The 108,857-nt window shown below is 44.4% G+C and overlaps 5 protein-coding genes and 2 long non-coding RNA genes across 14 annotated transcripts; 3 read left to right on the forward strand and 4 right to left on the reverse strand.

Annotated features, from left to right (window-relative positions):
* Positions 1 to 31,996: 31,996 nt before the first annotated feature.
* On the reverse strand, positions 31,997 to 52,835 carry fbln1 (fibulin 1). Of its 3 annotated transcripts, XM_037254592.1 has the most exons (17): positions 52,580 to 52,833; positions 49,441 to 49,549; positions 48,091 to 48,220; positions 46,870 to 47,029; positions 46,420 to 46,482; positions 46,245 to 46,331; positions 45,896 to 46,033; positions 45,688 to 45,825; positions 45,426 to 45,569; positions 45,202 to 45,327; positions 45,004 to 45,129; positions 44,773 to 44,892; positions 44,582 to 44,713; positions 44,374 to 44,497; positions 40,033 to 40,178; positions 39,341 to 39,481; positions 31,997 to 32,488 (listed from the first exon to the last, which is right to left on the reverse strand). In XM_037254592.1, exons 1-17 carry the CDS (start codon positions 52,632 to 52,634, stop codon positions 32,349 to 32,351), a joined length of 2,079 nt encoding a protein of 692 aa, XP_037110487.1. In that variant the 5' UTR covers positions 52,635 to 52,833; the 3' UTR covers positions 31,997 to 32,348. The 3 variants fall into 3 exon arrangements, 2 of the variants coding, with proteins under 2 accessions (XP_037110487.1, XP_037110488.1); XR_005098291.1 differs by lacking the exons at positions 31,997 to 32,488; positions 39,341 to 39,481; positions 40,033 to 40,178 and adding exons at positions 42,147 to 42,974; positions 43,040 to 43,683 and having other exon boundaries at positions 52,580 to 52,835; XM_037254593.1 differs by lacking the exons at positions 31,997 to 32,488; positions 39,341 to 39,481; positions 40,033 to 40,178 and adding an exon at positions 42,147 to 43,683 and having other exon boundaries at positions 52,580 to 52,835.
* Positions 52,836 to 56,218: 3,383 nt separating this feature from the next.
* On the forward strand, positions 56,219 to 58,157 carry LOC119124478 (aldo-keto reductase family 1 member D1-like). 2 transcript variants are annotated; one of them, XM_037254512.1, is made up of 9 exons: positions 56,221 to 56,399; positions 56,489 to 56,656; positions 56,728 to 56,844; positions 56,955 to 57,032; positions 57,144 to 57,266; positions 57,368 to 57,477; positions 57,606 to 57,771; positions 57,898 to 57,980; positions 58,047 to 58,157. In XM_037254512.1, exons 1-9 carry the CDS (start codon positions 56,307 to 56,309, stop codon positions 58,087 to 58,089), a joined length of 981 nt encoding a protein of 326 aa, XP_037110407.1. In that variant the 5' UTR covers positions 56,221 to 56,306; the 3' UTR covers positions 58,090 to 58,157. The 2 variants fall into 2 exon arrangements, 1 of the variants encoding a protein (XP_037110407.1); XR_005098284.1 differs by lacking the exon at positions 58,047 to 58,157 and having other exon boundaries at positions 56,219 to 56,399; positions 57,340 to 57,477; positions 57,898 to 57,986.
* A 137-nt stretch (positions 58,158 to 58,294) lies between these two features.
* LOC119124479 lies at positions 58,295 to 59,019 on the reverse strand. Its single transcript, XR_005098285.1, has 2 exons — positions 58,909 to 59,019; positions 58,295 to 58,777 (listed from the first exon to the last, which is right to left on the reverse strand). It is a non-coding gene; the product is annotated as an uncharacterized LOC119124479 (long non-coding RNA).
* mon2 (MON2 homolog, regulator of endosome-to-Golgi trafficking) lies at positions 58,773 to 76,673 on the forward strand. Of its 5 annotated transcripts, none has more exons than XM_037254507.1 (36): positions 58,773 to 59,054; positions 61,142 to 61,205; positions 62,006 to 62,133; positions 62,663 to 62,794; positions 62,898 to 63,027; positions 63,155 to 63,252; positions 63,438 to 63,563; positions 63,718 to 63,912; positions 64,158 to 64,282; positions 64,550 to 64,689; positions 64,858 to 65,011; positions 65,081 to 65,271; positions 65,383 to 65,464; positions 65,547 to 65,728; positions 66,173 to 66,285; positions 66,470 to 66,574; positions 67,010 to 67,090; positions 67,169 to 67,242; positions 67,347 to 67,437; positions 67,620 to 67,721; positions 67,912 to 67,914; positions 68,683 to 68,793; positions 69,010 to 69,185; positions 69,264 to 69,426; positions 69,515 to 69,808; positions 69,893 to 70,091; positions 70,193 to 70,836; positions 71,013 to 71,156; positions 71,618 to 71,635; positions 72,724 to 72,852; positions 73,593 to 73,783; positions 75,022 to 75,082; positions 75,173 to 75,296; positions 75,379 to 75,586; positions 75,658 to 75,740; positions 76,086 to 76,673. In XM_037254507.1, exons 1-36 carry the CDS (start codon positions 58,947 to 58,949, stop codon positions 76,247 to 76,249), a joined length of 5,133 nt encoding a protein of 1,710 aa, XP_037110402.1. In that variant the 5' UTR covers positions 58,773 to 58,946; the 3' UTR covers positions 76,250 to 76,673. The 5 variants fall into 5 exon arrangements, with proteins under 5 accessions (XP_037110402.1, XP_037110404.1, XP_037110405.1 ...); XM_037254509.1 differs by having other exon boundaries at positions 69,019 to 69,185; XM_037254510.1 differs by lacking the exon at positions 71,618 to 71,635.
* Positions 76,674 to 77,387: 714 nt separating this feature from the next.
* Positions 77,388 to 85,952, forward strand: LOC119124693. Its single transcript, XR_005098315.1, has 3 exons — positions 77,388 to 77,686; positions 79,710 to 79,901; positions 85,423 to 85,952. It is a non-coding gene; the product is annotated as an uncharacterized LOC119124693 (long non-coding RNA).
* ppm1h (protein phosphatase, Mg2+/Mn2+ dependent, 1H) lies at positions 79,985 to 87,863 on the reverse strand. The gene is made up of 10 exons (XM_037254896.1): positions 87,476 to 87,863; positions 85,018 to 85,186; positions 83,666 to 84,034; positions 82,701 to 82,813; positions 82,433 to 82,517; positions 82,174 to 82,292; positions 81,627 to 81,690; positions 81,121 to 81,228; positions 80,784 to 80,935; positions 79,985 to 80,701 (listed from the first exon to the last, which is right to left on the reverse strand). Exons 1-10 carry the CDS (start codon positions 87,706 to 87,708, stop codon positions 80,554 to 80,556), a joined length of 1,560 nt encoding a protein of 519 aa, XP_037110791.1. The 5' UTR covers positions 87,709 to 87,863; the 3' UTR covers positions 79,985 to 80,553.
* Positions 87,864 to 98,015: 10,152 nt separating this feature from the next.
* On the reverse strand, positions 98,016 to 101,991 carry avpr1aa (arginine vasopressin receptor 1Aa). Its single transcript, XM_037254925.1, has 2 exons — positions 100,851 to 101,991; positions 98,016 to 100,002 (listed from the first exon to the last, which is right to left on the reverse strand). The coding sequence occupies exons 1-2, from the start codon at positions 101,713 to 101,715 to the stop codon at positions 99,719 to 99,721; spliced, it is 1,149 nt and encodes a 382-aa protein (XP_037110820.1). The 5' UTR covers positions 101,716 to 101,991; the 3' UTR covers positions 98,016 to 99,718.
* Between the last annotated feature and the right edge of the window lie 6,866 nt (positions 101,992 to 108,857).

The following is a 108,857-nucleotide window of genomic DNA, read 5'->3' on the forward strand; positions in this document are numbered from 1 at the left end:
AATTTAAAGTTCTTCAGTCAAGTGATGGCGAAGGACGTATAAATCAATCTAGCTAACATACTGCCATTTTGTCGTATTGTGCTTTCAATGAAGATGACCGGAAACCAATGTAAGTAAAGGTTTGTTTGTCAGCATTTAGCTGAGGATGTTCGTTTTATTTTCATGTACAATGTGTGTAATTCGTTTTTTAGTGTTTAGTTTTACAGTTGGAGTTTAGTACAAAGTACAGTAAGTACACAGTGTCCTCTAACTTTTCGCGGGCAATACGTTCCCCTAATTGAATAACATCGAAGTGGAGGTTGACGCCATTATGAACCCCCCCGTAATTTGTTCTTCAGGAGGAGGTTCTTTGCCTTCCATCAAGAAGAAGAATCATGGAAACGAGTTTTCTGTTTCCACCACAAGAATTTACGGCACTAAGAGGTGTCTTAACCCAACAAGATTGTATATCTGGCTACAATCCGATGCTGGATTCTGCTAAAGGTAAGCCATTTTAAACTAAGAATTATTTCTACACACACTCAGTTTTTGAGGGCACACTGAATAACCAAATGAACAAAAGTTGTAGCACCTACATAAAAGAATAGCATTTTTCTTGCTTCAAATGAAAATGCATGACAAATGTTAAAACGGGCCAAATTTGACCCGAAAAGTTACGGCACTAAGAGGTGTCTTAACCCAACAAGATTGTATATCTGGCTACAATCCGATGCTGGATTCTGCTAAAGGTAAGCCATTTTAAACTAAAAATGATTTCTACACACACTCAGTTTTTGAGGGCACACTGAATAACCAAATGAACAAAAGTTGTAGCACCTACATAAAAGAATAGCATTTTTCTTGCTTCAAATTTCAAATGAAAATGCATGACAAATGTTAAAACGGGCCAAATTTGACCCGAAAAGTTTGTCAGGGTTAAACATGCGGAATGTTAATCTGTCAGTGCCTGTTCATGGTGCATTTGAATCACGAGGTCCCTTCCCCCTCCATCCACGAGCATTTGTCCCGCCACGTCCGGCATTATTAGCGCTAACCTGTCATGACACCCGGATGGCCACCTCGGCCGCCAACAAAGCACGGCCATCTTGGGTTTTCCTAGCAGCCCTCTGGAATGTACTTCATCAGCTTGGTCTTCTCAATAAGGGTGTTTTACATATTCAGGTGGGGAGGCTATTGAATTGTGACTCCTGAGCTAGATGCCAAATAGCTATAAGGGCATCAGTCTATGCAGAACAAATTTGTTTAGCAGAACTCCGGAGTAGGGAAGCAACCTGTTTGCTATATTTAAGTGGGCAGGAAGTGAATAGATGACACGATGCATCCATAATGTGAATAGACACCTAAACAAAACCACAATATGGGTCATTTTTGGATTAATAATGTTTGTAAACAATAAGTATTTCCAGGTGGCACAAAGGTAAGTGACAACTGAAGTGATGATAAAAACTCATTTTGTTAGAAGATACTGTACTCCAAAACGTTTTCAATTTGAGGAGAATAGATTCAGTAGGTGTCATTAATAAGTACACTTCAGAAGATTGCAAGACAGACTCTGAACCAAATTTCCGTCATCGTGTTTGTGCAAGGCTTCTCACAGGTAAGTGTAAAGTTTATTCTTCTATTGTCTCTTGCTAACCTAGTCAGCTAGCTATCTGGCCTGCCAGTTAATGGCAGCTCTACTGCACGCTATCCAATTAAGAAAGCATGGTCATAATTTACGCACACTTTAAAAATTGATTTAAAAAACATGTAAACATGTATTTTTTGTGTGTCAATGTTAGGTAAATACGGATTTACTGTTATTTGTGTTACCGAGGAAACGCGCTGTGACACAGTTGAATGTAGCACACACTTAAATATTTTCGCCCGTGCGCCCGTCTGCTCACATCTCGTGCATAGCGCCGGCAGTTGTGTGACTTTTGAAACACATTTTACTCGGAAAGTTACGGTTCCCATTTCGACTTGTATGACGATCGTTATTATTAATAATCACTGTACTTTCGATTATTATTTGATGGTGCCAAGCTCCACAAACACTCCATTACTTACTTTGGTAAAACAAAATCATAAGGTCGTAACCCACTCTCATAAAGGAAATGAGAGTTTGGAAAAGTGTTCCAAGAAATCTTGTTTGCACGTAATGCATTGGAACGTGCCTGTCATAACCATTTTGAAGGAGGTGAAAATGCATTTTTTTATATACATATATCTATATATGTAGTCTTTCTCTATAAATCTCAGAGTGCAGGGATAGATCCATGCCAGGTTGGAAAAACATTTGCGCCACAGCTCTGGTTTGCGGTTGGCTATTGTACAGGGAGTGGTATTTCACTTATGAAGTGATTGCCTTACAGCTGTCCCCTCAGCCCTCCCCCTGCTGCACACACTCACTTACTCCTCATTCGACCACATATACACACACATACACACTTGCAGGAAGGACGGTTAAAACACACCTCCATAAACACGTAGAATTCCGTTCCAATAGGCAAAAAGGACCAGCTCTCCAAAACAGGTTATTTTAGGGCCGACACAATGTGCCAAGTTTCACATGTGCAGCCATATGAAATACGACCTCATTGGACACTCCAATGAATGACATCCGTGCAGTACTATCTACTATATTTCCCTCTCCGGGCCTGTTCAATCTTGAAAGGATTATTTTATTTACTTTCTTTGGCGAGCTCCTCAAGCGCTTCACCGCGGCTGTGGCTTTCGCGGCCGACTGTTTATTGTTTGTGCTTTGTTATTTAGACCCTAATTAATGGCGCGCTGATGAGCGCTGTCACAGACACCAGAGAACGACGAGGTCTCACGCAATGTGTCCGCCATTTCCTCGCCGCATTCGAGGTCGGCGAGAGGGAAAGACAGATGCGCTAGAAAAACATAAGCGCCCCAAGAAGCTGCTGTCAATCCAACTCCTCAAATCTGGAAGCCTTCGAAAGGGCCTTCTTAAATGTTACAATGGTTGCGCACATTCGCCCCAGATGAGGATCCACATGCAGTGGAGGTCAGGGTTAGGGTAGGACCCCCCCCCCCCCACCTCACTCCCCCACCCCTACCGCCCCTCTGTAGGCTACTCCAGCCAACTCATCTCTGTCACTGGATTATTGTTTGCAAATGATGCGCTCACTGACAAATGATGTGTGACTGATTTGAAAATAATGCAACGTGTACTCCAGAGGATGGGAACCCGACCAGTTGACATCAGTGTTGATTAATGTGCTCTGGTTGCAATTCATCACATTAATATTTAAATTTGTATTCATTTAAGCATTTTTTTTTCCGCCTCTGAGCTTTCAACTCTCAATAAGATGACCTTGTTGTCCACTTGACTCAGAATGAGTCACTTTTAAGCAGGCTTTTAAGCACTTATTCATTTATGTCAACAAGCAATTTCGAAGGTTTAAATAGTGTTTTCATCAACATCAAAGGTCATTCAAATAAATAACTCTTCAATGAACCTAGCGAACATGTTTTTCCAAACAGCACAAACTTGAGCATGTGTGCGTGTTCAAAATCAAAGAAAGTTCACAGTCTTTAATATTCTTAAATCAAAAACAGTTTGGGCTTTTTAATGAACCTAACACATCATTTTGTTTTAATCAAAGACAGTTCTCATAGAGTCTTCAATAAACCTAGCATGCAGTACACCTTTTAATGTGAACATCAAAGACAGTTTAGATAGAGCCAGAGGTGTGGCACGTCTTAGACGTTTCGTCCTCCAAATGATCAGCTCCCCTCGAGAACCAGAGTTTGACACCTTATGTGTTTTTGGACGCATCAAACGGCAAAATAGTTAAGTCTTTGACTCACACGAAATAGATTCTTCTCTACCTTCGCTGAACATGTCACAGCCGCTCTCCCCTATGGAGGAAAAAGAGCGCTTAGCCTCGGGTCAGGACCTCCCAGAGGGAGACGCGGCTGCCGTATCGACGGTGCTGTCCCGACATGTATAAGGCAATTTGTAAAGTCTGAAGATGACAGTGTCTGTAGTTTTTCTCTTCTTCAAAATTTAGAGAAGAGGGACTTGTGTCACATGATGTGATTTGAGTCAGACTTAAGTCACCAATTTTTGGACTTGTGACTTGACTAAAATTGATTTTCATCCTTTCTGTTAGTAATAAAATTGTTTCTATTCTATTTTTGGAAGAAAAAAAAAAAACAATCAGGAAGACTCACATTTACTTACACTTGAATTGCATGACTTGGCAAGTCTTGACAAGTTTACTAAGATGTAAATCTCTACAATAAAACACTATTTGATATTTATCTCATTTCATGAACTTCGCGTCTTCTCAAAATTGACGCCCGAGCATTTTCCACAAAATGTATGCGTTTTCACATTGCGAGCTTCAAAGACACTTAAGAGACTTGAGTCAGTGAACCTTTTTGACGAAATAACGTGCGTTTCAGCTAAGAGTTTGGAAAGACTCCGTGATGCTGTCGTGGTAACGGTGATAATAACTGGGGCGAGGCTGAGGGTTGATCCTGTTTGGAAGATACACCTCCACACTTGGAAAGCATTGACGTGTTTACATAGCCAGCTCTATCTTTACCCTCTGCTGGGAAAGCGGAATCAACCAGTGGTCTTTTGGTGACGATGTTCCACTGCCGCATCCACTCTGACTTTCTCCCTTGGCTCTATCACTTTGTCACTTAGATTTCCCCTCTCCGCAGCAAAGTAAAAATACATTTCCCTGTAAACATAAATGCAGCTTTGGTAAAAACAACAAAAAAAACAATTTGAGAACCCAAAACAATAGAGCAGCTTTTCGTCATGGTCTTTCATCACTTCTTCCACCGCTGTCAGCCGTCCCGTGAGGCAGGAAGCATCTTCCGCCGCTCCCTCCGCCGCTCATCCTCTCTTTCTTCACCCGCCCATGCTGGAAAGTCTTAGCCCCGGAGAAAGTGTGGCAAGGTTATCGTTCACGCACGGCTCCCTCGCCCTTCTCTCAGCTCCTCAGCACACAGCCAAATATAGTCTGTTTTTCAAACTTCTGCAGCCGCAGAGTAACGATTTTTCCTGATATGCGCGCGGTGAGAATGCGTAAGACGCGAGGTTTTTTTTGTTTTGTTTTGTTTTTCACGGGGCCCCGGTGTGTCACGGACAAGGGTGACAGCGGAAGGAAACTATGAGCCATCAAAAAAGAACTGTAAAACAGCTTTGCCAAAGCGTCGCCGCAGCACGAGGTGACTGTGGGCTCCTTTGTCAAAATGAAGCTGAAATAGCTATTGTGCTAAAAGGCTAAATGAAATAACTTATTCTATAGTTATCGTTAAATAATATATAAAAATACTCTGTACGATAAAAACACATTACACCAGGAATGGCACCATGATTTTCTTCTCTCTCCCAGTGCCAACGAGGTGGCCTGTCCATTATTCAAAAGTTTATGAATATATTTTAGAATATCAGATTTAATGCTGCAGGACCTTAAAAAGGGCTCCGCAGATTTCTGACAGGGCTATAGCACCCCCTAGTCCTGGTGCCAATTCTGCATACTGTATTGCCAGTATGCCTATTTATATAACTATGATTATTAGTGTTTAATTAATAGGTTTCAAGTTGGTACATGATGGTACATTATGTCTTTCAGAATGTCTTTGAAGGGGTTTATTTTGTTTAATAGGTGCCCTCCAGTAGCTCGGTGACTCGATTTAAGTTTAATTTTTTTTAAGTTAATAACAAACACAACAAAGCAACAATAGCAACAGTCAAACAAACACTGTAACGGTTGGTTTCATAGCCAGCCACCCCCCCACCCCCCATTCTTCCCACTCCAACTCCACTCCCACGCCTGGCTCATATTAAAGAGGCTCTATGTGTCCAAACTGGCACCCAGATCATGACTGGCTCTGCCCAGGACGTCCTCATCAACTATTGTCCTCTGACGGACAACGCGGCGGCAGAATGGCGAGGAATTTAAATAAAGTGCCAGACGGGAGTTCTGGACCAAAATGCTTGAGTCACATGTGATGGATTTCCTCTGTGCATAACCCCAATAACCCCAAAAGTGGAATTGATCCATTTTTGACCCAATTTGGATTATTTTTGACCCAACTGTTAACATAGCGGTTTGGAAGATGGATGGATGGAATATTTATGAGCAATAAAAAATCCTTGCTGGTGTATACTGATTTATGTGCAGGCCTAAGGCTAGTCCCTACAATCAAGGGTTGGGACAGATACACGAGGTCTACGGACATATTCAAGTCATCAGCGGTTATCACCATCTTATTTAATAAGGGTACCAGCTTACGTCAGTTTGTTGCCAGACCGTCTAAGAGCAGTGACAGTCCTCTGGTCACGCACAGATCGTTGCGTCTTTCTTAGCCAACAAAGGTATCTCCATAGGGAATGACAGGAGCAGCACTGATTGGCAGCACTTGCATACCAATGTGAAATTTCCAACATCCGGTTTATCATGCCTAAAAGGCGCGCTCAATCCCCCAAATTAGAGGTGAGAACACTTGACTGATGGAATTGTACTAAATTCATAAATGTTATTAGTGAGATAAAAATGTTTTCCAAGGTCATCTATTCGTTTGGGATGGATAATAGCCTTACTGGCCTTCCAACAAATTCCACCTCTTTTTAATTGCATTCCCTGGAAGCCACTCGAAAAAGAGAAATTCAGAGGGGAAGGGGAGGGAGAAGAAAGAGCTCAAAAGCGGCAAAGCCACCATTCATCCCTGACAAAATGTGTGGCACCGTGCACGGAAAAGAAAGGCGGAGGCCAGGCTCCAGTTTTAGCTGGCTCATTAATAAGCCATCGGGCTCACAATTAAAACTGGCTCACTTGTAATACAGGTCTCCTCGGAGGCTCAATGGCAACGCATGGAGGCAGGGAGACACTGCTGTGTACCGAGGGAGGAATCAAAAGGCTTTCGACAATACAGTCATCAGCGTGTTTTGCCCCTCTGAAAGACTCTCGGCGTCCCCACTTGAAAAACGCACAGTATTACCGCAACAAAAAGCCCTTCAACTCTCTGCTTCACTGTATGGATTCATCCGGTGCGTTGGAGTGAGTGAGGCCACTCTACCAGGTGCATCGTTGGGACCTTCCGCCGTCTTCCGTCCACCGATTCAGGTGCCGCCCTAGTTTGCAGTGTTATCGGTTGTTCGGTTCAGTTTCTCCAGGCAGTCTGGAATAAAAAGCTTCTTAGGTTAAATGCAGATGTGAGTGTGATTGGTTGGCGACAAGTCCAGGGTGTACACCACCTCTCTGGAATAGGCTCCAGTTTACCAGTGACCTTGATGAGGATAAGTGCTGTAGAATATTTTTGAATGGATAGGTTTCAAATATAATATGGTATCTCCTCTATATTAGGATATCATGGTGTCCCCCGAACATTGCCATATTGCCAATATGGTGTCATACAAACAGTGAAGAGGACATTTATGTCTGATCAAAATCCAACCTCACATATGGTCTGGACGTTTACCAGAAGGTTTAAAAAAAAAAAAAAAAAAAGGCCCCTTTTGTATTTTAAGTGGTTACTGACATATAAATGGACTCAGTGCAAGACGACAAACAGCTGGCAGGAGAAGACCCCCCCCCCAAAAAAAACAGATGGGAAATAACAATGGCTGTTTGTGAGATGGGCAATCGGCTTGTCATGGCGCTAATGCATCTCGGAAGACCAGGCGCATGTATTGAAAGGGCCGAGAGGAAGTGTTCAATGTTGCTCTCCATCTTCCCAAGGACAAACCGCAAACATCTGATTCTGCGTATTCCACACACACATTCGCCTTCATTGATGTCCTCACAAATTGTGCAAGGATGCTCTTGTTAAATGTGTGCTTGCTTTGCTTTCCAAAGCATGGATGGAAGTTACAAGCTTGAACATCTGTCTTCCACTCCACTGAGCCAGGGAACATTGATGGCAAAAAAGAAAATCAACACTATCAATTTCCAATAGGAAACAATGAAAATAGAAATGAAATGTTTGTCCAACACAAAAACTCTCAACTGTGTGGGCAATTTTTAAGTGACATTGTTACATTTGTTGCGCTAATGTAAAAATAAGTTACCACTGTTTAAAAATTGCAGCCTTCCGCAAGTTTTTCCCCATTGGTAAAAAAATTGAACTATGAATCATATGATCCTGAGTCAAACTGTCAGCATCGTAAACCGTCCATTAAGTGTGCAGGCAATGTTCTTCTTCCAACTCCTTTTTGAAAGTGGAAAACTTGTCTTTTATTGTCTATTGTTGATTGTTGGTTTTGTTTTGATGTCCACAACAAACATGGGAATCAAATCTCTTCTCTACTTCCTTTGTTCCATTTCCTTATTCTTCGACTGCTCGAAATATCTTTTCATATCATTGTACCAAGAATGACAATGATTTTTCAACAATGGGCTTGCTTGAGTGTTATTGGGTATCATCTTCAGGCATAGCACAGTAGATGGCTTCAATAGCATTGTGATAGTAAATTAGGACAGAAAAGGATTGGCTGCTCCCCGTGGACACCATTAAACAAAATGTCTGTTAGGTAAGCTAAGTACTCAGCCTTCCTGGCTGCAGGTACGACCAGGTAGAAAGTGCTACTTAATGTCGAGGAACCCTCACCTGGGGGTGCACTTCTCTACTTGATGACATCACACCGATTGCTACCATTGACTTTTTATCAGCCTTTATACAACAGCAGCCAGCAGCCTCCACTTATAGGAGTCTTTTTGACTCATACGTTTAATATGACACAATACATGTGGGAATTCTATTGTCTAAAATGACCAACCTTTGCGCTCCAACGTTAACATGTAAGGTAATTTCTATTCAGAAAAAATCACGAGAAACATGAGTTGTTGAGAGCTACTTGGAGCAACACATTGGGCTAATAGTGGTTAGCAGGTCGACCTCACAGTTCTGTGATCTGGAGATTGATTCCCCATTGTCTAATTTCACCCAAACTGTATCAAAGGGCTAATGCAGATAGGAAATTTGAACTTTGAGGAGGCTCCTTTGAAAATTTGGATGAAATATGTAAATGACATGTACTGAACTGAATTTCGATTTCTGCTATATTGTGTTGTCAATAAGCACTCGATGGCTGAATTTGCTATTGGTATAGATGACGAAGAAGTGGACAACACACTTGTATAACGGCTTATGCGGCATTGCAACATTTTAGGGAAACACGGAAAAAAAAAACTTGTTTCCATTTTCCAACAATGTGGCGGTCTGTGTGCTAAATTATGCCCACTTTTTTGTGATCTCATCAAATCTGGAGGATCTGATTTAAATCCCGCTCATAACTCCACCTCTGCAACATATTCCATTACACTTGGACGTCTGACATTTTGTAAGCCGCAGGCTCCCCCCAAAAGTGCCATCGCACGACATTCTCAGTGTTGGAAAACACCAATGCCATGCCAGCAACAATGTTGTTGATCAACATGTACAGGCCAATAACGATGGAGAGTAATTGGCCATTTCTTAATATTTTGTTTTGTTTTTTTACTCTCGCCATTGAAATCAGGTGATTCAGATCAGGTGACTTGTTCACGTGAGCAAATTTTTACTTAATTTGTAGTTTATCTCAGTTCAGTTCGTCAAGATACATTTTGGAACAGTCAATCTCAATTTAGATCATCGAAATGTTTTTAAACGATCCTCCGAGCGCTTCAGTTCAGCTTGGTTTTCCTCGATTTAGCTCGGCTACGTCATGGCAGCACGACATAGTGTAACCAGTAACTCAAGGCAAACAGCATGCCATTATTTTGCAAATGATTTCAGAAAAGTCACTTTGTGAATGTCAGTGTAACTTTATCCAGAGCCTCGTACAAATTGCACCTAGGTCTCATATGAGTAGCATAATGTTACCATTGCGGTTAACAAGCTAACAACAGCGCACCGTTATTTTAAAGATCATTTTACAAAAATGACGGCCACATAGTTTCATCCAGAGCCAGCATTTACTTGCCCCAAGCACATCGTTTAACCATAATTACCTCTTAAAAGAGCAAAAAATACATCCAAAACTTGTATCACTGAATTCAACAGAGCATCGCCAGGAAAGTGTCGGATCTCTGTTCTACGTAGCGCTGTGATTGGCCGGTCTGCGTTTAGGTGTACGCGGCTCCGGGAAAGGTCAATAGTACCGCATGCTGGAAACCGAGCCCCGGATCTGCCGGGGGAGAGCCGGTCCAGGATCCCCCTTGTAGTGCTAAGTGTTTCCTAAAAACCTCAGCGATGAGAAGACGCTAATGTAAGGAGATGAATCAGAAAAACATATTTTGCAGCCATGCCATGAATGCTGATGCTCTCTTCAGCCAAGATCCATGACTCCCAAGACTGTGATGAATATTCCACTTGTTAGCATGCATCATCATCTCCCTCAAACACACACGCACACACTTTCCTCCCACTCTGCTACTTGGCCTCGAGTGCCGACGGGAGATTAGCTGCTGTGGGAGAAGCACCGCTCCAACATTACTCTCTTGTTTAGAAGGTGAAATGAAAAATCACCCTGTGGTCCTAATCCTGCAGACACTCCACACACTCAATATTGTCCTCCAAGGGTGTGCTTCTTTTCACTTCCAGGGCTGCTATGGCGACTGCTGACGGGGGGGATGGAAAAAAAGCCCCACCAGAACGGATTTGTCGTGAAACTAAAGCAGCTTTTGCTTTTAAGATATGAATTGGAGAAGTCCCTGCAATACGGCGCTCTGTCCATAAGTGGTGCTAGAAAGCAGGCCGCTTGCCAAGAAGCCTTCACTTAGTCGCTCAATACAATGCGTGCGCCTATGAGTGTGTGTGTATTTGCATCCAAGCTCTCCACGTTAGATGGTCACAACGGCTAGTTAAACATTACAAGCGTGGTGAAGCAGTGGAACAAAACGGTATTTGTGTACGCGATTCCAAAGCAGAGCGCACAAGTGTAAATAAAAGCTCATTTCGGGCTTAAGTAGCGGAACCAAAATTGTTTAGGCATAGTTCGTTTGCACACAACCATCGGAACATTTCTCACATGTTGAACATGCAGTATATTTTGGGACTTTTTTTGGCCTAATTTTAAACTTAGACCTAGGGTGAAAATATAATACAGTACAGGATTTGTTGTAGTTTATTTGTAAGGCTAGAATGGATTAATAGCATTTAAGTTTCAGTCTTTTTACATATATGTGTATATATAGGTACATACCCATATATATTTTATGATGACTAATGCGGCCGAGCCTCACCCAGACTCAATCTCCAGTGGCCGACAGAATGATTGACAGCTACTTTTGGTTTACTTTTGTTGACAGTTTGGTGTATGTCTGTGCTCCAGCGTGATTGATGAGTCAGAATGACAATTCATTTTCATCCCATTAAAAGTGTTGTGAAAAGGATAACGATGTTTAGCAAACAACCAAGCGTTAGCCTGGACAAGGGCTAGAGGCCTTTCCCATGCATGTCTGCTTGACAGCCTCCAATATCCTCACAGCGACCACAAGAAGATGAATGAGCACCCACAACTTTGTACACCCACACAAACACAGACAGATGCAGGAAATGCAAGCGCAATCATCAAGCGGGTGGGCACGCTCGGGGTCAAAGGTGGCTTAAGTTGGCATTCGCCGCTAATCGACAACATGTTTGCTAGTTGAAAGGCTTCGCTCCGCTTTTAAGAAGTGCATCATTTTTTTTTGTTTTGTTAAAACAATCCAGCTTGCACATTAAGACTGACATATGTGTCTGATTAGCCTACCATGTTTTGATCATATTCCAGCCAAATTAAGAGCAGGTGCTTGGATTGTCTCTTGCTCTCACTCGCAAACGCACCCCAGAAAAATAGTGTTTGTATTTTTCGGCCAAGAGCGCAACAGTTGCTCAGAGAGCGTTGAAGATAGCCCGGGTGCACGCAGAGTGCACGGCCACAGGCATGACGAACACATGAATCCATAAAAGACGGCTCACAAGAATCCAAAGCCGTCATAAATAAAATGGCATGCGAGACATTTTCGCGATACACAACTAATTTCTCAAATCCCCCATGTTAAACTTCCAATAAAACTTCAAGTAAATTGATCAGAAATTGTACAGCCTTTTGGAACCCGGGTTCACCTCTAAAACACAGGTATTGTTTTTTTTCCGTCTCATAAAGGTGACAAAAATGAATGGAATCTTCTGCATGAAGTAAGACAAAGGAGACAAATTCCAAAAGAGAACCACTTTTTTTCCCCCCTCCAACAAAACCTGTGGCGACATGAGCAGGAGAGTGTTTGTCCTGCTCCAAGTGATGAGAGAAGGATCTGGCGAGACTGGAGGTGGGCCTCCTCCACATCCAGCACACTGGATGCGCCCGAATGGCCCCCCACATCCAAAAACACTCTCACTGACTGAGAGCAGCACACATACGTACACACACGGACGCCGATGACGGACACGTCTTCGGGCGTACTCGCACTAGGCAAACCGTCCCCCCAGCTTGAGAACTACTTGATGCCTCAAGTCCGGTACATTTGGCTGAGTGTTAGCGGGCTAAAACCTCAATATGCTTCCCTCTCCTGGGACGGTTGGAAGAAGCGGCCCATTCTTCGGCACGATCCATCGTAGGCTTTACATGTTCTGTAAATGATAAAGCGAGAAATCTTTCACTGAGGTGGCCAGAGTGACACAACATCTCAGTAAGAGGTGGCTACACGGGCGCGTACACATTATTTGCATTCTTGTACCACCTGCTAGAACTGACACGTTTATCTTACCATCCACTGTCAGGGTTTTATGAAATAAAATGCACACGTCGACAGAACCAACATACAAGCAGGAACCAGTCCAAGATACTAGATACTGAGAAAAATAAAGCTAATAATAACTGTACAGTACTTGAAGACCAGAAGACTATTGATGTCAGTATTTTGCAAGTACTACGTATTTTTCCGTGTCATTTTGTGTAGTGTATTGCATCCCGGCAAACACGCCATTCCAAGTGACCACAGGCTCATTACACTGCGGCCCTCTAATCCACCTACCTCAACGGGTTGGGGTGGTCTAGGGTTTGCAGAAGCCAGCTGGCCTGGCAGGGAATTACGCATTGGAACTGGCCGGCCTTTAGCGGCCTGCTCATGTCAATGCTTCCATCTTGTCGGCTTAGCTGCGGACATTTAGTCGGAAGAGTGAGCCAACACTAAAGAGGCATTACAATGAAATCTTGGAGGCTAAACGTTGCCTCGGCGAGAAACCCAGGAGCTGCATTTGACAGACAGTGACTACTTTTTAATTCAGTTTGGGAACCTAATGTGCTTTGTCAACAGACTACTTTTTACTAAACTATTTATTTTATGGATTTGTTTCAAAATAGAATGGTTACTGTTTTCAAGTCTTTCAATCTCAAGGGGCAAACTTTAGTACAATGTGTGAGTACATTTTTCTACCACTGGTTTTGTGCAGATAGTATCTCTTTTTTTCCTAATCAGAGAGGTTAAGCTAAAACAACAGTGTTAGACTCCCCGCTGATGAAGAAAACGTCTTGTATGGTTAATCTCCATTAAACACAGGAATTTGCATTGTTAGTGAACCATAAACAGAGTACAGACTATTAAACAGATATCAAACACATTTGCACGCCTCATTTCATAAACCATATGTTTCTGTTCTAAAACAAATGTGCTTTATCTCACTCTCTTCAATAACATGCCTCTTTTATGCATCTCGGCCGCATTGAAAAAGCCACGGGAGCCTTAGCGCTCGTCTCCCAGCATGCAGCGAGCCAAAGGAGTGCGGGGCCAAACGGGGGTGAGTCATGCTGCGGGAGCACGCTACTGGATGCAAAACAGAACGGTTGCTTCCTGCTGAGTGGAAACCGCAACTCGCATTAAGTCATTAGGCAGTAATTAGCCCGTGTGTTAGCGGCGGATAGGTAGCATAGCGAGAACGCAATGGAATCGGTACAGCTGTGGTATGCGTACGTGCGTGTGGGGCTGATGTAAACATGATTTTTTATTTAAGTCAGTATGTAGCTGCAGAACTCAGCATGATGCTTTGAGTTGTTTGTAACAACAATCGTTCTTCTCACCAAACAATCGTTAATTGATTAGTTGTCAATTCATCCTTCCACCTCTAATTTCCACCCAAATGCTTTGATCTGTATTTACATACATCTTCAACACAATCGCATCTTGACATAAACGCAGATCATAGGCCACTTGCTCCAAAGTGAATACTGCCTTGACCTAAAGCATAATCTTTCAATTTCCTCAGGCTCCAAAATATTCTTCTCGATACATAGGTGCACACTGACAACTCGGGGAGCGTATTTGCGATTTGTCAGATAAGACGTCGGCCCTCACCTGTAGGTGTTTATATGGGCCCATTTTTTAAAACCATGGCAACGACGCCTCGATATACCGCTTGTGGATGAACTGCGTGACCTCGCAGAAGCGAAACATACGCACGGCGGCAAGCTTCTTTTACGTACGTGCTTTTACATGAATCAACATGCCAAAAGCTACAAGCCATATTGAATGGAATCGTAATCATACTGAATCAAATCATTCCACTTGTAAAAACACCGTTCTTGAATCGTACCCATGTATTCAGATACCTATCGAACACTCGCAAGGTGCACGGAGCAGATTTGGAGAATGGCCATTCGGAGACCAGGCCTCGTTAAAGACAAAGCAACACAAATGGTGTTGCAACAAAAGCTAAAGAAGAAGCAAAATACACAGTTACACCCTGGAGTCGCTGAGAATAAAGTGGGCGCAGTTGAGTTTAAAACCAAGTCACGTCTCAGCTTTGATGAGGTCGGTCTGGTGTGTGTAAATAAACGGTCGTCTTCCTTATTCCTACTGGCGGGACCTCCTTATCACACGGAGGCCTGTCATTAGACATCCCGACATGCGAGCTTCATCCATTCATTATGTAATGATTAACTTTTAACAGCACATTACCAAATGCACTGTCTCGTGGAGGTTGTCTTTTATGGAGCCTGAAAATGCAACAGCACATACTGGAAGGGACGTTCAACTGTGGGACCGCATTCTTTGGACATGTGGGCCTTTTTATTGAGTGTTTCATTATCATTTCATTTTTCCTTTGTTGACTTAAAGCCAGATATTGGACAGACAGTGTTATGAATATTTGGGTTTTATGTCATAAAGATTGTCTTTTTTTCTTTTGAAGAAGTACAAAAGTTCAATGGAAAGTAGACAGACCATCTGATGTTTATTTATCTTTTGAACCAGGTAGCCTGTAAAATCCTTTTGTGATTTTACACCCTTTACTCAGAAGGACAGTCTTGGGGTTGGAGGTGATGTCGGCAATGTTTGCCTCCTAGTGGCAAACACTGTAATTACAACTTGTAAACGTGTTTATTTAATCGAAAACCACTCCGAGTTGCTCATCCCTGTGTTAGGGTAATGTGTATAATTTAAATTCAAAATACATTTGTACTTTTTTACTTTTACCTTCATAGGCCATGTCAATTATCAATTTAATTTCAGACAGTAGCCAGTTCAAAAATGGACAGTGGGCCCCAACTGGCTCCCAGCCTGTAGTTTCGCGACAGAAGGGAATTACGCTCACTGACCTGGCCTGGAGGGAAAAAAGGGAGATGAAAAAAATGGACAGCAGGGGTAGGACAACAGTCTTACATCATCTGCATGGCAGACTTATCTGTCTGGACTCGGGACCGGGTGGCATTCGTCTGGGCGAGCCGTGAGTCACATTTTCTGTTTACCTCCATTCATGAGGGCCGACAGCAGGGTGGCTTCCACCCGCGGGTTAGCGCACCATGCCAGGAATGTGCTGTGCCCACACCTTGCTAAACCGTGACCCCTTTCCTGTGGCGTAGGACCTGGTTCCTTTCTAAAACGCTCTCAGCTGGAACTGGTGCGGTATAAATAACCCTGCTGCTGTAGCCACTCTTCCTCTAGAGCAGACTCTTAGGTCAAACAATGTTGAAAATATATCATATTTGTTTTTGCCCATGGAGGTGGCTGATTTGTGGCATCTGAGACAATAAATGAAAGCGGGGCTGTTTGGACAAGACGAGAAATGTTTATTACACTTTTCAATGACGACTTTGACGCACAGAATTGACAAAATGCTCGCCAACGGCTTGCTTAAATAAACACACGTCTTTGCCAATATTGAGCAGATTTACACAAAGCGGGAGCTGTAATGAACGAGGGAAGTTTAGTAATTTATTGTTTCTAGTGTAGGCTGCTGTAGAATATATATGCTTTTTTTACTCTTAAAATTCCAGACAAAATGGAGTGACATTGTCTCATATTGCCAAACTGGTCTAGTCATTTGACTCACACAAACAAGAATGCCAATGCCTTAAAAAAATGAAATCAATGTCATTACATCTGTTCCTGTTCACACAAAAGATAAGCAGTCAGAATCTTGAAACCAAGGTACAAACCCAGTGATGATATTTAGCGTTACACACCAACTCACACAGGAAGAAGAGACATGCTAATGACTTAAAGATATTGTAAGAAACCGAACAAAGACCCTGGACTCATTCCACGGGGATGAGGCCACACTTGAAGTGAACCGAGACTGATGCTGAATGCAAATAAGCCCAATGAAAGCAACAAGTGGGCTAGAGATGCTGCGAGGTCCTTTTGCTCAACTTCTGGGAACGAGCACTTGGCATGTCTCACGAGGTTTATTTATGTCAGAACGACAATGATGCGTTCCCACCCGGCAACATTTTGGCAAGGATTTGCTCTCATTACAAGCACAGCGTCCTTCATGATGAGGAAAGATGGCACAAAGCGTCGTTACGATGCATTATATTGAAGTTGTGCAGTGGTATCACTACCACCACTCCGGCAGTGTGATGACTTCATCAGGGTCGACGCTCTGGGCATGCCATTCATCATTTCCGTTAGTGTATTGTACTTACATAAACGTACAGTGCAATGATGGTAAAAACAGAGACACTAAATCGTCTCGAAAAGTAGAGAAGTTGCCTAAGATGGCTCTACTGTCTGTGACTTAAACTGTAAATCAATCAAAGATTCCGCGGGGTCCACGGCGATCTCTTGGCACGGTCAGGATCCACTCAGAAGAGGAACACGGGCGAGCGCGCCAGTTCACACCGAAATATAAGCAAATACTTGACGAGCGAGCTTGCTTCCAGGAAAAGCCAGAGCCCGGAGGAGATAGCTGCTAATCTGAGCGTGAAGCAGAAAGCCAAACACGGGGCGACCGCGGGGCAGGCCACCCGAGCACGACAGCCAAATGCATCAGACACCTTTGGGTGATACCAAACCACAAGACGTGCAAGAGGTCCGGGGCGCCAAGGCAAGAGTAACGCAGCTGTGGCCCGCCGTTGAAAGGACGGACGGCGCTGAAAATGTCAGTGATGCACAACAGAAGATTCACCCACTACAACTGTTGGAGCATTTTACAACCCGTGGTTTCCTGAAGGATATTAAACGAGTAGTTTTGCAGTACGTAAAAGGTGGCTTTGCCAAGTTTTTACTGTGTATTTGAAAGGGGAACAAAAATTTCAAGGATTCTACTTTCAGGAGAAACAAGCCAGGGAGTTTTTCAGACAACACTGAGAAAAGCGGGTCGAAAGGATCTAAAGGATGATCTTCAATATTCAAGCAAGGACTAATCTAGGTTAGAAAGAGTTCAAAGATGTGACTGACTGTATGACTGATGTGTTCTAGGTTGAAGGTAAAACCGTTCTTCCTCAACCGTTTTCAGATCCCACAAAACAACAGTCACCCTGGTAGCATCCGTCCAACTGTGTCTGGGGATTCCATTGAGCTATGCGGAAGACCAAAGCGTCTTTGCTCAAGACTGTAATTCACTTTGACAGCAGACAATAACAGAGTGACTCTTTCACAAACATGTTAAGGACACGAATGTGGGATTTCCCCATATTGTTGTTTGTGGAAAAGCCTGTTAGCCCTCAATATGTCACATTCCTCGCCGTCACAAGGCACGGCGGACCACATGGCCTTGACTTGTGTTGTGGCTTTCCTCAAGAGTCGCCAACCATATTTCACAAACACGCACTCGCCAGCGTTCGCATAAACCTCAGTCGCGTTGAAGTTGCTCTGAGCATATTCGCATGTGTGTGTGTGAATACACGGCTCCTGGTTGGTGTCGAGATCAATTTCAAGCGAGGGCACATATGCTGGAACGCTCATGCACGCAAAAATGTATCTAAAGATATGAGTGCCCACCCATAAGGAAGTAAGCACAAAATAATATAGTAAACAGGAAATGTGGGCGTCAGGAGGCCAAATGCGTCGTGCAGTTTCAGCTCCGGCCAGTTCATCGGCGTCTAATCCCAGGCAAAACCGTCAAACAGCTGAAAGACAAATGGAATATATGTTGTCTGATGTATTCAACTAAGTCACAAATCAAATATTTGACAGTGTATGTATGTAAATGAGACGTGTGCAGCCGCGTTATTGCCTACAGCTGGTAAGCGGGCAACGTTCTTGGCGGACCTGGCCCGCTGCCACCCTTCGCTTCCTGTCATTATCTGTTCTTTGTGTCTCAGTGACGGCCGTGTGCACATAATGAATAGGCATCTCTTTTCCATTAAAATAATACCCTCATCAAGCGCACTCCTGTCAGCGGAGATGCGTTTGCGGCTGAGCGAGTTCCAGCCGTGGCAGTTCAGCCGGCCAAAGGCTGGAATTTTAATTGGCCCACAGCAATCGGATGAGACGGCTGGTTTTGAAAGATGACTGCAAGAAAAGCCTCGCAGTTATTTGCACGACTTTACGAGTACAGTGATGCCTTGATTTACGAGTGCCCCAACCTGAGATTACTGGGGGCTGCCAATCATTCTTCTTCGCAGAGCGACTCCAACCCAGTATTGAAATCGTTAAAAAATGCAATCCACCGATTTAGGACAGGGCTTAATTCACGGGGTACATGCGTAAATTGATTGTCGACAAACAGCAGCTTGTCGATGGACTACAAAGAGGAAGCGCTTCAAAAGAGGAGAATGAAAGTGTGTTTGGGGGGGATGGCCATGTCCTTTTGAGTCTCAGGGAGATTAGACATTTCTTCGAGTGACAAAACACCTTATTAACCTCCGCCTAACCTCTGAGGATTGACCTCTGACTCATGACCCTGACACCACCGCGCTTTCCTCAGGGGAGTCGTCAGCGTGGCCCCTTTCATTATGACTAAAGGCAGCGTCGCCACGCCAAAGAAAAGGGAGAATGCGGCCATTGAAAATGGAGGGATGTAAGGGGGAGTAGAGTTTAATTACAGATACAGCACCTCTGGTAATCCACTCTCGCTCCATTCATCCCAGGGGGCGAGGGAGGGGCGGCGGGGTTGGGGGTGTCCACGGCGAGATGAGAAGTTTAGAACAAGAGGTCAGAGAAACTTTGGCTAAGAACACGGGTCTTTATCAAATCCACCGACAAATCCCGCAGATTAGCCCGCGCCATTGTTTTCAGGAAGTCCACTCCCACCGACCCAGAATGCAGAAAGGCAGCGGATTTAGGAACTTTTTGCCTATGCTCCAAGCCACTGAGCTTGGACGGCGGGATGACACAGGGAGGAAGGGGTTGTCAGGAAGACTTGGGCTCAAACACACAAAAAGCTCTGACCAGAAGATTCCAATGATTGTTCCTGACTTTGCAGACGGATGACGGGACCGCTTCCCCTCCCCGACTGTGATCTCTCCGCAGATCATATGTTCTTTGGAAACTCTTATCACTCTGAATGCTTTTCATATTTGCACGGCCCACCACGCTGCTGAATCTTGGTCAAAATGTCACATTCTTCCCTTTGAATAAACACTTTGCTTTCCCTCCCTGCAGTGTCACTTCACCGCAACCGAAATCACCGACATGTGATATAAGGAACACATGTGAAGTGACCAAATATTGCATTGCTCGATTCTGACCGAGGCCTATTCCTTTGTCTTCCCGTCCTCATGTCTCTGGCTGCGAGCTTTCTGCACCATTCAGTTTGTGCAAATGGGGCATCGGAGTGATGACAAGGAGAAGAGATCACGTGCAAAAAAAGTGAAACCTGCACCTTATTTAGCCTTAAAACACAGCCAGACGAAGTGGATCACACACAAGCGCAGACACAAAAGACAAATGATTTATTATGGCTTTCAGTAGAAATACCTGAGGACGGAAGGAAGGCGCTCAGGTGTGTTCCTGGCAGAGCAGAGTGTGTTGGGAAGAGTGTTGGTGCTGAGAGACGAGCTGGAATGAAGAATTCATTGCAAGTGGGTTGCCAGACGTCAACAACATTTTGAAACTTTTGACTTCTGCACTAGTTGCTAGCCTCTCCATTCTCCACTGTTGATTGTGACGTTAACAAGACATGACATTGAAATTGTCACAGGATCAGACGAAAAACTTGGTGGTATCCCAGCGCTTCTTGCCCACCTTAAGATTTTTGCTCCAGCTCCCGTTACCCTTGTGAGGACAAGCAATTAGTTTGACTTGCATTTTGTATAGTAGTGATGATTTCTATGATTGTGACTGGATCTAGTAAGAGGTGGATTAAGTTGAGCAAGACCGTTGTGAAGGCCCAGATACCAAATGCAGAGCCTGCCAGTTTCCACAGGTAGCACGTCGCCTGCATTATTTCCTCTCACCTGGTCCCTAACTTCGGGAACTATGTCTTGTCAGCATAGTGGTTGAGGTGTGGTCAACTTTAAACACTTGAGAAAACAATGTGGCTTCAAAAATGACAACTTGATGAAAAAACAACATTTGCAGAAACTAAATCGAGCTGCCGCAACTGCGCACATGAAAACATGGCCACTGGCGTGGGTGCGAAATGACACAGCCAGCCTATTAAGTGTCAGTCGGCGACTGGCAGATTTTCCCACTGTGCCGTGGGGATGTTGGACAAAGTGAATGACACAGCAGTTTGTGTGCTCCTCTAACATGGTGACATCTGTCACATCTGCAAGCCATCGAGCAGGGCTGTGAATAAAAGCTTAGGGTCCTTTGAAGCCGCGCAACATCCAGAAGAAATTATGTGTCCGATTGTTTCACTGCACACATTGTTCTATTGTAGCAATAAATCTGCTCGCTGGCGACAACCATGTTGCTCCAAGCCGCGATGAACATGTGGACGAAGAATGCGAACGGAGCCGCGTTTCATCCGACATATTACAAAAATGCTAATGATGTTTGGGAACAGACGCCGGTTTGGAAATATAGTGTTCCTATTTGTGGTTCGCTTCTTACAAAGCCCCCAATGGGGGGGTTATATCCCAATATATTTTCTGCTATTTCTAAAATGCACTCAAATGCAACAAGGGGGGCGACACCATAGCCTCTGCGGCATCATGGTGCCAGTCAGGTATGTTGCCACATTCTAATTATATCTTCTCTAAGAGGGTCGTCATAACAAGGAAACCATACCTATCATATCAGGCCTTAGCATTTTGGTTCAAACGCAAACAACGTAGCATTATGATACACTGCTTAGCCTAGAGCAGACCCAAGTGTCAGTACCACTGATTAGCTTTACTCAGCGCGTTATCTTGGTTTAATTATGGGTAAGAACATTTCCAATTCCTTTGCAAAATGCGTCACATATGCCCAAAGATCATAATTTACCCAAAATCTGCTGTTTCAGAATACATCCGGAACTTTAATGTTAAAAAAAACCCAATTGATTGAAGCCATTGATGTTCTAGTGTTTCACATAAAGTAGACGACTTGATCTGACATAGCATAAGTTCCTATGTAATTCCATGCAAATATGCCCCCTAGTGGCTGTGTGCATTATAGAAATGAGATTTGATAACGCTGTGTAGTTGCTTTTGAGTGAACATCCCGTATCCGCTCCCACCCTGTGAGCATCACATCAGCGTAAAATCCAGCCTGGCTTCTAAAAACAGTCACTGGCAAATGGAAGGAAAAGACAATATTTAAGGAGAAGTCCTAAATAACCGGACCACACACACACACACACACTCACTCACACACACACATAATAATTTACACACAGACACTAACGCGAGCATGCATGCATGCTAAGTGCTTACACCTACACAGCAGCTCTGCTTCCTTTCCAAGCCTCATCCTGACATCCTGACACCGCGGTTAACCTTCAGGTACACCTTCACTGCTCTTAAAAAACCCAACAGTGTTTAGTTTGAAACGGATAGACTGGAACACTGGTGGGAAAAGAGCCTCGGTATGCGCGGCTATGAACTCGTCGTAGCTTCTGTTACTAATTTCTGTCTGGGACGAAGCGCATAAAACAAAAACGACATGGGGACAAGTTGGAGGAGTTCATCGCATTGATGCCTTCTCTTCAGTGTGACGTCCACAAGGCCACGAAACTGGAAGAAGAGCAATGTGGCTTGAGTCAGCTATGTGGATTGCGTAGAAAAAATCATGGTCTGCGGCTTTGCATTGTACCCGTGCTCGACTTGACAATATCTGAGCCCTCCAGCTAACCTCTCTCTGAGAAGCACAATTATTGAAATATGTCGACAATTTTTCATGTTCTGGATAGTTTTGCAAGAGGGTGACTGAAGTTATTGTAAATGTGGCACTGGAACGCGCCACAGGGCAATCCCACTCGCTGTTGTTCCAGGACGGCCTGTGATTTGTTAGCCACATCACTACGGCAGAACTAAAAGGTTTGTCAAGACACCAAAATAGCCTCAACCCGTCATGTGTTTGTGCAAGTTGTATTTGCAACGACACCGGCAATTTCAAGTTGGAACACGCAGAAAATTTAGCATCTTTAATTTTGCAGCTCATAACATCATCGTAATCATCCAGACCACCTCACTGGATCTCGCACTTATAAATCCATCCTGGCCATTTTTAGTCAATTCTTTCTGACACTGATGCAGTTAGATTGAGTATTTTGTAATGATTGGCTTGCATAAACACCAGCCATCGATCACAGGGGCCTCCGGGCTTCCATAGATTTGAATTTAGTGTCATCTTACGTCATCATCAACATTCCTGAGTCTCGCTTGGGTCCATTTCCGCTGGTGTAATAACGCAATTGTTCAGATGGGTAGTGTGAAATGAAAGTGCTCTGTTTACTGTAAGCTTTCAAAAGGAATTCCGGTGCGGACTAACGTCGATGTTGATGTGATGCGTTTGTGCGGTTTCCTCCGAGAAATAAACAGGTAGCAACCTGCGTCAAGGTTGAATCCTTCAATCTGCGCTCAGTGTTTACGTTGCCATGTAGTAAATCTAGGCACATTATGTTACCATAATACGTCTGTTTCATCGACCTTGCATAAATCCGAGTGTGTTTTTCCATGCGTAATGTTAAGAGACTGCAAACGCATTGCTTACTGTCAATTCAGTTTGGATTACAAAACTTTACGGTATGCGCTCCGTGCCGCTGACTCTCCGAGACGGATGCTAATCAAAAATGACAAGATCAAACTCGCCAGTGGTCACCGAGAGTAAATAGTCAGCATGAAAGCCTTGCGAAAATAAAGGCTTCCACATGTCATCCTTCGAGGAACTCGATCCATCAAAAAAAAAAAAGGCCTGGACAAGTGCTTTTAGTCTGTGGTACTCTGCTGAGTGAGGTCGGATTGGCGGATAGCCGCACAACTTTAGAGTCGTGATGGACGTAATGTGCAGAAGGATGGTGAGCGATAGCTAAGAGGATGGAAGACTTTGATGGTGTAGCTCAGTTTCCCAAAACGGCGAGCCAATATACACAAAACCGCACGGCACATTACCAAACAAAAATGTCACAAAAAGTTCACAGTCAAGTATTGATGGTCTAAATTTACTCACAAATATGTTTAGATTAGTTGAAACCAAAAACGGTTTGTCTGTTATCTATATAGCAACAGTAGGAAACAAGGGAATTCTACCATGTGACAGAATATTAATTAATTGTTGAACCTGTTGCTATATGCCGTTGACATTAGCTTTAGCAAATAATCTGTGATCTCTTGCGATAACTTTATCCTTGCGCTGATCATGAAAATGTACAAATGTTCATTTGCAAATCTAAACACTTGCAGTCATTTGATTGCTATTCACTCTTTGCCAAACTGCTGCTTCCTGAAAAGTATGTTGTGTTGATTTTACTGCCACCACATTTGGCTCGTATCGCAAGTCTCCTGTCATAGGTCAAGCAAAAAAATCTGTTCTAAAAACCAATCAGTTGAGTCACTCTTATCTCAAAGCACCACAATAGTGTCACACCCCTAGTAAATGACATTTGTTCCACTCGTGGAATGCATCACGCAACCACAATAGAACATCCAAAAGCCGTTTTTTCCAATCCAAGCATCCGGCTTCCTGTGAAACAAGGTGGTCAGGGCCGGTGGCCGCACTGCACTTTGGCCATCCGATGTGTCTCGATTCTCCTTATGGTGGAACAGTGTGTGCAAGTGGAGCGAAAGGCATAACTTCCTGAGGTCAAGGCAGAATAAAGCGCTAGCAGGCTTTCAAATAAAAACGCCTTTGTTTGGCTTAAAAGGAGGTTGAGGTTTTGGGGTTTCGGTCCAACACTCCCACGCCACCTCCACTCCGCTCTGTTACAATAGTAGCCTTAAGGATCCAGTGCGTGCGTGCGTGTGTATGTGTGTGTGTGCTTTTGTTTTTAACACAAGGTGGTGATTGGCAGAAAGCGTGTTTCGCCAAGGCCCACATATTGTAAATGTCAGCTGTGTGTACATTAGGAGAAGCCTTACTAGGAATACGGCGTTGGGACGTAGTTTCCCCTTGACGTTGCCTAATAAACAAATCAGACGTCAACATTCAGGGAAAGGAGCGTAACGCAAACCAAAAGGTTCGCTGGGATAGTCCGCTCCTTCCTTCCCCTCTACGGCCCGGGTCTCTATATTTCAGGCTTTGAGGCTTATGTCTGAAACAAAAGCAAAATTATGGCTCTGGTTTGGCAGGGGGAGAGCGCGGTGACCCCGCCATGCGGTTTTCCTGGGCCAGACCGGGGAGAGAGCGAGGTGGGGAGAAGAATTTGTGTGAATGTACTTTGTGTATTTGACACAAAGCCCTACTATCCACAGCTAATCTCAATGTGAGATGAGTAAAGGGAGGGGGGGGGGACGAAAGGTAAACCGAAAATACTTTGATTAACCTCGCATCGCAGCAGAATTTAAGAGGTATCTCAGAAGAATTCCGCAAAAAAGGATTCACTGTGTTGTTTCAAAGTAATATCCCAATACAGCCAATATCACTGCATGTTTGTCTCAATGCTATGCCAAAATGTTGCTGGGTCACTCTGACCTGCTGCCTGTTTAACCACAAAAACAAACAAATAAAAAAAATATCTTTTTATGAATGCTGGAAAATTAATCAGTTTTACATAACTCTTTCCACCTTAAATTGTTTTGACTTGTCTTCTCCCCAAAGGGTGATGAATAAAATGACATCAGAAATGAATTTTATGTCTGTGTATTAAGATGGGATTAAATAAAATGTCACCCAGATGGTCTGGTCCTAAAAAAAATATATATAATACTGTAATTTGAAAATGCTTCAGACATGATCTACTTACCAATAAGACTTCAACTCAACTTTTGTTCAAAATCAATAAGGCTCTCACTTTGATGCTGGACATAGCTTTTCATGTAAAAATATATTGGGAATCCATTTTGTACAGTATTTGGGATGAAACATGTCATTTCTCATTAACCCAGCCACGGCAGAGACATAAAAATAAATGGAAGTGGGTGTATTTTAAGACCCTCGAGCAGATGGATCACCCGAAAGTAAAACAATCAGTTAAGAGAGCTCACGATTTGCCTTTTCCTGCATCGCAATGTGTGGTCTCGCGCCCTATTTAGACTCGGTGGGTGACCACTGTACAATTAGCTACGCCGTGTTAGACAGCAGCGTCTGAAAAAAAAGAATGAACTCGGGATTCCTGTGACTGAAATGTCTTCTCGTGTTTACGGCTTTCCTCCTACTATGTTCGCCAGCTTTTGCTTGATTGTCACATCAGATCAGACAATTCTCAAAACCACTATTTATGTCTTGTTTATGTCAAGTGCTGAAGTCGAGTCCTTGCCTCACGCCTCGGATGGTAAGGCAACATTATCGACAATAGTTGCTTACGCGTTATCGGTTTGTTTGGAGAGTGGTAATAGGACATCTGCCTCACATTCCAGAGTTTCTCGGATTAGAATCCGTCAAAGGTCAATTGAAGACTCAAACTCTTCCATCAATGTAAATGGTAGACTCTTGTGTGTCCTGTGGATAACTTTTGACCCATCCAAAGTCAGTTGGGATAGGCTCCAGCTCACCCATGACCTTAATTAAGTTAAGCACTTTAGATGGATGGATGATTGCCCAAGATGCATTTTTGGTTTATATAAAGGATTGCCCTCCGACAGATGCCCAATAAAGTGACGACGCATCTTGGGCCTCTGTATGGGGGGAATACGCCAAGTTCTTTTACACATCTACGACTTGCCAAAAGACAGCGCAGTGTTAAAGTGGGCCAGCCTTCAACTTTTGAGTGGAAGGTGTCAGCACCATTAAATTGATGGATTCTTCTCTACACTGGAGCGTATCGCCAAGCATCCAGCGAGGTCGCACTGCAGATGTCAGTCAGCAACTTCTGATTGCTGTCTCATATCCCGAATACGACAGTGAGGAGAGTTTTTGAAGCCTGAGGCGTACAATTTGGAAGGGTTGTGCAACAATACAGATAAATCAAATGATGGTTTTAATCCATGTGGCCAAATGGGGCTTTTTATCCGCACTGGTGGAGCAGAGCCGTAAGGATATCAATGTGCCGAGAGAGGCCCGTGATAGTCTTGAGTGATAATTGTGTTTAAAAAAAATAAAATAAAAATAAAGCCACAATTGTGGTGTCGTATGCTAAAGTCATCACACAGAGATCGGTTAACTGCAAGTGTGTCTTAATCAAAGGCAGCATGCGTACTCGAGCAGAAGTACAGATACTTGTTTAAGTACTGATTCAAGTACAGAAATGAAATATTTGGACTTGATTTCTTTTCACCACTGGTGTTAATGTGGAATTTGTGTGCTGATGCTTTTCCAAGTGGTGCTACAGGGAGTCTCTGGGACATGAACCACTTTTAGCCTCATCAACCCTTTGGCCATTCGGTGAGCATGAAAAGAATAACCCGTCAGCTGTATTGCATCCAGTGCCCGAGCAGAAGTGATCAATTAAACGCACAACTTTTGACAGTCTGATAGGATGAGATCACGAGCACATGTGGATCTCCTTGTGCAATTGAAACCACCCATAGCAAGGCATGTCAACGTCTGATTGGTTTTACGAGCTAGAAATGACGGACGACCGTTCCTATCACAATATGGCTGCCTTGCTAGCATAAATATGGCGGCTACGTAGCCCTCGATTGTACAAGGAGCCATATTTGAGGCGTAGCCGATGGTGAAATGTCTGCAATCCATTCCAGCGATGAATAAAATCAATGTATCCTGGAATTCAAGCTATACCCGACATACAACTTTTAAACACTTTACAGCTAAGTAGCAATTTTAGCATAGTTGGATGATGGTGAACCCCTAATAAAAAACTTTGGCATGGTTGAGTTAAGTGCAGTATGAGCTGTGGACAAATGGGGAAAGGGGGAACAGAGGTCAACTGGGTATAATGGATCTACTTTAATAAAGAAGGAATGTGTGTGTGATGAATGAGACAGAACAATATAGGCCATTAAGATGACATTTTCTGGGCTGGAATCTTCCGCCTTCATTGTCACGTCTCATAGGCGATGGCAGAGGCTGCTTCTCTCCGTCGTGCGTCTTCTCCAACACTCAGCGGGTCTGCTCCTAATTGTGGCAGGGCGAACATCATCGGCGAGACTCCTTCTATTATTCTTCATTTTATCCCGCAGACACCCGAATGAAAACAGCTACGGTAGTTTTTCGACGAGCTACATTTTCCACGGCGAACGGCCGCAAGCTCTAAAAAGCAAAGTGCCGTCATCACTCAGGAATCCGAGAGACACCAAAAGGCCTGAGTTTTATTACAGTGCAAACAATTACGGGAGGTGCAAATTTTCTAATCGGTAAAGAATGACAGCAGTTTGCAGGAATGAGTCGCATGAGCAATGGGAAATATCTTCCACCTGGGGCAACATAGTTGGCATCTCTGGCTCAAAATTTTAAGGTTCAGGGTTCAAATCTTGGTTTAGGATTTCCTGTGTGGACTTTGCATGTTGTGTGGGTTTTGGCGCAGTACCCCTGACGTCCTCCTGCAGGTGATTAATATGCATGCGAGTATAACAGAATACAGTAAGTCAGGGTTTTGGGTTCAGACAGTGGTGGTAAGTAGCGGCTTAAGTCTAACTAAGTCTTAAATGAAGACGGTCCCCGTTCGCAAATACTCGGCACGGCACTATCTGGAATTGATCTGAAGAGCAATCATCAAGTTACAGCTAATTTTTTCATAGTCTCAGCAGTGTTGCATGTGATTGGGACAATGTGTATAAAAATATTTTCTGAAGTCAATTTCCCCTATAGATATTTCCCTCCACTCTCAGTAACTGGATCCTGCCTTTAATAGCGTTTTGTAGCAAGGGACAAGGCTGTAACCAATTGTCCCAGCGACCACAACAAAGAGGGTTAAGGGAAAGAGCAAAAGCCTTGGCACAATATGGAGCCCAAAGATCAATGACTTCCAGATCCTCCTCTGGCTTAACTGTCTTATCGGAAGCATCTGCTTGCAGCTTTACCGCAACAAGCTGGTAAGACATGTACACGACAGGGGGCTCTATGAATGTCACACTCATGGGGCGAAGATGTCATAGTTAAATGCATTGGTTCTCGAACGAGGGAGTGTAGCTTGGGGGGTCATTATGTAGCATGGACTCACTTGGGACAATTACAACCTCTGATGTGATTGTGAGGATAGAAGATTTTTCTTTAATGGACAATGCAAGCCATGTGGTCCTGAAGTGGACCCCACTAGGTTTTGCTCTCAAAGGAGGCTGGCAAAGTCAACAGATGGAAGTGGCATCGCTACGGTAACCATGAAATGACCTCCACTTTGTCTTAACCCTGCTAATACCAGGGCAACACTTTGATAGACCGTGCGGACAAAGGCAAATCTGAATAGTTTCTTTTTAGCTAGTATTCGTTTGTTCGCAACAGATGACACTTGAAGACAGCTCAAGGTGTCTACGCTGAGTGGTGATGGTGACGTTATGTGTACTTAGTCGCAGACAAAACAACACTTTGCAGACACAGCAAATGCCCGAGCAGTGAAAGCACAAATAACGTGTTGGGCGATACGTATGTAAGGAAAACAGTCATTGTGGGCTGTAGCGTTGATCCACGAAGTACCTACTGAGTCAACTGTTAGGTCATGAGTCATTTAAAGAATTTGAGCGCCTCCATTTGTATCAGTGGTTATCCAGTGCAATTGCACTGTGCGGTTAGCTAGCTAGCGATGGCTGCCCTTTGTATGATTCGCTCGCATCGTTTATAGAGCGTCTCATTACACACAGAAAAAGAGAATACAAAAACATTTGCAAGGAGTCGAAGTTATGAATGTTGTTTGCTTCAAGCAAGTAAAAAAAAAAACTGGCGTTAACCTCAGAGGTGTCCTGGCTGGCCCGCCAATATCATAGCCCAGTTCGAAAGGTGATCTGAGGTCAACATCAGCAATGACACACAATGTTCCTTATTACAAGCCAGTGAAGTGTCACATCATTTCAAGGCTGTTATTTTAAGGTCAAATTCCCACACGTTTTTGCTTTAATACCGTACATTTGAAATGCATTAAATAGGGAACATGTGGCAATAAAAAAAGTCAAAACAAAATCATGATAAACATTCCAAAAACAGCTAGCCGCTCTTTTCCAGAAAACATTGCTTTTTATTGAAGTTTTATGCGGCCATATTTTAATTTGACTGTGACTCATTGCATGTGTGTTCCCCCCTGAATAAACAATATGCTTCTCATCCTCACGAGGACGCAAATTGTGACAAGTGAATGGCCATAGAGCCATTTAGGTGTCCATCATGTTGTGTGTCATGTGGTTAGATGTGTTTCATCGTGGTATGCATCCACATGAGCATTTCTCACTGAGCCACTGCACACTGAATTTTCATGAGTACACCTCAGCTCCATGTTACCAAGTGGGACGGATCCACTGTGTACTCTGGCAACAAGTTGAGCTCAGTAATGACTGTAAATGGTTACTTTTCAAATGTATAAGTTATGGGAGGACACACTTGTGTGCCTTGTGTGTGTGTTTCCCCCCTCCTTCCTTCTGGAGTGTCTGTCAACTTAAACCTCAGCAAGGCATCTGCATCATACAGCCGTATAAGCCTCTTGGATCACTGCAACATTTGTCAAACAGTCAAATTCTTGAATGACCATCGTGCTATTTTGGGAAGACATCTTAATAAATTCAGATTTTACTCTCTGGCAATGGTTGGAACATTTAGGGGGTGAGTTTTTTGCCTCAGAAATTGAGTTGTACTCGTTTGGATGCTCTGGCAAGCTTTTGTAGCAGCATAGTAATGTTCAGGAGGCCGCTGCGCAGTAGAAGGGCATTGTTGAAGGTGCTTGCCTGGTGCTGCATTGTGCTGGAGAGGTCTGCCATCTGTTGGACTGGAGCAAAATCTCACTTTGTAAACACTTTCTGATGCAGAGCAGAATTACTCTCGTGCAGTCGTGATTCACATGCAAATAAAGTGAAATTTGTCCATCGTAATTTATTTTTTAAACGATGGGAAGAAACTCGTTAGGTATCACAAGGACTCCTTGTATTCTGTACGCCTTCGTTGTGAAATGAGGAGTAGGACGCCTGGAAAGAGGAGTCAGTAGTCTTGAGGCCCTGGCTGGGGTAGGACGACCCTCAGCCTTCAAATTCTCAGTACCAGGAGAACTGACCACCATTGCAAAGCTGGGTCCTGCCTCCATTCGTACAGTGAGTCATCAGACCCAATTGGATTTGAGTTAGAGCAGACCGGTTCACTCTTGGCTCGGGATGGAATATCTGACTGAAGATGTTTGCTCACTCGATATTGAACTCTCCTTCAGTCGAATCCGTCCGGAATCCGAGCTCGCTCTGTTTTACCCCACACGGATTGGATGATGATCAACTGCAGCCACTAACTGTGTATCTTAGGTCATATTATTTCCTTGTTTCCATTTTTGGATTATCGCAGCATATCAAATGATGCGGATTTTCGGACCCTCTTTTATGTAGACGGCGGTGTTAACCCGCCACCCTCCCATTATCTGCGAGGAGGCTAATCGAGTCCTAAAATCCATCACAGCTGACGACTGCGCAGGTCGGGATGTAAGCGCCTCCCCTCTATTGTCTTTGAAGCATCGGCAAGCTTTGGCCGCAGTAATGATTACAGCCTCGTTCGTCTCTGATGTTTTACGGGAAAAAGAAGACTTCACTGATGAACCTAATTAGAAATGTGCTTTCCTGCCACATCTGACCACGCTGCCATGTTTCACAAAGAAACACTTTCCCGGAAATCCTATCTCACCGCAAACGTGCCCACATGCACGCACCGACTATCTGGTGCGGATGCTTCTTGCGTCCCCGGCGAGGGCGCTCGGAGGCCAAGCTGTTGAGCCACCTCTTTGCCGGTAGGCAGATATCATTTGGCGCCAAGACAAACAGAATGTTCCAAATGTCACCATGGGAACTGACGTTCCGCAGACCGCTGGGAATAAAAAGTCCACTGGGCCCAAGATAGCACTGTTTGCATCTTTCTGTTTGTTGGCTAATATTGACCCGTCTGAACGATTGTAATCAAGTTTCCTGTTGTTGTAATTCCGACTATTGCGCAAGCTGTAAAGTTTTCAAATGTGAAGTCACCCCGAGGGCACCACGCACATTTGTTCCTATCATCCGTTTAAGGCTGGAATGGAAGTAATATTGGAGAACTTGAGAAACTTGATACGTCCTGAAGACCCATACCATTTGCGTATGGACAGTTTTGAGTCTTCAATTCTTCCAAAAACACTTGTTTGTTGGAATTTGGTAGAAAACAAGTTTACACAGAAAGGCCACAGTTGAGATCATAGAGGCAAAACTGTATGTAAAATAATGTTTATTCTTTAGACAAAAAAAAACAACAAACAAACACAACATAGCGGAAAGTGAATGATATAAAAACAAAGTGTGTAATGTAACATTAACAGCCTTTCAAAGACATGCACTTTCTGTATTTTTTTAAGTTCTGGATGTCTCACTCGTGTAGACTCCTGTTTCATTTTGATAGCATAAACTTTCGTCTTCTATAGCTCAGTTTTGCCAGATGCAACACAGAAGTGCGACTCAGGCTGAGCGTGTCATCGAACCAAAGCGTGGCAGCTGGTAGCGTTTCAACACAGAAACTGTCACAAGTAATTAAAAGCTTGAAACTCGCCTCCTCCCCAACACTGACTTAAGCATTGATACGTTTAGCCATGTATTCAGTGTTGACAGCAAATCAACTCAGGGAGGGGAACTCTCAGAACCAGAACTCCGACACAAAGACGTAAACGTTGATGATGTTCTGACCCGAGTCACCCTGGCCTGTCAGGTTCCGCATAGACAGTTTGAGTATTGTCGTCAACGGGCCGACCAGCGACTTGACCTGCCGGACGACTCCTAGAACAGACAAAAACAAATAAAATGAGAATAGCCACAATGCTTGGAGAACAACGTTTATGGTGTGCAAATAAGTTTGTAATATTATCAATATTACAAAAATAAACCTGTAATGTTACAGAATGAAGTTAGCAAGGAAACTTCGCAACGGTGGAGGTGTTCTTACTAAGTCGGTGGCACCAAGGATTTCCATGGGCCTTCAAAGACGCTGTGTTGTTGTTTGTGTAGGGAAGAAGTTGCTTTGGAAGACTTGTGTAACGCGCATTTCACGCATTTCAAGTGTCGACGAGAAGTGTCGGCTGGGGAAGCCATCTTGATTTATTTTATTGTTGCCTGGAATGGAGTTTGGAGAGCGAGTAAGCGCGGTCGAGACTGACGTGGTTTGGACCATCCGTGCTGAAAATGGAGCTCCCTGGCGAGGAGGAAAAGAGGAGGAAAGGCAACGTGGGTGGTGTTGCGACTGGAGAGTTGGGGGGTTACTATATCAAGAAGAAACTTTGCTGTATGGAGATCAAGTTTAGGGACCGAGCCTTGTTGTGAAGTGTAGAAAAACAATGAGCGACGAGAAAATAAAGTATTCTTGCTTTCTTGAATTAAAATACATACACATCTTTTTTTAAAGAATAACAAAAATATGCCCATGAGTATTGTTAATTCTGTCTACATTGTTTCGACCGATAAAAGTTTGCGCAATTTTCCCATGCATTAAAAATTACATCAGGAAAAAATTCCATTGCCTGACGCAAATATTACATATTACTTTTATTGTATTATAGAAACGTAATGGGCTAGAACAAGTCATCGGGATGAAAATCATCTGAAAAAGTTCACTTGCATATCTAATTAAAAAAAAAAAAGGTTGGCCGGTGTTTTTACGACTTTTCACTTGACACGGGGCTTTGGCATCATCTTGTGGCATCTTAGGGCATTTCACGAAGAGCGCAAAACACCAGTCAGACAGTTTTTTGTTTTTATTTTACCTATAGCTGAGGATAGGTAAAATTAATATTATGTGAGTGGCGCAGCTTGACAGCAGAAGCCATCACACACTATTTCTCCTCTCTCTCCTGTTCCCCTCTCTTCTCTTCCCGAGGGGGCACCATCACTGTGGCCCACCAGGGCAAATGAGTCCCATGTGTGTATGACTGAGGGGAGCGGTCGCAGTCACGCGATACAGCTGTGGAGGCACTCCTCCGGGGATTCATCTTGAACTGGAAGAACGAGGCAAAGCTGGCGGAACTGCTGTCTCTCCCACTCTGTCACTTTTTTTTCGCTCGAGGCTCAGGGGGTTCTGGGGGTACTCAAAAGAATGCAGAAGATTCCTATGATAAGCAGTGTGAGCGGTGTGGATTGAGGCCAATGCCTGCCAGGGTTGCCCCCGTGTTTTTCTGTTTTGGGATGACGTTGCCGTGGTAGCATGAGTGAGATTTTGTTGTTTCCAAAGTGTCAGAACCGTTTATAAAATAAAAGGAAAAAATCCCAACGATGGAGTAAGATATCAAATTTTGATCCAGAAAATCGTTGGCCATATAAGCCGCGCAATGTTATGGTCGGAAAGATTCTGTGTAGAAATCACGCAATTGGGGTTGGGATTGATATCATGTCCCAAGGGGGGATCGGTGTTCAGGTTAGGATTTAGGGGTTAAGGTTAGCAAAAGTGTTGTTCCTATGTGTGAAAGTATGTCTCAGGTTGAGGCTTGGGGTTTGATGGTTTAGGTTTGTGTCAGGGTTTAGTATTAGGGTGAATGAATATACGGCGCCTTAAGGAGTTCCCAATTAACAAGTAAATCACCAAAGACAAAAAGTGGTATACAATTTTCCAGAATTCTTCGGACCAGCCAAAACTGGGATATATGTATTTTGTACTTCTGTGCTGTAGTCAAGTTGTCAAAGTAATGTAAAGCTCAACATAGTGGGCCCTTAGGGATGGATGGATGAGTAGTGAAGTCCTACTACGTGGACAGACGGGAAGGTCAGGCTGTCCAAACACGACCACTCCAAAGAGGAGGCGGGATTTTTTTATTTTTTCATTTTCTGGAAGGGTAAAGGCTGGTGTATGCGGTGCGATATTTTCAGCTCAATTGAACGTGAGTCAGAGTTACAGATCTCTCAAACGGCCCATATGTCACTTTTGGACGGCATTGCTCACTCGGGAGTGACGTCACCCAAACGTAGCCGAGTGGGGGAATCGCTCGCTTCTTTTCTTGGCACTTGTGGGCCGCAGCAGCTGAGATGATAAAACAAGCGCCGTTATGTTTGACCGCAACTTTTGTACCACTGCAAGTGACCTTTGGAAAAGCAAAGACCCTCAAGTGAAGAGCAAAAAATGGACTGATGAGGTGAAAGCTTGACTTCACTCCACGGTTCAAGCCTTATATCATCATCGCCTTTATAAATAAGTCTTCAGAAATATACACAGACTGCAGCAGCACCATCTGATTAGATCTAGTCTAAAAGTTGTGGTGCACATTACGACTTTGCAAAGAACATTCCTAATCACTAGTGAGTAAATCGTGTCCAAATAAAAATAGTTTCATAGAATTATGAGTCAACGTAGTAGAAAATGTCCCCATTTTGAGGAATGGATTAACTCAACATGTAAATCAAATGAGAAAAATGTGCCTGATGAATGACCCCATGCCACGCGGTGAGCGATACGTCTTGTAACTGACTACATTGAATGCAAGTATCTGCTTTGTTATCACTTTATCTTTACGCTGAAGTCAAGGGACCACCCAAGGGAGGACTTGTCTTGTTGTTAAAGGCTGCCTTGTTGGGAGGATAGGGCCCAGTGCTAATCTCCGTTTAGGCAGACAGGTTATTCCTTAAGAGCTTGGCGCTCTCTGGCGGGCCGGCCGGCCGTTTCCTTGTCATGATTCATACCCGAAACGACACGCAGAATGGGTCGAGTTACCGCGCCTTATCTTCGCGGCTGTCCTCGACTCCTCATCAGAGCGACCGCGAGTCTGCGCCGCAATTTCCAGCCGCTCTGAAGTAGTCATGTCTCACACAGGAGGCTCACATTCCACCGGACGCTGCCGACTACCTGCACAGAGACAAACTGTCCGCTTCCCCTTTCATTCACTTCGCCGTCCGTTTTGCCGGCTGCCAGCGCCGCCGCCGCATGGCTAGCCCCGTTTCATCTCCGCGTAGCTTCCGAAACCGCACATGTACATTCCCACTTGCATTGCAAAAATGAAGGGAATTTTACTGTGGCTTGATAAATGTGCAGTGCCATTTTGCCTCAGAAGAGTACAAACGTTGCATTGTCCCTTCCAAGACTTCCTGCATTGAGGAAAAAAAAAAAATTAAAACGAAGCGGTTGAGTAATGATACATACAAGCCCTTCCATTACAAATAATTACTCATGAAGAGGAGTCATTCCAGGAATGACTAACCTCCCCTGTTTGGCTTTGCTTGGGTTCACTCATGATGAAGAGGATGAAAATGGACTCGTCTGGTGCAAATGACCCTCCACACATCTTTGATTGATGGATAAAATCTTGCTGAAAGAATACTTGGCCAGAACCTGAGCGCGACGCTGATCCCCAAAATGTATGAAAGACATTCTGTGTAAGACACTAAACCATCAGACATGACAGCCGGGTGCTTCGGGTTTTCACTTAAGGAACCAATTCTCAGAGGGAAAGAGGTTCAGCGACCGGATCCAGACATGAAGAACGAACACCCAAGGTCTGATTTAGTAAGGTCCCAAATCCCCAAAGTTTCTACACCTGAGCACTATATTTCCACGGTTGATTATTAAATACTGTACTTCTGAGTCAGCATCACCGTCCACCATTATGTGAATCTTGCAGGCAGCGCTCAAATATGTGCTTATACGGTACAATATGTCTAAATACCGCTCTGGGGATTCTATTTTTACTCGGCAATTTGGAGAGACCGGCCCCGACGAGAGGAGGATTAGTGGGAGCTCAGGTGTGTCTGTGTGGTTTACTGCCCTCTCTGTGAGCTACTAAGGCCCCTCACAGAGTTATTGTAGGGGGCCTCCCGGGGAGGTCAAGGGTGGCCAACCACTTACTGTCAATCATCCCATCATCAACTCTGTGCAAACATGCTCCTAATCCACTGTTAGTATGAATAATGCCTTCCTCCACTGTTTGTCTTTCCAAGTATGACGGGCCAGGGATCTTGGCAGTGGGAATGATCTTACAGACCGGAATAGATGAGCGTAGAAACAAGGCAGTAGCGGAGAGAGAGTACAAGCACAAGCTAACAAGTCAAACCTCTGCCAAGGCCAAATGCTTAGCAGAAGCGCAAAGCAAATATGTTTCTTTATATTGCAGAGTTTGGAGGTTGACTGTACTGCAAAACAGCCAACAATAAATTGAGCTGTAAAGGTCCATGAGCCAGCCTTGGGAAATCTACTTTGAGCTGGATCAGCATTGCGTTCACCTGAACGGTTTTTGTGTGGTTGAGTCTTATTCCGCGGTTGTCATGGGTGTTGTTAAGTGTTTCTAAAAGCTGAAGGGCCTTTTGTGTTTGTACAGATGTCAGGGTCATCATCCCAAAGCGACAGCGCAGGGAGAGCCAGTGATGGATGACGGAGAGCTCCGAAAGAGCGCCGCTGCCGCGCCGACATCCAACGCGTGCGCACAGCTGACTTGTTTTAAGCAAGTGAGCAGAACAGAAAATCAAAGCCCCGTTTTATGTTAGCGATGAATCCTGGGAAACCCGAATCAGCTCCTTTGTCCCTTTTTTAGAAACTAAGAAGGATCCAAAAATAACAAATGAAGTAAGCTTGATTTCATGCACTTGTTCATTAGCGGAGCCTCAAAGTCTGCAACGCTCCACCCCCCAACGAGACACTGGAGATACTGGAAACTCAGCTTCCTCAAGCGACACGTCAATGAGTCTCATGCAGTGCTTACGTAACCAACCAAGTGCCAGCTCGCTAAATCAAAGCTACATCCATTCGATCCTTCGTGATGGGCAACTGGTGTCAACATGCTAGAGCTGCATCCAATAAGCGTCCGACGGGGGCCCCGCACAAACAGGCCTTTCATGTGGTCGTCACTTTAAGTGCTCTAATGTTCGGCGAGACACTGAGGCCTCGCTTGGGGGAAACGGAACGATACATCCAACCACATCAAGCTAAGTGCGCAGGATTATTTCTTTTGTGCATCTATTTCTTTTCCCCCTGCAATTTCCCTTGTCTATTGAATCAAAACCTTTCGCGTTGTAGAGATTATCCCATCCCCAAAAGACGATGCCGTTAAGAGAGTTGCAGCTCATAAAAACTAAATGTTATCCAAATTTTAGGAAAAAATACAACTCGGAAGTAATAAAAGCCTTCTTGACCTGATTATAGTCTTGACATTAAATACCCTGTTAAGTGTAATCAGAGATTTATTTTCAAATACTTGTATGTTATACATGTGTGTATGAGTGACTGTGGAGCACTCAGTTGTGGAGATTTTTTTTTTGTGGCAGAGTAATGCACTTGGATCAGTGTGTATCTGTTGAATCACTTCTAATTACTTGACTCATTTCTACCACTGCAACGTACAGTTAGCCAGCTAGCTAGCTATAACTACACTCTACCATGCCACGATTCATTGAACACATCACTGTCGTTATTTCACTTCCTGTGTCTAATGAGCGGTGCGACACACTGACACACCAAGCAAGGTGGTGAGAAGGCCTTTTAGACGGAAACAAGAAACCTGTTAGCATGTGAGCTAGCAGGTGGTTAGCACCTTTTGTAGCGGGTAGAAAAGACTCGCAATGACACAAGTTAATCCGGCACGTGAGTTGCTAAACATTCAACGTCAAGTACGGTGGCCCCAAAGAGTCAGAAAGTATCAAAACTGAACTATTGTAAAAGTTCACCATAACGCCTGTAGGGGGAGCCGTAAAACTAAAAGTCCTATTTCACTGCTGGTAATACAGGACTCTGTCTTGAGTCAGTTAGCGCACATCTGTTTCTTCACAAGTGTACAAGACACATACATAGTTGTGTGCAGCCACAATAGAGCCTGAACCAGTCACATTCTCTCAAGACAGATGTGCATGCTGACAGGCCGTCCCTCCATCCATCCATCAAGGGGAGGAAGACCTTCCGCTACCCGGGGCGTGCAACTGAGCACACAAAGCAAAACAAACAATGTTCCTAGCAATGTGTCATCCTTGGCTTCATAGCAGCGCCGTCCTTAAGAGGCCGCGGCTCGCTTTAACAGATGGCAAAATAAAAGATGAGCGTGGCCTCCAACAACACAACATCCCTAAAGTGCATCTAAAATCAATCTCAAATGTGCAATTCATTATTCCAGTACATTTTTAGATGGTGAAAGGCAAAAGGGCGAGGCGTGAGCTACTTTGCTCCATTTGAACCGCGAGGCTGCGATGCCACATATTTGGTGAAACACAAAAACCGGCCTTTGTCGACTCACTTCCCCAGTCGCTACAAGGACACGTCTCTCATGGCCACGCGACCGTGATGACAGATACACGATGCCGCCACACTGCAGTGACCGTAACAACCTGTGTCACATACACTTAAAGTCACATTTACTTTTGTCCCTTCTCAATTGGCACAAGGGTTGGATTTCAACAAAATACGATGGAAAACATTCCAAAAGTGGTCCAAATTTCAAGCAATCAACTACACCAGCTAAAGGACTAAAGCGTGTTTTGCTTTTTTTGGGGGGCTTTTTTCTGTAATAAATTGGTAACATTGAAATGAAAAGAGCTCAAAATAGAAGAGTCTTCTCAGAAAATATCAATTGGTAGTAAATTATAAACAGTGGATCTTCCTGATTGAATTCCACTTTGGAGATTCGTCTGTAACTGCACAATCCGTTGTGAATAGTTACAACACATGACACTCACCCACATAAAGTCCATTCTCCACCCGCTTGATCACGTCAAATGTGTCGTCCAGGTTGCCCTCCAGGATGGTGAACTTGACATCGTAGCTGCCCAGGCGGTAGGAGCCGTAAGCCGGCACGGTGGTTCTTAGGAAAACGATCTCTGTGGCCACGGAGGGGGAAAAAAACATTTGGGTCTATTACTGAAAGGTCGCAGCAAGGCTCTAAGGGCCTCCAGCTCATCCCCACTTGTAGTTTATGAGCAATGACAAGTTTCCCTCTCATGTTAACACACTCATAAACAGAGTCCACATGCAGGCCAATTGCTGGCTGACGTGCGTGGTATGCCAGTGATTGCACTGGTTCCTTATTTCAAGCCAAGATAACATGTAACGCAAACATGCATGCCGAAGAATTATGGAACAGTGACTTTGTAGCAAGTGCTTCAATGATTGGCGGTCAGGGGAAAAAAATAAATAATATTAGTCATGACAACAGTGACTCAAGCTTCTTGTCGGGTTCAAATTTCAAAATTGCTAAGCTAACAAAAAACATGATTTGTTTGTTTCTTATTGGGGGTTGGTGTTTATTTTAATTTTGAATCTACTCGTGAAAACTAGATGCATGCTGCGCTACAGTTCAGTCACTTTCGGATGCGTCGTTCAATTTATGGCGATCCTTAAACCAACAACGAAAAGTTGGAGCGGTGCGTACCCTCGGGCCTGGTAAACTCTCGGAAGGTGGGCAGAGAGATGAAGGTGTAGGACACGGAGTGCGTGTCATCCAGGATGCAGGCCACGTTGGTAGGCTGGCAGGACTTGACGCACCGTACCGGGTCGGAGCGTTCGAGTCGTGACGATCTGGAGGACAAAACAAATATTGAACCGCACAAATACATCGAAAGTCAAACATTTTGACCAAAATTTGACTGAAATAATCTAAGTTTACATTCTCAACAGGCGTTGACTTATTTTTTTATTCTTCTGGCTGTCAAGAAATCGCTGAATTTTTTTTATCCAACCATGTCAGTTCATATTAGTTTGAAACAAATTACTTCCAATTCTATTTCAGGAGAAATATACTTGAAATACAAATCCCTCCATAATTTGCCGGGATATATTTTGTTTCACAATTCTAATATGGTTACTTGATGCAGCATCACATACGGAATAAAGCGCATTTAAGAGACTCATGCTGCCATCGAGGCACTCAAGCAGGAGATGAATGATGACACTCGCAAAGAATCATCCACGAGAATATTTGGAATCTTGGGGGCATCCCCGGCTTCACAGCCCTCTAATCTCTCTGGGAAGATTTATGGGCCAAGGGAATGTTTCGAAAGCCTCCCAAATTGTGACAGACAACTCCCCGGCCTCTCTCCAAATGTGGCTCTCATCCTATTATTTAAAGGTTTGTTTATTTCACAGCCTAATCTGTGACAGGTCGGATTGGGATAGAGTGCCTCAAAGCTAATGCCACCTGAAGTAGTGCTGGGGATATCTTTGTGGAAAAAAAAAATATTGAAAAATGTTAAAATGGTATTTAATAGTCATTTAAAAAGGTAAAGGTTTTGAATCATATATATGTGTAGACGGTTCTCATATATACTCAAAGAGTCTACCTCGCAAGTGTAAATACGGTGCACTGCTAATGCTAACGCTTAGCGAAGGAAGAAAGCGAGGTCTCGAATACATGACCTTACAATCAAAAACATTTCCACTGCGTATTGGCTTATGAAAGCAACCAAGTTGCTGTGTGAGGTGCAATATCGTGAGTTATGATCCGTGAATGTGCGTTTCTCTTTAGGGGACTTATGGCCCCGTAGGTTTAGGCCGGTTCAGGTTGGGTTGGGCTGGTTTTTCATGGAGAACTTGATGCGAAAGCCCCCGGACAAGACAGCCAGCCACCAGCGGGTAGGGGCTTGTAATTAGCAATTAGCGGCCGGTTCCAAGTTTTGCTACAGCCCGGGCCAAACCCACAAAACATTCTTGCCTTTTACACCAACACGGGTTGAGCTGCAGCGAGACCCGAGCGGGGCTCTCTGGAGAACGCTGTGGAAGCTCTTTTGAGGTGGCGAGATGAATTGATGAGAAGATAATGACCGAGGATGAACCGCCCTTTTACGCATGCACGGTCAAATTCAGGCGAGCGGGCTAATTTCAGGGTCTTTTTAACGACTTTACGTCTGTTTGTCCACATGCGGATGCTAACGTGCTTTTGTATGAGTGTTCCCGATCTTTACGTGGAAAACCCCCCGATACTTGCAGACCAGAAAGAAAAACAAGACTTTCTTGGACGGAACTCCTCTGGTCAAGCCTCAGGCCTTTTTTATTATTTTTGGTAATTATTATTTATAGCTGCTAACTTGATAACGTCCCAACACAAACACGGCAGGGCATCATTCATTTGGAGCGCAGCGATGTTGCTGGACCGCAAATTGTCCAGATCCCAGAGTCCTATAACTCAAAAGTCAAAACGGAAGACATTAAATAAAAATAAAAAATGTCCCGTGCACCACTAGCTTTTTATTTTAGGGATATCCCGTGCCCCTGTTCGGAAACAAGGACGTGATGCGTAACGGCATCTGAATTTACACTTTTTCTAAGCCACATTTACTGTATATGTACAGTGTAAGTCCAGAACTTTCAAACTTCTTTGACTAAATTGTTTTTCAGTCAAAATATGCCTTAAATGGACACATTTCACAAGTAGCTGGTGAACAATTTTTCAAAAAAGAAGCTTCAAACTGTTGTATAGCACTCCCGCTTTAATTTGACTGTGAAGCTAAATGTAAAGATAATTACATGGATTTAATCAAGCAACACAACTTTGTCTTGCAAAAGTCCAATAGCTTTAATGCTAACATACAAAGCAAAATGCTTGCAGGCGGACTCATGAAACTAACATCAACGTCTCGGTAGCTAAGCAACGATTGTTACGGTTGAACACGAACAATACTCTGTGATTTAAAGTTTACATCAATTAATTTCATGTTGAACTTCGGTGACTGTTAAAAATGTGTCATATTTATTATTACCCATCCTCAATTTTAACGAGTGTTAACTTGTGTTTATATGCTTAAATGACAGATAAGAATGTTAAGATTTTGCCATTAAGATTTTAGGATGGCATCTAAAAAGTCAGAAATAATGCAGTCCCGTGTGACTGTTAATATAGCTATATGTATTTTTACTTAATGAATTGTGTCTGTGTGATTTGGCCTGGTTGCTTTGCTGTGTTTAATTTAATCCGACGTCATCACAAAGGAGCGCGTTTTACTTGCCTTATGTCTGTTTTTTTACAAAACTGCTCAGCCAACACATAAAAAAAGAATCAAGTACTATAAATCATCAGACTTTTAACATGGGACCAATGGTCAAAGCACTCCATGTTGTAGACTAAACAGGCCAACTTGCTTTTAGGATTTACCCTAACTTAGTGCGCCACCTAGCTGCTATCTCTGTGCCCTGCCTCCGACATGATACATTCAATACATTCAACTATTTAAGAATTATATAGGCAGCAAAATATACAATTGTAGGCTATTGTTGTGCACATAAATGTTTTAATACTTTTTTGGAAAATGATTGCTTAGTTATGCTATTTTTTCCTTTTAATATTTTCACAATCACCATTCCCTCTAACTTTAAGAAAACTTAGGAATAAAACTAATGGCAAAATCACTTTTGGGCCGAGGGGGATAAGAATTCAACTATATTATCTGTTTATGACTATTTTTACCCTCATATTACTTAAACTATTAGAAATGATTATTTTTCTGCCATAAAATTAAAACTATGATTTTCTTCTTGTAAAATAAGTGTTTTCTCTGCAAACTATGACCATTATTCAATAAAGGCCTTTTGGGGTGGTAATTTACAACTCTATTCTTGTAAAATCAAGACTACTTAAATTGAAGGAAATGACTTCATTCTCTGACAACAGCTTAGTAAAGATAAGACCTCCCGAGCGTGCTGCCCTCTTTATTCGAGGTCCGGATTGTAAACGACGCGGGGCTCGTTCTCAGTGACGAAAACCAACACTTTGGCCAAGTACGTGCTGAGCGTGCCATAGCGACGCAGGCCCAGCTCCACGGAGAGCTCAAAGTCCCGCGGGCCGTTGAAAAGCCTCGCCACGGACAAGACGCCGCCGCCGGCGACTTGCTCGGCCTTGAAGAAACCGCCCTCGTTGCCCGAGGTGACGGTGATGCGGATGTCGTCGCCCGGCACCGTGTGGGAGGGGCCCATGCGGAAGATGTTGGTGAAGACGGGGATGTTGGTAGGGAAGGTGAGATGGTAGTAGGTTATTCTCAGCGGCATGGCCAGGCACTCGACAGACTCATTGCAAAGCAAGCGTTCACATCGACTGTGAAGAGAGAGAAAGAGAGAGAGAGGTGGGGGGCACGAGGAAGGATAGACAGAACAAGCAGAGAGAGAAAAAGAAACAATGTGAATAAAATGTGCCGTGCATGGCATGCAGTGGTGGGCAGCCTAGCACCTGAGAGCGGGTTCAAGGTGAGCTCATGCAGGTTCATGACTGATGACAACAGACTCGTGGTGATTAGATTGCATTGACATTACGGGGAAAAATGTCGAACGGAAATCCATGCTCTGTAGACTTAATAATAAATCATACAAATTGCAAATAAACCATGATTACTTATCTTGTATAATGTTGGCTAAATGCTAAAAATGCTAATCTAGTTATTTTAGAATATTTTGAAGAGACGAATGGTAATAAAAATTGCAAGCAATATCAGTTTTTTTTTTTTTAAGTGGACATTTTGTAATTTAAGTAATGACACAAAGTTGATGCAAAATTTGTCTTCGCGGGCCACGTAAAATGATGTGGCGGGCCGTATCTGGCTCCCGGGCCTTGAGTTTGACACCTATACATGTAATGGTATTTTGTGCACCATCCGCCAACTCACATTAGCCACTCGTAGTCAGGACTCTCAAACATATAAATATGTGGGTAATGTTAAAAATGATCAAGTTAAACTTTAACGGCACAAAATACCCTTTCAGAATGAAAATTCAAACTTTGTGCACTTACGTATCCCCGACCCGGCGGTAGTTGTTGGGACATTCAAAAGACAGGCAACGGAATCCGCCCTGCACGTTGAAGCAACTTTGGTTCTCTACGCATGTGTGTGTCCCTGCCACGCATTCATCAATATCTAGGAGAAAATGATTAAAAATGATTAAAAGCTGGATGGATCGTTACCGTGACCTCTTTTCTCGTGTATGTTTGCTTGAATGACCTTGGCAGCTGCGCCCGTTGGCTGCGAGGGTGTAGCCGCTAACGGGGCAGGAGCAGTGGAAGCTTCCGGGGGTGTTGTGGCAGCGGTACGAGCAGATGTGGCCTCCGGTGGGCAGGGCGCATTCGTCGATGTCTATGTTTCAAGCAAAACATTTGAAATGCCCTGAATACGGCAGGTGTACAAATTTTTACCTTCACACGTCACCCCGTCGGTGTCACTGAGCTGGTAACCACGGCGACAGTAACACTGGTATGAGCCGTACACGTTGGCGCATTCTTGACTGCACGGGTTACTCTCGCACTCGTTTAAATCTACCAAGACAAAAATGCAGACACATGCGGCATCGACAAAGTTGATTATTTAGCATATTTGCAATTTAGCATAGCCATGAAAGTCGCGAGTAAATAAATCGATTTCACGACCATCGCAGTTCCTGCCATCCCTGGACAGCTTGAAGCCAGTGGTGCAGCTGCATTTGTAGGAGCCCGGTGTGTTGTCACACTTGTGTGCGCAGAGGCGTCCGGGGTAGTGCCTGCATTCGTTAAGATCTGCAACAGAACCGCATGGCATGGTGTGACTTTGACTGGCGCGCAACTTGCTTGTCTTCTCTTCCTGCTTACCTTCACAGAGGCGACTTATGCTGTTGAAGTTGTAGCCGCTGTCGCACTGGCAGTGGTAGGAGCCCATTGTGTTGATGCAGCCGTGACCCGAGCACACCGTTTCGGGGCCTTTGCACTCGTCAATGTCTTAAACGTACAAAAGCAAATTGAAGCAGCTAAAAGATTGCTTCGCAAACAAAGCCCAACTCGTCGATTCCAGTCTTAATACGCAGTGACGGTCGTACCGATGCAACGTGTGCCGTCATCGTTGAGGTGGTAGCCCCTCCCGCAGTTGACGGAGTTCCTCTGGCAGGTGTACGAGCCCAATGTGTTGATGCAAACCTGACCCCTTTGGCATGGGGCCGTCTGGCTGACACATTCATTGATATCTGCGACATACACATATGACATTACGGTCACAAACCACCATTCAAGTGACCTATCACCCTCTTAATGTTATTGTTATTATGACATTATTTGTATAATTCAGTAGAACATAACACTCACCAATGCAGTTTCCCAGTGCATCCTGAATAAAACCAGCACCACATTTGACCTTGGGAAGACAACGGAATGAACCCTGGGTGTTTTGGCATTCAAACTCCGGGCCGCAGTTATGGATGCCCGCCTCGCATTCGTTGATATCTGCGGAGATAAATATTTTGTGCAAGCGTCCACGCAACACGGAAAAATAAACCCCGTGCGCACGACGGACCTTTGCAGTTGTTGCTATCGGTCAGTTCGTAGCCGGTTCCGCAGCTGACTTCTCTCTGGCAGCGGAAGGAACCCTCGGTGTTGATGCAGCGCTCGCCCACTCGGCAGTTGCTGGCGCCCAGCAAACACTCGTTAATGTCTGTGTGATTCATAGAGGGAGGAACTTTGAAATGCTGATTAGGTGGTGGAAGAAAAAAAAACAACTAGCGGCATCTTGGCACCTATGTTGAGCTCAGTGGAGGCGCTAAACTAATTAAAATAATAATAATTAACTAAAAATTAAAGTCTAACCCAGACCTTTTGTCCATTTTTTAAAAACAAGCTTCATATATTTAAAAAAAACTTCTTACCCTCACAGGTCTTTCCATCTGGCTTCAGTTTATAGCCTTTGAAGCAGCCGCAGGTATCATTACTCTCACAATTCTGAGCACATTTACCTAAAAAAAATAAAAAATAAAAACAGTCGATGATATTCCATGAGTCCATCCAGTTGTTTAAAAATATTGAAATGATTGTATACTTCACCATTGCACGGATCATTCAAGCCCGGCTTGTTTCCAGTGTCCGTGGTTTCGTCTTTGTTTGGCACTGCGAGAGTTCAAGCATTTTTATTTAGTACCTAGAAGCCCTAGTCAAACACAGATTATGAAAAAAATACTTCCCCAAGCATAAAACTTATTTTTCATTAAAACTCACAAACATTTAAGATGTACAGTGTTTTCATGGGATAATAAAATATACTTAATATACTTAAATCAACTATATCAATAAAAGCATGTACTTTAGCACATTATTGAGATAAACCATTCCCAGACAAGTGTAGCTTCACTTCACGGCAATGACACTTTGCGTCCACTAGAGGGCAGTATAGTGTAATGTTTGATCCATAGCATTTGTAATCTGGATCTGATTCTTTTTAATCCACTTCGGTAATATTTGTACTTCTTTAGTTGACATGCATTTTCTTGTACCCACATTCAGTCTGCACCGTGGGCACCGTCTCATTGTTAGGCACCGCGTCCACGCAGCAGGCACGATACACCAGGCCACACTGGTAGCCTAAAGACAGGCTGTGGTCACATGGGAGTCCCTGTTCCTGGCCCGTCTTGCCCAGGAGGCAGCAGTCGCAACACATCTGACAGTCGCACAAAACAGATACAAGCACGTTCAAGACTAATAGACCTCAAGATACTGGGGGGAAACGAGCATGACGTGACTTGTCGCTGGAGGATGTGCTTGCCAATGCATCTTCGTTAGGACGTTGTGCTGAATGTCATTGTGACCCACATTTATTGTGTCCCACATTTATTGTGTCGTGCCAGACAGACAACAAACCAACAGGAACAGAGACACCAAACTGAGTGTCAGACAGAAAACTGCTATTAAGTCAAGATGAGTTGAGATCATTCTTTCTAGTTGAAGGCTTAATCCATGAGTCATTAGCAATCTGGTCATTAGGGGTGTTTTGTGGATTGCAGAGTCTCAATACCACCGCTATCACATCACCGTTTTACAAAATAGTGTACAAAACCACAATTTAACAATGTGTGGTATGACGGAAAGAGATTGGCATTTTGTGTATTTGGCATCATTTCTAAACCAAGACCCATTATTAACCCTTAATGCCTCTCCAAACAGCTCCAAGCCTCGAAACTACAATTTCTTTTGGAGCTGTTTACGATCATCTATTCACATGACAAGAATATAAAAGCTTTTTATAAGATACATCGTACTAACCAGAGATGCTGATTTAGTCAAGGATAAAAAAACATTTTTGCTTGAGTCTGTAAGCTAGCTCATGCATGCTGCGCTAGAAAGTCAGGACAATCCTCCAGCCAGCAACGCTTGACACTGAATTTTGTTTACTACAGAACAGGCAGATAGAAATGGCATGGTAGATTTTACACAGTCAACAGGAGAGTATCCGAAACATATTTTCAGTTTCACTTTTGACTGTTCCTGAAGTGAAGTCAAGGACCACCAGCCATCCCAAATGCAGGCGGGAAAAAACATTATTGAATGAAATCTAAAAACAGAACCTTCCTCCAGGTGCTGCTATGATTAATTTCCAATTGTATCCACCTCATACAAATGCTTGAAGTCGAGTTTATATGACTGTAAAAAATGTCGAGATTTATTTGAAGCTGACTGAACATGTCACGGGCGATACCCTTTGAAAACCCTAAATGCACAAACCTTGGTGGTCTTGGTCTCACAGGTGTTGGAGAACAAGGAATGGCATGCTCCTTGGTCTTTGGCTACAGTAATGCCGGTGGTGCACATGTTGTCTTCAAGCACTGCGACGCAGCACTGCTCCTGCACGGTCCTGTTAGGATAGAGAACCATCGTCTCAAAACATATCAACGATCAAGACGTCAACAAAATCCTTTCCTGAATCCACCTCTGCATGTCCTTATTCATCACGGCGTTTTCGAAGCATCCGTCTTGTTTTAACAGCGAGCCCGAGCCAAGCACTTCCACATAAACATTGTTTCTTCCTGCAAGTCATTGGACATCCCGGGATGACTAACAGTTTCCAAAAGATTGGAGTCAGTTACATCACTTGAGGCAAAGTGGTGCCATGATTCGGGAAACTTTCCATGGAAATTAATGGAAAGACAATGAGGAAGTTAACGGACGTTTTTGCGATCCCTTCGTGTCACAATCCCATGCGATTGTTCAATCCAGCCCGGTTTGCCAAGTTTCCAGCAGTTTTGGAATACCAAACCAATCCATAAACCAAGTAGAGTTGATCAGGTATGGACATTTCAGGACCGTATTCATCCAATATAAAAGCATTCTGGAAGTGGAGATGCCAGATCAGAGGCAAAGAAGACCGAAGAGGAGATTTATGGATGTGGTGAGGGGCGATAAGCTGGCATTGGAGCAGAAGATGCGAAAGACAGGACGAGCTGGAAGGCTGAACCAAGCGAGAGAATGGTTTTTGACTAGGTGGAAAGATTTTCTCTTCCAACAATATCCATACAAACATTCGTTTGGGGAGATGTAAAGCTAATGACCAAGTGTCTTGTCTACCTCCCTCGCAAACAGATTGTCTCGTCGTGATCAGTGAACTTTGCTTGTGGATCTCTGTGGGCTTTTACAAGAAAAGGAGCTTAACCGCCCACACCAATGCACCTCCACGTGAACAGCCTTTTAAGGGCACAACAGTGTGTCCTCACCCTTTCTTCACCTCCGAGTTCCTGTTACTCCATCCTCCATCCACGCTGGGTTTCACCTCCGAGGTATTTCCTGAGGTTGTAATCACCCCCCACCCCATTCTAGTGCCTCCTCCCCCCTCACAAACCTCTGCCCATTTTTCCCCTCTATAATTAAGACAAATTTTCAGATCACTTAAGGTGGCGTGTTGGCCTCAGGTTACAAGCACACATGTTATTAACTCATCATTGTTCGCTTGCAGGAAGGAATTGATGTGGCTGCACATTTAAGAGAGCAAGTTGATTTTAAAAGCCTGCAGATATATCTTCCGGGATAATAAAAAAATAGATCGTATCGATCAGAAGAAGCAGCGGAGCTCAGGTTTACCTGCACGTCAGGGACTCGGAGATGAGCGGCAGAGTGGAACAGGCTTGGTTATCGTTGGCACGGTTCTGGCCATCTTTGCAGCAGTCTTCTATAGAGATCTGCGGAACTCCTGAACATGGGAACAGATAGACTTTTTGGTATGGATGATCCAATTTTAAGGGCATCAAAGAGCTTACTGAGCACATATGGACAAGAACGATGGAGCTGGACGGTGGTCTCCAAGTGGCCACTTCACAGTTTTGTCTATTGCCATGTGAAGGATGAACAGTGTGCTTCTCATGCACCGGATTTAAACAAAATGAGAGGAATCAAGTGGGCTGTGTTCATGCCCACAACGGCGCACATCTAAAATGTTTAGATCCACCAGAATTTGGGTTTTCGAGCCACTATGGACATCCTGCGGTTCAGTCGACAATCATCCATCGCAATCATTCTCTTGCCGGTGCTTTGCGTAATTGCGTAAGTGTGTCGAGCTGCTCTGCCAAAACTATTCCACATTTTGGCAGAGAGACTTGACATACTCCTTCTGTCTGCTGCTTTAAACACTGACCAGTGCACCAAATTGTTTAACAATAAGACCCCCCCCCCCCCTCAAGAGAGTTACTCTGTAATTCTCAAAAAGACCTGTTGTGAGACTGCTTGCACGTGTTGAAATACCGGGAATAGTGCTTGTGAAAGAGTTCATCTGTCCGGAGACACGTTGATGAGTGCTTTATGATGTCTGGTCACAGATAATAAGTCAGGTCAGGTAGGGAGGACGACAAGTCTCTGGAAGAGCAGCACTCTTGTTGTCGTGGATTTAAAGCTTTGTCCCGAGGGGGGGAGCTGGAGTTTTGTGTGTGCATTCATCAAAATGAGCTCACAGCTTGGAGGAACATTTACTGCTAAAACCTGGAGGAACATTTAGAATGAGCACCATTCAGCAATTCATTAACGAACAATTACTTATACAGGTAAGATGGCCGACTGTCGGAAACAGATGCCCGTACGACCTCAGTACGTGATCCGGATGAATCAGTACGAGTCTTATTCTATACTGTGAGCCCAATTTATACCGTGCACCCCTTAGTGCAAAGATGTCAAACTCATTTTTTGTTGCGGGCCACATCGGAGTTATGGATTCCCACGTGGGGCTATTAATGACTTAAATAGAAATGAATGTGTGTGAATATGATCACATACATACAACAGAATTTTTCAATTTGTTTTGAAATTGGGATTATAGCAAAAAAAATGTTGCAATATCTCATTGTTATTAAAAGGAAAGACAATTTAGAATTTTGGTATTTTAACAAGAAACATTGAGTTGACACTTGTGATTTTAATTTTGCGGGCCACAAAATGATGTGGCGGGCCGAATCTGGCCCCCGGGCCTTGAGTTTGACACCGGTGCCTTAGTGGCAAACATTTCAAAAGATGATGCAAGATGATTAATAAGAGTAATAGTTTGTTGCTCAACTTGCTAGCTACTAGTAGTAGGGTCCATCACAAGCCTCACCTCTGTAGTAACGACGGCCCTTTTTTGACCTCTCACTTTGTCATTCGGTGCTTAACGCGCAGCTTTTACTCGGACAACGCTGACTTTAACGTCCTATAAACGTCGCGCAAAACATTACATTAGCAAGCTGAACAATAAGCTGTAACAAGCCCATAAAAGATCTTGGGATGCACACATTGTCGGGTAGTAAACTTTTTCAATTTGTGCCTGTCAAAAAGAAATGAAATACTGAAATGTTTTGTATTCATCTAATACGTTTTATAATTTCTGCGTGGAAAACCCTGCAGCAGACAAAAAAGGTAGTGTAGTAGTTTTGTAGTCTGCCAAGTGAAATCTATCAAACGGTAATTAAAATGATTTCCATTCGCAGTTGACATCCAAGGAGGAGGGCCGTTCATTATGCCGACTAGAAGAAGAAGAAAAACTAATCCAATTATCTTTCCCACCAGGGGCCACTGTAAGTGTTTTCCAAATTATAGTCATAGTTGGCATTCCAAGACCACCGCTGTCTCGGACGCTTAAACCCCGAAATTGAAAGAACAGAAGTAGCCCCTTTTTTTTTTTTTTTTTTATCAGAACGAGGCAAAGCAGACGCGCTGCTGTCGTAATGTATTGTCGGCTGATTTCCATCTCGGATCAGGCGAGCCATGCGGGGCTGTTCTTTTTTCTTTTGGCAGGGTTGGACTTTGTCTAGACGCCTCATGTAAACAAGACTTAATGAGACCACTGGAGCACCGACATCCAACAGGCAGACATTGTAAGCCGTCCATCCATCTATTAGTGGAGGAACTGCCGATACAATGCCATTTAAAAATGTTGTATCCATCGAAACTCCAATGTTGGAGATGTTCTATCAAGTGTCCAAGGCGTCCATTGTTGCTGCCAGACTACAAATACAATTTTCTGAAAAAATCCTTCTCAAAGTTCAAAATGCTCAAACACAACTTTCCCGAAAGGAGGATTTGGTGCCCCCTAAAGCCACATCTCATCTCACATTTCCCCGACTGTGAAAGTGGCCCCATGTGCTCGTTTGCCAGACGCTTCATTCCTTGATGAGCTACCGTATAAATTACTCACTCATCCCTGTCTAGACCACTGATTAACTTTTTGCAATCATAACACTTTACCCAAAATGCAAATAAATAAAAAGATGTTGACATAATACATGAATAAATGAAGTCAGTGATGTAGATCACATTCAGCATTTTATTACAGATGTAAAAAGATTTATTGACTCAACAATAAAATTTGCACCTGCGTCACACTTTAAAAAAAAAAAAAAAAGGTTCTGGAATCTTCATCACATTTTGATGACGGAAGTTGTTTTGATTTTTGAAAGTTTTTGTTGATAAAATAAAGATGTCTTTAGGATATTGATGCTATAACATGGAGAAAGCATATATGTCCTCATTTTGTAGTTTTAAACATTCTTTCTGTCAGATTTGACAGTCGTAATGGAAAAAAGGCAAATAAAAATATCATTTGAAAATACATGCCTATAAGCCGTTTAGAAAAAGGATGGATTGATGGATGCAAGTTGCTGCCCACCCCTGAAAAATGTTTATCAAAACTCTCATTGCATTGTAAATCCCCCCCCCCCAAAAAGTGAAGCATCAGTTGGAAACTTTGAATGAAACTTACCTTGACCGAGGACGACTCCCAGCAACGAAGTGAGCACAGCAATCCACAGCCCCATGAGGTGAGAAGCAAAAATCCACACAAGAAATATATTCAGGTGGTTTTAAAAAAAAAAAGGCAAAGTTCAAATTGAATCAATAAATGCTTGTGCTTCTTTTACGATGGAAAAAAAAAAGATGCAGGGTGATGCAGAGCAGTCGTGTCTGTCTGCAGGAGTGAGCGTCTACTGAATGACTACATGCAAGCGGGCTGGACCCAAACACCCACTCCACGACTCCACCACTCCTCTCCACCACTCCTCTCCTCTCTTCTTCAACGCCGGGAAACTGCTGCGTAACATTGCATTGCTATGACTGCATGAATGTCGTAATTGAATACCTGCTGTGATATCTTGCAAAGCAACATAACTCAAATGCTAAAGTAGCTCATGATGAATGACTAAAAAGTCAAAAGAAAAAATCAATACACAAATAAGATAGATATCGGAAAATCTACTTAAATCTTCTGCGGTTGGGAGTTAGGGTAAAAACAAAAATGACAGGAACTTTTGCTTCATCCGGGGCGGAGCGCCCCCTACTGCTTTCAGACGTATCTTTTTTGCAAGTTAGAGATACACACTATTTACTAATAATCATCACTAATTCAAGTACATATTTATTCATTGAGAAATTCATTTCTTGTATCATGTCTGCTCACTCATTGGTTGACTAAATTCATCATCGTGTCACCTTTATGTTTACACAGCTTTAGCAAAAATAAACACAAATGCTAACTAGAGCCCGGCAACTTTAATTGGCTAATAGTTGATTTTAATTGTTGATTTTTTGTGTTTTTGCATTAACACAAAAGAATAAGACAAAAGTAATAACATCCAAACGCTGCCACCACAGCCCCCTCGAAAAAAAATATCGGCAAAAATCGTATGGATTTTCTTTGTTCTTCATCCGGGGCGGAGCGCCCCCTACTGCTTTCAGACGTATCTTTTTTGCAAGTTAGAGATACACACTATTTACTAATAATCATCACTAATTCAAGTACATATTTATTTATTGAGAAATTCATTTCTTGTATCATGTCTGCTCACTCATTGGTTGACTAAATTCATCATCGTGTCACCTTTATGTTTACACAGCTTTAGCAAATGACAAAAATAAACACAAATGCTAACTAGAGCCCGGCAAATTTAATTGGCTAATAGTTGATTTTAATTGTTGATTTTTTTTTTTTTTTTTGCATTAACACGACATAAGACAAAAGTAATAACATCCAAACGCAGCCACCACAGCCCCCTCGAAAAAAAATATCGGCAAAAATCTTATGGATTTTCTTTGTTCTGTAAAGTGGTTGCTGATTAAAATAATAAGCAAAATAAAATAAATAGTCACTTAAATCAATGTTATTTTATTGCTGCTGTGCTAGCTCTTGATACTAAACATGCCAGTTTCCACTTTGTTGCAGTGTTGCGTCCCCCTCCCCTTCTTTTTTTCCCTCAACCTTCTCCTAAAAAAATAATCGTGACACAACAGAAGTAGTAGCAAGCCTGACGCTGCTCACTTTTCCTTCTTATTTATTGAAATCTGCAGCTGTAGCAAAGTAAATATGGCACACGTAACAAACTATCAGGCCCAAAAATGGTGAAACGATGCGCACGTGCACTCACACATGCACACCAGGATCTGGCAGCAGGGGGAAAATAGAATTGCTCAGCCACATTTTAAACATTTTGTACCAACTACTGGCCCTCTGCAAATTCAATCAGCCTGCTCGACTGGCTCTGGGAACTGTGACAGCGAGAGGCCGGGCGGGCGATCGGCTAATCGCAGCCACATGTCTCTGCCGCCGCTCTCGACATCTCACTCAGGTTTTGATATCGCGACGCCGCAAATAGCAGCAAGTTTGACCATCCAAAAAAAAAAACTCATCGAGCAGTCCCAAAGGATGTGATGGACCTTATGTGACCTTAACAACAAAGCCCATCCCGATTCCTAATCTTATCTTTTCCTCAAGAGGCTTCAGAGTCACATCGGAATTGTAAATGAGATGCAGCACGTGAGTGCCAGGCTTCCATCATTTGGAGCAGCTTTGCGTGCCTGTTAGCTCGCAATCTAGCCAGAAATCAGCAGGGTGAGCTGACCTCCGAGCTCCTGGCCGGAGGAAATCGGCCGAGGTCGCATTCAAACAGCGTCGATCTGGCCGGCGGGGGTGCGCCGGCGTCGCTTTGAAGCTCAACAAAGCTTGTCTTGCCACGTTTGTGTCAGTCGGCCGATAGCATAGACCCCCCCGGTGGTGTTGCGCAAACACTTGAGGGGGAACTTGTTAGAAAGGGAACGAGGCGTTAAATTGCTGTTTACAAAGCAGACGTTGACGTCAAATCAACTTTTGCCAGATTTGTGGTGTTTGGATAGCTGGTGTTTTTGTCCTCAAGGGTCTGATGTGAACCTACTATGTGGGAGTATTATTACATTTCTTTTGATGATACTGGCGTGTAATAATTGCAAATGCGTCCACTTTGAGCCAATTGTAATCTTTTTCACGCGGAGAAACTGCAGCATCAGCATTTGCGTTTCACACAAAACTCAGTCCGCATCCTGCCTGAACATAATTGGTGTCATAAAAAAACAAATTTAGAGAGAAGGGCCCAACCGGTTTGCCGATGACGATTTTTGATGATAAAAAATACCGATTATCGATTAATTTGCCGATTATCTTGAAAAATAACTGCATTTTAATGCAAACAAATATGGCTGACGACTATGCCTTATGTCACTCGTGATGATTGATAGTTTCCTGGTGTTTTAATTCCACTTTTGGCGCATATTGAGAGTGATAAACAGAAAATGTTACCACATTCAAGCAAACCCTAAATGGCTTGAACAATTGTTGCTCAAGTAATAAAAAGTAGCCCGACATCATATTGCGCATTTACCAAATATGAACCTGATGTGCGTGTCTGTGGCAGCATAGTTTTTTTTTTTGCCAAAAGATGATTAGTTCGCTTCTCTTTATAAAAAGCAGCCTCTTATTGTCACTTAGCTCCAGTATTTCGAAAGGGGGGGATAATACAAGTATGAAACTTCGCAGGCAGATGGTACCGCTTGGATTTGTTTTCCGTCGTAGAACTGCAAATTGTGTCAGACAACAGAGAGGGCTCGTAAACTTTCCACTGGTTAAACATGACACAATTGCGATCCGATATACGATCTGGACCAAATTTACAAGCATACATGTCTCACTAAAATCAGATTAATAGGCCATCACTTTGTTGCTTCACACGGTGAGAACAGCTTGGTCCCATCTTTTATTTTTGGTTTTGTTTCCACGTCAGTGTTCTTCTTTGAGTCGGAACAAAAACATACTCTGAGCTAGACTAAACAACCAGACTGGGGAGATACGATCACATGGTTTGAGCAAGTGTTGGCTGCGACTCCGCCGCTTTTATTTTCAGGCCCTCAACGAGTGAAATTATGATCCAAGTCTTGAAAGACAAATTGTACAAGAATGTGAATTAATTAGTCTACTCCCCATAGCCACTAGAGAGCGTATTTCCCAGCTATAACATGCTATCGGCATTTTCACTGCGTAAGCACCAATAAAGTTCAACCTTATCGTGTGTGCAAATAAGCACACGGGAGTTCAAGGTAGGGTTCAAAGTTCGTCCGCCCGCACTCAATCGACTTTTAGGGGCTAAAACTGCGCACGTCTTAATGGACACGCACGAGCAAGCAAGACAATGAACCTGACTGCAGAGAACCACAGGATTGCTCTCAGAGATGGGAACCAAATCCCGTTGCTGGGATTGGGCACATACGGAGACCCTCGGACGGTGAGGACGAGGAGGACAGCTGGGTGTTTGGATTTTTGCTAACAAGCCAGAAGCTCTCAAATGTTCCTTTTTTCTCCCTCTCCACCTAGACACCAAAGGGGAAAGCGTTGGATTGTGTCAAGCAGGCCATCGATGCTGGCTACAGGCACTTTGATGGAGCTTTGGTGTATTTTAATGAGCATGAGGTGGGTCAAGCCATCAGGGAAAAGATTGCCGATGGAACTGTGAGAAGAGAGGACATCTTTTACTGCGGCAAGGTAATTTTAGTACATGCTGTTAATTTTTTTTCCTAATCAAAACATGTTATGTATGTCATGTAATTTTCCAGCTTTGGAATACCTTTCATCCACCAAAGCTAGTGAGACCAACTTTGGAGAAGACCCTGAAGGCACTAAAACTGGACTATGTGGATCTCTACATTATCGAACTTCCAATGGCCTTTAAGGTTGCGAGCACACTTACCTTTGAATGCATGCCGAAAGTCACTACATTAGGTACACCTGCGCAATCAATAAGAGCCAATACAATGATAAAAGGCCTTTGATCGCTTTTCAGCCCGGGAATGATTTCTATCCCAAAGACCAGAATGGAAAGTACATCTACCACCACACAGATCTTTGTGCAACTTGGGAGGTATTAAATCGATTTCATTTAATTATTGTTACCTTGCATTAATTCATGTTCAGAATGTGTATATTCCTCTTCAGAAGATCTATCAGTTGCTATTGATTATTTCCTGTTTAGGCTTTAGAGGCGTGTGTAGATGCAGGCCTTGTCAAATCTCTGGGAGTGTCCAACTTCAACCGCAGACAACTCGAATTGATTCTCAACAAACCCGGCCTCAAGCACAAGCCCGTATCAAACCAGGTGCTACAAAAATAATCTTTTTTTTTTTCTCTCTGTTTCACGTTATTGAAGTTGGACTTCTCTGCTCATTCAGAAAAACAAACCTGTGTCTTGTTGGCCAGGTGGAATGTCATCCTTACTTCACACAGCCCAAACTTCTGGACTATTGTCGTCAAAATGACATTGTTATTGTCGGCTACTGTCCGCTCGGTTCCTCCAGAGATGCATCCTGGTATGTGCAGAGATGTTTTATTGCCAGCACAAATATGAACATGAGTGGAGAAAAGCTGGTCGTCATCCCTCGCTTGTTTTGTTTTCGACCGATTATGCGTCTTTTGTGAGCTGCGTTTTCCAAAACAGGGTCAATCTGAAATGTCCTCCCATGTTGGAGGACGAGCTGCTCGTGTCCATGGGGAAGAAGTACAACAAGAGCAGCGCTCAGGTGGCTCTGCGCTTCAACGTCCAACGAGGAGTGGTGGTCATTCCCAAGAGCTTCAACCCACAGCGGATCAAACATAACTTCCAGGTCTTTGCAAACTTGGCAGCAATACTTAGACCTAAACATGTCTTATGCAAAACGTATCGTCAACATTTGGAAGACAGACGACATTGAAGTCAGCTTTGAACGGGCGATTCAACTGTTTCATTCCAGATATTTGATTTTTCACTCACCGAAGAAGAAATGAAAGCAATTGAAGGGCTCAACAAGAACATTCGTTTTGTGGAGCTGCTCATGTAAGAAACATTGACTTTGTACTCTTTCATTGTCTGGAGTTACATGTGTGTGTTGTCATGACACAGGTGGAGCGACCATCCGGAGTACCCGTTTCATGATGAATACTAAATATCATCACTTTAACAGTGTTGCTCGATTGGAATTAAACAATGGACGACAACTTGTTGGCATTGTGATATGTGAGTTCGATCAATCTTTGATGAGATCCAGTTCTAGTCAAAAAATGAGACAAACGTTGCGATGTCAGTCAAATGTAGACCAAACACGAGAAGGAGCAGCACAATGTCAAAGCATAAAATTATAATACTTAGTGTTTCATTCGTCATATTTTATTCATTCATGCATTTATGCATTACTATATGTTTTCAAGACACGCTACGTCCCCGTAGAATGCTTTTTTTTGTTTTCATTAAAATGCATATTTTTTTAATGTGTTGCTGAAGGGTCTATATACGGTTTATTCAGCAGGGGTCGCTGTGGCCATTTTGAGGAATGGCTCAGTGTTTACGGAAGTATGAGTGACGTGTCACCCACAGAGCACTGAGGCATTGTGGGTAAAGAAGAAGCCAAGCTAACGGCGGCCGATGCCACTTACGTCGCCCCCGAACGCAATTTGACAAGTACAGTCGATGAATGAAGATACATTTAAAAGGGCGACATGTCATCTTAGTTTAACGCCCGCCCTGCTTTGCGAAAGTGGACTTATGTCGGCGTCGTCGCCGCTCTCCTGCGCACCGGCGCTGCAAGCAAACCAGACGGGGGCTCCCGTACGGATCCACCGCGGCGTTTCCGTGCTCTTTTCCAGGGGAGACAAATAAAAAGTCGCGGCGGATTATTAAACGGAGAGGGAGTGGATGGGTGGCGGCGGTGATCACGTCCGCGCTGCCGTGCCCCGCGTCGCCTGACCGCTATTTAATTTATTTTTACCCCCTCTTGCGTCCGTCGAACACTCCTTGGGCTCAAAGATGTCGACCAGCAGTCCCGAGGCGGTGAAGAAACTGCTGGAGAACATGCAGACCGACCTGCGCTCGCTTTCCATGGAGTGCAAGAAGAAATTCCCCCCAGTTAAAGAGGTCAGTCTTAGCATAGGCTCTATTTTTACTTCTTTTTTCCTCCACAAGTGTAACCTAACCACCATCACCACCAGCGGGCCTCCTACTGGACGGGTCCGTGAAAAAGTTCGGCCCATGAATAAGCTGCTTGTTCAAACGAGTAGGCTCCGTGCCACGTCAAACTGTGGACATGACATAAGGATCGGGCCCGACCCTATCCTTAAGTCATGTTCACGTACTTTTTCTAATTTCATTAATTTTCCATGCATAGTTTAATCCGTGATCCAGAATGTCCCTGTGTGTATTGTCAAAAGATCTTTGCAAAATCAATTCATAGCTTGTCTGACAATAACTGGATGATACATTTTTTTCTGCTAGCCAAAGTTTGAACTGTTTATAATGTAGTCATCAGCAAGAGACGTGGGTTGTTTTGGCAAGCCAGACTGGTTTCTATCCAAAAAGCAGAGAACGCGCTTACACATTGTCAGATTTCTTTTTCCTGACTGTCCGAATTGGAGAAGGCAGGGCTGTCTTAGCTCTCTGTGACGAAAACAACCCAAATTGATGAGAAAGGGTCTAATGACTCCATCATTGGAGTATTAAATAAAAGTGTGGGTTGGGTAATCATTTCTAAAACGATTCGATAGTGACAGCCCTAATTAAATGCTGCATTGATGTTGAGTTTAATGACAGCGATATCGAGAGTGATGGTGCAGCGGTTGGCTCGTCTCGACTCCTTTGCAGGCAATTTATAGGAATACGAGCGTGAACAGTAAGCCTCCCTGTGCCTAGAGAATGCTGGTTACTGTTGTAGTGTCTCTTAAGATTAAATTTTATTTTGAGAAAAATTTCCACAAACTCGTAAACTTAGTCCAAATTATTTTATTCCCCTTCAATTATCTGTTCTGTTGTGCCATTCCTCCACTTTGTGTGTGTGTGTGTTTGTGGCTATTGTTGTGAGTCACAGAGGAGACAAGGCAGGCTTTATGACACCGCAAAGCTCCTCAACAAACACAAATCCTCTTTATCGGTCATTTGCTTGGCTTGTATCACTCCACAAGGCTGCTTAGAAAATCATTTCTACTCCGCCCAGCCTTAGTTGAGTCTGTTTCCTACTCATTATATCAACGACTGTATGAAAACATCTTTTCCTCTTCATTTTCCAAAAAACGTGAATAAGTCAATTCATGGAACAGAAGATATTTGATCACAGAAGTCTTCAAATGAAAGAAAGGCCTCAAATTTGAGCAACATGTGGAAGAATTTGAAACACTTTGTTGATGTTGTTGGTTAACATGTAAAAAAAAAAAAAAGGGCTTGTCATCGTTCCAGGAATTTGCTGAATTTGGACACATCAGTGTCTGTGCGCCGCTTCCTTGTCAAATAGATGAGCAGACGGGAATCACTTCTGCTTTCAAATTCTTCCCCAAATGCGCTCGTATTGTTATAAATAACCTGAGGGCTCTTGAATGCCGTCTTTCACAGAGGCTCTTATGTGACGTCGGTAAAAGCTGTTCACAGGCAACTGGAAAGCTTCAAACACCACTTTCTTTCTGAGCAAGTGGTGAGAGTTGAATCCCCGAGTTTTCCTTTGGGCTTCTGTGGAAAGAAAATGACTTTTCTAGAATTAGAACACCCTCAAGCTTGACTTAAATCCAAGCATCAGTTCACTCACAATTGCCTCGTGCAAATGCCAAAACATAACGTGGGTTACCGTGATGACCCACTTTGTGACTTTTCTGACCCTTGTTGTGATAATAATGTCTCACCACCTTACAATGACATTTATAATCATTATTTTGATATGTTACATAGGAATGCATTTGTAACATTTTTTTAAATCATTAATGGGGAAAAAAAGAAGTGCCCCGTCCTCTCTGCAGAGAAGTAAACAGTGTGAGGAAATAACTCTCAACAAGACAGATGTTGCCTCATTTAAAAGAAAAAAAAAAAAAGTAGTTTGTGGTTTTTCCTTCAAGGTTCATGTCCATCTCCAAATTATATACCACGGAAAAGGTTTTACTATGGCAGCGTGCGTCTCTGTATGAAATGTTGCTGTGCTTTTTTTTTTGCACTTGAACCCAATTGCTTTCTTTCTCCCCCCTTAGGCGGCCGAGTCTGGCATTGTGAAGATTAAGACAATTGCAGCGAGGAATACCGACATACTAGCTGGTGAGTGAATCTGCTCACTCTTGCTTGCCAGGCGGGCTTCGATATCCTTTTGAGCCTTAAGCAGGGTGCACACTACACCCCTTTTTTTTAAATTTTTTTTTTTAGGGCAGCTTAACTAAACTCTGACACATTCACTGGCATCAGTTTTTTTCTATACTGTCGGCCATTTTGGAACATTTCCCTGCTACTTCAAGATCCACAGAATATCGTCTTTCACCAGAAAAACATTTTTTATAGAAGTTTTTTCATTTTTTAGTAATCAACTGTTGAACTTTGTTGGTTTTGCTAAAAATGCGTATTTCTGACTGAATTTGAGAGAAAACAATTTTCATGAAAAAAAACGTCACTCTGATGCTAGTATTTGTTCGCTTTTGTGTCTCATCAAATAGTAAAACAATAAATCCACACATGCCACCAAAAAAAGATGCTGACTGAGTCCACCAGTCTTAGTTGGATGGTCATTCACCATCGGCCCTTTTCTGACTTATCTCAAAAAGAAGGGAATGCACAAATCTGGCCAATTGTTGTATTGACTGCTTGGGTGACCGCAAAAGGATCAAAGAGGATCTCGCAGAGTGGAAGCAAACCGAGCAGAACACGTAGAAGGATCTTCTTTGTTGTGACATTTCAAGCACAAGGCTCTCCCTCAGTCTTAAGATTTGAGGCGCTTTAAACAACACAGCTAATTCTGATCTCACTTAAAAGGAGAACTTTGAATCGAACAACAAGTCGTGGGTCCCTCTCTGTGTCTTGGAATTCCCAAAATACTGAATGACATGTTTTTCTTTCTTCTTCCACAGCTCTGAAGGAGAATAGCTCCGAAGTGGTGCAGCCTTTCTTGATGGGCTGCGGCACCAAAGAACCTAAAATCACCCAGCTGTGTCTGGCTGCCATCCAGAGGCTCATGTCTCACGAGGTGGTTTCTGAGGTGAGGACAGTGGCGGGTTGGACAGGCGACCTCCTTAATGCAAATGCAGACAGCACACCAAGGCTGATGCCTGAGGTCGTTGAGGCCATGAAGATGATCTGGCCCAAGGACATTCTGTCATGACTTATTTGTGTCATCCTGCTTCACCCGAGGAAACACACACATAGCTCTTGTTTTGAATCAGGTGTTCCTAATTTTGTGGACACTGAGTCTGAGTGCCCTTCCTGATATTACTTGAATAGTTCAATCAAATCAGTTTTATTATGTCACACAGACAACCCAAATAGATGCTAAATATAATTAATTTGATTTATTAATGCAAAAAAAAGGAAAATCTCACAGACACCATGGTTAAAAATCACACCGGCGGCCATTAAAAAACAACAACTGGCCACTCTTGAGGGACTGCATGAACAGCTGCGGCACCCATGAAAGCGCAGATATGTCAGAATCATTTCAAATGAAGCGCACATCATCATCTGGTACTTTTGCACGCATGATAAAGGTTTGGTGGCATTTGTTGTCGCAGGCGGCGGCGGGCAACATCATCAACATGCTCTGGCAGCTGATGGAGAACGGTTTGGAGGAGCTGAAGCTCCTTCAAACAGTGCTGGTACTGCTGACCACCAATACGGTGGTCCACGACGAAGTACTTTCCAAGGTCGAGTCACACCCGCACACACACACACACACACACACAATGCTCACGTTGAACTTGTCACATTAAATCAACATTTGCATGCTGTTGTCGTGTGCTCTTGCAGGCCATTGTGCTTTGTTTCCGTCTCCACTTCACCAAAGACAACATCACTAACAACACGGCGGCCGCCACCGTCCGGCAGGTAGTCACCGTGGTCTTCGAGAGGATGGTGGCTGAGGACGAGCGTTTCAAAGGTTCCGACTCGAAATGCCGGGGAATGGGGCTGTGACTGTGTTGTTTTTCTTTTTGTTTATTTTTTATTACATTCCAGAGTCAAACATTATTGGCACAACTCTTATATCAATTCTGTGTTTGTCTCAGGTATCGTGGAGCAGCCTCCTCCTGTCCAGGGCAATACCAACAGGCGGTCTGTCACCACCTTGAGGCCGAGTGCCAAAGACGCATACATGCTCTTCCAGGTATGTCCACAAGGGGGCGGCAGTCACCTTCACAGCTGTATGCACTATTGACATCTCTCTTGACTGCTCTTCATCTATGTAGCTATGTGAACAGAAGACTCATAACTTGAACAACTTGCAAATAGCATCACTCGTAATCTTGCTGAACACACCGCTCATTATTTGCCCCGCCCCACCCTTTTCAGGACCTGTGTCAGCTGGTGAACGCAGACGCCCCCTACTGGCTGGTGGGGATGACGGAGATGACGCGGACGTTTGGCCTGGAGCTGCTGGAGTCGGTCCTCAACGATTTCCCTGGCGTGTTCCTACAGGTGCTTCCGTTGAATTTCAAGTGTTTTTATTGATCGGATCCCACGAAGGGGGATCTGTTGCTACATTTGTCATAGCAGTAGACAACATGTCTAAATATTAATATTGTTTGCTAAAAAAACAAAAGTGTCTCATGATCAGTTCCCTCTCTTTCAGCACCAAGAGTTCAGCTTCTTGCTGAAGGAGCGCGTGTGTCCGCTGGTCATCAAGCTCTTCTCCCCCAACATCAAGTTCCGACAGGGCAGCAGCAGCGCCGCCTCGCCGGTTCCCGTGGAGAAGCCCTACTTCCCCATCTGCATGCGGCTGCTGCGCGTGGTCTCCGTGCTCATCAAGCACTTCTACAGTCTGCTGGTACGAGCGTGCCAGAGCTGCTCACTATGGCTGCCGTTCTGGATCAGAGGTTTCCTCAAGAGGGGAAGCTCATGTTCTTAGTTGAAATGGTGAAACGATTACTTCTCATCGGGGCTTTTCAAGAGAATTATTTAATATAATAATGATATAATGATAATATTATAGCTTGGTGTTATTTATTTTGATGGTGTGGTGTTTTTTTTTTTTTCCCTTCCATCTTCCTGACTTGAATTTTCTTTCTCCAGGTAACAGAGTGTGAGATCTTCCTGTCTCTGCTTGTAAAGTTTCTGGATGGGGAAAAGCCGCAGTGGCTCAGAGCTGTGGCCGTGGAGTCGGTACATAGGCTGTGTGTGCAGCCACATTTATTACGGTAAGCGCAGGGTTTTGTTTAAAAATAAACATTAGGGCGTTCACAGAGTAGTCAACTCATCCACTTGTCAACTTTCCCACCATGTTTTTTTTTAATTATAGTGACTGAAAAAGATGTCACAAGCGAATCCTTGACTTGACTTTTAATCACATTTAGTGTCGTCTTAAAATCTGAAGTCAAACCAATAAATATGGTAATAAAGTGCGAATGAGTCATTGATAGGTAGTCCTTCCAAAAGTCATTTTTGAATCCCTCCTTTTGTTCTAGTTCCTTCTGCCAATCGTATGACATGAAGCAGCACTCCACCAAGGTGTTCCGAGACATTGTCAATGCCCTGGGCTCCTTTATCCAGTCCCTCTTCATCGTTCCTAATGTGGGCAATGCGTCAGCTGTCGGTGCACCAGCTGGTATGATGTTGGGCTCTTTTGAGACCTTGCCATTTACAAATGACTCGTGCCGTTCCCGCAGGGATATTTAGTTTTAAATAGATTTCTTTTCCCCACTTGTAGAAAAGGCTCAATAAAATCAATTAACTGCCAAGCCATATATCAAGTCTGTTACAAACATTTTTTTAGGTGGCTCTGGATCAGGTCCCCAGGGCACAGCTCAGGGCGGTCCAGGCCCAGGGGGCGTCAGCGGGACCCTGACTACCCAGGCTGCATTTGAATATCGCGGCACCTGGATCCCCCTGATGACCGTCAGCGCCCAAGGCAGCGCCAAGGCCACCTAGTGAGACTCCATCGCCACTGCTCTGTTCGTGCCACACGTAACATTCCTTAACGTTCACATTTCCGCTAGCCTGGAAATGCTGGACAAAGTGGAGCCGCCGTCCATCCCCGAGGGTTACGCCATGTCAGTCGCCTTCAGCGGCCTCCTGGACCTGGTCCGAGGCATCACCACCATGATTGAAAAGGAGCTGGCAGCAGAGGAGGAAGCGGCGGCTGAGTCCAGAGAGGCTCAGCCCGACCACAACTGGCAGCCACCACCTGGTGAGACGTGATTTGGAAATTAAGTTGTGTTGTTTGGGGTCATCTTCCGATGTCAGGCTGGGTTTTTGTATAATGGGCATTCATGATGGTCTTCTGCCTAATGTGTCTCAGGAGCTCATCTGGTGTGGGAGGAGATGGTCAGTGCCTGCTGGTGCGGTCTGCTCGCCGCCTTGTCTTTGTTGCTCGATGCCAGGTAAATGAACGAGCGCCACCTTCAATGAAGTCCTTGGCTCTGTCAGGCGTCCAGTACACAGTGCACATCTGCTTGTTTGCAGCACCGACGAGACGGCCACGGAGAACATCCTGAAGGCCGAGCTGACCATGGCCTCGCTCTGCGGTCGCTTGGGCCTGGTGACTCCGCGCGACGCCTTCATCACGGCCATCTGCAAGGCTTCTCTCCCGCCGCACTACGCGCTGACCGTTCTCAGCAGCAACGCCGCCAACTTGTCCAGCAAAGGTAGCGGAAGCCGATACCTAGAAATGACAACCGCAACCTGATGTTTGATGAAATTTGCGCCTGCAGTCATGTGTATTGATGTTAAATTAATGAGTTTTGCGTATCCTCATGGTTTGAAGTGTGCTCTGTTCAGCTGAGTTTCTCGTGTAAACTCTCGGCGTGTGGCGCTCCCCCGGTGCTCGGCTCTTATTGCGGTAATCCATAACGTTCTGCCGTGACTTCTAATTAAGACGGCGCCTGGGGAGTGTTCAAACGTGCACACGCAGCTTCTTTCAAAAAGCCCCCCTTAGACATTTACTATTTGCATATTAGCTTGTATAGATAAAGCCGGCTAATTGGTCTGCACATGTTGAGTTGATTAAAAGAGCTTCTCCTGCAGGCTTTCAGTGTTTGTTATAACACAACCCATCTTGTGTTTGTGTGTGTGTTTTTTTCTTTCTACAGCCTACTCAATTCAGGGCCAGAATGTGCAAATTATCAGCCCCTCAAGCGAGTCTCATCAGCAGGTGGTAGCCGTCGGGCAACCGCTCAGCGCCCAGCCCCAAGGAACCGTTGTGGTAGGGAAATACCGTGTCATCATTTTTGATCGACAGATGTAACCAAGGATATTTTTTATGTTAGAGATGCAGTGATGCCAATAATAATAATAACTTAAGACAGTGACTTTGTTTTCCCCTCGCTCAAATGGGTCTTTGTTCCGACGTAATGGACGACGTTTCTCACTGTGCGTTTCTGTCAAAGCTGACGGCCAAGAACATTCAGTGCATGCGGACGCTGTTGAACCTGGCCCACTGCCACGGCGCCGTGCTGGGCACCTCCTGGCAACTGGTTCTGGCCACACTGCAGGTACAGCCACCCACCGTGCTTTAAAAAAAAAAAAAGAACGGTTTCATTTATTTTGATGTTAATTTGAAGGTGTTTTCACACATAGTCAAGTTTATTTATATAGCCTTTAATCATAGAAGCATTCATTAAAATGGATTGAGGGGGGAAAAAAAATGATAATTGTTTTCCTTGAAAAAACTGAAAAGTGGAGAACACACACGGTGCAGCAATACAATTAGGCAGACAATATAACAATAGTCATCTATTTTGTCTCTACAAAAATACAAATATTACTGCATCTTACAGTTGTGAAACGGTTTTGTGTTTTTTATACTGACCCCTGGTGGCCAGAGGTTGAAAAAAAAACAATACACAAACAATACAAAGTCTTATGAGTCTTTTTTTCAGAAACGCTTTGATTTTTAAGTCGGTAAATGATTGTCGTTTTGATTCTAGCACTTAGTGTGGATCCTGGGACTAAAGCCGAGCGTGGGCGGTGCCCTCAAACCCGGCAGAGCCGTGGAGGGACCCACTACGGTACGCTGGCCTGCAACATTCTCTATACGCCTGTGATGGTGCATTTTCTGAGCGTGATTTCATCTCCATCCCGTTAAGGTGCTGACCACGGCTGTGATGACCGACTTACCTGTCATCTCCAACATTCTCTCCAGGCTTTTTGAGAGCTCCCAGTGAGAACCCGTTTGCGCTGCACTACACATATTGTAGTAACTAATCCCAATGGTATCAAGTAATGCTATCATGACCGAAATGTCTGTACGTATGTGTACTCTAGGTACTTGGATGATGTTTCCCTTCATCATTTGATCAACGCTTTATGTTCTCTTTCGCTGGAAGCGATGGAAATGGCCTACGGGACCAACAAGGTATTGAGCACGCGTGCCTTTAGGTCACAGGGGTGTCAAAGATACGGCCCGCCACAACATTTTAGGTGGCCCGCGAAGACACATTGTGCATCGAATTCATGTCAATTCTAAAATTTCAAATTGTTTTCACTTCAAAAAAAAAAAAAAAAAAAGCAAAACAATGAACCTTGTCTCGCACGCAGGAGCCGTCGCTGTTCGCCGTTGCCAAGCTGCTGGAGACGGGGCTGGTGAACATGGATCGCATCGAGATTCTCTGGAGGCCTCTGACTGGACATTTACTGGAGGTAACATAAAACGCAATATTTGACCCCATCGGTGTTTTTCTGTGCGTGTCTGCATGCTAAATTGAAATAAGACAAATGCTTTGACCTTTCATATCAGGGAGTTGAGTCTCCCCCTAGTGAGGAAAGTTTTTTTTTTTCATATTTTCTTTCTTATCTCCCCCTCTCTTTTGCATTCCTGTCTGTTTTGCAGAAGGTAAGTGATGACACACTCATCCAAACTTCCTTGGCCTTTCATTCTTTGTGCTTTTTTTTTTTGCTCTCTCCCCGAGTCCTTATCTTCTCCCTGTGATCATGTCGGGAGTGACGTCGCTGCTATACAATGTAATGTGTCCACTGTGCTTAGTCTTCATTTTGCAAATTTTTTTTGCCACCAAAGCAAGATCTGGCTCTTTTTTTTTTTTTTTTTGTCTGCAGGCTTCACATTCATGTGCTAAAAAAACAGACAACAATTTTAAGAAAGATCTCATCTATTTTATCTCTTTGACAATATTGATGAAGCCGTATCGTTAGCATAATAGCATAATTGCCCCGGGCCATTTTTCCGATTGCACCTATTCAACCATCAGATGGATTATTAAAGAAAAAAATACACAAAACTTAATTGTAATTTTTGTTACTATTGTGATAGTAAGAATGTCTTTTGGGCGATTATGTTATTAGTCCAACGATAGTCATCTTTAACACCTTTTGTCTGTGTGGACAAGGCGCCATTCTCATGTCTGTACAAACGTGATTTGATTACATTTGTATTTGGCAAGCAACTCTATTTTATCATCATCCGTTTTGCTTCCCGCACACGCCTACGCTGAAATCTGCTGGGAAACGGATCGCTCCTTTCAACCTCCCTTGCAATCGGAGCTGATGCAGCGGCAAAGAAAAAACGCACACAAATCCACCCACGCGTCCACAAACACACACAGGCATGTTTGCATTTGTGCGTATGATGTGACGTGTCCCGCAGGTCTGCCAGCACCCCAACTCCAGGATGAGAGAGTGGGGGGCCGAGGCCTTGACGGCCCTCATTAAAGCCGGCCTGGACTACAAGCACGAGCCGCCGCTCGGACAGAATCAGGTAGTCAAACCCTCATGTCCAACTCACAAAGCAGAGTATGCTCGGCTCTCTGCGTGATAGCAAGTGCCCTTGTTTAAAAAAAAATAAATAAATAAAAAAAATTATTTAAATATTGTATATTATTATATCTATAAAATATTATTTATTTACATATTTAGTACATGACAAAAAAAAATGAGATAATGCAAAACTAAATAAAGCTGTGTTTCCTCCAAGCGACTGCAGCTTCTGCTGCTAAACCCGCTGAAGGAGTTGTCCAACGTGCTCCACGCCGACATTCGACAAAAGCAGCTGGAAAGCGTGCTGCAAATCCTCCAGAGCCAGGGGGACAGTCTGGGCCCCGGCTGGCCCCTCGTCTTGGGTGTCATAGGAGCTATTCGCAACGATCAAGGGTAAGCGCATGCAGCGAGAGCCTTTTGAATTGAGCAAACCTTTTTTGATATTGACCAACGTGTGCGCTGGGTCCTCAGTGAGTCGTTGATCCGAACAGCCTTCCAGTGCCTGCAGTTGGTGGTGACAGACTTCCTCCCCACCATGCCTTGCACGTGCCTCCAGATTGTTGTGGATGTGGCCGGAAGTTTCGGCCTACAGAACCAGGAGCTCAACATCAGTCTCACCTCAATTGGCCTACTAGTGAGGCTTCACACGCAGTTGTCCAGAAATTTGTGTCGCAACTTACTCCTCCCAATCCTTTAACTGCCGCTTCTTTTCCTGCCATCAGTGGAACATTTCAGATCACTTCTTCCAAAGGGGTGAAGCCATCACAAAAGATTTGGACAGGGAAGAAGAGGCCCAGCAGAAGCAGGCCCGGGAGAAAGGCGAGACCCTCAACAGGCCCTTCCATCCCGCCCCTCCCTTCGACTGCCTGTGGCTCTGCCTCTATGCCAAGTTAGGCGAGCTGTGCGTGGATCCGAGGCCCGCCGTGCGGAAAAGCGCCGGGCAGACGTTGTTTTCCACCATCGCTGCGCATGGCACCTTGCTGCATCAGCCGACGTGGCACATTGTGGTCTGGAAGGTAAGCAGAGGAAGCAGCTTATGTTTATTATTTAACAAGATTCTTGCTCCAATGTCCCAACTATGATTTTTCTTTTGCCGCCAGGTGTTGTTTCACTTGCTGAACTGCGTCAGGACGTCGTCCACCACGGCGGACAAGGAGAAGATCGAGTCCGGCGGCGGGAACATCCTCATCCACCACTCGCGTGACACAGCGGAGAAACAGTGGGCCGAGACTTGGGTGCTGACTTTGGCCGGGGTCGCCCGGATTTTCAACACCCGGCGGTACCTCCTCCAAAAACTAGGTGAGTCCCAACAAAAATATGGCCAAGTATCATTATTTAGTCACTGCATTGGTCTTAATGGCCAGAGGAGGTGACAGAGTTTTGTTTCCATGTTACTACAGGTGACTTCTTTGAGGCATGGGAGGTCCTCCTGACCCACATCCAGTCAGCTGCGCTGAGCAAGAACAATGAAGTGTCCCTCGCTGCCCTCAAGAGCTTTCAAGAGATCCTGCAGATCGTTACCCCTGCGAAAGACTCGGACAAAGCGGGCGACGCGTTTGCCGCTATTGGCGTCCCGCCGGTCCTAATCGATCCCCTCTCGGCGTCCGGTCCCGGCAGACCGCTAGTGCGTTCGGATTCGCTGGTGGAACGGCTGACCTGCTACAACGGCGCCGAACTGCAGGCCCCTCCGCCCGGGGAGGAGTCGGCCTTGGAGGACTTAACGTTGTGGTGGTCGGCGTGGAACACGTGGTACCGCACGGGAACGGATAGCACCAGGCCGCCTAGTGGCCAGACGGAGAAGCTCTCCTTCATCCCCAGCCAGCCCTTCCTCACGGCACTCATCCAAATTTTCCCGGCCCTGTACCAGCACATCAAGGCCAACTTCAGCATGGAGGACCTGAAGAAGCTGGGGGTCATCCTCCACGGCGCCGTGTCGGTACCCATCAGCAGCGACGCCTCCCCGTTCATTCTGCCCTCCTACACCGAGGCCGTCCTCACCAGCCTGCAGGAGGCCGTGCTCACTGCTCTGGATGTTTTGCAGAAGGTAAAATATATATATATATATATTTATTTTTTTTAAACAGCCAATGTCTTAGCAATAAAAATCCAAATCCGCGCCGCATTGAAACAGCGCGTGGTGGGCCCGGTAAATGATGTGATGTCGTCGTCTCCTCGGTGGATGTCAGCAGTGTGTGTTTGTGCCTTCCTTCCCCGCCGCAGGCCATCTGTGTGGGCCCAGAGAACCTGCAGGTCATGTACCCGGCCATCTTTGAACAGCTGCTACTCTTCGTGGAATTCTCCTGCAAGCCTCCGCAGTACGGCAGGATAGAAACCAAACACGTGGCCAATGCCAAATACAACCAGGTAACATTCATTCGACAGTCGGAAATTGACTGACAATCGTGTGCGCCCCCTCCCCCGCCCCATCAGCATTGTGTGTTCAACTTTGGAAGTTCCACTTCAGTTTTCAAATCCAGCATGCGCTTCCTCGTCGTCCTCATAACGCTGGGCAGGTTGAGAGAATGACGCCATTCAGTTTTTCCCGGAACTAACCCCAGACTCCCCCCGATTTTGATCCATCTTGAAATTGTTTAATCGAAAGGGTCAAACTACATTCCTGTCCCGACCAAACCGATGTCGCGGGTGGTCTATATCGCTCTCGTCCAACATTGTCCGGTCGCCGGTCAGACTGAATGTTCCCCCCATAAATCTTGTCTGGATGACGTAACCTCACTGAGACGACACAAATTTGAACGTGAAACTTTAATTCCAATCTTTTCTTATTCTGTTTCTGGGACTACTCACTGACCGGATAACCGTTTTAGATCCAGCTCTTTGCGCCGGTGAGTTCCATCCTCCGCCCCCCCCCCCCCCCCTGTATTTGTAATCTGCCGTGCTTGCACGACTGCTCGTGTTTTCATTCCAGCTTTTCCTGGGTGGGCGGGATGAGCGATGGCACAGCATGAGAGCTTCTCGCACACTCCACATTCTAACCTCCTATGCAGTGTCATCTCCTCCCAATGCTTGTGGTTTGCTCGGTGTTTGTGTGGTTCTTAAAGGCACCCACCCCCCCTTGTTAGAATCGCCACTGAGATTGAGCTCATTTAAACCCATTTGGAACTTTACATTTGTTTTTCCTTGATTGCACTGGTAGGGGGAAAAAAAAATTCTCCTTTTCAATTTCATTATTTAATAATTAATTTGATTTTATACCCATTTGGAGCTTTAAATAAGTTTTTTCTTGATTGCACTGGCAGGAAAAAAATTCTCCTTTTGATTTTTTTTATTCTAATTATTTAATCATTTTATATCCATTTGGAGCTTTAAATTATTTTTTTCGTGATCGCATTGGTAGGAAAATAATTCTCCTTATGAGAATTAATTATTTAATAATTATTTTAATTTATACCCATTTGGAGCTTTAAATTAGTAAATTCTTGATTGCACTGGTAGGGGAAAAAATTCTTCTTTTGAATTTGATTTGATTCACTTTTTTTTGTTGCTGTATCTTGCTCATATTTGCTTTCTCTCTGGGAGCAGTAGCCTAGCTGGTGACGATGGCCGCATGACTCCACCCACTGCACTTTATTAAACACCGTGCAGTCGCGGTCCACCCGCACAACCTAAAATAAACAGCTCGGTTTTGAGTGACACCGTCGTGGAGGTACTCGTTCCACATGTGTGCTTCTTGTTTGTCTGCGCCACAATAATTAAACGTGTTAAACTACCTCCCCGACGGTGTCGTTATCTCGTCATATTAAATTCGACATGAGCGTGGCGATAATTGCTTTTACAAATGTGTGTGAAACTTCCAAATGTCCCTTATTAACTACTCACGCTTTTATTAATATAACATAATACGTGTTGAATAATAACTGTCATTTAATTTAAGTTTTTTTTTTTTTTTGGTGTGTGTGTGTGTGAAATGCAGGCAGAGTGGGTTGCCTTAAACTACGTGCCCTTTGCCGAGCGCTCCCTGGAAGTGCTGGTGGAGCTGTACCACAAAACGGCATGCCATAAGGCGGTCATCAACGAGAAGGTCCTGCAAGGCATCATTAAGGTGGGCCATTACAAACATGCCGCTGAGGAGCAGAGCTTGTTTTATGTTCACTGTGGTCTGGATCGTCTCTTAAGTGGCGGGGTTACCAATATATCTCAAGTGTACTTGAACAAGTTTTTGATGGATCTTTACTTATATTTCTGGCATCTTTCAATTTTACTTCATGATGGAAAGTAAACTTTGATTCCAGTGTAGTTTTGTTAGAATAGCGCTGAGTCGGCAACCGTTTGGCGAGTGCGCTCGCGGTCTGGTTAAATGATCGCCGTCAAAGCAGGTGTTTTCCATCTGCCGACATCAGCAAAATCTACTTTGGCCTTGCCGCGTCGGGTTTCTCCTAAAGATGTTATAAAGAAATCAGAGTCATTTCATGCGCAGATGTTTTATAGCTTTCCATTTTCAGCGGCAAATCGAAGCTGTTCGATATATTTTCTTTTGAACTTTCCCAGGCTTGCATTTTTCTTTAAGGTATTTTCAAGTGCTGTTTCTAGGCAACGTCAAACCCAAGAGAGTTAATTTGCAGAAAAGCATCTCTGCAGATGGACGTAAATGTCAAGCTCGCTCCTATTTATCTCCATAACAACACGGCCAGCTGTTGCCTGAAAAGAGGACCGCCAAAAAATTAAAAATTTTCTTGTAATGAATGAAATTGCACGCCAAAATGCTTTCTGTCAGCATTTTCAAACTGGCCGAATCCCCTTAAACGCAGTTTCTCGGCCTCATAACTTGTCTTTTCTCTTTAGACGCTGAGGATGCCTCTGGGTTTGAAGTACGCGTGCCCGTCCGAGAGCACTTGGAAGTTGGCCGTCTCCTCCCTGCTCAAGGTTTTGTCCATCGGGTTGCCGGTGGCCCGTCAGCACTCCGCCTCTGGGAAGTTTGACACCATGTGGCCCGAACTGGCCAATGCCTTTGAAGACTTTCTTTTCACCAAAAGGTACGGGCAAAATGCAATTTTATTTTGACGTGCTCTCAAACTGTGTATGAAGATTTTTTATTTATTTATTTAATTATTTTATATATTTTCTTTTTTTTATTTATTATTTTTGGAGAGCGGTGGGTTCTCAAATGTAATATGTGAGCTCCCTGTAGTGGTAACCCAAAAAAAATCACAGCCTAAGTACTGCTCACTTGTATTTAACTTTGGTATCAAAAGTTTGAGAACAAGAGATTTACTGGAAGTCCGCTATGGGATTCATCCACTTATTTTTACCCTAAAGGCATCTGAGGGAGGGACACTTTGTGCCTTTCACTCTTTAGGTAGTATGTAGGTCAAATTGTCATTTTGATAAAAAAAAAAAAAAAAACTGCAAAGCCGCTCAAAATCAATATTTTAGTGGCTTGCAGCAAAAACTTGACACAATGAAACTATATCATACCTTATTTATCCCAACGCAGGGCTTTTATGTAAAGCTTTCTCAATTCAGACATTTCTTTTTTTTTTGTTTTCCTTTTTGTCCATGAGATGGCACTACTTTTTTCTATTAGAAAAATTTCACACCTTTTACTGGTTTTGGGGCTTACTTGTCTTAATTTTTTTTGTTTTTTACTACCTGGCATCCCAAGTTGCTGCCTTTCCCCAATCCACAAAAGCCACCACACCATTAATGCCATTTCTTATTTTCCATCATTTAACCATCTACCGTTTTGTGTCATGCCGTGTGGCTTGGTTTCAAATTTCCACGTCTGCAAAAACAATCGTGTACAACCGGCATAAAAGAGGAAGACCATCAAGTCGGGCTCTGCTGCTGCTGCAGCAGCAGCAAAGTGCATCTGTATTCCAAGAGGGTTTTTTTTTTTTTTTACAGCAACGCTCTCAGCAGTGAAACACGAAACGACGCTCGTAAAGACAACCGAGGCTCCAAACCAAATAAATACACGTGCCAACTGTAACAAAGTAGTAAAGTGGTTCATTGCCGTGCAATCCAGCATGTGAAAGCACCTTTAAAGCTCCGTCGCCATCAACTGCTACATTCAGCAGGAATTGACTAATTAATGAACCGAGAAGATTACGACAAGACACTACTACACTGACACTAAATGAATCTCCTCAACTGACTTCAGCATAGTTTCTTGGCAGCATGGCACCACTAGATGGCGATGAAATTATGCTTTTGCTATCAATATTCCACCTCATCCATGGCCAATCACACTCCTTGTTGATGTGCTTTACAGCTCGCCTCCTGATAACTTGTCCATTCAGGAATTCCAGAAGAACGAAGCCATTGATGTGGAGGTCGGTCCATCAATACAAATCGCAATGCACGATATTCGACTTGTTGACTCTGTTTTGTGATGCCATCTTTTGTTCTCTTTTATCAATTAGGTGGTCCAGCTGATCAGCTCGGAGATTTTACCTTTTGCCAATTTCATCCCCAAAGACTTTGTGGGTCAGATCATGGCTATGCTCAACAAAGGCTCCATCCACTCACAGTCGCCTTCGTTCACAGGTGAGATGGGACCCCCCCACGTGTTTTTATTATCTCAGAAGAGGCGCACGTCTTCACCGTGTCCCTCTCTGTCTCCAAACAGAAGCCGAGATCGACGTGCGCATGCGTGAGGAGTTTTCCAAAGTGTGTTTTGAGACGCTGTTGCAGTTTTCCTTCAGCAACAAAGCGTCCACGCCGCAGGAGGGCTTCATCTCGCGCATGGCGCTCTCCGTGCTCCTCAAAAGGTCCCAGGACGTCCTGCAGCGCTACGTGGAGGACGAGCGCTTGAGTGGACGTTGCCCCCTGCCCAGGTAACCACCCGCACCCTGCCCCGCCCCCTCTGGACTTTTATCGAAATCATTATTTCATCTATACTTGTCAGGCAACAAGTGACGGAGATCATCTTTGTCCTGAAGGCCATCAGTACTTTGATGGATTCACTGAAGAAGACCCAACCCGAAAACGGTGTGTACCCCACGTTAAATATGAAAAGTTCCTCTTTTTATTCCTCGGAAGAAAATGTGTCACGTACAATTGGGACCAACTCGTCAAATGACTTTCAATTCCAAGCCGTTTAGTTTGTTCCCAACAAGGTCACTAGTTGAAAATTCTTCCCATTTTTTATTTTATTTTTTTTATTTCTCGGCAGATTAATTGGAGACACTTTTCTAAATGGTGTTCTTGAGATGCCCTTCACAATGTTTGCATGCCTTCATTTTGAGCTGAACTCATTTGCATTGTGCCTGCGGGGATGATTTCTTAGATTGCTTTATTGTGTGTCGTAACCCCCCCCCCCCCCCCCCTCCTTAGTGGATGACAGGACGTGGGCTCAGGTGATCGCCTTGTACCCCACTCTGGTGGAGTGCATCACGTGCTCCTCATCGGAGGTGAGCTCAGCCCTGAAAGAAGCCCTGGGGCCCTTCAAGGACTTCATGCAAGCCCCCATCTCCAGAGTCCACAATGGAGACTCCTGACTTTTTTTTTTTTTTTTTTTTTTTTAAACGATGAAATCTTGAATGTGTCTTCTTGATCCAGGTGCTTTATAAGTGCACACACACACATGAACTCCACTCGAGCCACATCCACAGTGACATAAGGCGACCCAAAGTGACCTGAGAGGCCAAAGCAGACGATTGGTCATTGGCTGTCCCCGGTAACCTCCTCCCTCCATTTTCATAAACAGACTGACCACACTCAATGTACAGCGTGAGGTTGCTGAGGAATCGAGGGGAGAAAGTTGGGCCTTGCTGGTCTGAAAATGAACACATTTAGTGTCTTGCAACAGTGACGATTTTATGCAAGGAAACAAATCCGAGCTGCAACATTCCATGTCATCTTGAGCCAGCCATCTGTGAAGGGATGTACGTACTGAAAATAAATGAGACAGTTCTAAAATCAGTGTGCCTCACAGCTCTCTCTGCCTTTTATTTTTTACACAAAGACTAGACATTAGCCCCTAAAACTATTAAATACTAGCCAATGTGGCAGTTGTCATTTATGCCTGAGCCAGATGAAATCTGCCTGGCAACAAGTTGCCTGTGACCAGAAAAAAAAAAAAAGCAATCTTTCTCCATCTTTTCAATCTCTGATCCGTCCATCTACCGAATTATCTGCCTGCAATTTTATGCGTTCATCTGTTATCCAACTGTCTGTCTAATCTGTCCCTCTGAGTTAACCGTTTCAATTGACAATCCAAATTATTCCACAGGTTGACTCCTTGAGATGTATCTCAGATCAGGTTTCTGTTATCAGTTTCACTCTGAACACAATAAGGGAGCATATTATGTAAACATCCACCAGATCATAGAATTTAAGGACATATAGGAAAAGGACATTCTTTTTTAAAGATGGCTTTTACAACGACTTAAAGCGCTTTACAAAAACAAAATATATGATTTTATAAATAGATTATTGATATTATTCAGCCATCTTTTCATGCTTGCATTGCTCCATCTGTCCAACTACCAACCCACTTAACGGTGATTGCGCGCGCACCCTGGTGGGGGGTCATACGAGGTGGCTACAGGGGGGCGGGGTGAGTAGCTTTCCGTGGGCGGGGCCTCGCTCTTTTATTTCAAGTCCACGCACGAGCGCGAAAGCTCCACAGGCTCACTACATCGTACAAGCTACATCACTGCAGCCGCGGAAGGACAAGATGGAGTCATCCTTTTGTCCACTTTGACGACATTTTGAAAGTCCTATACTCCACGCATCCATTTTTTTTCTTGTTTTTTTAAACCTGTTGTTGGCTGCGTACTGGCTGAGGTAGTAGTTTGTGCTGTTGTTTGGGTTGTGACTGTGCCCGCTATGGAGATGACTGCGCAAGCTACTGCCTTGCTAGTGCTAGCCTCACGCTCCTCGCCGGGAAAGAAGCCGCCGTTTCCCCTCTCGCCTTTTGACTCAATTTCCAGGTAAATACAACTTGCAAATGGACACTTGTCGCTAGTTTTGTACTATCTCACTTGAATGTTATGTAATATTTATTTTCGCGTGAAATTGCTGTATTGTTTGACGAAATATAGTTCATGATCGTAGGGAAAATGACGACTTCCGTTTTTGCTTTTCAAAGAAATATCACACTCTGAAACGGTGGCTCGTCACGGTGTTGTAAAAAAATGTGCAGCGAGAGGTGGTCGAGTGTGTGTTAAGTTATGCTGCACGGCACGCCAAAGTGTGTTGAGCGTGGCAAAGGCATGTAGGTCAACGGCGCTGTTGCTATGTGGAGACGCGTGACGTGGCTCCCGCTGCCCACAAAGGTGTCCCACGATACATGTGCTGCGTTCACAGACCTGCCTCGCCTTATTACTTTGACATGTAGTGCTGTGAATGTGGCAGTGCCTTTAGGTCACGTTTTTTTCCACCAAATGAAAAAAAAATGCTTTGGTCTCCATGTACTACCAACAGTGTACAGTAATGTAGTAGGCCCACGTGTTCGTCAAAAATGAATGTCTCACGAGTACATGAGTTACCCGACATTTTGCATGAGCTGTACTGCACCAATGAACAGATTCTGGCCTGGTATCTTGGAAGTGGATTTTTAGTATACATGACAACTGTGCTTTTGCTTGACAATTTTTGTGCAGTAATGTATTTTAGCTACTGTATGTTGTCTTGTACCCATGAAATGTTTTGATTTGGTATGCTTCCAAATAAATAAATGAATGATAAATGAAAGCCAAAATGTTTAGTAAGTCATCAACTGTAATTGAAGTGGACAAATTGTCTTTCTTAGGATTCATGTATATTTGCCTTTATTTTAGTGTAAACCTAACTTATAAAACCAAAACATTTATGTAATAAATCTGATGTCAGTTATTGCAACATAATTGACTGTAAAAAAACAATACATAGGAATGGGGACCTTCAAAAACCGGTTATCAAATTGCAATTGCCAGCTTGAGATAGGTGGGGCAACTTGATTATTTTTCAAAAGCATTCAGCCCTAACCGCCACAGCAGTGATGTTGCATCACACACAAAAATCCCTATGTAGTGAGAAGGCAACGAGTTTGAGATTCCTCACACAACCTCTCTCCCTGCAGTCAAGTAAGGGCAGAGTGCAAGACGGAGCGTGCATGCAGCTGTTGGCGTAATAATCAGATTATTATGCTAAATCTGGACAGCCTCTGCGTTAGCGCTTGGCCCAGCAAAGCACATGACGCCGGGCTCTCCCGCGAGGCGCCGCGTCCTCACTAGAGGTCAGACTGCTGACCGGGGTCACGTGTTGGGCCGCGTTCCTCTGCCGCGTTGCCAGCATCTGGCACTTCTGCGGAAGGCGCATTAATATGGCCGCGAGGGGCCTCCGCTGAATGGAGGATGAGATCTTTCCACCCCCTCAGATGACAGCACAGTCTGGATGGCGCGTTTGACCTTCCCACACGATTTGTGCGGAATGTTTCACACTCCCGAGTGTGCCGTGAGGGCCGCCAACGCCTGCTGATACCGCAAATTTGAGCTGATAAGACTACTCGCATTTGTGAGCGTAATGGTGGACTTTTTCGAGGCACCAAATGTCTCAGATTGTGAATTATACCTTAAATACATGAATACTTTAGCACTTCCGCCAAGTTGCTCATGCTGAAGTCAAAATTGCCCCAGTTTCCCTTGGCACTGATTAACTTTAAACAGCGCAACACTTCAAATGGTGAGGCCTGAAAGCATTTTAGTCAGCATCCAATCGGATTGCTCGTTCAGTTGGCACCCCAAGGGGGTTCACGTTTGAAAGATGTCAGGGGGATAGCCAAAACGCAACATTTAAATATCATGCCCCATTTTTATTTTGTACCATGAACTTTGATCCTAAATGACTCCAATTTTTAATTGGTCCTCAAAACTATTTTTTATTTTATTTTAAGTGTTCAAATCACGTAATCTGAAAAACATGTAAGTGGATGTCGCACTCACTTCAACCAACCACTTGCTGTGACCTTGGAAGCGAATGGCCGCCCACGGGAGGGGGATGAGGCCGTGTCATCGTTATCCAATCTGGACCACACACGCAGAGGAGGTGTGTCGAGTCCGATCAGTACTGACGTGACCGGAGGTGGACGCGGCGGTGGCAGTGTGTGGTGACCAGATGGCCCTCCAGCTCCCACGGAGAAACATCTCATCTTGACCACTTCATTAGGTACACCTACACAACACTCTCCCAACGTTATGTCACATCATGTCATTCATAGATCAATATAGTGAAGAACGACAACCATTACATCTTGTGATGACAGGAAATTTTATTTTTGGCCCATACCGTTTCACACGTTTTGTTATGAATTTACAAAAAAAGAGATTTGACAACTATAACAACCATGACAAAATATCAACAAAATCTTAGCAAAGGCACAGTTTTGGATACAGCTATCTTAGTGCCAGTTGAATTTAGAGTGGACGAGCACCTCCGCTCGGTAGTTCTGAGGCTCGGGCTTTGAAATTTGCTTTTGGGGATTCCTCCAACATTCCAAAAGCAGACATGTGAGGTGAAGAAATGTATACTACTTGTCTATAGGCGAAACAGAAAACTGATACTTGCGGTCGGCAGGCATATTCAAGCAGCTGGTTTATGTCCAAATGGACTATTGAAACTTTTTAACATCTCAATTAGGAATAAAACATTACAAAGGGCAACATTATTTAGTCATTCTTGCAAAATGGAGAGTTTCCCCCTTACAAATAACTTCAGGATGTATTTACAAAGAAAAAAATCTTGGCTTGATTCCATTGTACATGTTCCTGGTAAACAATTAGCATTAATTGTTATTAGCAACAATTGTCCTTCGTGTTGACTAGTAGAGCTCGTTACAATGTGCAAGAGGGATGACAAAGACGGAAATGTCGTCCCCAGAGCCCAGCCGGTTCCCAGATATCCTCCAGCCTCCGTCCTTGAGCACGCCGCGCGCACGCATGACCAAGTCTTGGGCGGCCAAAGTGTACCTGATGTCACACAAAAACAAAATCAAAAACTTGGTGGAACTTTAGATAAGGCAGTCCGGATGTGATAGAAAGTTCCACCGGCCTGCTCTGGTCGTCGGGGTCGCAATTGGCCAGGAAGCAGGTGACGGACTCCGCCACTTCCTGGTTGGAGAGGACGTCCCACAGGCCGTCGGTTCCCACGACCAGGACGTCGTCTGTGTCGTGTTCGTACTGGGCCAACGGGTAAACTTTGACCTGATGACCAAGATTGTTAGACGATTCACCCCTAAAAGGAAGACTTAACTGTAGCGGTTAGCATACATTTTAGCTCCAGTTCAAAGGTCACCACCATAACTGGAACAATTCAGGAATTTTAGGTAAAGAATCACATAAATCTGAGTGAAATCCTTGAGTGAAGGTTTTTTTGTTTATCTGTGTACCTCTGGACAGCAGGAAAGGAAAGGCTTAATGTAGATGTTGGAATCGTGCACTTTGAGATTGTGGTCGCCCAGACCTCTGGTGACGCCGATGGTCGCTAGCACCCGAGCCTACAAAGAAAAATTGAAACATATCAAACCTTTGTTTCAAAATCTTCATTTGAAACCTTTGTTTCAAAATCCTAATTTGAAACCTTAATTATTTTAGAACCCTTTTTCACTGTTGTTAGGTCTTCATGTGGATGGATGGGCAGACGTTAGGCAAATAACCACGCAAGCTCGCCACTAATCAACCACTGCCACCCCCGCGCTGGCTACACACGTTCCCAAACTCATTTTTAAACTGCTGAATCGGTTCAGTTTGAAAAATGCCTGTTGGCACCAGAGCGGGGCAGCAGGCTAATTGAATTTGCTCAAGTGTGACATGAGGAAGGATAACACACGACGGCACTGATATTGGATCTGCGTGGGTGATGTGACCGTTAGCATTTCTCATCGGACACGCTTACCTTCTTCCCTTCGCCGTAGATGAGAGGAAACTTCAGGTCGTCGTCCTCGATGGTTTTATAAGCCCTGTAAATCACAGACAGGACACCGGTTGAATTTACACATTTTAAACGTCAATCATTTTAGAGTCAGGAGGGATTTAACCACGCGGCCCGACTTTGAATTGTGCCGAGGCGTGCGGTCGGAATGATAAAGATGCACAACAATTCCACGGTGCGCTCAAGCGATGAATAATTGAGCATCTTCAAAGCAGCCGCAGCGCGAGGAATGTAGGAGATTGCAGATCTGGAATTTCTCCGTGTGGGACGATTAAAAGAATCATCTCAACTAATTGAATCCGCTTCTAACTGCACTGTTTTGTTCACCTTTTCTGCCTAGCAACCGACACTCGCACTCTGCTTGATTTTCATTCAGAGCAGCAGCAAGGTTAGAAGACAAAGGAGTAGAAGAACAAGATTTCTAACCTTCAAATATCAGCTGCATGTTTTTATGTATGAACGGATCATTTTCACAATAATCAAATAGATTTGGCCAAGAAAGAAAACCCACCATCCAGACATGGTGAAGTCACGGTAGAGCATCCTCTTGCCAACTTCCTTCTTCTGAACTCTCCTGGGGAACTCCAAATGTGTAAACTCATTTCCTAATAAGTGGGGCTGCATGTAGGCCTTTGGTGAGATTAAAAAAAACAAAAAAAACGTCATAGTCTAATAATAAGCGGCACGTCAACAGGAGACAGCGAGGTGAGGAGAGGTTAGCTCAGCGGTGCCAATACGTGCCAGCTGTGCTAGACGGGCTGGCTTCCTACCAGGAACTGCAGCCGCTGCCTCTCCGACTCTGGCGTGAACTCTCTTGACATGGGGATGACCTCGCCTCCCTGGACCATGACAGCTCTGAGGGGAAGAGTGGGACAGGAAGGCGTATTCTAGTGTTTTGTCTGTTATCAGAAACACAAGATTATGTCGTAAGGTGACCTTCGAGCTTGAAGTCAAGTTGCCGGCCGAGCTAGTGCTTGTATCGAAGCGAGTTAAATACGAAACTAAATACATAAATCAAATGTATTTCTCTCGTCTCACCTGCTGTCGCCTGCGTTGCCCACGTAGAGCTTCCCGAGCAAGTAGAGCACCACCAGAGCAGTGCAGCCGCCGGACGTGTTGTAGACGGCCCGTTCCTTTTCTATTTGGACATCCTAAAAACAATAATAAAGAATAAAATTTAGGTTGCGCCACACTCAACAGGCATCCACCCACTGCGGCATTTAGTGCCTTGTATCCAGATTCTGCCTCTACAAGGATAGAAACGTGTTCTTTTGTTTTTCAAAAGAGTCAAGACCATGGATGCAGATGCAGGTCTGCCTTGTGTGTGCTCACCATGCCCGGGGGAGGATGTGTAAATGTGTCCTTCGCCCTGAATGAATTATGAATCTCATAGCTTGCCATACATATTTATTCTTGGCGGCATGAACCACATCCTGCAGGCAAAGTCTTTAATAATAGAAACATCTGCATAAACATCCACACCTTCTTCCTACTCTCAATCTGTACCAGGAAGATGCTAGTTGTAGAAATGACACTTCACAGATAGTAAATCTTGCGATCAGAAATTGTGTTAAATCTAATAGTGTGGTGATGAGTGGGACAATGTTGTTGAGTGGAGCAATACAACATAATATTTATTTTGAGTTTATTAAGTTACTTGTAATGAAAAGTGTCTATAATGGACATTAATGCATTTTATTTTCACATCATGTTTTTGTTAGAATAAAAACAGCTTTTATCAGCTGCAGATGTTAGGCCATTATCAACGAAAAAAAGATTCATGAAAAAAATCAACAGCTATATACGTTCTGTAATATTGGAATAGTTGCACACTGCCACCTAGCGGTCGAAAAGAGAGACTACAAGATGCCCACATATCTTACTACAAACGGTGCTAAGATGTCGTGATGGCAGCACGTGGAGAGCCAATTTTTTTTAGACTGTGTAAAACAATTTGAGAACCAAAGCAGCAAAAATACAAACAAGTTTGAAGAATGAATTACCATGTCTTTGAATGCGTTCTCGATGGCGCCGACGACCAGGCTCTCATGCGTCACTTTCTTTTCCGCGAAGAAGCGCGTGGGCGGGGCACCAGGTGAACCGGGGGCACCGGCGGCCCCACGTAGGGACACGGCCCGGGTCAGGGCGCGAGAGTTCGAGGTGGGATTGAGGTGCTGGTGGTGCCAGCGGAGGGGCTCCTCGCTCAGGCAGGTGGGCGGCTGGAGGTCAGGCGTGCACAGGATGTCCATCACCTCTTGAAGGTGCAGCGCGATGTGGTGATGGAGCAGGCGTGATGCCACCACGGCCGCCCCGCAGCCGGCGTGACCGTCGAACAGGCCCCAGTAGTGGAACGGCAGGTCCTCGGAGTTGGCCTAGAACATTTTTTTTCTTTTTACATCGAGCCATTTTGTACAAGTGCAGTACCGACTTGTGTCCAGTAGGTGGTAGCAATGTACCGCCTGTTGAGGTGTGCTTCGGGGAAAACGCTTCTCTGCCAAATTATGGCCGTCCTGTGATTTTCTTCTTAATCATACGCGTGTGTTTGAGTGCGTGTTTAACTTGTCGTGTAATTTTAATTTGTTATAACACTTTGTTTTTCAACATTTAACATGTGTGCAATACAATTGAAGTGAATCATTACATAGTGACAGCTTTTTTTTATTTGTCTAGATTGAGATCAGCTCACCCGCAACCCTGATAGTGTGGGTGGAACGTCATAAGTAATAAAAAACATGTTTTCTTATGTGGGGGGGGGAATCATAAATCAGTGTGTTCGTGTCTGGCGTGTTAAGAAACCCGAAGAGGTACTAATGCAGCATGTTAGCACTTTTTAAGACCGGATTACATTTGTCACGACACAAACTGCAAACTGCCTTTGCTGCCAAGTTGAATCGTGCTAACTTCATATCAACAATTTCAAGACGTTGCTGAGAGCCATGTCTAATATTTGCAGAACGAGGCAAGCTAAATATTTTAAAAAGTAAGACGCTCATTTCGTTGAGCAGTTTAAAAAGGCTGAGTACAAATATAAAGTCTGGAGTCTATTTCGACTTGCATTATTTGGTTATCTGTTCATTCTTTGTTCTTTTCTGCTTCCAAGGGAATACCTTGATAAGGTCATCTTTATCCTTACATAATGTTTGTTTCACCCTTAAATTTGATGACTTTTCCAAAAAAGAATTAGGTCATTTGTTTGTATGCGCTAAAACAGGTTAGTTTGATGCCCCAAAAGCACCTCAGATTAATTTTAGCTAGGCGCCAGTGATGTTAATGCTACCAATGCTAATGCTAATCGGCTTAAAGTCAAATTCAACATTCAGCGCATGCATGAAGTAGGCTGATGGTTGGCACATACCAGGCTCTCCCTCAGGCCCAGTCCTTCTCCGTTGGGTAGGGAGGACCTCCTCCGGGTCATGTTCCCCCAGTTGGCCGTAGCCGAGCTTCCTGGCAGTCTTCTCTTCACCACCAGCACCTCACAGCAGGCCTGATCCTCATTTAAAGTGCTCTTCCCTGCATTGATCACCCTGGCAAGGCAACAGCACATAGGTGATGACACTTTTGAAGGTGGCCGGAGAGTTTGAGCTTTAGTCCTGGCCCTAAAGCCACTGACACTTACCTCCTTTCACATTTGGGACGTGCCCCAAATTACCCTGTCAGGGACTTCAACCGTGATGTGCTATACTTCAAATCCCAAACCAGTGTCACCACAGTATTTTTCTTTTCTATCGTTTACAGTGTTCTCTCTTTTTTTCTTTCCAAGTTCTTGTGCAAGAGATTGCTCAAGCTGCAAGATCAAGTTTGTCACGGCCCAGCTTCCAGACGATCCGGTGATGCGATAGCAGCGGTGCGTGCCCACCATTGTTCCGACAAGCACCTCTTACATGCTGCGAGAGAAATGCCGGGCAGAGAGCGTGACGTCCGTTCATGCGTCATGGCGAGTGAGCGCGCACACACGCACCGGATCTTTGACAAATTGATTAATGTGCCAGCGTGATAAACTCCCGGTGAGCACATTTCGCTCACATTTCAAAGTTCCTGGGTTTGAATCTCGGCCTCAGAATTCCTATGTGAAGTTGAAATGTTCTCCGGTAATCTGAATGAGGCCAAGCGCTCCAGAAAATGGATGGTTGGCTATTACGAAAGTTTGTGGTAAATCTTCCAAAGTGAAGCCTGGTTAAGCGCCAGAGCGTAAAGGATGTCACTTTGGATCAAAGCCATACTCGCTGATCCATTCTGAGCTATCTCGGTTAAGTGTACCGAGCGCACAGTAAGCGTGCGTAGAATAAAAAAAAAAGAATCCTCCTCGAGCAGTGGAACCACTCGTCCCGTTTCTGCTGGCCTACTTGCTAACTTGTTTAAGCAGACAGGCGAAAAGCCTCCTGCGGAGTCCAGCTGCAAGCTTAATCCGCTGTGACCCTGCATTTTTTTTTTTTTTTTTGCATTCCCTCGCCGTCTTCGATGATGACTCTGCACAAAGGTCAATCTGGAGCATTTATATCTAATCTTTATCAAATATCCTTCAAAAACCTCCATTTGTGACCACCCAACAATTTGTCATTGCGCCAACCGATGCTGTACGTTGTCCTCACATCTCGTCAAGATTAACTTCTCAGCCAGATGCTCAGCTCAGCTCAGCCCGTATTTCTTCCTCATTCTTGTTCTTTACCATTCTGATTTGTCAGGAAACAATCTTCCCATCACAAATAATGGAAATGAACAAAATATGCATGTGAGGTGCAATTATTTTGTTATCCACTTGGGGTCGCCTTCCTCGCGTTCCACATAACTGTGACTTTGAGTGGGTGTGGCTTTAAAAGGTAGTTGCAACTCATGTGATTGTATAATCGGCTGTTAATTTGTGGCTCATATAAGGATCTTCCTGTTAAAGTTGATTTAATAAATCAATTCAGAGTTCACCGGCAGCTGTATCTATCCTTGATAAACTTTTTGCACTTGAGTGTTCCTCCACCATGGAACAATGTGGCTTCAGGAATTAGTCCCTACCACCAGCATGAAGATAAGACTTGCTGTCAAGGGGACGAGCAACAACTGATAATAATGTGCCGTGTCGTCGGGTGTGCAAGGATTGCTCCAAGGACTCATGACTGTGACCTCAGTCTTCCCTTCAAACCAAAACCAAGCTTTTGGTCCTTGAGATAAGGAGGGAAAATATGACTGTTCTTTCAAGTGATAGTGCGCAGTGCATGTTGGTGCTTATCTGCACGAGAGATGATATCGACAACAGCAGCCACAATATTTGTGCAACAAGGGCCAGGAGTGCAGCAGATGATTTAAAAAAAAAAAAAAGAAAGACAGAGCGAATGACAAAGTAAACATTCAATGAGCAAACATTCCAAACTCGCTCCTCTGGATTTGATTGCTAGCCTCATAGATTCAATGAGGTTACATAACTTTGGAGGCCACACTCATTGTTGACTATATGACGCAATATGTTTAGGGTAACTCAGCTGTCACATTATTAGGGACAACAACACAATGTAAAATGCCAGTGGGTTGTTGTCTTGGAAAATTTGGAATATAGATAACTGTGGGAATTTGGAGGATGTTGAAAAATGTCCCCCAAGATGTTTCATGAAAAAGCTGCACAATGAGGAACTTTTGTGTTATTCGTGTGGAAATGCTAATTTGTTGGGAAACAGGGAATTTGGACTTTAGTTCCCCAAATGTCCTGAATTTTGTGAATATTTGCATTTTTGAGTCATTTTGGAAATGCGGAAGGAGAAGAATGCTTCTCAGCCGATAAAGGATGGAGAGGGAGGGGAAGGAGAAGATGGAGCAAACAGGTTACTCACTCGGCATAGCCGGTGGAGCAGGGCAGCCGCTTGCGCTCCTTCACTGTGACGATGGGCCTGGCCGAGTGATCCGCAAAGCACTCCAGCTCGTCCGGCGACAGAGCCAGGAACTCCGGTCTGCCGTACGGGAATTTGGGAGCCGCGTCCGTGGCGCCGGGAGAGTCGCGTTCACCGCCGCCGCTTATGACGCCCCCCATCAAGGTGGCCACTGCCGATTTCACCCGAGTGAACATCGCGGCTTGGCAGCGTGGGTCCGCCGCACCGAAGGTAGTGGCGAGTGTCGTCGTGTGGGCGTTGAGGGGGAGAGATGTCGCAACACGGACTGCACACGCACGCCGTGCCGGCTCGCCTCACCGAACACGGAAATACATTTAACGCACGCGCGCACGCGCATAGACTAGGCGGTCGGCCTGTAAACCTTTGTTACATTTGTACTGAAACGATCTTGTCCCAGTTTACTCGCAAATGTACATATTGTGAAATATGGGCCCGTTTAGTTACTCACAAAGCGGTTTTTATATTCTATTTTGTGTGATGAATGGCAACTGGTGGCTACACACATTTATTGTATCTGCTGCCATCTAGGGGGAAACCATTTAGCTGTTCTGCTTGTCACCGTTACAGCAAAAAATAGATGAACAAAGGCTGCTATATGTTAGTTAGTTAGTTAGTTAGTTAGTTAGTTAGTTAGTTAGTTAGATAGATAGATAGATAGATAGATAGTTAGTTAGTTAGTTAGTTAGTTAGTTAGATAGATAGATAGATAGATAGATAGATAGATAGATAGATAGATAGATAGATAGATAGATAGTTAGTTAGTTAGATAGATAGATAGATAGATAGATAGATAGATAGATAGATAGATAGATAGATAGATAGATAGATAGATAGATAGATAGATAGATAGATAGTTAGTTAGTTAGTTAGTTAGTTAGTTAGTTAGTTAGTTAGTTAGTTAGTTAGTTAGTTAGTTTGTTTGTTTGTTTGTTTGTTTGTTTGTTTGTTTGTTTGTTTGTTTGTTTGTTTGTTTGTTTGTTTGTTTGTTTGTGAATATGTGAATGAAGAAATTCCAAACTGGCAGACAATTGTACTGTGTTATGATATAATTTCCCCAGCAGGCGGCATCCGTGTACATAGAAAGCACCGTGACTTAAGTGAGTTCCACTTGCGCACACAGCGCCCAAAAATATTTTCCTGCTATTTTATCCTCGTTTTCATACGGTAATGTCCCATCTGAATGCAAAAGACGGAGTAACATATGTTAATTAATGTAAAAAAAAAAATCTTTTGGTAGTAAATTGATGAAAATTTGGATGGATTTGGATTATTTTGGGAAACCTGTCAAATAAAGTACGTTGAATACTTTTTATAGGTACCATTGACACACATGGTGAAACCCAGGTGCTGGTGGGTCTTGAAAACCCAGTCCAGTCACAAGGTTCGCGCTGGGGTGGTCCACGGTGGTCTGCAGCTCTCCGTCGTTTTTTTTTCTTTCTTAATTATTACCTTTTCCCGGCTTTTGTAGCACACGACACCTTCACCCTCGTTAATTTTAGCGACGACTCTCCTTGTGGAAAGGGCATAAAAAGTCAAGCATCTGGAGATTCAATCAAAGGCATATATACCTGTCCATAAAAGCTGAGAGGTCAACATGCACAGTTTAAAAATAAACCCCTCGGGATTGATTGTCTGTGCAATTCATTTTATTTAACGTTCAAAGGAAATGCAATAAAAATGATTTATCACTGTACTATCCAAATAGAAGTTGGGGCTTTTTATTTACTTCAGATGGGAGATATCAATTGGTGAGGATTTATTTATTTATTTATTTATTTATTTACACTTATGGACAATTTAGAGCATGGGTGTCCAAACCCAGTCCTCAAGGTTCCATTGTCCTGCCTGTGTCCCTCGTCCAACACACTTGATTCCAATGATCACGATCGTAATCAGGCTTCATCATTTGGAATCACGTGTTAGAGGAGCCAGACATGTAACGTGCTGCAAAACAGGCCGGACAGAAGCCAGACAGACGTCCACTCGTCCATGGCACAACATGCAAATAAAATCATTAGCCTGTGAGTACTATATTCCTTGCTGCCATTTGTCTTTGAATGCTATTCGTTAGCCTGCGTAAGGCGTTTTGTACTGTCTGTTGGCATCAAGCTAATTAGAAAAAGCTATGGTTTGTAATTGGTACATGACATATTATTGAAATTGACCAGCATCAAGGATTATAAAAGATTCATTGGCTGCAGAGCTTAAAATCGAGCGAGGGCCTCGGTCTGGTGGTTTTCTGCTTGACAATGAAGTGTTTTGTTCTCCCCGTGCGCAGCACGATGTCATACAAAGCCGACAGCCCGGTACTTTGGTCTTGACATTAAATTCAATCACAGCATAATAAGCCTCATATGTATTGGCTCATTTGCATATTTGAGACATCAACAGCTACCAGATGCCTGAACAAAGCAGGCGGCATGGATTAAACCTGTCGGCCTTTGATAGCGAGGGGTGACGAGCCTGAAATTAGCGTGTCTTATTTTGAAAGGGTTCATTTTGCACACATTACGGGAACTTGTGATTAATGATCACCTATATAGGGACGCTAACCATGGGCTTGGTTACTAGGCAACAGGTGCATCTGTGACCTCATTTTTTTGGTGGATGTGCTCAGTTACCAGGAAATATTATAATTATGCACTGCAAAGAAATCGGTCTGATACAAAGTACACCTGTGGATTTTTATCAGTAAAATACCTTTACTTAATAGGCTCATTTATTCATTGTAAATAATCAAACTAAAATAAACATTATTTATGATTTATTCAATAAATACTTTACAAAAAAAAAAATTAAACTAAGATTAAAATCCGTGATAATACTACAAAACTAGCTAAAACTATTGACATGTTTTTTTTTAATCCATCCATTATCTGGACCACTTATTTTAACTTGTTTTTCCCCTCATAAAATTATCACTTTATTCCCGAAATATTACAACCATAAAAGATGCAATTTTACGTTATTTTTTAAATTTACGATTATTTTACTTATAAAATTTCAACTTTTTTCTAGTCGTGTAATTAAAAAAGAAAGATCAAATCTAGTCAGTGTGGTCAACTCCATCATACTGCTTCCATTATTTCCTATGGGACAAAATGTCACGTCCCCACGTCACCTGACTTCCAGCCTAGCCCGACTCATGGAATTGCCAGCACCTGCTACAGCTCGTTAGGTTCCCTATTTAACCTCTCTGTGTTCTGCCAGTAGTTGTCAGTTCGTCTGATTACCCTGCACGTGATACTGCTGCCTTTTTGTCCCCGGACCAAACTTTGTAGCCGACTACTTGCCTGACCTTCGACCACGCTCCAGATCGCCGCCTGTCCTGACTACTTGCCTGACCTTCGACCACGCTCCAGATCGCCGCCTGTCCTGACTACTTGCCTGACCTTCGACCACGCTCCAGATCGCCGCCTGTCCTGACTACTTGCCTGACCTTCGACCACGCTCCAGATCGCCGCCTGTCCTGACTACTTGCCTGACCTTCGACCACGCTCCGGATCGCCGCCTGCCCTGACTACTTGCTCGTTCTACATCCCCGTTTTCCCTCTCACCATTAAAGGATCGTGCTGCACTTGGTTCCCTGTCTTTGTTGCCTGACAGAACGAACTGACCAGAAATGCAACCAGCGCACGATTCCCTAGACACGGCCCGCTTGACCCACACGGAGTGGGAGCTCGGCAAGACCACAGAGGAGATGGCGGCGTTAACCAGGGTCGTCCAGCAGCAGCAACAGCAGCTCCAGCTGCAGCAACAGCAACTGCAGCAGCAGCAACAGCAACTGCAGCAGCAGCAACAGCAACTGCAGCAGCACCACCAGCTCCACCAGGACCTGGTAGAGGCTCTCAGGGATCACAGAGACTTGGCTCCTCTGGCTGCTGCAGATCGGTTTGTGCCATCTCTGTCCACGTCCGTGCCGCTTAGCCCCGCCGATCAGCCCACCGTTATGTCCACGCCCCGTCCTGCCTCGGCACCCGGGCAGTACGTGGACGTCCCTGAGCCCAGACTCAGCAACCTCGCAAGGTTCGACGGTGACCCCAAGTACGTCCGGGCCTTTCTGACGAACTGCCGTGTCTTGTTCGACCTCCAGCCCGTCACATTTGCCACGGAGCCAGCCAAGGTGGGTTTCGTGCTGACTCACCTGACGGGCGAGGCATGGCTGTGGGGAACGGCAGAATATGAGCGGCAGGGACCCGCCTGTTCGTCGTTTGACGCCTTCGCCGCTGAGATCCTGCGCGTATTTGACCTGGGCTCCGCCTCGGAGGACGCCTCCACAGAGCTCCTCACGCTGCGCCAAGGCAGCAGATCCGTCGCCCAGTACGCCATCCGGTTCCAGACGGTGGCGCGTCGTAGCGACTGGAACACCCCGGCTCTCGTCGGTGCCTTCATCCACGGACTCGCGGACTATATCAAGGACGAGATGGTGTCCTGCGAGCGCCCACAGACCCTTGAAGTGGCCATGGACCTGGCAGTACGGGTGGACCGGCGGATCCAGTCGAGGCGACGCGAGGAGAGGAGAGCGGCTCCGCCCCCCCGTCACCGTGACATCAGCCCGACACCTCGGGTGTCATGGAGCGCACCGGTTTTTTCACCGGACCTGTCGTCCGCCAGGGACCCTGTCCACGTAAGTCAGCGCGCCTTTATTGCTCCTCACGCCCAGCCCAGCAGGTCAGAACCCATGGAGATCGGACGCACCTCTCTCTCTGTGAGGAAACGCAGTCAGCGCATCAGAGAGGGGCTTTGCCTGTACTGCGGGGGTGAGGGTCACTGGGTGGTCTCTTGCCCGACGAGACCCAAGGACACCCGCCAAGCAAGGATCCGTGTGGGGTCGGTTTTTTTGCCCCCCACTACCTGTCGCGAGTCCCTGTCCCAGGACCACTACTCGTCTCCAGCCCGCGCCCTTGCCTCTCGGCCCTCCGCTTCTCCAATCCGTGGGCAGCCGCCGCGGGTCCGGTCTCGCCGTCGGCCGCAGCGGATGGCCCGGGCCCTTACTCCGCTGCCGTTGCGACGTCCGCAGCCGGGTTCTGCTCCGGTGGGCGGGGTATTGGGGTCTGACCGGCTTCCTGCTCGGAGTCGCCCGGTAGGGACCCGTCCGGTTCCCACGCCGGCCCCCTGGTCGGCGTCTCCCGACGCCGCGGCTGGGAAGGTGGACTGGGCGGTAGTGCCGCCTGATGACGGGGCTTGGTCGACGTGTTCTGATTCGGAATATTGACTGCCGCACGTCTTGGGTTCCCCCCCTCCCGCCCGGTCTCCTGCTCCGTCTTGGGGTTCTGCTTTTGGGACGTCGGGGGCCGTCCCTTGGGGGGGGGGTTCTGTCACGTCCCCACGTCACCTGACTTCCAGCCTAGCCCGACTCATGGAATTGCCAGCACCTGCTACAGCTCGTTAGGTTCCCTATTTAACCTCTCTGTGTTCTGCCAGTAGTTGTCAGTTCGTCTGATTACCCTGCACGTGATACTGCTGCCTTTTTGTCCCCGGACCAAACTTTGTAGCCGACTACTTGCCTGACCTTCGACCACGCTCCAGATCGCCGCCTGTCCTGACTACTTGCCTGACCTTCGACCACGCTCCAGATCGCCGCCTGTCCTGACTACTTGCCTGACCTTCGACCACGCTCCAGATCGCCGCCTGTCCTGACTACTTGCCTGACCTTCGACCACGCTCCAGATCGCCGCCTGTCCTGACTACTTGCCTGACCTTCGACCACGCTCCGGATCGCCGCCTGCCCTGACTACTTGCTCGTTCTACATCCCCGTTTTCCCTCTCACCATTAAAGGATCGTGCTGCACTTGGTTCCCTGTCTTTGTTGCCTGACACAAAATGTGTGTTGAAAACGCAAAGCTAGCAACAGTGAACCAGCGTTATTGGAAAATGTTGACAAATGTATCGAGTAATGGTAACAGAAGTGTGGTAACCGGCTGGACAAAATTGTACTCCTGCCAACAAATAAACAAATCACCTTTTGCAAAGATAAAATTGAGCCATTCATCAGATTTCTATCAAGCTCGTCCTCAATTGGGTCACAAACGAGCAAAAAGTCAGATTGAGCATTTAATTATAATTTTATAAAATTTTAAGGCTAAGCAGAACACTTAGACAAGCACTCCTACGCAACAAGTTTCAACAAAAACTAAAGACATTTGCCAGACAAACACTAACTATGATTAATACTGTGTACGCAAACTACGCATTGCGTCACGGATGTTGGCAGAGTTTACAAATCAGTCCTAGAATATGTTATTTCAAAACAGGCTGCATGGTTTCTCTCACTTGTAGGCGCGTATAAACATGTTCTTAATGGCTAAAGATAATGGCCCTAAAATAGAGCCTTGATGCACCCCTAATTGCTTTTACTTCCCCCTCCCTTGGAATGTGCAGCTGAATTAGAAGCAACACGTTTCCAGAGCTACCTTTTCGACATACTTCCTATATGAGGAACTTTGAAATAAACAAACTCCCCCGCTTGTCTTTTCCTCTGAGGCCCACCTGATTCGTAGACGACGCTTTCCGAGAATTTCTCATCTGCTCACAGCGTGACATCAAACAGCAAAGGCAAAGCAAATGTGTGATTGATTATGTTTTGATGTGACTTTTAATCTTTCATAACGTACGGTACAAGCCCGTATATCAAGTATCATCGTGGCTCAACTTCTAAGGAAATGCTAGTACGACTTTTTAATATATGCCCTTTTACGTTTTCTTTGAAGCGGGGAAATGTTGCACTATCTTTGGCAACAGAGGTGCGTGACACTACTGACGCAACGTTATCAGGATAAAGCACAATCAATCTGAGCGTAATAGCGACATTTTGCTAACGTTAGCATTCCGGAACAAAGTGTTTGGTACCTTTCGTAATAGGTGAAGCATATTTTATTGACAATGATAACCATGACCCCTTTTTTGGTTCTGTTTGTGTAGAGTGACACTACTGACACAACATTATAAAGAAAAAGCACGATCAACCCAAGTGAGCGACATTTTGCTAACGTTGGCAATCTGGAACATTCCTGACTACGTTTTTTTGTTCTGTGTACTCCTAGTTTTTGCTGTGCAACCTTGTTTTTAGGACTTTGTTGATTCTTCATGCCCTCTTTGCATTCCTTTGAGAGCACAGTCTGACTTTGAGTGCAATTGTGCCTTGTCGCTCTGCTTCTGGGTCCCGCACCGTAACAATTTTACCCTTATTCTCACTGGATGAGTCACCGTGCTAGCAAAATCTTTTCTCTACTTTTATTCTGTTGACTGCTGTGTGTTTCGCTGCAGTTCTTTGTTTTGGTTTGCGTGTGCCGGTGGAGTAAAGGAACAAAAACAGAGACTTATGTGAATGAGTTCATGAATAACAAAGAAATGTCTGCTATTTGGAACGTAGGATGAGAACAATCGCAGGGAAGGAAGGCGGGGGGGGCGCATGTCATGGAGCAGCACATTCAACCCTCATCTGCTAAAAAACGACTTCCACATGTAGCGACTACACAGAAGCAATTAGTCTTATTCAGACAAAAAAAAAAAAAAACACGTGTCTGAGGAAAAGAACAGAATGTATGAAGAGCGGGTGGCCGAGGCGTGCCAGCTGCGGCCGCAATTGTCCGAACGTCCTGTGAGGGAAGTTCTTTAAGTGCTCTTGTTGTCGTGATTGTTGTTGCCACGCCTCGCTCGGCAATCTTGCGTTCGTCTGGACGGATCTCAGCGACATTAACAATACATTTTTTTTTTTTAAATGTATATCATAAATGATGATGTTAAAGTAGTTTTCTTACTTCCAAATTGTTTAGCAAGTTGAACTAAATGACACCAAAACAGTGAAATTTCTGATTGCCAAAAAGAAGAATTTGAATGACATCTCCAATAGAAAATCAATTCCTTAAATAAATTGTTGTCAGTTCTGTCTGTAAGATGAGAGGATTGTGGCGTAAGAATAAAAATATCAAACTGAGGCTCACTGAGATGTCAAGCGTGGTTTCTGTTTTTTTGTTTTTTTGTTTTTTTTTAATGTCAAAGGCGCCTCCCTCGGTTGCTTCCAGCTCAATTCTTGAGTGAAGCTACTGAAGAAGATGTCGTTATTTGCCCGAGACGCGCCGTACTCGTGTTCACACGCTGTTTGCTGACTTTGGATCGATTGTGCTTCTTTGTTCAAGCCTTCCATCCCTCCCCGGGGGATGGAGAGGAAAACACTCAGCGAGCAAATAGGGAGCTCTCCGCCGGCGAGGAATGAGACACGTTCACTCAGCTCGGCGGCGTCTCGCTCGCGCGGGTGAGGACAAAGTGAGATGGATTTGCTGATTGATTGTGCTTCTTACGCAAGATGTCATTCAAGGGGCACAAAAAAATAAAAAAAGCTTTTTATACAAGCTTTTATAAAAGTTCGGAGAATGCCACGGCCATTAAGCTAGCCTAGCTTAACTGCAACACAATTATGGCTCCCTTGTATATTTTTCTAAGCGTCTCGTCACTGTTATTTCCCCTGCGGACGAGCTCCGCGGCCGACTTATGAGCTATTTGCTGAGTCTAGACTTTGACTGATGACCTGAGCCCATATCACGTTAGCCTGGCCTTCTTAATGACTAGCGTGCCTAACGAGATGCGGAGCGCCTGCTAGGCTGGGAATTCCAGACGTGTCCATCAAGCTTACAGGACAGCAACCCCCCCCCCCCCCCCCCCCCCTCCCCATAATGCCTCAAGCCGCCACATGATCCCTGATAGCAGGCCTGGTGATTGTTTTACAGCTCTCACTGAGGACTCGTGCTTCCCGCTAATGCTAGCTTTCCATCCAAAGCTCCAATGCGAGTCTCCCATCGGGCTACCCCGCGGCGTCCGTGCGATGCAGTCTCTCGCCTTGTGTGTTGTGCCGCCAGATGATGTGGCTCAGAAAGGCTGAGAGAACTGCACAACCTGCCAGAGTTAAATTGGTTGCAGCAAAGCCATGTGCCACGATGCTAGTTAGCAGACGCGTGATGTTTCCAATATGGAGCCCATGGCCTTCTTGAAGCTCTGGAGCGCTGCGCTCTAAATTTGCCAGCAATCGTGGCTTTGTTTCAATGTACGCGCAAATGGGGCTCAGGCTTGTTATTATTCTCTTGTTTGAATGGCAACAGGTGGCTACATATTGTGGATTAACTCTGACAAATAGAGGCTAGAGATGTTTTTGCAGTAAATAAATGATCATTTTGGGATTTGTAAATTCAATGTGACTGTCTCCAATGGCTAAATTGACAACAGATGTTTAATCCACAAACAGACCAATGTGTTTCAATTGCAATTGCTACATTTAAAACAGTTGTCGTCTTCATGCTGGGATGCATGCATTTGAATTTTCATGACGGCATCCTAAAAGGTTCATTTATTGTAAGATGACCTTCGCTTGGTGCTCTTCCTTTTGCCGCTTTGTTTTTGCATCGCCTATATCCGCTGCAAGGAAATAGCAGGAAAAATAATTTAGTCCGTGGCCAGCGTATGATAATAACTACTGATGTATTCATAGTGTGTATTTACCTTGAAGTGGAATCGGAAACTAGCGTGCACAAGATAGTCGGGCATAGTGAGACTTCCTAAAGGCATCTTTGGGTAAATGCATCACTTTGAATATTTTAAGCAATTTTCAACATGTGAGCGCCCGATCGATTTATTCTACGTGAATGTATGCGCACAGTCAATCACGAGTTTGCTTCCTTATTATTATTTTTTTTCTCCAAGACAATCACTCCAATGAGGTCTGATTGTCGGTATGCGCGCAGCCGCTGGAGCTTAGCATCAAAGCTGGAAATCAACACCGGCTGCTTGTCCACAGGTCAAGTCATCAAGACGTGTAAAGCTTCTTGATGAATGCTTTGGCGAATACTGTTGGGGAGGGGGGGCTGTTGCTAGGCAACAAGTGTATACCAAACTAACAAGCGTGTTGGAATATAGAAAAGCAACTGAGTGCTTTCCATTGCATTTCCCAAAATGTAAGAGATGCAAAAATATTGCAACACAAAACATTGCGGAGTTCCAATCTGTAAAGACCTATACAAAGGTGAACTCTACTGATGAAATCACCATGGCAACGCTGGAACCGTCTGACCGTCACGTGGTTACTGAGCGAAGACGTTGCTTCTGTTAAGGAAAGTTTAGCGCCAATGCTGCTCTTATTTTGGTAGGTTTCCACTTCTGTTTTTGATTTACAAACTTTTTGGAACAAAAGGTTGACTTTGAAGTAAGAAGTAGAAAACCATCACCGTCAAGTCTTTTTGTCTGACATTGCTTTTAGGTTGACTAGTTGTTCACGAAACAAAAAGAGGTGAATAAACACTAATCGGGAATATAGTTTTTCGAATAGTTTCACGCAAATGGTAGTTTCTCTAATTAATCGATTAACCGATTAATCCAATCGATTAACCGATTCCTAAAATATCGACAGCCTTGGTCACTTATAATCTAAAGTTGTATTTAAGGAGCAACTCTAATTTTAACAAACTTTTTTTTTTTTATGCAAGTCGATCCCATAGACGTAAAGCAAAGCTTTTATTAAGCAACACAAATATGACAATATCACAAATGAATGAATACATCTGATTGTGGTTTGCTGACTTTGCCACAGTACTGTACACACGTTTTGAAGTATCCCAGCGCTAATCACATCTACAGTGTTACATTCCACATGAATGTGCAGGAAATTGTGTACATCTGAAGCCCATACAAAGCCCCCACCCCTCCCTGACCCCCCCTCATCCTTCCCAGTACCCAACCAGCCATCAGCGCAGGATGCCAGAAGAGAATAAAGCTGACGTGGTGTGCGAGGAATGCGTGAGGAGGCCGCGGGAGGGACGCAAGGGGGTCAGGAGGTGTGCCGGCCGGCTCCTCCGACTGGCAGCTCGTCTCAGAGCATCCCATCGCCTCCGCCAACGTTTTCAAAGGGGCTGCCGGCCGCTGGAAGCCAGATGAGAAACGTCCTTGGCGGGAGCCTGCGCAAACCAGGACCCCCCACCCTGACGCAACATGAAACAGGACTTCAAGCAAACATAAAAAAACCTGAAAGTCAAAAGCGGATCAGTCAAAGGATTTCTTCCACTCGAAGAGGAAAAAATGAACTTCAAAGATGGCTGATCATTAAGAAGAATGACGTGGCGTCGTCTTCGCCGTATGGTCCAAACGTTCTTTTTTTTTTTTTTTCTTTGTAAACACTTTGACAGGAAGGAAGGGGTTCGAGTTGTCCTGCACTGCTCCGAACTCTAATGACGGAAAGCCAAGTTGGGATGGTGAAGAAAGCAGAACACGCGATGGTTCCGTGAGAATGCAGTGAGATGCTAAATGGCCAAATAAAGCAATCTGTGAGCGCCCCAAGGCAGTGCCATGACATCATTGCCACTGCCCAAACACCATCACACATTTAAAAACAAATCCACTGTTTTACAACGATAATGAAAAATCATGCCAAAGCAAGACAAAAATCGCAACAGCAAAAATGCATCATTCTATTTTTTTTCTTTTTTTTAAACAACTAAAGAATTTTTGGGCGACATCTGGTGCAATCTTGATGTTGCTGTTAGGTTGAATTCACTCATCCTTGTTTGAGATGTTCTGGTTTGGTGTAACGTGATACTGAAAGTATATTTTTACTTCTTTTCCAACAGAGCCGCTAACCCATGTCGTCGACGTAATCCCGTTTGTGTAAAGTGCGAGTGCCAGTTTGTTAATTGTTGGACTTTGCTTGTGTTGAATGAATTTTACAGTTGCAAGAAAGTTGGCGTTGATGCTTTATGATCCTCTCCGCTCGCATCTTTTGGCCGGCCGTTTCAATTCTACGCAATTTTCCCGATTTTTGTCAGGGCTCGACAACTCTCGGCATTCACACGACGTACAATCGTTTCTTTTGACGGCATGATGCCAATTTGGGCCGAGGCGATTCCGCCGCTTTCTAACACGCCCGTGCCAACGTTCGTATTAGACAACAAGATTCAACGGAACAATGTCAAACACGTCGCTATGGTACATTTATCATCAGTCTGCCTTTTTGCATTGTTTCCTCTCCATCGCCTCCAGAATCCCCGCCGGCCTTTGAAACAAATGTAAGCAGACACAATCCAGCTGGAACATCATTTTTAGAGTGTCTTCGTTTCCACTCGCGCCGCCCGGTTGGTTGGGTGTGCTTGGACTGTTTGCGTACCTTCCATTTTCCATTCCACAGTAAACGGTTGCCGGGCAGCGCTGTTATTCAACCTGAGCGGAGCTTTTGGGGTAGTTGTCCAGCTCGCGACAGTTGCCCGAGCTTCCGGTGGGGCTGCGGTTGGTGGCCTTGGAGAGCAGAGTGGTCCTGCGCAGGCTGCTGTCCGAATCCTCTTTGCGGAAGTCGGCCTTGATCCGCTGGCAGCAGGGCAGGCAGTGCACAAAGTCTTGCAGGAGGTGGCCGCTGAAGATCATGTAGATCCAGGGGTTGCAGCAGCTGTTCAGGCTGGCCAGCAGCGCCGTCAGCGTCACCGCCGTGTTCTCGGAATCTACGGGGAGAGAGAGAGAGAGAGAGAGAGAGAGACGACCACTTGATTGGCTTGGCTGAGTTGAATTTATGTGCTGGTGAAATGTGAGCGCAATCACAACCGCATATTTAGCTACGCACAAGATGAAGCTGGTGGAGTTTACATAATGTTTACACTTGTAATTTGACCCGCACTGTTGATCCACCATTAGCCTAATTTAGTCGTTCTCAAATAGTGAGGCGATCCTCTCTTGGGGGAACGACTGAGCCCAGGGATCATGCTTATTCCTTTTTTTTTTTTCCTTAATAAAGTGTAACAGGCTACAACATGTTTACTAGTTGGTAGTGGCACTTTGGTGTCAGAATGTGTGCAGGGAGGTGGGGGGGGGGGGGGGGGGGTCGGTACCAGCATGCCGCTCATACAGCACATAGGCACATTTTTTTAAGGGATGAAAAGGAAGGTGGGAGAATTTAAAAATAATGTTAATAATTCGGTGTACGTTTTTTTTAATGTTACTAAAAATATTAGGTTATCCAGAGGCATACTTATGATAATTGTGAAGAGAATATTATTATTATTTACAGTATAGTTGTGGTGGTGGGCGGGGATACTTTTTTTCGTCCTGAGTTGGGTAAAGAGAAAATAATTGATAAGTACTGGCCTAATTTGTACAGTTGTGTAATTTGTCCATTGTCGTTTCAAATCGTCTGACAAGAAAACGCTTTGCGGCGTTGGTTGGTATTCTCTTTGCTAAACCCAAAACACGCGCGTAAAAGTCGTGCGTAAACGAACGCGAGCTCGGCTTGAACGCACGCGGAGAGCGAAACTCGATTCACACGCGAAGTAGCCATTAAAAGTTCCACGCTCACCGGTGAAGTGGAGCTTGTCGTCCCACACAGACCACATCTGCACGGTGAAGAAGGGCGCCCAACACACGACGTAAGCCAGGACGATGACGAAGGTCATCTTGACGGTCCTCAGCTTGGCTCTGGAGATGGTGGTGATGCTGCTCACCGAGTTCTTGCCGATCAGCCCGTCCTTGTTGCCTCCGCTCTTCCTCTTCTTGTACTTGATGTTCTTCCAGATGCTGTGGCAGATAAAGCCGTAGCACACCACCAGGATGACCACGGGCACCAGGAAGATGCCCACGGTGATCCAGGTGATGTAGGCGCGGGCGCCCCACGGCTCGATGAAGTGCGCCCAGCAGTCCTTGACGCCGGTGCCGTTCTGGAACTCGCTCAGCGAGAAGATGAACATCTGCGGCACGCTCAGCACCAGGCTGCACGTCCACGTCGACACGATCATCACGCACGAGCGCCGCGTGGGCTGCTGGAGCGTCTTGAGCGGGTGGCAGATGGCGATGTAGCGGTCCACCGTCATCATCACCATCATGTACGTGGACGCGAACATGCCGGTCACCTGCAAGTGCTTGACGATCCGGCACAGAAAGTCCGGCCCGTAGAAGCGGAAGGTGATGTCCCAGCACAGCTGGGGCAGCACCTGGAAGAAAGCCACCACCAGGTCGGCGAAGCTCAGGTGGCGGATGAAGAGGTGCATGCGCGACATCTTCCTCTTGGTGTTGTGCATGGCCAGCAGGACACTGACGTTGCCCACCACGGCCACCACGAAGGTGATGCTCAGCACCAAGATCTCCATTTGGGCAACCTCCTCGTCACGCGCGAACGGGTCCGAGCTGTTCTGGGGGACGCTGTCGTTGCCGCCGGGGCTCCCCATGTTAGAGTGGGACCGAGGCTGCTCGTCTTCTCAGCAGTGGGGCATAGTGGCTGATCTGAGCCTGAGGGTCGCCCCTGACTGTGCCTCGGGAGGAGGGCTGCGTCCGTACGTGTCCCACCGAGCCGTATAAGGTGCTGCGCTGCGCCGCGCTGTGCTGTGCTGTGCTGTGCAGCGTGGCGAAGTGTGGAGAGAGCGAGAGAGAAAATGCCCGCTGAGCTGCTCCTCTGCTTCTGCTGCTGTGGAGCCTTTTAACTCGAATCATATTTCACGCCGGGAGAGCGGAAGGGTTGACTCTCTGAAAAAAAAAAAAAAAATTCTCACTCACGCCCCCAAGATGTGCAGTACGAGATGTAGGAGCTGCGTGTGTCGGAAATGATGCCAACTTGTACTTTTTTTGATCGTTCTAGAACTGGAGGACAATTTAGGCACCAGTCATTTTATATTACTTTTTTTTGTTTGTGTTTTCACACAAAACGGCATATTTGGCGTCACCTTTTTTACAGATACCTGAAAACATTGCAAGTTCAGTTGTTCCAATACTATTTTTTTTCAATACTAATTTAATTTTATTATGAATTCTGACAGGATTGGGAAAATCAATGTGCATGCAATGTGTTAAAAAGGTATGACATTCACAACACATAAAACTTTTTTTTTTCTTTTTTTAAATTATCATACTTATGCATCCCCCAGCCGAGTTGTAGAAAAAAGCCCCACGTTTCCCTCGCCTATGGCTGTGTCAAAACAGAACTCTCAAATGGACCGTTAGGTAGATTGGTTTCATACGTCACTAACCCCGCCTCTTTCTCATTTAGACGTCACTAACACAGCGCGAACTTTGAACCCATCCACGTTTTAACGCAAACAGCTGCGCAGGTACTGCAGGAGAGGAAGTGCTCCGAACCAAAGTGTACAAAGGACAACAAACACATTCGAGCCACAGAAAGGCTTTTAGTTGGACTTTATTTATGCAGCAAAAATGTCCAAACAACTCCCAAGGCGTTTGTGGCAAATATTTTACTGACTGTTTCAGCAATTTGGGACAATTCAAATGCGGGACATCTTTCACTTTCCCAGGATGGATATCAACAGCAATAATCCTGTTCAAGTAAGTCTATTTTTGTATTTTTTGTGTAGTCTTTTTGTGTCGTTAGCTTTGCAACATCGGCACTAGAGTGTTGGGAACCGTTAAAAAATATATGAAAGATTTTTTTAAAAGGAATTTGTCGTTTTTTTGCAAATATGAATATGATGGTTTTATTGGTCTGAGTGAAACCCTAACCCTCCAAAATTAATATAATATATTGATATGAAAAGTCTACACTCCCCTGTTCATATTTGCAATTAAAGTAAATGACACCAAGAAAAATGATTTCAAAACTCTTATAATTAAGTGCCTTGAATTAATCACAAATCATTTTGAGTTATTCTAGTAGGCTTTTTAATACTTTTCCACCTCCTCCTAGCAGAAGCTTAAAGGTTTCATGATGACAATAACTGCTAATTTGGAATTGTTTAAATTATACCACAGTTTCACCGGAAAATTTGAAAAGGTGTATTTTGTTCTCCTTTTGAATCCACATTTACGTAGACGCTTATAATTGCATATGGAACAGGATGTTACATCTCAATTAAATGTCATCAGAGCACCTTGTAATCTGCTCTTATTATTACGTCGCCCGCTCGACTGTGAACACCGTGTGACTTTCCAATTGACTGCCTCGAAAACAAGCGGCAAGACTTTTTTACAGCGTGCATGCCGTAATCCCTCCCCGCTTGGTCCAATCATCACTTTTGTGTTAAAAGCACTTGTGAACATTCAGCACATGTCGCAAGTCTCCCGCAAGGATATGAGAGCCAAAACAAAACAAAAAAAAATCACAAAGAGCGAGTGGTTATTAAGAACCACGTGTTACTTCGAGCGTCACGCGAGTCTTGTGGCGGACTGACAAAATGGAATGTTGTTTGTGCAGCAAGGGAAGATTTCCACAGCTGGACGCTCGGTCTTATCTCTCACATAGGACTGATTTATGTCACTTGTGTGTTTCTTATTTGGAGTCGGCTAACAAACGGATTGAGCGCAGTTGTCTATGGAATGCGAACGGAAAGATTCGCACGTGAGGCTTCCCTTTGGAGTTTTATTTTCACTCCTTTCAGCACTGTTGGCATGTCCAAGATTAACTTTAAAGTTGTCTATTTGCAGTTTCATCATCTTTAATGCCATAACATGCCACAAGATGGCGCCAAACCCCTTGATAATGGGAAAGTAGAAAATGGTATGGCGACTGTTTTACTGCTGAGCCCAAAAAAATCTGAAATATTTGCCCTGCAAAATGGAGTTGGTCCAATCTCATACTCAGTGGGTCAATTTCTACGATCCACGCGCTGATAGTGGACCTTCATTTGTGCAGATATCCTCCTTCATTTCCGAAGGTTCCTTCAGCAAACAGTCCAAAGCGGAGACCCTGGGGAGGCCCCTCACCCTTCCTTTGGCCCGCACTTCCTTTAAAACTTCCCGCCGGAGAGTTGAAATGACTCAGTAGCGTTTCCGCAATGATCTCGAGTGTGTCCGCCGCACACCGGGAGCTCAGCAAAGAAACTATTTTTCAAGCCTTTGGCAACGGTTGCACCGCCGATCCTACGAGTGTGTGTTTGTGTGTCCCCCTTCCCGTCCGGGACTCAAGTGGAGAGGTCACCCCGAGCTCATCATCTCTTGTTTATGGAGGCCGTCACTCCAGGAGGTTCTCGGAGATCTAATTTAAACTGTTGCCTGGATTATTCTCGTTGGCCGCATGATGTAAAGACTTGGCGCGACATCGTCAAGTTGACCCAGAAGCACGGTGACGCTCGTCGTGTCTCCCAGAGCTAGAGAAGACGGTCCCAATCATTTCCATTAGGGTTACCTTCTTTTCATGCTCCAACGGTGGCTTATACTCGCTAATACTGCTTGCTCTTTGTCCATATGATGTTCCAGAAAGCATAAAGGGCAAAAAAAATTGAATGTTTCATTTTCTTGTTCTCCCACCTCCATCTTTAATTAAATGCATGGTCATTTTTTTGTTTATGCAGTGGAACCTGAAATATATTTTATATTATCTATATATTTATTTGCATTATTTATTTCTATATTTAATTTGTTTATTTTATATATTTATTTATTTATGCTATTTATTTATATATATATATATATATATATATATATATTCTTTTTAAAGTAAGGCATAAAAATGTAAATACCAAAAATTCCAGTATTTTTTTAAATATATTTAGTTCTCTATATTTATATATTTTTTTAAAAGTAAGGCATGACAATGAAAATACCAAAAATTCCAGTGTTTTTATTCTATTTTTTTGGCCCCCATATTTTCCCCGAGAGTTTATTTTGTCTATTTCCACTACAGACTCCAAATATACCACGTATGCACCGGGTAAATGTATACTTGTCGTTATGACTCTTACCAAACATGGCTCGGTGCACTACTTGGACTTGAAATGAACCGTCCGTCTAAGAATGCCATGTACGCTTAATGTCAAATGCATATAAAATGTCATGCATCAAAGGAATGTGGCAGTATTTAATAAAGCGCGCCAGATGGAGGCCGCGATGTTCTTTCGACACCTCATGCATTTTAATGGCGGTTCAATACCACGCGTTCAATGTGTACATGTGCGGGTTTTAAAAAAAAAAAAAGCCAAATGAAATCTGACCCCAAGTGAATTTTCACATTCTACAGGAGCATTAATTTAATTTAGTTTCCTGCTCGTGTGCGGTCCCGCAGACAGAACCAGACATTGACTTTTCTTTCAGCTCCGCGGGTGGCAATGGCACACTGGACAAGCGCAGTTTATTACATTTGTTCGACAAATTGTGGTTTGAGGGCTGATGCCACAACTGGATCAAGCTCATAATGCCACTATTACAGCCTGGTTGAAACTTTTGCCATGATGCACTTAAAGGTCACTGTCACTCCTGAAGCAAAGTTTGACCACAACAATTTTGGGAGTCAATTCAAAATAAACTGGTTGCCAGCCTACTGCATTTTTTTTTTTTTGCCATACGAGTGCAAAGGGAAAAAAAAAAAAAATCAAGCGCGACTTTTAAATATGAACCATTTCTGAGCGTGCACAAATGTTATTTTAGCGTCATACAATTTACACACTGATATTTTATGACATCATTATTATCCTTATTTTCCTTTTACGCGGTTCTACTGCTTCACATTGAGGGTCCAATTTGGAACAAGCACAAATGTGATCAAATACTTTCCAGCCCCATAAATGGAGGACGAGGGCCGACCGACATTTGCATTGCTGCAAAGTGGCCACAAGCTCAACCACAGAATCACCCGAGTATTTTTTTTTTTTTCTGAGCGCCATCATTTGACTGTAGCTGTTGATCAGACGGAGCGAATGGAGATAAAAGGACGCATATTTTGTTAGTATCTCCAACAATAACAATTGTCCAACAAATTGAATGTGATTTGAAACGGCGGGGCGAGGAACGTTCTCGCCCATCGCTCGCCGGGCCATTCTACTCCGACACAAAACCCGATGGCCTTTTTTTTTAGTCGTAATGAGGCGTTTGAGTGTGTCCGTACTGTTTAGCTTCACTGCATCTGTTCAACCGTCAACTTTGATTGTCATCTGGATCATTAGTTTCTTATTAATTGACTTTTTTCCTTATGGCAGCAAGCTCCAATGAATTTGTTCTTGAGCAGTTTTCAAAGACATTAAAAAGTTTGGAGAAGCTCAAATAAAGGTCACCTGTAAAAGGCTCGACCGGGTCTAAAAAGTTTAATACGGCCAACTTTTTTGTTTGAATAATCTAAGGACTGCGGTTAAGGGAGCACTTGCGAAAAGGAAGCCCATTAGTTGAAGCTGAACGACGGAAGGATACGTTGGACGTCTGAAAACTTGAAACATCTTTGCAATCACGGCAGCTTAATGGAAACACGACGGCAATGTCAGTAGGCAAATTAAAACAACTCGTCACAAAGTCAGAAATGAATCGGCGAGAGGCCGCAGCTGGCGTCACTCGGGTTACGGATGAGTCATGATCAAATGTAAAAGAATCCGACGCTCCTTCCAGCGGACCCTCGTTTGAACAAACCGTCGCTAATGAACGTGACTCAGCCTGGACAAAAATACGGATGTGCAAATATGGCCGCACAAGGTTTTCATTTTGAACTTTGTCTCAACAAAGTCGATGGAGTCGCCGTCCGTCTCGCTTCCATTCGTTTTGCTTCGAGTTGCAGGTGAGAGCCGGAGCCTTTCGAAAGGTGAAAGGTCACAACATGGCCGGCCCCCTTTCTTTTTTTTTTTGTGGGAACAATGCGGGGAATTTCCCCTTGGCTGCTCCCAGGGCAAAAAAAAAATCCTTGGTTGAGGGAAGAACTTGACCCCTTTGAACACCTTTGGGATCAACCAGAGCGGCGCTGGCGAGCCGGCGGGCCTTCTCACATGAGTAATGATTATCCTCTGGATAAATTGGCAAGACCATTCCCACACCAAAAATCTTCCCAGAACCCGCAAAAGCAAACTCCCCGCAGAGCGCACCAAAAGCGGCTGCTCTCATTCCGAGTGACTGATGCTTGCTGACGTTGCGTAATCAAATCATCGCAGTTATTGATACACATCCATTTTGTCGTCTCGCCAGATGAACATGTAAGACGGGAGCAATAAGGCTCGCCCCCGGGCGGAAGGATGTTATTGGCTCGCACTTGACGATGAGGAAAAAAGGATATTAAGAAGGTTGTGATGGATGAGTGATGTCACTTCCTGCTTTTTCCCCCCCATGGCTTAACACTATGGGTTTTATTTTATGCATCCCAAGATAAGCGTCCAGGCTTGTAACATTCACATGAAAGCAAAAGCAAATGATGAAAAGATGCTCTGATGTTGCTGAACTCATTGCTTTTAAGAATAATTTACCCTGCGATGTTTGTTTTTTTCCCCCCTTGTCTCGATGGCTTTAAAATGGCCGCAGCAATTTGATTGATTTATTTTTTTTTTATTTAGCTTCAAAGCTTCTCCCTCCAAAGGGACAATGAGACCTTCATTTGCGTAGCGGAAGCGCCCGAGCAAACATATGGTGATGCAAGGAAGAGAATGTTCTTTCCTCAAGAGCGACGAAATCAATGCTCTAATTTATACCTACATAAAGTTTCGTCGACGCTGGGAAGGAAAACGTAAGACCTTACGAAACCTATTTCAGTTTTTAAGTCAAATTAAGATGAAAACAATTACTGTTTAGTTGAATGTAACAACAGTAATCATTTTGATAATTGTAATTGGCATTGATTGTTTTGTGCTATTAACTTAAAACACATGTAGGCCAAAGCATTCAGCTTCCTTATTTACTGCCAGGCATTTTCTAATCATGCAGAATTGATTCTTCCCAAAGAACAAGATTGCAAGTTTCTGCAAGTGGAAGAGATTTTTCCAGGTGAGGCCGGCGGCTTAATAGCGAATTGCTGCTTATCAGCGCACGGCAAGCCGTGGCCGCTTTGCAGCTTCTCATCAGAACTGGCGGCGGTGGCAATTTGAAAATAGTACTTTAAAAATACCGCGTTTCAGTTGGAGACTTCGGAGATGCAAATTACAGTATACAACAATAGCCTCTTGACTCAAGGTACATTGAACTTGGTTATCTTGTAATGAATAACATAATGCAATACAAATCCAATTCGTTCTCTGTGGGCAAATCCTTCATCGTCGTGTCACCATGAGGGCAAAATGTCACATTAATCATAATTATCACTGTTATTCCTAATTATCCCTCCCACGGGCTGTCATCAACTGGAAATGAAACCAGCGTCAGTCTATCCAAGTCCAGTCAATGATGTCCAAACTGCATGTGAGCGTGCCAAAATCACTTATCAAACAATTCCACACGGGGGGCTAATCTGTCCCCTCGGCTATCGCGCAGCCACAGGCGGCGGCTCGCAACAAAGGTCCAATCAAGTCCCTCCTATTCCGGGCCCAGCCGGGTTTCCTCTCACGACCACTTATCATGTTTGTTCTGACATTCCCGACGTGGAGCACCTGGCACACGACACGGAGAACGAGACTCTCAGTCCAAAAAATACACTCGTGCAGTACTTTTGCAGAGGTTATCAAAATATTAGGGACAGGCTTGCATT

The sequence above is a fragment of the Syngnathus acus genome, chromosome 6 (genome assembly GCF_901709675.1).
Source record: "Syngnathus acus chromosome 6, fSynAcu1.2, whole genome shotgun sequence".
Lineage (NCBI taxonomy): Eukaryota > Metazoa > Chordata > Actinopteri > Syngnathiformes > Syngnathidae > Syngnathus > Syngnathus acus.

Bases quoted from the DNA above. Each gene is read 5' to 3' on its own strand.
- fbln1 (XM_037254592.1), bottom strand. From the start codon at position 52,634: ATGGGGCTGTGGATTGCTGTGCTCACTTCGTTGCTGGGAGTCGTCCTC. The intron at 48,221-49,440 runs GTAAACCTGAGC...CTATCCTAACAG, and splicing joins TCCGAGTCCCTGACGTGCAG to GACCGTGCAGGAGCAGTGCT. The intron at 39,482-40,032 runs GTACGCACCGCT...CCGTGGCCACAG, and splicing joins AGAGTTTACCAGGCCCGAGG to AGATCGTTTTCCTAAGAACC.
- LOC119124478 (XM_037254512.1), top strand. From the start codon at position 56,307: ATGAACCTGACTGCAGAGAACCACAGGATTGCTCTCAGAGATGGGAAC. The intron at 56,845-56,954 runs GTTGCGAGCACA...ATCGCTTTTCAG, and splicing joins AACTTCCAATGGCCTTTAAG to CCCGGGAATGATTTCTATCC. The intron at 57,478-57,605 runs GTATGTGCAGAG...TTTCCAAAACAG, and splicing joins TCCTCCAGAGATGCATCCTG to GGTCAATCTGAAATGTCCTC.
- mon2 (XM_037254507.1), top strand. From the start codon at position 58,947: ATGTCGACCAGCAGTCCCGAGGCGGTGAAGAAACTGCTGGAGAACATG. The intron at 66,286-66,469 runs GTAGGGAAATAC...TTTCTGTCAAAG, and splicing joins AGCCCCAAGGAACCGTTGTG to CTGACGGCCAAGAACATTCA. The intron at 70,092-70,192 runs GTGAGTCCCAAC...ATGTTACTACAG, and splicing joins GTACCTCCTCCAAAAACTAG to GTGACTTCTTTGAGGCATGG.
- ppm1h (XM_037254896.1), bottom strand. From the start codon at position 87,708: ATGTTCACTCGGGTGAAATCGGCAGTGGCCACCTTGATGGGGGGCGTC. The intron at 82,518-82,700 runs GTGAGACGAGAG...TCTTCCCCTCAG, and splicing joins GGCAACGCAGGCGACAGCAG to AGCTGTCATGGTCCAGGGAG. The intron at 80,702-80,783 runs GCCGGTGGAACT...GTGTGACATCAG, and splicing joins GACCCCGACGACCAGAGCAG to GTACACTTTGGCCGCCCAAG.
- avpr1aa (XM_037254925.1), bottom strand. From the start codon at position 101,715: ATGGGGAGCCCCGGCGGCAACGACAGCGTCCCCCAGAACAGCTCGGAC. The intron at 100,003-100,850 runs GTGAGCGTGGAA...CTCTCCCCGTAG, and splicing joins CGACAAGCTCCACTTCACCG to ATTCCGAGAACACGGCGGTG.